Source organism: Salvelinus sp. IW2-2015, linkage group LG28, assembly GCF_002910315.2.
Source record: "Salvelinus sp. IW2-2015 linkage group LG28, ASM291031v2, whole genome shotgun sequence".
Classification (NCBI taxonomy): Eukaryota; Metazoa; Chordata; class Actinopteri; order Salmoniformes; family Salmonidae; genus Salvelinus; species Salvelinus sp. IW2-2015.
The window spans coordinates 12,714,535-12,858,713 of record NC_036868.1 but is presented as its reverse complement, the minus strand read 5'-3'; the positions used below and the strand labels follow the sequence as shown (position 1 = coordinate 12,858,713).

At 42.1% G+C, this 144,179-nt stretch overlaps 6 protein-coding genes across 9 annotated transcripts in view; 5 read left to right on the top strand and 1 right to left on the bottom strand.

The window, feature by feature from the left end:
* Nucleotides 1–8,755: 8,755 nt before the first annotated feature.
* LOC111954612 (transcription cofactor vestigial-like protein 2) lies at nucleotides 8,756–14,825 on the top strand. Of its 2 annotated transcripts, none has more exons than XM_023974479.2 (4): nucleotides 8,756–9,083; nucleotides 10,467–10,737; nucleotides 11,552–12,034; nucleotides 12,641–14,825. In XM_023974479.2, the coding sequence occupies exons 1-4, from the start codon at nucleotides 8,997–8,999 to the stop codon at nucleotides 12,679–12,681; spliced, it is 882 nt and encodes a 293-aa protein (XP_023830247.1). In that variant the 5' UTR covers nucleotides 8,756–8,996; the 3' UTR covers nucleotides 12,682–14,825. The 2 variants fall into 2 exon arrangements, with proteins under 2 accessions (XP_023830247.1, XP_023830246.1); XM_023974478.2 differs by having other exon boundaries at nucleotides 8,757–9,083; nucleotides 12,498–14,825.
* A 25,279-nt stretch (nucleotides 14,826–40,104) lies between these two features.
* On the top strand, nucleotides 40,105–78,582 carry LOC111954350 (discoidin, CUB and LCCL domain-containing protein 1-like). Its single transcript, XM_023974016.3, has 15 exons — nucleotides 40,105–40,274; nucleotides 43,353–43,571; nucleotides 48,764–48,907; nucleotides 49,585–49,636; nucleotides 51,415–51,487; nucleotides 55,016–55,149; nucleotides 57,277–57,317; nucleotides 59,215–59,412; nucleotides 65,676–65,797; nucleotides 66,015–66,162; nucleotides 68,287–68,382; nucleotides 68,487–68,571; nucleotides 76,039–76,088; nucleotides 76,786–76,905; nucleotides 77,912–78,582. The coding sequence occupies exons 1-15, from the start codon at nucleotides 40,202–40,204 to the stop codon at nucleotides 78,478–78,480; spliced, it is 2,124 nt and encodes a 707-aa protein (XP_023829784.1). The 5' UTR covers nucleotides 40,105–40,201; the 3' UTR covers nucleotides 78,481–78,582.
* Nucleotides 78,583–83,472: 4,890 nt separating this feature from the next.
* Nucleotides 83,473–104,170, bottom strand: LOC111954324 (Golgi-associated PDZ and coiled-coil motif-containing protein). 3 transcript variants are annotated; one of them, XM_023973968.2, is made up of 9 exons: nucleotides 103,814–104,170; nucleotides 89,244–89,408; nucleotides 89,052–89,075; nucleotides 87,615–87,790; nucleotides 87,367–87,532; nucleotides 87,167–87,262; nucleotides 86,865–87,029; nucleotides 85,918–86,092; nucleotides 83,473–83,649 (listed from the first exon to the last, which is right to left on the bottom strand). In XM_023973968.2, the coding sequence occupies exons 1-9, from the start codon at nucleotides 104,081–104,083 to the stop codon at nucleotides 83,528–83,530; spliced, it is 1,359 nt and encodes a 452-aa protein (XP_023829736.1). In that variant the 5' UTR covers nucleotides 104,084–104,170; the 3' UTR covers nucleotides 83,473–83,527. The 3 variants fall into 3 exon arrangements, with proteins under 3 accessions (XP_023829736.1, XP_023829737.1, XP_023829738.1); XM_023973969.2 differs by having other exon boundaries at nucleotides 83,473–83,646; XM_023973970.2 differs by lacking the exon at nucleotides 89,052–89,075.
* A 1,108-nt stretch (nucleotides 104,171–105,278) lies between these two features.
* Nucleotides 105,279–107,576, top strand: LOC111954207 (nephrocan). The gene is made up of 3 exons (XM_023973744.2): nucleotides 105,279–105,479; nucleotides 105,716–106,617; nucleotides 106,910–107,576. Exons 1-3 carry the CDS (start codon nucleotides 105,279–105,281, stop codon nucleotides 107,316–107,318), a joined length of 1,512 nt encoding a protein of 503 aa, XP_023829512.1. The 3' UTR covers nucleotides 107,319–107,576.
* Nucleotides 107,577–110,954: 3,378 nt separating this feature from the next.
* LOC111954208 (dehydrodolichyl diphosphate synthase complex subunit nus1) lies at nucleotides 110,955–121,931 on the top strand. The gene is made up of 5 exons (XM_023973746.3): nucleotides 110,955–111,668; nucleotides 113,143–113,277; nucleotides 118,214–118,366; nucleotides 119,319–119,418; nucleotides 120,788–121,931. Exons 1-5 carry the CDS (start codon nucleotides 111,302–111,304, stop codon nucleotides 120,876–120,878), a joined length of 846 nt encoding a protein of 281 aa, XP_023829514.1. The 5' UTR covers nucleotides 110,955–111,301; the 3' UTR covers nucleotides 120,879–121,931.
* Nucleotides 121,932–128,710: 6,779 nt separating this feature from the next.
* Nucleotides 128,711–144,179, top strand: part of slc35f1 (solute carrier family 35 member F1) — a 172,106-nt gene continuing 156,637 nt past the window's right edge. Inside the window, exon 1 of the mRNA XM_070435830.1 lies at nucleotides 128,711–129,130. Within this exon, the coding sequence (XP_070291931.1) occupies nucleotides 129,006–129,130 (125 nt within the window). The 5' untranslated portion in view covers nucleotides 128,711–129,005. The remainder of the gene's footprint in view (nucleotides 129,131–144,179) is intronic.

The window sequence follows — 144,179 nt, the reverse complement described above, 5'->3', positions numbered from 1 at the left end:
AGTGAACATGCAGGCCTACATAAAGCACCTTAACCTGTTAAAATGTAAAGGCAATWTGTAAAGTTTGATGATTGAAACCGTTACACTCTGTACTACATAAATGCCCCTCACCATTCACATACAAAATATAAGATAATTTAATGTTTTTACGAGCAGGTCAAGGGTGACCTGCTTGTACAATGGGGTAGCTGTCATGCACATGTTGTTGTGCACCCAAGTTGTGTATTCCATTCTCCCCATGTCTGTCATGCACCTTGTTTCCAAGTATGGTCACTATGAGGGAGCTGTCACTTCGGGCCTTTGTGGGAAATTAATGGCCAACAGAGAAGGGCAAAAAAGACGGGACAGCTGCCTCTGTCACCACCCAGACAGGGTGGCTGTGAAAAGGGCCCACTGTGCAACGCTCTGGTGCAATGTCCCTCAGAAATGCTTTTTGGTTAATCAGATTTTGCTGTCAGCAGCTGTCTTTCATATTTTCACATTTTCTTGGGCTGTGTGCATTATCACCCCTTTCTATCCCATGCAGGACTGGGGTTTGATTTGAACCCAGTTAGGATCAGGGCTAGAAAGCTCGGAAGCTATAATATGATACAGTATGTTCCATGTTTCACCTATTGTATATCCTGGAATCTTAACATAACAGTAAAATAATGTCTCTTCAGTCCTTTAGCTCTCTAGAGAGATATGTCACATGGTGTGTAAGGTAAGACGTTTGGTTTGTCCAAAGGGGAGGAGGGTTGGGGTCTGCCCAACTTGCATTCACGTTCAGTTGGCCATGTCTGCAAACTAAGTCATGCGAAAACAAGGAGAGTGGACAGACAGCAGTGGGTTTGCCTCATCAGTCCGCGGTGGCCCCTATAAATAAGCCACAAGTGTGACCGAACTGATGTAGCCAAGCCCAAATTCCAGCACATGGATTGCCAGTGGCCTTCAGTGGGCTTCTTCAATTCTATGGGCATTTAGACACCCATTTATACTGAACAAATATATATAAACGCAACATGTAAAGTGTTGGTACCATCTTTCATGAGCTGAAATAAAAGATACCAGAAATATTCCATATAAACAAAAAGCTTATTTCTCACAAATGTTGTGCATACATTTGTTTACATCCCTGTTAGTGTGCATTTATCCTTTGCCAAGATAATCCATCCACCTGACAGGTGTGGAATATCAAGAAGATGATTAAACAGCATGATCATAACAAAGGTGCACCTTGTGCTGGGGACAATAAAAGGTCACTCCAAAATTTGAAGTTTTGTCACACAACACAATACCAAAGAAGTCTCAAGTTTTGAGAGAGCGTGCAATTGGCATGCTGACGGCAGGAATTTCCACCAGAACTGTTGCCAAAGAATTGAATGTTAATTTCTCTMCCATAAGCTGCCTCCAATGTCGTTTTAGAGAATCTGGCAGTACGTCCAATCGGCCTCATAACCCCAGACCACGTGTAACCACGCCAGCCGAGGACCTCCACATCCGTCTTCTTTAACTGCTGGATTGTCTGAGACCAGCCACCCGGGCAGCTGATGAAACTGAGGAGTATTTCTGTCTGTAATAAAGCCCTTTTGTGAGGAAAAACGGATTCTGATTGTCTGGGCCTGGCTCCCCAGTGGGTAGGCCTATGCCGCCCCGGGCCTATGCCCATTTTTGTTTTTGTTCAGCATAGAAATCTGTTGTTGTACCATACAATACCATATCATGTGAACATGTACAGAATCAAAACAAAAGTTTAAAAAAAAATTACAATATATATTTTATAGATATTATGTTTTTTGATCAGTTTAATATATATATATATACATATTTACCAAGCAGGTAAAGTCATGCAGATTTATAATTGAATAAACCACATTTGTAGTGTTTTGCAGCAATATCTGAAAACGTGTACTTCCCAGACCCATCATCATTATAACCTTGTGGTCGAGGACTTTCTCTTCAACTGGTAATGAACAGTTTTATAAAGGTTTTTCAACTCAAGTTAGATTCCATTTACCAATAAGTGCTTTTTCAAAGTTACCACTGGATGCTAACCTAGGGACATAACAGTATTGAGCAGAGAGAGATTCTCTTCTCAAGGTATCCTGTCTTCTGCTCCTAATGGCCCAGGATAAAAGAGGTGTTGAAATGAGGGCCACAATGGGGGATTCAGAGTGCAAGGACAAGCCTGCCCATTCGGTCTGCACAACCTTTTCAACTCAATCAAATCAGTCCGGTTGCATTGTGTTTAATTGKATATATTTCTACCGCCTTGTTGCAGCCAATGAGGAAATATCTCTCCATCTCTCCTCGTCCTTGCAGATATTTTCCTCACAAAAAGATTACCATTCACTGGTAGCTGTACCTTGCAGAGGACAGATACAGTACAGAAGCGAAAGTTGTAGGTGTGACATTGTTACGACTTTGAGTTTGATGTGCACTCAATATTAATGGATTTTTTCTAACTCCCACTTATGACAGTATGAACGGCAGCCGTCATTCCTAATGATTTTGTAATGAAATCTGTCATAGGAGAGACAAGGCAAAGCATGTAAAGATTGACACACACAGAACTTTATCCACTGTGAGACACTGATATAAGCAGTCCCGATGTAATCAGTCAGTGATGTGGGGTCCAGTGGTATACCGTGCCACTTGGGCCAGGTGATATCTGATTGGCCATGGGCGTGTTTCAAAGTCCAGAGAGGCCAGGGGCCATAGCCAGACGATTACAAACTGCCTGTATTTACTACACACACAAACACCCTGTTGCATCCTGCACCCACACTCACTATACCCCGCTACCCCTCACACACCCACACACATTCACTACACACCCCTACCCCGCRCACACACACATACATACACATTCACACACTGTACCCCACACCTCGTCCATCCCCCACATCGCCAGCCCTGTCCCTCCAGCTGTCTCCTGAATCACAGTACTGATGGATGGCACATGACCATGACACTCACGTCGCCTTTGTTGGAAGTAAGCGTGTGTTGTTACAACCGGGCCGCCCTAATTTTAACTGCTAATGKGCTTGCCCCTCTCTGGATCCAGGTCCCCTCCAGAAATAGGAGGCGCAGTGACAGTCATGGGTTTGACAAGGGGCCAAGACGCCAGCCAAAACACATTTGAGCCGGATGGAATTTCTTGCCCCTGTAAAAATGTGGCACTAATATATTTCTCCCTAATTTCTTCCTGACTACTCCCCAAATGGTTGCTCGTCACCCGCACACCACATCCTTCAACCCCACCCTCACCCTGGTTTATAGTGTCCCTCACCCATAAAACTGGCAGGAAAAGATATGACTTCAATATGCAACAGGAGCCTGGTGACATAACGTGTGGTTGTTGTTATGCGGGTTTCTGTGGAGGGGGCAGTAGTGCACGTTTATCACACGCACTCTGCCGCCAAGCCAAACCCATGCCAACTTAGCATGGCACCACTTGAATGGAAAGGAAATATTTTTATGCTAGTCACCTTTCAATAATATTTCCTCATACACGAGGAAGACACACACTCACTGCAGACACACACACTCTACAGAGAGTTAATAGTAACACACCCTTTACCTTTACCTTATGAAACATTCATGAAGTTATGGAACAAATGTATTTCCTACAATTGACATAATATGATAGGGGTTTTGTGTAGACAGTATTGCACGTAATGAGAAGCTGAAGCACATCTAGCAAGATCTCTCTTTTTAAACCTAACCTCTCAGCCAGGGTACACCAAGGTTGCCTGGGCTACAACTGCGTAGAACAAATAACAATGAGTGATACAACCAGGTTTGAATAAGTTTGCTCGTGTTGAATCATCTCATTCAAGCTTTACAACATTTTCAAGTTAAAGTTAGGGTTAGACCTTGTAGGCAGAATACATCACCAACAACCAGAATTGATTTGCCTCAGTGTGTTCTCTAAGATGGAGAATCAGTCATCATATTATCTGAATCACCCGAATCTCAGATTAAATTTATTCTCAGACTTTCAATGCCTTTTCAATCATGTGTCTAAGATGGTGTATTGTCATTATGCCTCACAGAAGAGACACATTTGAAGACTAAACCAGTAAGAAACCAGTCCCTGAACTGTCAAGGTTTTCTGTTACAGAGCTGTGGACATGGTCTTTTCAGCTTCTGCACAGAGAACAAAAAATCACTGTCCAGTACAGTCTTTCAAATATTATTTGAAAGGGTTGGCTTTGCTTTTCTTGGTTTGGATTCTAAATGAAATCTTTCTAAGTTAAAATAACACTGATTTAAAAAAGGAAAGAAAATAAAAGGTACATTGGTCGTCTTAGAGGACATTTACATGATGACCAAGACCAACATGAAATAACAGGGAAACTATCATTAGTTGATAAATCTAATTAAAATAATCATTAGCAATCTAGTAAAAGTCTAGGGAAGGGCTGGTCATGTTTTACATGACTTCATTTTGACTTTCTACATACAGTTCTCTTGCTGTGTTTTCCCTAATGGGGAGTGCTACTGTACATTGTCCTGGTTCAGCACATATACAACTTACAGTCACCCTGGTAGTTTTTCAATAAATTATATTAGACTAATGTCAGGCGTGTCCAAAGGAATGAATGGGTGAATGAATGGAGTCAGTGTGAATGCATAAGCCTGGAAGCAGCCTAGCAGCAGGTCCACAGCTGACGCTTCCTACTCGCTCCATTCAAGAGTCACCCAGTGTCTTTGGATTTCCACATTTCCTCCCCAGGCCGGACCACAACTTCATCGCCGCCTACTACTAGCGACAGGTGTCTCTGCCACGAGAAGGGGTTGCTGGGCCTCTACTGTAAGTTTCAAGCTTCTCTTATGCCATGTTGTGCTATGTAGTCAGAGCTCTGGCGAATCAATTGGACACACTGCGTCCTAATTGTGTCATAATATTACTGGTCCCGATGTAGCAGGCCTCATATTCAGAAGATGAAGTGCTTTGATTAGAAACGAGTGCGTGTTTCTTTTTTCTTTGTGTTCATTACATGCATTTTAAATGATCATTGGCTCAAACAAAAAAGCTGTGTACCGCCTAGGATTTGACCTATGACCCTTGAACTTTCCCCCTGGTCCTGGGCTGTATGTGCCTGTTCTGTGCTCTTTAATGGTTTCCTCATATGCTGCTCGGCCTTGTGTGGCAGTGGGGCTGTGTGTCTGGGACAGGTGTCACAATATCCCTCCTGAAACAGAAACTCTCTGTTTTGCATTTCACACTGGAAGTCCCATATCTAAAGCGGTTTCTGCGGTCACATGGAGTGTAGGTATTAACACCTATGTCACACTACCAGAACACCACAAACCCAATGATGATCAATGATCATTCCTCATACACAACATGGAAGTCATTTCATATGACAAGGATTTGTCACCAATAACCTTCAGCATAATTTATTTGAGGAGTCAGTTGTAATATAATAAAATAGTTATACAAGCAGTTTGAAGAGTTTTAATCTAGTTGTAAGTATTTTAATGTTTTGTAGAGATCCTGAAATAACTAGAGAGTGATAATAATTATGTTAATTCATAATGAATTTTTAAATGCTGGAACTAAAACACCGGCCACACAAGACAATGATTAGCGCTGCAAAAAACTATAAAACATATCCTACTAATATATTCAGTCCTCATTTTGCAGTCCCCTCCTACCATACCCTCCTTCAGCTACTATGTAAAGTACATGTTTGCATTCCTCGTTCACTTCAGGCTTTCTCTGGCAATACCTWTGTGTGCCGCTCCTTTCATCCCCTCATCTATCCCCCCCACCCCCTCACCCCTCCACCCACACCCCCACCTTCTCTCCTAGTCGGTAGCCTTGGGAGGAGCCAGGCATATTACCTGTAAATGGAAGGTCAGGGCCAAGGGTCCCTCTCCATCAGGGGACCAAACAATGCTTTTAGACTTGAGTCTTGGTCTAGGCAGCCCCGTGTTGAACATAACAATAAATAAAAGCAGTCTGTGAGGTGCCCTCCCCCTCCCTTCCTTTCCAGACCCCTATCTACTACCTTCCATTAGATGTGTTAAATGTGCTGTTGTCTCGGCGAGTTAGCTCCTATTAGCGCGGTGTTAACCCTCACCACCCATTTCGTGTCTTTAAGCTGTTGTGTGGAACGAAAAACACGTTGCGTTACACTGACATCAGAAATGGAAATGTATTGCAAATGGTACTATTATCTGACTGACTGAAAGTTGAGCTCTGACCGAGTCTAATGTATAACGCGCAGGAAAGGAAATACATTTATCATAGTCCCTTATCACGCAGTATCCCTCAACAATAACCCTCCTGACCATTTCACTACCACCTGCAGTGGATTCTCATGTCAATTATTTGGCTAACTGAAAATGATATAGGCCACTGATGAACTGTTACAACTTTGAAATATAAGATGATAAGTGTATGAATAAGTTGAATAAGTGCTAGAATACACAGCCATTCTAAAAAGGTAGAGTACGTTGTTTGTAGACCTGAGGCAATGTGCTCAGTAGACTGTAGACAAAACAGGAGGATAAAGTCAGTATGTGTTGCATGTTCCCAGAGTGTTACTTCCAACCATGCAGTGGTGCTGGGAGTCAGTTTTCATCTGAAAATCCAGAGCTGTTAATTGTGAGTTAAAGAGGGCTGATGTGTGAGGGGCCTGGTTCTCCCAGACACAGCGCAGGGCTGGCAGAGCAGAGCGGGTGGTGGTTTCCCCCATGGTCATGTTTCTGCCACAGCCAACAAGGTTAATTGAGTGCAAAGACACTCTCTTATCCAACTCGCCATCAGAGGGCTTGAATCATCTTTACCTTGGATTTCCTTTATATGGTTTATCCAGCATCAGACATGTTTTGTAGGATATGTTAAAAGGTTTGTCTCCCTTCAATTGTTGAAACATTTAAAGAAATACAGTGAGCTCCAAAAGTATTGGGACAGTGACAATTTGTTGTTGTTGTCTTGGTTCTGTAATCCAGAACTTTGGATTTGAACTGTTTAGAAATTACACCACTTTTTGTACATAATCCCCCAATTTTTATTGTGTCATTTTGGAGTCATTTTTATTGTAAATAAGAATAGAATATGTGTCTAAACACTTCTACATTAATGTGGATGCTACCATAATTACAGATAGTCCTGAATGAATCTTGAATAATTATGAGTGAGAAAGTTTTACAGATGCACAAATATCATACCCCCAAAACATGCTAACCTCTCACCATTACATTAACAAGGGATGTTAGCATTTTGGGGGGGTATGATATTTGTGCGTCTGTAACTCATCATTATTTACAATTCATTCAGGACGACCCATAATCATGGTCGCATCCACATTTATTAGAAACATATTCTATTATTATTTACCATAAGTGACCATTTATTTCTATTGGGGACAAAATAATGTGAAACACAACCAAAACAAACAGCAAATGCATCCAACAATTTTGTAGAGACAAAAGCTTGATGTAATCATTGCATGCTAGGAATATAGGACCTAATACTAAACTTTGGACTAATTTAATACACATATTTGTCCCAATACTTTTGGTCCCCTAAAACTATGTACAAAAAGTGCTGAAATTTCTAAACGGTTCACTATGAATGAAAATACCCTCAAATTAAAGCTGACAGTCTGCACTTTAACCTCATAGTCATTGTTTCATTTCAAATCCAAAGTTCTGGAGTACAGAGCCAAAACAACAACAACAAAAATGTCACTGTCCCAATACTTTTGGACCTCACTATATTTATGGTGGAAAAACCATTTGTCCAAGCCCCAATGACCATGAAAGCAGAGAGAGTCTTTGGATATGAATAGTCATTACCTGTCTCACTTTGTTCACAATAGACTAGAGCAGCTTTTTTGTAATGTTAATACCTTCATTCCAGTTCCATTATTGTTTGTCGTGAAATTAGTATTATTATCATTCAAACTCTAGGTAATCCGTTCTGACCCCGACAAACTATTTAACCTCTGACCTTGGAATCTGACAGGCCACTGAAGGATTGTGACACTCTGTACTGTGTGGGGCTGGAGCCCTGCATTCCTCTCATTCATTTATTTGAACTGTTTACATAGACAATTAACACCAACAACGATCACTATGTTACATTCCTTATGTTGAAATTCCTGACTCGTATTGTACTCATTTGGGGGAAATTTGTATGAATAAATGTATTGTTCCAATTAATAGATCTACATACTTTTGACAGCCGTACAGGCTGCATGTACTGCCTGATATAATGTACACTGAGGGATTATTTTAAAAGCCTCCATTGCAAAGGATATAACACAGTCTTATTAATAGGCCTTTACAGCTTACCACAGAGCCATGAACGTTATGCGACAGATCCATGGGTTTCTATCCTGGCCCATCAAACTATAAAAGTATTAGAATATAATATAAAAAAAGTTTTATTCACAATATTTTGTATCATACTCTCTCATTTGTGGCAACCAGTGAATGACTAGCCTTATGTGAAGACAATATAAATGAGCTACAAATATAATACACATATGGTTGTGAAATTAACATATTGGCGTGTAATATAGATTAAATGCAAGTAACAAGCAGGTGCGTATCAAATGAATTCATTCCAGGTAACAGTCGATATCAGTAAACATTTAACTTGTTACTAAGCGGCCTACCCTATTTGGCAGAGCTCCATTGTATTTCATTTAGCATCTCGCATCTCATGACAGTAATGAAATGTTCATTGCAGACTTTCAGAAGACAAAATACACCAGCTTGTGAAGTGCTTTTGCTCCCTCATTGGTCAGATGCAGGCTCGTCCAGAGACACTTCAAAACCGCTGGCTGTGTAATGTCTTTACTTTCCCCCGCCACGCGCTCCCTGTCGCACTGACGTAGCGTTAAGAAGGCAGGACGCGCAGCGCAATTGGGATAGAAATGCAGCTCTCCAACGTCCCAAATTACTTTAATCTCTCCCCGTTTAGGAAATTACAGCCCTACAATCTGTTTATTCTGTCAAGTTATTATCCGTGAGAATTCGCTTTTTTCGCCATGAGCTGCTTGGATGTTATGTATCAAGTGTATGGTCCACCACCTCAGCCTTATTTTTCTGCAGCATATAGCCCATATCATCACCAGGTATGTTATTTCTTGTGTTGTTTCTCTTCTTGGCAGATTTAGTGCACGGAAACTTTTGTAAAACTTGTGTGGAATAAAACTTTCATCGCGCATTATGGCGCGTCATTAGGTCTCTCTAGGCAACTGTATTTTGGCAATGGTCACTTTAAAAATTATTCTGCGTGACAGCCGTCGGTCAATTGGGAACCAATAGTCCCTTCCGACAGCTTTCTATTTAATAATAATAATTTATTAGCCTATTGACAATGCTAGGCCAACTTTTGATTGTTATTGAGGATTCATTAATGAATAATGATAGCCATACCTCCTTATATTGTAATTGACTATATCGAATCTGCGTGATAATATTTTTAGTTGATGTAAGTGTTTATAAGTGTTTTAAACCAACTTATTTTTCAAGTTGTTTATAGATATGCTCTCTGTCGCTCAGGCTAGGCTACTGAATTTGTTGTGTCTATATTCTATTGCTATTTAGGATATTTTGCTATGTGTAAGTTAGGACTATTCGTAATATGTCGGTTACATTGAAATAGCCAAGGCCTTTATTAACCAATCAAAACAAAATGATGATGGGTCATTAATAGATTGTAGGCTTCGTTACCACTTTAATTAACCATTCGTCAAGTCGAAGTTGGATGCAATTTAGGATTCTTTACATTCACAACAATTATTTTGTTACCGTGTAACATTTTTCATAACTTGCAATGAGCAAGGGCAGTTGAAAATTGAATAAACAGTGCTCTGGAAACGATTTCGTTTAAGCATATCCGGTGATTACTGTAAGTTAAGTTAATGCTTGTGCATGCACAAGAACCAGTTCGGCCTATATGGACTATTCGTTTTCCAGACGTGCATTGGTGCTACGGCCCTTTAAATGTTTGCAACTTTCTTAAAACCTCTCACAGTCAATACACAAATGCAGATCTTCGTTTGCACGGAGAGCTGGTTTTCATATTTCAAATAGGTCGAACGTTTTCTTTAAATTGAGTGAGTATGCACAGAGAGAATGGAATAATGGCATTCATTCAAAACTCTCAAATGTCCATAATTAACAAATGAACTGAGTTGCGATATGTTCAGGAATTTAAATGCAATAACTTTGTTCTTGAATCCAACCACTGCCTCCTCTAAAAAAAAAGTTTGAGTAGGCCTGTGAATGAGGAGAGAACCATGCTTTTATTTTTAATATACCACACACAGAGGCCACAATATAATGCGCAACTGTTGGACAATAATGAAAAGCGCAAAAATGTCACACGTGGTCACCCAAATGTGCAGGTGAAATTCAAGTAGATCATTTGTAACTTGATGCCTTGATAGGAATTCATATCTAATACATGTCAAGGCTGTTACATTCTGACGTTTTTTTATCGGATGTTTCAGAAATTGGCATTTTATTCCAAAATGCAAGAAGCGCAAGAGAGCATCAGCGGGAGCAGCTCGTTCTCGAACCTCGCGGGTCCGACGATAAAGGAGGAGGACTGCGCGCGCGAGAAAGATCACCCTCCGGAGGCCGAGTACCTGAACTCGCGGTGCGTGCTCTTCACCTACTTCCAGGGGGAYATCAGCTCAGTGGTGGACGAGCACTTCAGCCGGGCCCTCAACCAGCCCACCAGCWACGTCCCCGGGTCGGTCAGCAACAAGTCCATACGAGGTAGACCTACATCCACCTCTCGGAGAGGTGCCGATCACAGAACCACTCCAAACAGCTGTTCGCGCGCGGGGTTTCATTTCACCCCAAAACGGTGTATTTAGGCTACATAGAAGATAAAGGAAACGTTTTCATAAATATTTGCATTAATTTGGCAAGTAGGCCTAGGTCTTGCATGCAAGTGAGTTCTTGGTTTTTGGTATATTATTGTGTTCACATTCTACTAAAATAAACTGCCTTTTAAAAGTTTGGATTTTAGAACAAATCAATGAATCCCATGTTTTGCTCCCATAGTTTCAGTTGGCAGTCATTCACTCTCATTTGTGTTTGATCAAAATTACAAAGGAATCAGAAAGTCAAACAAAATTGATGGGCATGATGAATTGCTGTAAATAAGGAAGTTGAAAATATAATCACATGGGTTCTGTGGAATTTAGGGCTCAGACTTGTTCACTATATTGTAGGGGAACCTGTAGTGAGGGTTTGGTATAATTTTTCTGTTGCATGTTACTTCCTTAATTAACAAAAATGTAATTCTATGACCAATATTACACAGCCAAACATTCTCCAATTTTGATCAACCATCAGAAATTATGGACAACAACAACGATATTCATCCATGCATCTTTTTCCCATCATGTCCTCCTTTATTTCATCCTTACAACTGAATTGATCATTGAATGATCCGTCTTTAAGCTCTGCTATTTTACCACATCCTCAGAACAGGCTTATCGATCCTCATCCACAGATACGTTCATAGTCTTTACCATTTAATTGATCTGTGATTGAGCATTTCAGTGTGTCTGTGGTTTCCCAGATGGATCATTCCCGATGAGCCAGAGGAGTTTCCCTCCGTCCTTCTGGAACAGTGCGTACCAGCCCTCCTCCATGAGCAGTGCCTTAGGAGCCTCCCACTCAGAGATACCCTTCCCTGGGGACCCTTACTCCTCCGCCACCCTACACAGCCACCTCCACCATGCTACCCCAGAGCCCTGGCACCACTCACACCACCACCACCACCACCACCCCTACTCACTTGGCGGGGCCATCGGCACCCAGGGCTCCACCTACCCTCGACCCAGCATGCACGAGGTGTATGGCACGCACTTTGACCCCCGCTACAGTTCTCTGCTGGTGCCCTCCGTACGGCCGCTCCGGCTCCCTCAATCCACTGTCCCCGGGCCGAGCGCCTCACCGTGTGACATTGGGAAGAGTGAGCCAACCAGCTCAGCCTGGACCGGGACCTTCACCGGGGCAGGGGCAGACATCAGCCAGAGCATCGGCCTCAATGTAGACGCAGGTAATAATAGCAATAACAACAAAAACACACTCTTCATAAAGGAGTAGTGGTTCCAAGGGCACTTCAGAATAGCCTTCATTATTTGATTGTCCCCAAACATGCGTGACTACTATTGTGGGCTCTACAATTCATTTAAGATAGAAGTTAAGAAACGTTGCGACGCCTTACACCAGGGTTATCCTAACATTCATAACACAATGTAGGGTTTCTTTCTGCCTGGGAAAACTGTTGTCTTTTCAAGGCCACTCTCCAACACTAAGAAAGACCATGTCTCTGTGTTTTAACAGGTTGAGTTCTCTGTCTCTGTTCTCTGTTTCCTGGGAGGCAAAATGTTTATTTTTTTACACTTTTCTGCTTCAAGGCTTCCTGCTTCTACCTTTAAGACATTTGATCTCCCTCTTCCTAATCGTCTTCTCTTGCCCTCCCTTCTCTTCTCTCTTTTTTCTCTTTCCTGTCCTCTCAGGTCTGCAGGCCCAGGATAAGAGCAAGGACTTGTACTGGTTTTAAAGCTCTGCTGCCCTCCAGGCTTGAGCTGGCCTCTGTGTTTCTCTGCACTGTGTGATATTGACAGACATTTTCTGTAACAGATTCTAATCTCACTTGCAGCTCGAAGCTACACCCTCTGTGGCGGAAAAATCCTCAGCTGAAATTACGCCATTGTGGATACCATCTGCTGGAAATGCAGTGGACAAGGGAGAGAATCTAAAACTGAGTCTCTCCTACTTAAGAGAAAGGAGTGCAGGACTTGCTGGACAGCATGCCAGAAATACTAAGTGTTGTGACTGACAACTTTTATCTGGCCAAGACTGAACACTTTCAACTCCTCCAAAGAGGACACTTGTTGAAAAATAAAACAAATATGGTGAATGTGTGAAACTGGAACATCAAAAATGAGATTTGACAAGAGCATAGTCAGAGACTGGACAAACATTATTTGCCATTGTTGTTTTTCTATCCGTGAAAGGAGAGGAGCAAGAGAGAGGAGCATTCTCTAACATGACTGAAGTGAGCACTGGCTATTTGAAGCCACTTGACTCTATCTATATTGCTCCCCAGCAGCTGTCAACGACAACTGTTTCAGAACTCAACGGACACACACAATCGTAGTGTCACTGCACAGTGTTTGACGGGGGCTCCGGACTTCATAAAAGGAGCATTTTGTCAAATCTGAACCCCGACCCACAGGGAACAACTGGTTTGACTGGTGATTTTGAGGGGGAAGGGTGGACAGGTGGTAGCAGAAGTGGACACACACAACTGTGCTATGTATGTATGTCTGTGTGTGATCTATGGGCAGCTCTATACATGTGTAGGATCTTAATTTGATCACCCTGTTGCAGGATCACTTTTTTCTAACTTGTAGCGTATGTGTGGTTTTAAAAGGCTTCTGAAATTTGTAATTTCCACTTTGAAATTTCAGAGTTGATTTTCTCTTATGAAAAATTGATCAATCCCTACACTAATGTCCATTAATTATAATCCACATAATAATTCACATTTCCACATTTCCACATTTTCTGGCTCAAATTAAGATCCTACATCTGTGATAATGTTGTATTTAAGATTTGGATCTTTATAAACTTATTCCTCAATGTTTTTCAGTCATCCCAGGTATTTTGCAAAGTCAAACGATTACCCATTGAATATTGTATTGTGAACATATTAATATATTGCCTTTTAAAGTATTTTTTCTTGATACAGTTCTGATGTAATGTCAATGTGTTGCCTGTAACTATAAAGCAACGGCACAATGTGATTAAAACTCAACTATAGGCTCTGACTGTTTAGGCGAACATGTACACGGCAGATATGGGTGATCTTTAGAAAATACAATTTCATTGACAGTCCGATTGAAAAGTATTATGTTTGATGATGTGTCAGTCTATTATTCTGGTTAATTTCTTCAATGATATTATATTGTACAACATCCATATCTTCCAGTCATCTGTAAGCACAACTTAAGAGTTACATTTTTATCCTCCACTAATGCATTGTCAGTGTACTGGGGTTCACATTCATCTTATTGTTTTTCTCCCCTCTTAACCTTTTACTGCAGTGGGCTAAATCAGGGTCAGACAGAGTGTTTCTTGGTAGTCTTAAACAAATCTACTTTGAAACAAAAGTACACACCTCACACACATGGCTATGGGCTTAAAAAAAGAAGACCTAGATTTGATCTAGATTTGAAATGTATTCCATTTTGAGTTTGTATCCTAATACTTCACTTTATATACATCACAGAAAACTGAAATATAACAAAACGGTTTGACATAGAAACACAAGATTTTCATCGTAAAAAAAACAACTTTATTAATGAGAATATTATAACAAATATCAATAACGTTCCACCCATGAGGCCAAAGAGGGCGCTTTTGGCCATTGACTGCAGGAAAGGGCTACATCATTCTCTTGTAGATATTGTCAATGCTAATGCTTCAACTTTTCAGTGTGAAGACATACTGTATGTCTAAAGGGAATTCAATACCGTACACCAGCAAAAGTGTATGAAGTATTTGTACAGAGTAGTATTCAGAAAGTTCTTTACAGGGAGATAGCAGCTATGCACATTCAACTGAGATGTTCTTGAGAAGAGACCACGGATATTTATTTCACTATTCTCAACACCACCACTATTTTCTTTACTTTTCTCCATGAGGTCATACAATAGGCTACATACAAACAGGCCACAAATAACACATAACTTACATATCAGACGGAGAAAAGAAATAGGGGTGAGAAAGAAAAATCCAAAACAAAAGTCAAACAAAATAAAAGTGTGATGATGCCTCCATATGTTTCCACTCTCAGATGGTCATTTTGATTGTGTTTCAGTTTAGCACTGGACAGCTGTAGATTAATATCAGCTTCTGACAAAAGTGATGAAAGACAAGCGAGGGGTGGAGGGTCTCTCTCCCTTCCCAGAGAGCCACTAACAAAGGACTCTTTTCAGAGAGATTATTTTTCAATAATCATGGAAGCGTTTTAGCATTTAATGGGATAAAATAGGCTACATGCAGTGTTTGGGTCAATGAATTAGCCTACTGCATGTAGGCTCAGTGAAACATTATTGATGAGTTTTTTAACTATCAGTATGTAGGCTATGTGTTCTTATAACATAATTGTTATTGGTAGCCTACCATCAAAGTGTGGGCTATTCAGCGTCATCTGGGCTATAGCCTACTATCATCAACTTGTCTAGGTGGCATGTATGCAAAAAATAACATTGCATAATAGATTGGTGTGTAGCATAGCCGCGGGAAGTAAGGGTGCTGAGGGTGCTGCACCCCCTGTAAAATCAAATGTAAAAAATAAAAATATATAAATAAAACAAAAGTAGTATATGTATTAGCGGACTGATACAGCCATCTGCAGCGCGGGAGAAATGTGCCCCCCCCACCACCACAAAACATCTTCCCACGGCTATGGTGTGTAGGCAAAAACAGACCAGTAGCAGTTTGACTGTGCCACCCAGAACTGTCAGAATATAAGTCACAAGTCTTGTTTCCAAGCCATCGGCACCACGTGGGTAACTCTGACCGGTTGCAAAGAGCGCGAGCCAGCTGGTCCTCTGGAACATGCGACGGGACACACGATAGCCTTTCGTGTCGCTATTAGGAATATTTGTGAGGTTAACATATAATCTAAAAGCAGGAACTCATAAAGTCTTGCTTGACCATTAGAGATAGAGCGGAGCTGTCATTCACATTATCCTAAAAACACACAGACTTCCATTTCCTTATACGGAGAGTGTGATCTGGGTCCAGTTGTCACTATGTGTGACCTTCAGCAGTGGCGGGACAATGATCTACACCAGATCAGTCAGGTCCAGTACAGCAGACAGCCTATCACAAGACGTTTTGATCACCGTGTGTATAAATTACTTTAGGCTTCTTCTTTATGTGTTTTTAGGGGGTAGATTAGTTTTAATATTGCAGAATTGATTGTGGCTTCCATCAACGTAATTGTCTGCATAATTTACAATTGCCCATATATATATATATATATATATATATATATATATATATATATATATGTATATAAAATATGTATATATATATTTTTTTTAAATATATTTTCCTTTATTATTTTCCCCTAACCCTACCACCCCTCCTCTAACTGGAGTAAACTAATGGACAACAACACTTAGGCTTCTACTTCCAGCTTATACATACTATACATATTTTACAGACACAATCTATTTTACAATAGTTATCTTTTGTTTGTTTTTAGTCTCATCCTTCAGCCACCCCCAACCCCTCCCATCTATCTCTGAAGACCATCCAGTTTGATTTCTATTTGCCATATATTTTTAACTGTGATACTTTAGGCTTCTTTGCACCAGTAGGCTATGCTATAGGCCTAAGCCCTATGTAAATTGATTTTTGTATATGGATAGACAGGCTATCATATTACAGCATGCGTTCTCCAAGAAGAAAAAGTTCTTAAATTGGCCTTCTCACTATGGTCTCATAAAAGTGCAAACCACACTGTGAACAGGTTATTTGTGTTTGCCAAGATAGAAGGTATCCATCAACACATACTATATAATTTTAGTGTGCTTAACATTACATTTCCCCCTGTATAGTTTGTCTCAACCATGCAAAAACATTCTCTACTTCTGTAAACCATTGGCACTATTTCAATTTGTTTGGTTAGAATATCATTACCCCTATCAGTATGCTCAGAATTAAAAAGTGCATCTGATATATTCCACCCTGGAACGAGGCTTGCATTATAATATAACCTTAGAGAATTGAAATATGATTGTTAACACATGCCAGGCTAAATGACAGAAGACATTGTGTTTTTTAATTTARTCCATTCATTAATAACAGTCTGATCTCTCTCACACCCTCAGCTTCACCATCCCAAGCACTGGCTTGCTCTGCTCTCATTGCCACAGTCTGTTCTCTCTGGGCAGCGTGCCACATCTCTGATTAGCATTCAGCCTTTTCTCCATCATAGTCATACAGAGTATAGGGCTTGTGGTGGGTCTATTGCTATGTAAACGCAAGACAGGATCACTTACATGAACCACCTGAGAGACTGGTAGTGTGCTACATGCAGCCGTGTTGCAGTAATGCCTTATTTTCCAACTCTGTTCATCTTGATTTGAGAGGAACCCTCATGACCCCTCATGACCCCCACTATATCATGTCATCTCTTTACCCTCTGTTTCTTTTTTTGTCTGTCTTTCTTTATGGCTCAGGAATCCATCCTTGAATTCAGAYGAATGAATGGAGGCTGTTTATGAAAGAAATAAAAATCAATGGTGGGCCCTTGTAATGCACTGACAGTAAACTATATAATTAGTAGCCATTAAAAAGGTCACAGGTCAATAGTTTGAAAAGAGAACATGAGCATCTCCTACAGCATACAGTATGTCAATAATTCATAAGGTATGCCCAATAATCTTTCCAACAATGAAGGCAGGATCTTTCAAAATGATTAGTACAGTATACGATCATCTGTGTCTGTGAGCTTGCCTTTGTATTTAAACACTTTGATAATACAAATTCCTAGGGATCATATTGTAGAACGTTATTTGCTCCTGAAATGAATTAACGTCAAGGGCCACATAAAACCTCCTGGCGGGGCTCTGTGATAGTATCGCTGTTGTAATGCCTGCTACTTGGCCCTCTCACCACCATTGAACATAGGAATTGGATGTTGGAGTTTGTGTGATAATGCCTCTCCCTGGTTGTAGAGGAATGCCAACCACGCTAATGCTGAAGTTGTAGAGCAGCTCTATATGACATTCAGACCATGCACGTGTGCCACATGGCTGCCGATTCTCACACCATGGCCATTGGCATTTTTCACATTAGTCAACATAAGCACTACAAATGCGTACTTGGAACCCTGTCCACACAGGAGCATCCTGCTGGTGATATGGAGCAAACCGTTTTTAAAATGTGTTCTTAAGTGGATCATTTATCCAAGGATGCTATTGATTTGAATGTATTTCAAAGCCAGCAAAACAGAATACCCATCTACATACTACATAGCTAGAGTGACTCAACATCCACCAAGAGTATCTGTATTTCTTTAAGTTTGACCTCAGACCGACATTCCAGGTCTCAGGATGGACATAGGATGTTCCTGACCTAACAGCTGATATAAGACCATCCAAAGCATTTTAGTCAACTGGTCTGATGGGGACTTGTATTCTCCTCTAGGGTCTACTTTAGAATGGTTTATGACAACACATGGTGATAGGCACTGATGCCATTTTGAACTCACAAAGATCAGAAGGCATGTCGTTAATCATGTAAAACATRCAAGGGTCATTCCACGAAATGAGTTCCTTTCGTGTAGTAAAAAAATAAAGAAACACTGCACACTGCTGCTCATGCTCCCAGGTGATTTTATTATTGCAACGTTTCCACCGTTAGATCTCCATCAGGCTCCATATCCCAGATGGGGGTGGAAGGTCCTATATATAGGGGCAGTACTCAGTGACATCACTCCCTAAAACAGGACGTAAAAATATATGATATAGGTTCTCAATATCAGCATTCAATATATCAAAATATATGAGCATACATGAGGAATGTGATCAATATTTTGGGTAGTGTAACTTGATGAAAAATGTATGTTTTATTTCACCCATTAAGTGCTAAATAAAGTAATAGGGTTGACCATAACAGGGTTGAAGATGTCATCTTAAATCAGCCATAGGGATTGACACATTAAGTTTTCCACCACAAAACACCAGAAAATTGCCAAAAAGAGTAGAACCAGCTCACCTGCTTTTACACTATGATTGATGATTAGATGTTCAAATTATTTAAAAAGGAATAGTTTCACCACATTAAAACAAGTGTTCAGTTCAGTTCATGCAACAGAGTTGACCTTAAAATGAGGGACAGTTTTTTTTWTTTTTTATACCTTAAACCAAATCACTAATAACATGAAATAAATATTAAAATACACACAGACTAGATAAATCAAAATCTGTGGGGCAGAATCTGTGGGGAAGAAATGTCTACTTTTACTTAAATGTCTAATTGTACTACTTTTACTTAAATGTCTAATTGTACTACTTTTACTTAAATGTCTAATTGTACTACTTTTACTTTGCACCAGTGCACGTCCATCTCAGCACTGATCCATCTCAGCACAATATCCTATTTCACTGCAGCACTCACTGTTTGCATGTTAACTGGGCTGGAACACTCTTAACAATGGAAATGAATCCTCAATGTCTTGTTCTAAGAATGCCTCACATATCTAATACGCTTTGCTACAGTCCTCTGGATGGGAGAAACAAAGTCAGTGGTTACAAATGACTGACAAAATGACACTGGAAGGTAAAAAATCTTGTGCCATGAAAGAGGCCTCAAAGACAAATAGTTGACATGGGAGTATTTTTAAGCAATTTTGTGTGGAGCTCTGATGGACACAAGAGCCGTCTAAAACAATGGATGGGGGACAGACAACGAAATCGTAGAAAAACACACTTTCACATCCAACCATCAAAGCAAAGTAAAAGCTTCAGAGTCGTGAACTTCAGCCACAAAAGGATTGACTTTCCACCTGCAGCCTGAGAAATCACTGGTTTTATTCCATAGCTGCATTTAGCTTTTTCCTCTCCATAGCCTGCCACTTTAGCCAACAACAACTGTCACCTTCCCCCCTGGAGTGTGTACAGTGAGAGAGACTGTAACTGAATGTGAGTTTCCACACAAACACAGAGTTTCTCTGGAACTGGAGCCCCTTGGTGAAATACATGCATCAACAAAGTCATTGACAACCCACATTAACAAATCACAAATTGTATGATCTTATTGTCAGAATCTGCAATTACTGACCAGAAATGTGGGACATTAAAAGAGAGATGAAAAAGGAGGTAGTATGGAAAAACAGCTGTGGTGGTCGCCGGCCAAGACTCCACTGCCAAAACTGTCCGTCGCTGAATAAAACAATTCTTTTTGGAAAACATACAGTAGGGTGATTTTTATTGAGGTTTGTTTATGCCTATTTGGGGTAATTCACAACACGGTCATCTGTGAACTTGAAAATGCMAACAATGTATACAAAATACATGCCAATATGAAGTTAATTTAGATCCATTACATGCTTTACATTTTTAGTAAACATATTCAGCAGACTTTCAGGTGTACCCATCTAGAGAGTCTGATTTACAGTATTAGAACAGAAAGAAGAGCCATTGTCTATCAGAATCCCCTAGAGCAGGGTATTCAACTCTTACCCTACGAGGTCCRGAGCATGCTGGTTTTCTGTTCTACCTAATAATTAATTGCACACCCCTGGTGTCCCAGGTCTAAATCAGTCCCTGATTAGAGGGGAACAAAGAAAAAAAGCAGTGGAACTGGCTTCTAGGTCTAGATTCGAGTTTGAGGGCTCGAGAGAGTAAATACATTTTCAGTTCACTGAATATTCCATAGTTAGCTGTTATGGGTCAGGCCTTGCATAAAAAATGAATTCCAAAAAACTCAAATGCAGTAAATGCATTATTTATTTTCATATACTTTCTTCTAGAGCTCAGATTGAATTCCCCTGCTTGGTGTGATTACTTCCCTTTTAAATGATATGTATACAGAGGACCACCTCCCAGTGGGATATAATTTGAGGCAGCATTTAAAGTGATGTGCCATACATTGAGCTCCAGGATTAAAGGACCACTTCATTCCTGCAAATTAAGACGGCAGATTGAGATGGAAAACTCTGATTTTCAGAGGGAAGCAGCTGGTTACATAAATCATACTCATATGAGCGGAGGTGAGCTTAAACAGTTTGCTGCTCCTATTTCATACACCCCCTCAGTGCACTCTGACCACCTCTACTTACACTCACTGCCTCCAAGGGCAGAGAATCACACACAACCAAACCTGCACAAGCAGGGCAGCAGTTCAGATGGCGTGAAAGGATCTACAGTGCCTTCAGAAAGTATTCACACCCCTTGACTTATACCATATTTAGTTATGTTACAGCCTGAATTCAAAATTGATTAAATGTATTGATTTTCTCTCACCCATTTACACACAATACCCCATAATGATAAAGTGAATCTATYTATTGAAAATTAAATAMAGAAATAATCTAATTTACAGTGGCCTAAAGTACTTAAGTACAAATATTTAAGTACTACTTAAGTATTTTTGACAACTTTGATTTTACTTCACTACATTCCTAAAGAAAATATGTACTTTTTACTCCCATACATTTTCAGGGACACCCAAAAGTACTTGTTACATTTCGAATGCTCAGGCAGGACAATATCAATATAACGCATTGTAATCCCTACTGCCTCTGATCTGGTGGACTCCCTAAACACAAATACTGCATTTGTAAATGATGCCCGAGTGTTGGAGTGTGCCCGTCTGTCTGTAAATACATTTTAAAAACTACAAAATCATGTTGTCTGGTTTGCTTAATATAAGGAAYTTGTAGTATTAGTATAGTATTACTTTCTACTTTTACTCAAGTATGACAATTGAGTACTTTTCCCACCACTGTACTTAAATGGATACTTCGGGATTTTGAGAATGAGGCCCTTTATCTACTTCCCCAGAGTCAGATGAACTTGTGGATACCGTTTTCATATGCACGTTATTCTTTTTCRTGCTCTGTCAAATTGGTTGTTGATCATTGCCAGACAGCCATTTTCAAGTCTTGCCATAGATTTTCAAGCCGATTTAAGTCAAAACTGTAACTTGGCCACTCAAAAACATTCAACGTCGTCTTGGTAAGCAACTCCAGTGTAGATTTGGCCTTGTGTTTTAGGTTATTGTCCTGCTGAAGGGTTTTTCCTATAGGATTTTGCCTGTGCTTAGCTTTATTCCGTTTCTTTTTATTTAAAAAAACCTCCCTAGTCCTTGCCGATGACAAGCATACCCATAACGTGATGCATCCACCACCATGCTTAAGATATGAAGAGAAGTACTCATGTGTTGTGTTGGATTTGCCCTAAACATAACGCTTTGTATTCAGGATATGAAGTTAATTTCTTTGCCATATTTATAGCACTTTTACTTTAGTGCCTTATCGCAAACAGGATGCATGTTTTGGAATATTATCTTTCTGTACAGGCTTCCTTCTTTTCACTTGGTAATTTAGGTTAGTTTTGTCGAGTAATTACAATGTTGTTGATCCATCCTCAGTTTTCTGTTATCACAGCCATTAAACTCTGTAACTGTTTTAAAGTCACCATTGGCCTTAAGGTTGAAATCCTTGAGTGGTTTCCTTCCTCTCCGGCCTCTCCGGCAAGTTAGGAAGGACGCCTGTATCTTTGTAGTGACTGGGTGTAATGATACACCATCAAAAGTGTAATCAATAACTTCACCATGCTCAAAGGGATATTCATTGTATTTTCTTTTACACCTTTTTCTCCCCAATTTCGTGGTATCCAATTAGTAGTTACAGTCTTGTCTCATCCTTGCAACTCCCGTACGGACTCGGGAGAGGCAAAGGTCGAGAGCCGTGCGTCCTCCGAAACACAACCCAACCAAGCCGCACTGCTTCTTGACACAATGCCCACTTTACCCGGAAGCAAGCCGCACCAATGTGTCGAAGGAAACACCGTACACCTGGCGACCATATCAGCGTGCACTGCACGCGGCCCGCCACAGGAGTCGCTAGAGCGCGATGGGACAAGAACATCCCTGCCGGCCAAACCCTCCCTTAACCTGGACGACGCTGGGCCAATTGTGCGCCGCCCCATGGGTCTCCCGGTTGCGGCCGGCTGCGACAGAGCCTGGAATCTCTAGTGGCACAGCTAGCACTGCGATGCAGTGCCTTAGACCACTGCACCACTCAGGAGGCACTTGCTTTTTTTTTTTTTTGTAAAAGATTCTAAGAACATAATTCCACTTTGACATTATGGGGTATTGTGTGTAGGCCAGTGACACACAATCAAAATGTTTATCCATTTTAAATTCAGGCTGTAACACAACAAAATGTGGAAAAAGTCAAGGGGTGTGAACACTTTCTGAAAGTACTGTAAGTGGATAAGCTGTGCCTGGTCAGCCTAAGATGGCTGGCACCTACAGTACACTCTTGGTCAGCCTAATTTCCGAGACTCTGTGGCTCCGTCCGTACAGTGTGCAGTGCTACAGGGGAACAGCAGCGTGGCCACCAGGTCCTCCGGACCAGCTGTTTCAGAAGCTCTCAGAGGCAGTGAAAGTTTGCCCTCTGGACGAGCTCCCTCTGCCAAAATGTCAGTGTCATATCGCATCTGCAGGATAAATTGTTCCCATCAATTGTAATCACTTTATTTTTAAGATGATGGACACTGCGTCTGCATCGGGCCGCCAGATTCTTTGAACTGTGCGGTTTGTGATTAGTATTATATCTCCCTTCTAAAAGAGGCAGACCCTGTCTGACAGACATGTTTTGACTGTGTATATAACTGTGGTCTTTGTTTGATTTAAAAAAAAAAAATTGGCAAAGATTCTTTATATTTTACTGTAGTCTTTGTTTGATTCAAAAAATAGTTAAAGATTCTTTATATTTTTTTGTAGTTGTTTGATTTTTGAAATCATTTTTTTAGTAAAGATTCTTTATATTTCAATATAGTCTGTTAGATTTTTTTACTATTTTCTTTGGTTAAAAATTCTTGATATGTCACTGTTCGTTTGATTTTTGAAATAGGTTTTTTGGTAAAGGTTCTTGATATTTTACCTTAGAGTTTTTAAATCGTTTTTTTGGAACAATTCTTATTTTTTTTGTTAATTTCATGCAATTCTGCACATTTTGCCATGGGGCGTAGAGAAAATGTTGCAGTTTTAAAGCAAGTTGACTGCAATTCTACACATTTTGCCATGAGGTGGAGAAAAGATTTTGCAATTGTATAGGAAATTTCATTAAATTCTGCTCATTTTGCCATGGCGCGGAGAGAAARATTTGCAATTTTACAGCAAATTTCCTGCAACTCTACACATATTGCCAGAGGATAGAAATGTTAGCAGTTTTTAATATGATATTTGAGTGAGAGTGACTAACAAAATTAATAGGGGCACCCGGTCGGTAATTCGACCTTGATTACTACAAGTTTAGATAGCTGGCCACTAGACTAATTTACCAATCCAAAGACATTTAGCTGACATGGTTAATTGAGTGACTGTCAGTGGCTGACATAAGAGAAAAACTGCTAATGCACAACCACATTTCAAAATTGGACCTTGTATTCTACTATTCTAACTCTCAACAGTAAGTTGAGACCCCGACTGAGTTCTTTMAAAAATCTTTGGTGATAAACTGCATGTGCAACAATTTACTTTGACCTGAATACATGAGGGGAGTGGAAAGTTGCCATAACACAGGAGCTCTCTGACATAGATACTGTATTTGAGCAACAACATGTTGTTTTCTGTTCGTTGCTGTAATTGATAATGCACAAGAATCAAACAATGTGTTCGCATGTGTGCATGTTGGTGTAGGTGTGAGGATCATAGGGGAAAACAGAGAGAAAAAAGGGCCTCTCTCTCACACCTTTAGACCTGCGCTGTCTGTCCATGGTGGGTGAGGAATGTTGAGAGCCGGGGAGCTAGAGTGCTGGATCCCACACAATGCCAGGATTAAGTATCAGCTATTCCAAATGTCAACAATTCTTCACTCTCCAAAGCCACAGCACTTTTTCATGTCCCATGACCTCCTGACTTGCTGTGATAATGGTAAACAAACATGGTCTTACCTGGCCAGGTAACATAAAACCCCCAAACCTCCTGCTCTGGCACCCCGTAGAGCCCAGGTCCAAGTCCCCCTACCATTAGGGTTGTTCCCCGGGAGTTGGGGGGGGGGGGGGGCTTTGGGAGCCATTGAAGGGGGCTGCTGGGGGAGGCTAATGGAGCTCAACAGTCAGAACGGCAAAGAGGGGAGGAAACGACAGAAGAGAGCAGAGACAGAGGAARGAAAGAGTAGGGGATGAGAAGAGATTGGTGAGGTGTGAAGGTGAGGTATGCTGAGAGCACTTCGCCTGCGAGGATCCTCCACAAGCTCAAGAAAATAGGAGAGCCTGACAGGTGATCTAAGAGGGTAGACCGAGAGGAGGAAGTGCATAGAGGATTTTGTCTTTCTTTGTGAGGGGGTTGTTTAATAAGAACATAGAGATTTTAATGATTGTCCTCGATATGGGAGCAGTGTTAATGTCAGAGGAGCCAAAGACTTCAAAGGCTTCATACGTAGAGCAAAGAGCATAAACAAGTGACATACTTGTTTACTGAAGGCTTTATTTAAGTATGTAGAGCAAGAAGGCTTTTATTAGATGTTTTATTACAAACAACAACAACAACAAAACAACAACTAAAATKATCATATGCCTGGCAATCAGGAGCACATTTAACTTGAGAGCTTTCCTCTGTCTACGTACTCAGGTCCATCCCACTTCAAGTATTATTTAGTCCTACATGTCAGTACAATCTTGAGACCTCACATTTTCTTTTGCAATCATGTATAATAGTGTTTGACAGTTATTTTGAATGAATTCAATATCAACATACACTTAGTGTACAAAACATTAAGAACACGTGCTCTTTCCATGACAGACTGACCAGGTGTATCCAGGTGAAAGCTATGATCCCTTATTGATGTCACTGTTAAATCCACTTCAAACAGGGAAGGAGACATGTTAAATAATCATTTTTAAGCCTTGAGACAATTGAGACATGGATTGTGTATGTGTGCATTCAGAGGTGAATGGGCAGACAAAAGTTAAGTGCCTTTGAACGGGTATGGTAGTAGGTGCCAGGCGCACCAGTTTGAGTGTGTCAAGAACTGCAACGATTCTGGTTTGTCACACTCGACAGTTTCCCATGTGTATCAAGAATGGTCCACACCCAATGGACATCAGCCAACTTGACACAACTTTGGGAAGCATTGGAGCCAACATGGGCCAGCATCCCTGTGGAACGCTTTCGACACCTTGTAAAGTCCATGTTCCAATGAATTGCAGGCTGTTCTGAGGGCAAAAGGAGGTGAAACTGAATATTAGGAAGGTGTTCCTAATGTTTTGTACACTCAGTGTATAAGTGATGTTACATCGTTCACACAGAGTTGATGGTTTATGGGAAGGGGGGTCAGGGACGCTGATTAAATGTTTTTTAATTAACCCAAACCACGCAACACAGTCACACCCCACTCTGTCTGTTACTGGGCAGTTCCCTGGTACTGTAACTGTATGGAATTGGATTTGCAGTCTTCATTCATACATAGGGATTTTAAGTCTCGTGGTTGGGCTCATTCAGGAGAATCACCTTTTGATCTTAGCAGCAAACATGGGACTCTGTTTTCTGTGTATTTCAAGTTCAGGGACTGTAACAACAGGCTGCTAAACGTTTAATTCAATGGTATGATTTATACATGAACATTTATAACTGACTGGCCAAATATCAAAAACATGATCCGATTGGGCCATATCTCATGTAAGACAAAGGGCATTTTGTGAGCTACGTCGGCTGTTATGTACAACCTTTCCGTGCTAGAGATATGCAGGTTGGAATTATAGCGACAGGGTTGAAAGTGAGAACACGTGGTGCAAAGTGAAGGAGTAAGACAACACAGGGGCAAGGATTGATGCTGAAATGCTACTGGTTGTGACACACGTAGGCCCAGTGTTGGCCAGGACACAGCCGGGCCGCGGCCGGTTCTGATGAACAGGTGGGCATAGCGCCTGTCAGTCTGCTGGAGATTGATGCTGTGGGTTAGAGCGAGGCCGGGTATTCTCTTACAGCGTAGACAGCTGTGCTGGTCTCTGCCTCGATGTGTTGTCTTTTACCACAACGGGACACTCTGGAGCCTTGGGTAATGGGCCAGTTGAACTCTGAGGGCCTTCTGAGTCAGGGACGAATTGTTGCACCCTCTCTCTCGTAGTTTATTTGATTGTCTGAAGGTTGATATACAGTGTGAAGGGGATAGTTGCCATTGAGAGACAGACACTTCTAGAATAAAGGAGTCATACAATCATAGTCCTCATTATTCGCATGAAGATTAATTTCAACATGTGTTGTACCAAATAAACTGGGCCTATGTTACTATTATAGCATTATGTTAGCATTATAGAATAATTTGGTCACACTTTGCAGTACACAGGCCTTGTGCCAGAGGTACAGCAATAGAATATCTTGTGTAATTACTGTGTTATATTACAGGAATGAAGCATGTAGTTACAGAATACCTATTGTATTTTTTTCTATATGTTATACAGAGCATTTTTGCTTTCAGTTGTTTGTGTTTACTTGTTAAACCAAATTAGCAGAAGTAAGTTCTATGTAATCACATACTTGCTTTGGCTTACATTATTTTCTTTCTTTGACGATTTTTTTTCCTTCTATGATCTGGAAACAACATGGTCTGTCTGCTCTGCCCTTCTACCTTCATGTGCTTCAATGAATAACAAGAATTCAATTGATTTTGTTTATTGGGAGTGTAACATTCTTAGAATTACTTGTCTCATTTGACAGCAAGGCAATTACAGTATAGAGGTACAGAACCATCAGAAACCCCATTTCGTGTTCAGTCCTAAATAAGTGAAAATAGGTTATCTTTTGAGTTTATTCTATTAAAGCTTTGTAATTAAAAAACCTGAGCAAGAGAATTTGTGTGGCTGACCGGTAATGATCAACATGCTTTCATGTTCAGTTTGTGGGTTTGCAAGCTTGGGTGAATTAAAATTCCATATCCCTCAAACGTTTACAGTAGCTTGTTGCCTCCTGTCTCTACTGCAGAGATGAAGGTGTGCTGGGGACAGCTGTATTTAAACTCTCCTTTGGTGTTGTTCCATCTCAACAACAATATCTCAAAAGAGGATGCACTTGATTGTTGCACACAGAGGAAGGCTATACACAGGTCTGGGATAAATAAATAATCCACTTATTTTTGTCAATGGAACCTATAGGAACATATATGAACCCCTGTAAGAGACGCCAGCATCACAGTAATTACACAAGTAACAGCATCTCTATGGCATGGGATGTCTTTTTTGCCAGTTGAGGCCTTCACCCGTTTTCAGTCTGAAATTAAGAATTCAAGAATTCTTAAACCTCAGCCGTATTCGGCTGCAGTGGTGCCTCTCTCTGGTTCAGTCCCAAATGGCACCCTATTCCCTATATAGTGCACTACTTTTGATCGGAGCCCTAGACCCCTGGTCAAAAGTAGTGCACTACATAGAGAATACGATGGCATCTGGATGGAGCCTCTGGCAGTCTCTACACAAATTAATACTGAAAATGAACAGAGGAAGAATTTCTGAAGAGTTCAGTGAACTACAATTCTACATGAAATCTTCCCCCACACATATTTCTTAGCTATTCTATCTTTGCATTGATCTTGTAACTTGTAATGATAAAAGTTCATCACAGTTTACTACTCATATCTCAAATCCAGATCTCACAAAACCAATGTGGCATTGTTGGAACACTGGTATACAGGCTACAATATTACATTATTATTCCTGAGCTGCTGCTGCTAACAATGGGAGCGCGTACCTTCAGACTACCTGTCCCCTGTCAGCTCACGCTTCCTCCATCTCAAGGCTTTTATTGGTTAACACAAAATCCTTCTGTCCTTCAATCTTTTCCATATTCAACTATAGAAATTGTGTAAAATATATTGCTGCAGTATAGGGCTGAGTTCAAAGATGGAAGCGGATGTGGATGAAAGCATACAGCATTGTCCAATGCATCCCTTTCATCCTTGGAAGACAGTCCCTTCTCCTTCTGTTGGCTTTTAAAAAGCCTCATCTGAAAGTCCAAACAGATAGGAGAGTTGTACGACAGAACAGCACCAATCAGTACCTTATTCCTAATCGGCCATGTGATAACATGTGGTTTGTATTTCACTTACATCTCTCTTGTATTGTGTATTGACCTTTCTTTATCGTTATGCCTTTACTATCCGGTTTGTTTCCAAACCTAACAAAACACAAGACAACAAACAAGCACTGTCTTAATGATAACGGTAGTCGAAGTCTATATGAAAGATTTAGCTTACAGCTTTGACTTGCATTCCACCACATGGTGGTTTATGTAACAAACACTTATCAAGTGGAAATATTTTCATTGCCAGTTAAGAGGATTTAGTGGGTAGTGTGAGATTGTTTACAGATCCCTGCTGTGATCTGGTACAATAGCTGCAGTTGTCAATTTTTCTGCCGATTTTGAACACTATGTGAGTGTAACGGCCTTCGTCTGGAGAAAGAGAGGAGGACCAAAGCGCAGCGTGGTAAGTGTTCATGATGAATCTTTAATAGAACAAACTGAACACTGAGATACAAGAACCATATCAGGCAAAAAGAAAAACCCAACATAGAAACACAAAACGTAGATAACCCACCCAACTCACGCCCTAACCATACTAAAACAAAGAAAATACAAAATAACTAATGTCAGAACGTGACAGTACCCCCCCCCCCCCCCAGGTGCGGACTCCGGCCGCAAAACCTGAACCTATAGGGAGGGTCTGGGTGGGCATCTGTCCGCGGGGCGGCTCTGGCGCTGGACGTGGCCCACCTCCACCATAGTCCTTATTCCACTTTAGTAGCATCCTTTGAGCGGCGACCCTCGCCGCCAACCTAGGACTGGCAACCCTACTAAAGGGCCCCACTGGACTGAGGAGCGCCTCTTGACTGAGGGCGGCGGACTGAGGGCGGCTCAGGACTGAGGGGCAGCTCCGGACTGAGGGCGGCTCAGGACTGAGGGGGGGCTCCGGACTGAGGGCGGCTTCAGACTGAGGGCGGCTCTGGCAGTCCCTGCAGGGGGGTGGCGGCGGCTCAGGACTGGCGGGCCGGCTCTGGCAGTCCTGACTGGCGGGCGGCTCTCGCAGCATCTGACTGGCGGGCTTCTGGCAGCACCTGACTGGTGGCAGCTCTGACTGGCGGGCGGCTCCTGACTGGCGGGCGGCTCCTGACTGGCGGGCGGCTCTGGCGGCTCCTGACTGGCGGGCGGCTCTGGCGGCTCCTGACTAGCGGGCGGCTCTGCGGCTTCTGACTGGCGGGCGCTCTGCGGCTCTTGACTGGCGGGCGGCTCTGGCAGCTCCTGACTGGTGGGGGCTCAGGACTGGCGGGCGGCTCTGGCAGCTCCTGGCTGGCGGGCGGCTCTGGCAGTCTGACTGGCGCGGCTCTGGCAGCACCTGACTGGCGGGCGGTCCTGACGTGGGGGCTTCCTGACTGGCGAGCGGCTTCCTGACTGGCGGGCGGCTCCTGACTGGCTGGGCGGCTCTTGACTGGCGGGCGGCTCTGGCGGCTCCTGACTGGCGGGCGGCTCTGGCGGCTCCTGACAGGCGGGCGGCTCTGGCGGCGGGGAGCAGGAACTGGAGGCCTGGTACGTGGTGCCGGCACCGGAGGGCTGGTGCGTGGGGCTGCCACAGGAGAGCTGGTGCGTGGGGCTGCCACAGGAGAGCTGGTGCGTGGAGAAGGCACCGGATAGGCCGGACCGTGGAGGCGCACTACAGGTCTCGAGCACCGAGCCTGCCCAACCCTACCTGGCTGAATGCTCACCRTAGCCATGCCAGTGCGGCCTATTCCACCTCGCCGCACACGTACAGGAGACACCATGCGTAGGGCTGGTGCCATGTACCCCGGTCCGAGGAGACGCACTGGAGATCAGATGCGTAGAGCCGGCTTCATGGCACCTGGCTCGATGCCCACTCTAGCCCGGCCGATACGAGGCACTGCTATGTACCGCMCCGGGCTATGCACACATACTGGAGACACCGTGCGCTCTTCCGCATAACACGGTRTCTGCCCGTACGCTCGCTCTCCACGGTAAGCACGGGGAGCTGGCTCAGGTCTCCTACCTGACTTAGCTACACTCCCCGTGTGCCGCCCCCCAATACATTTTTGGGGCTGCCTCTCGTGCCTGTTGCGCTGCCGTGTGCGTGTCGCCAACTCCATTCTCCTGTAACCCTCCTCGCACTGCTTCAGAGAATCCCAGGCGGGCTCCGGCACTCTCCTTGGGTCGACCGACCACGTTTCTATTTCGTTCCAAGTTGTATATTCCAGATCTCGCTGCTGCCCGATACCACTCTGCTTGGTCCTTTGGTGGTGGATGGTTCTGTAATGGCCTTCGTCTGGAGAAAGAGAGGAGGACCAAAGCGCAGCGTGGTAAGGGTTCATGATGAATCTTTAATAGAACAAACTGAACACTGAGATACCAAACAATAAATTGAACTACTGAAAACCGAAACAGTTCCGTGTGGAACACAACGACACGGAAGACAACCACCCACAAAACACAACAGAAAACAGGCTACYTAAATATGGTTCCCAATCAGAGACAATGACTAACACCTGCCTCTGATTGAGAACCATATCAGGCCAAACGAAAAACACAACATAGAAACACAAAACATAGATAACCCACCCAACTCACGCCCTGACCATACTAAAACAAAGAAAATACAAAAGAACTAAGGTCAGAACGTGACAGTGAGTGTGTAATGGCTTCAAGACTACGAAATGAATTAGGTATAAGTAAATAGTTTTGTATGATAAAGTGGGGACCCTACCAGGTAAAATACTCACTCTGCCACCCTCCTTTTTCATGCCCACTCATCTAGTCTCTGTCTAAAACAGAGATACTGTAGGAATTAAGTTAATGAGAGGACTCTGTCAGCAAGAATAATGGCAAGGCTAAAAATATATAACCCCTGATTCCCCTATCAGAGAAGTGAGCCCCACTCAGCCACCTCCAGCAATGACTGAAATGACAAATTACTCTGTATAGCCCAAAACCAGCGAGTCACGCCACAAATGTTCTTGTCAAGAAGCTGTTTCATGTCATGGCCAGCTTTCGTGTTTCAAMTACTGCCAGTCACATAGAAAGAGACATAACAACCAAGGTCTCAACAGCATTCCATCTTTGTTTTCAGAGAACTGATATATTGCAGCTTGGTCTGCAATCTTCTTGCTAATTAAGGGGGAAATGTGCTCAACATACCAACGTACAAACAACATTTAAAAAAGTAGAATTCAGAGATGCTGGACAGTTCACTTGTTGATATGATATGGCATTTGTTCATGCATTTTTGTGCCTTGCAAGTTTTGTGCCATTCTATTTTCCATGGCTTAGCATATATAACCAACATAGCTATTCCAAAATTGAATTTAAAATAAACTGTTTACTATCAACATGTTTGGATTTGTGATTCATAGCGGCAATCTGCAGTTGCTGCATCCATTTCTGGACTCTTATTTTAATGATATATACCCATTGATATACACTGTACTTTACAAATGCCCATAGTCGCGGGAAGCAGGGGTGCTGAGGGTTCTGCAGCACCCGCTGAAAAATCAGAATAAAAAAGTTAATAAAACAACAACACATTTTTATTTATTTTTATCAACAAAAAAAGTTGTGCACTGGACCTTTACTAGTTCTGTATTAGCAGACCGATATAGCCATCTGTAGTGCACTCAACAACAACAACAAAAATATTCTGTCATTTCTCCAGCCCCATGCTTCAGCTATTTACCAAAACATTGGCTGGGCAACCGCTTGTTGTAGTTTGAACTGCAGATTGTCCCTTTAAGGGAAGCTTATGCAGTTGTCCCAAGATGGGTGGGCTTAATGCTTTAGGTGGTTTACCGGTATGAAATCAATTACATTGCAATTCGATTTGAGGATATTTCTTCAAAGAGTTCAGAAACTAGTCAGATGGTGTCTTTTTTTGTTGTTGATTTCTTTAAAATAWTTTTTTWWAACTATTTCACTTACGAACCACTGCTTTATGATTTATGGCAGTGGACTGCAGCCAAGGGTAAGAAACAGCGCAGCCTAGTGTAAAAATATGGAGGACACACATTTTCAATGGTACCAGCAAGTCAAGGACATTCAGTAAACTATACTGTAGGTTCTCAACGTTTCATCATTCCTACATGAATTATATGGAAAGCAGACATTGTAACAGTTTCAAGTGTGTTTTGATATTAAAAAGTCTATACATGATTTTTTTATCGAATGTAGGCCTATTCATGTTTTTCATGTGGGAAAATTGTGAATGTCAAAAATATTACATAAAATAATGCATGATGAGTATGCACAGTAACAAGAACCTCTGAAATTTTAGGGTCAAAATGTATGTGAAGAAATTAGATTTGTAAACAACTTCACAGCTGAAAAACAACTGAACAGGTTAACCATTTTCTTAACTGGTGGATATAAAAACAAAATTAAACTCCTCTCCAAACAAATAAAATAGCAGACCATTGGATACAACTATAATTGTGTTGTGGAATTAACATTAAAAAGTGTTTTGGCTTTTGTATTATAAAAATGAAATGGAACCTTGAGCGAGACCATTGCAAAGAAAGCCTAAACCCTTCTTTTCATTAAAAGAGAGACACTTTAAATTGTGGTCTGAAAATGGGATATTGATTTAGCACAAGCCTTGAATAGTGAGGTGCCCTCACCTTTCTAATGAAACCTTGGAAAAAGTACTATTGTACTTTTGTCGTTATAGGACAGACATTGGTGCCCTTGAACTTTAAAAACTACAACAACATGGACGTGTGTATTCTCTCAAATTCTATTCAGTTTAAACAAGGCATATGAAGACCCCTAAATCTAGAGTTAGAATAGCGAAATCAAATGCAATTTCTTCATTCATAGTGCTTAATTTCACCCACCATTTCTGCTCTCAGTCATAACATTAAGAATGCATGATAGAATGCTCAAGATGTGTAAAAAAAATCTCACATGTGGAAAGATAACCAGCCTTGATTCAATCTAACGAAAGAGAAAACAGGCACAGTATGACAAGGACTATAAGATAAATCTTCACCAAAGCTGTTGGTGCATGAAACATAACCATAACCATCTAGACATTATTATCGTAATTATTTTTATTTTATTGATGGTAATTTGATTTAGTTATTGCAATCTGCTTTCAGCTGGCAATAGTTTTGGGATAATGGTGAATATGCTGCAAGCTTGGTGCATATTGAGAACCATTCAGCTGTAATTGCAGGGATATAATCTAGTAAATCATCTTTGAGTTCCTCTTAGTTTTCTCCTTGTACATGAAAATACACTGTATAGATCATCAGTAATGGAAAATCATTGCCTTCACTTATCGACAATGGCTCTACAACATACTGTCTGATTAGCATTAAGTGCAATATGAGCAGGTATATGAATATGTTCAGTGGGGGGGAATTAAACCTGCATACGCATTTCTTTTTTCATTGTGGCATGGCGTCAGGGAGATTCAAAGCGATCTTCTGTTCTCTATCCATGGAATTAGTCCACTGCGTCACCAGGATGGAGCTAGCATGGAATGTTTTTTTTTCTTTCTCAAAGCTGTTAATTTTTACGTTGTTTCTTAACATTCTCGGAACGTTCTGAGAACATGCCATTGAATGGAACATTGAGGAAACCTGTAGAAAACGTTACACTGAAGTACTGAAATTCCCATAGCATTGAAACATATGGTTCTCAGAACATTATGCGCTAGCTGGGTAGTGTGCACCATTCCCTGAATGTTGTGGGAAGGTTGTATGCAAAATAACCATAGGACAACCAAGCTCTCACCAAGCTCTAAGAAGCATATGGTTCTCAGAACGTTATGTGCTAGCTGGGTTAAGATAGCCTACACTTAGGTGGGTTGGTCAGGGAAATGAGTCGGAAAACTCCACCCAAAATCTACATTTTGGTATTTGTTTCATTAGTCCATTGTTGACATAGTCCCAAAAATGTTTTCCTTGTCAGCACTCAAGTTTTTAAGATATGTAACTTTCAAAATATAGACATCATCTTCATATGATGCATTTTGCATCATATGATGCTGCGTTTGGAACATATTATGGCTGATTTAAGATGAAAGCGTTAACCCTGTTATGGTCAATCCTTTTACTGTCACGCCATGATCTGTTTCACTTGTCCTTGTGATTGTCTCCACCCCCTCCAGGTGTCGCCAGTTTGTCTTGTATGTTTCCAAGTCAACCAGCGGTTTTCCGTTCTCCTGCTTTTTGCATTCTCCTTTTTCTAGTCCTCCTGTTTTGACCCTTACCTGTTTCTGGACTTTGTACATGCCTGCCTGATCATTCTGCCTGCCTTGACCACGAGCTTGTCTGCCACTGTACCCCCTGGACTCTGATCTGGTTTTGACCTTTTGCCTGTCCCCGACCATTCTCTTGCCTACCCCTTTGGATTAATAAACATTGTAAGACTCCAACCATCTGCCTTCAGTGTATGCATCTGGGTCTCGCCTTGTGCCTTGATATTTACTTTATCTGGCCCTTACTATAGTTTTCACCAAGTTACACTACTGACAAATAGTTGAAAATAATCCAGACAAGATCTTGCCTGTCCCCTGTGAACACATTTACTGAAAACTGTAGGTCAATGTCATTTGAAAATAAAATGTCATTTGAAAATAAAATGTAAACTTTCTGAGGACAAAGGAGAGTAACCAGCCTTATGGACTTTCATGAAATGTAGGCTACTGTAAATTACAGCCATAATCTATTGAGTCTGTTCCAGTGGCAACCAACGACTGTGCTATTTGTTCAGGCTCCTCCCTTTTCTTTTATTGAAAATTGTTTCTCACCTTGGGGGTCATACCTCATTTAGGTTCAATATAATGTGTAGGTAATAAGCACTGAGACAAGAGTAGTCGCCATTGAAATGGGTGTTATTCCCTGTATAGAAAAAAGAGGAAGAGATCCCTTCCCAATCAACATCGCCATCTGCAGGCTGCTATATTCTATCCATATTTGTTTCAACATAGCGGGCCATTTAGACGATTATTTTATCCAAAGTCAGTGATTCAATCAATTACAGACAGTGAATTTCCAGAGTGCTTTCAGAAGTGTGGTTGCTTTGCACAGCAAGTGTAATGGGTGACACGTGAAATAGTTGTGTAAAAAAAGGAAGTCGATGCTTTCTCTGCCTTCAGCACAGAAAGTCACATACTTCAGAGTGACCTCAAAATAACCTCAAACCATTTTCAGACTCAGTTCTGTAATAGGAACATCAACAGAATGAAATATTTGCTGTAGATCACTCTGCATCTCTCCCAAATATAACTAACCTCTCATGTCTCTCCTGTGCCTACAATTTTTGAAGTTTGCCTAACATGTAGTGCACAGAAACTCCACTAGGATGAGATATAGTTCCACTATTCAATTTATGGACCAAAGATAAACATTAAAGCACAATCTGTAAGATTCCTTGCTGTTTAATAATCAAAGTAAAAAAGGAGAAAAATTKAGAAAAAGTACATCAAGGGGATTAAATATATGACTAACAAACGATGGTCCACAGCATTAAGACAGTCTGTCCTTATGAGTCTGTCTATCTGGATACTTCCTCCCGTTTTAACTCATTACTGCATAATCATGTCACTATAACACTTTATGTGCCTTTGGTCCCCGCACTTAGTTCTAGCCAGCTAGTGATTTACTCTGCTTGATGTGATCTATACCAGGTAGTAAGCCTAATCCCCAGCTGCATTTTCCATTATCAAAACCATAAAAGTGTATGGATTCCCTGGTCAGTCTATGGCAGAAGTGTTTTGTCTCATAATTTATTGTGATATGATATGTGATAGGAGCCCATGTAATAGAGGCAGTGTCTAATGGAGCTCAGATGTAGACGTGTCGACGGGTTTGTTGCAGCTAGCAGCAGGCCCTGTAACAAGGATAGGGGAGCTCCCACAGTCACTCATCATCTCCCCTGAGAGAACAGCACTGTGACTGTTTGACAGTGTATAACTGCTCTGTCTTTGGCAAGAGAGCAGCAGGGGGACAATTTGGAGATGGCCCTTACAGTAAAGTAGATCTTTGTTTAATTATCATTATCAATAACCGTCAGCTACGCTGTTCATCCACCAATAACAAATGTTCTAGTCACATTTTTCTATAAACAAGGAATTTAAAAAAATGGATTTCCCTAAAACGGCCCCAACAACAGTCAATCAAAATGACATTTGAATGTCTGGATAAAGACTTACAGAGACAGGGCAAAAGAGAAGCATGCATAAGGGTATTTGAACTCCATGAGTGTGAGAGAAAACAATGTGTGACATTATTTGAAAAGTTAAACTTCATATTAACATGATCTAATCAACCCATTATATACAAAACATTAAGAACACCTTCCTAATACTGAGTTGCAATCCCCCCGCGAAAGCGTGTCGAAAGAATTTTACAGGGATGCTGGCCCATGTTGACCCCAATGCTTCCCACAGTTGTGTCAAGTTGGCTGGATGACCTTTGGGTGGTGGACCATTCTAGATACACACAGGAAACTGTTGAGTGTAAGAAACTAGTTGCAGTTCTTGACACACTCAAACTGGTGCGCCTGGCACCTACTAACATGCACCGTTCAAAGGCACTTCCATTTTATGATCTTACCACATTCACCCTCTGAACGGCACACATACACAAACCATGTCTCAATTGTCTTAAGGCTCAAAAATCCTTCTTTAACCTGTCTCCTCCCCTTCATCTATCATAGCTTTACCTTGTCAATCTATGGCATGAAAAGAGCAGGTGTTCTTAATGTTTTGTACACTAGGTGCATGTCTTTCACATATACTGCACAAAAATATAAACCTAACATGTCGTGTTGGTCCCATAATTCATTGACATAAAAGTTCCCAGAAATGTTTAATACGCACTGTTAGTGAGCATTTCTCCGTTGCCAAGATAACACACGTGACAGATGTGGTATATTAAGAAGCTGATTAAACAGCATCCTCATTACACAGGTGCACCTTGTGCTGGGGACAATAAAAGGCCACAAAAATGTGGAGTTTTGTCACACAACACAATGCCACAGATGTCTCTAGTTGAGGGAGCGTGCAATTGGCATGCTGACTGCAGGAATGTCCACCAGAGCTGTTGCCAGATAATTGAATGTTAATTTCTCTACCATAAGCCACCTCCAATGTTGTTTTAGAGAATTTGGCAGTACATCCAACCGGTCTCAAAAACGCAGACCATGTGCAGACCACGTGTAACCACTCCAGCCCAGGACCTCCACATCAGGCTTCTTCACCTGCGGGATCGTCTGAGACCAGCCACCCAGGCAGCTGATGAAACTGTGGGTTTACACAACTGTAGACCTTCTGCAAAAACTGTCAGAAACCATCTCAGGGAAGTTCATCTGTATGCTCGTAGTCCTCACCAGTGTCTTGACCTGACTGCAGCTCGGCGTTGTAACCAACTTCAGTGGGCAAATGCTCACCTTCAATAACCACTGGCACACTGGAGAAGTGTGCTCTGCATGGATGAATCCTGCTTTCAACTGTACTGGGCAGATGGCAGACAGCATGTATGACATCATGTGACCGAGCGGTTTGCTGATGTCAGTGTTTTGAACAGAGTGCCCCATGGTGGCGGTGGGGTTATGGTATGGGCAGGCATTAGCAGTGGTTGAAAAATTACTCAATTGCAATACTTGAGTAAAAGTAAAGGTACCTTATTAATAGAAAATAACTCAAGTAAAAGTGAAAGTCACCCAGTAAAATACTACTTGACTAAAAGACAAAAATTATTTGGTTTGAAATATACCTCAGTGGGCCTCCCGAGTGGCGCAGCGGTCTAAGGCACTGCATCGCAGTGCTTGAGGCGTCACTACAGACTACAGACTTGAGGCGTCACTCACAATCGGCCGTGACTGGGAGTCCCATAGGGCGGTGGCGTCCGGGTTAGGGGAGATTTTGGTTGCAAACGCTGTGTCTTTGTGAGATGCAGAGTAGGTGAACGGATGATCTCCGTATGTGTGGTTCCCACCACGAAGCACGGAGGAGGTATGATGGTGCTTTGCTGGTGACACTGTCTGTGATTTATTTAGAATTAAAGGCACAATTAACCATCATGGCTACCACAGCATTCTGCAGCGATGCGCCATCCCATATGGTTTGCGCTTAGTGGGACTATAATTTATTTTTCAACAGGACAACGACCCAACACACCTCCAAGCTGTGTAAGGGCTATTTGACCAAGAAGGAGAATGATGGAGTACTGCATCAAATGACCTGGCTTCCACAATCACCCGACCTCAACTCAATTGTGATGGTGTGGGATAAGTTGGACAGGCAGAGCGAAGGAAAATCATTGACTGACCTTCTTCATGTCTTAAAGTAATGATGGACTGTCGTTTCTCTTTGCTTATTTGAGCCGTTCTTGCCATAATATGGACTTGGTCTTTTACCAAATAGGGCTATCTTCTGTATACCACCCCTACCTTGTCACAACACAACTGATTGGCTCAAACGCATTAAGAAGGCAGGAAAGTCCACAAATGAACTTTTAACAAGGCACACCTGTTAATTGAAAAGCATTCCAGGTGACTACCTCATGAAGCTGGTTGAGAGAATGCCAAGCGTGTGCAAAGCTGTCATCAAGGCAAAGGGTGGCTACTTTGAAGAATCTCAAATATAAAATATAAAATATTTTTTGGGTTATAACATGATTCCATATAAGTTATTTAATAGTTTTGATGTCTTCACTATTATTCTACAATGTAGAAAATAGTCAAAATAAAGAAAAACCCTTCAATGAGTAGGTGTCATTAAATAAATAGCTAGAATAGCCAATGACCAATAGCATTGCAATTTATTACAGAATAGTAGGCCTGTATGAAGTAGGCCTACTAGTACCTCCTATTTGGCTGTTTTATCACTGGTGAAAGTCACCTATCTTCTTAGGGATTGTTAAATTACATTTGGCATGTAGCCTATGTAAGCCTACAGGCTTAATGGTTAACCATTGAACTAAGGACTACTATACTTACTTTCAATATTCCCCTTCTAAGATAAAACAGCTCAGACAGTTTCAAGGAGTAATGTTTGAACTGGTTCTATTTTAGTCTGAGTTCTCAGTACCTCCTATTTGGCTGATTTGAGTTAGTATAAAAGATCATAGGCCTATCTTTCAGCAGGGGTGTGCAGTTGAACAATTATTTTGATCAAGTGTTGCCTCTTGCCTGTCTTGGCTGCTAAACAAATATAGTCCTCTCCCCAACGACACCGTGGCTGTCAGACTGGTTGGTCGACCTGAGCACTGGGTGCCGCCTGTGGATGAAACACGGAAGAGTTCATTCAAGGAATCTACTGTGGAGATACAGGCAGGATAGAAGCGCAAGAAGCGAATCGGGATCCTTTGATTTACAGCAAACCTTCCTAAAGAAAATTATCCCATGAAGACGAGACAAATGTGTCTCCATATGCGATTTCGTTGCGTTACTTTGGATAAAATCTGAGATGTTGGGAAAGGAGAAACTTAATTTATTCTTTGTCGTTTGGACTATACTTTCCGCGTTTGGCGAAAAACTCGGTAAGTAAACTAACCGTCGTTAAAGCAACAGCGATTTACACGATTACCCATAACTTATTTTTTTAAATTACAACAGATTTTAGGTAACAGGTCTCGCTACTTTATATTCGATGGAAACGGAATATTCTTTAATTCAGCATGGCACCGATAGTTTGACATTTTACTAGACTTTGGTGTGCCATGTGTTGAAAGCACACCAGACGGTGCCTTAAACACATGACACATAAAGGGTTATTAACTCTCTGAGCTGTATTATCTTAGAAGGGGAATATTGAAAGTAAGTATAGTAGTCCTTAGTTCAATGGTTAACCATTAAGCCTGTAGGCTTACATAGGCTACATGCCAAATGTAATTTAACAATCCCTAAGAAGATAGGTGACTTTCACCAGTGATAAAACAGCCAAATAGGAGGTACTGGAGCTGAAACTATAATAGTTGTGTGATTGATCATCCTCCTGTATCACCACACTAATGGGCGGCATGGCTCGATTTTGTATTATTTAGCCTGATAGGCTCATAGTAGGATACGGTGCATTATAATGACAATGGAGCAGTGCCATCCTTTTGTGCCTGTGCTCCTGTGGTATTGTCTCTCAGTACCAAGGAGTCACCACTGGCTGCTGAACAATGCCCTACAGCGCCACGCATGCCTTAGCAGTTTAGGAGACTCAGCCAAAGCTCTCCCACTGGCTGCCTTTGGGATCCTTGTGTGGATCCATGCAGTGAACAGTTTTAGTCCAATGCACATTGTAGTCTGACAGAGCCCCTCTACCTGGTATTACTGTATGGTGAGCCTCCCTGCCTGTTACATTGCATCTGCTTCCACAGCCCCCCCTCTGAGTGTGTGAAGTGAATATTTCATGTTTGTCCCGAGGGCAGGAGTCAGCCAGGTGTTCAGGAGAGACGATGAGAGATGCACTGGCATTTAAAATTTAAATAGCATAATTATATTCTCTGTTAGTAAAAATCAATGCATGAGTTTGCTGGTGTATATCAGTTTGACTGAAGTGAAATAAGGATGCATAAAGGTTTTACTCCAGTGAAGTATGTGCACTGCATAGAGAGAAATGCAACCTTGCTATGAATGAGGAATCTCAAGGAACAAAAAAAAGGCAATAAGTGAAATCTGACTGAAACCTCCAACACATGAGCCCATATCTGAGAGGATCAGATAAATGTCTAGGTCATTGAAGATATATATAAACAAAACAATGTCTTAGTAGGTCTATCTGCTGGGGACGCTGTCATGTAAACATTTTGTTGTACAGTAGGTATTTAAAGTGCATGTGGGCTGAGCCTGGATTTTTATTGTTCCAAACAAACCACTACTCAAAAAGGCTCTTGAGGGGATCTTAAAGGGCCCACTCTGACCTTCTCCTACTTTACCGTTGTGTGACGATGCCACCGCTCCTGTGCTTGCCCCCAGGTGGGTAGCTGCATCTTGTTTACATTTTTCGGTCCCGCTGTGGTGTCTGCCCAGCCTCACATCTGGACTGAGTCCAGCCTTGGACCACAAAGGCCACTGTGTGTGCCTGCCCAGTGTGTGACGCTGACGTAACCATCGCTGCATGGCTGTGGACTGGCCAGTCAAGTCAAAGCTGCCATCATGTGTTTTTTAATAGCCTCATTCATTTGTCCACAGGCCAACTCATTTTCTTTAAATGTTTTTCCATGAAATGTGATTTACCGTCCTTGGAAAGAAGAGAGATCCTGTAGAGATCCTTATCCAGAAACCAGTGTTATTTCATGCATGTTTTAGGCCTGTGTGAAATGATCCAGCACTGCACAGATCCTGCCATTGATGTCTGGACTATGTGTTTCTGTTCTACATACATCTAAATTCAAGGGCCCAGTCCAAACACTAGCCCCTACCTCCAAGCCCCAACCTGCTAGGCACTTCATGTTGGCTAGATCTGAAATAAATTGAATAGGTACGATGCATTGGGGATAGGTGTAAGCATAAGACGTGATAGTAGCGCAACTTTGCCCTATGATAAGCTAGGTAGATTTTTCACCATATTGTTAATAAATATTGCTAATAATTTCACATCTACATGAAGTCTCTAGGGATTAGAGGGACAGGGCCTAGGTCTGTGTGAAGCAGTCCCGGTGACTGGTCTCTGTGGGCCACAGCTGCCATGAAGCCCTTGCAGGCCTGTTAGTGCTGTCACAAGTGTTAATGCCACACCCAGGGGGACAGTGGATTAACCTCTCTGTAAACAGTGTCCACCGTGTCACCAGGGTGCTGAGCTAGGCCCGAGGCGTGGGAGCCACTGACACACCACACACACACGAAAGGGAAGCCCCACACCTTCTGAAAGAGCCTGGAGTTGGCCTAGCCCAAGCAGCTGAGCATCTCAGACAGACACCCCACCTCTCGTGCCACCCAATGGGAATCTCTAGAGAGAGATCGAGCATTGCCTTTCTTGGAGGTTGTGCTTTTTTTGCTTTGCTGTGTCTGCATTCTTAAGCAGAAATACATCAGCCAGGTATTTCTGTGAAGTAACTCCTATTTGTTTTGACTTGTCTGTTTGAGAAGATGTCCACTCATTGAGACATTGGCAAATTTTTACTCACTTTGATGTAATTAAGACTGCCTTCCAATAGCTGTCATCAGAGCTTGTATTTGTCTGACACAATGCAATGTGTACAGTGTCTTTTGTTTTGCTTGTCTTGACTTGTCTCCCTCCCTCAATGTCTACTTAACACAAGTGATTCCTTTCATATGTACTGGCACATTCTCTATGTAGACCTGCTGCTTTCCTTGATTCATTTCAAACTGTTAGCTTAGTAAAATTAGTCATGTTGGCTAGCTAGCAAACTGAACAATATGTCTCATTTACTGGTGAGGTTGTTTGGCGTGTTTGTGGAGTGAAAGTTGAGCCTTGAATGGTGAATGTTCTTATTTGCCTTCCAGTTTGAGAGAGTTCGTGTTTTTCTCCACCTAACTCCACCATCACGTGTGTTCCTCATATCATGGTTTAACTAGTCTTAAAAAATGTAACAGAAATACAACACCAAAATGGAGACGGAACTTCTTCTGATCTAACTTGACTTCTCTCCTATGGTTTTGTCCAGATGACGGTTGTGGCCACTCCATGCTGGGCCCAGAGAGTGGTGTCCTCTCCTCTAAGAACTACCCGGGAACCTACCCCAACAACACCTGGTGCGAGTGGAAGATCCGCGTGCCAGAGGGCAACAGCCTGGTCCTCAGGTTCGGAGACCTGGACGTGGAGGCACAGGATTGCCAGTTGGACTACGTTAAGGTCCTCAAGGGTGTCTACGGAGGCGAGCATGGTGAGTCTGAGTCAGCCATCTTGGCCTTGGCTATTGTCTCTCTGGTTCTATGTGGTGATGAAAGTGTGACCTAGCTAGCGGTGGTGCTGCACAGACCACAGTCTTCATAACATTCCTTCTCCACAGATGAAAAGCACATGTCAGACTGAGCTTCCCTATTCACTGAGACAAGGACAGTGTTTCTTCTGGGGTATTTTTTTATATATAAAGAGCCGGAGGAGAGGGCGGATGTCTTTGTTGTACTTGAGAATAGCCTCACACAAAGAGGAAGTTGTGGGTGATCCTGATGGTCTGAGGACATCCAAGCCAACAGAACGACATTGTTGTTTTGTCTCTGTACTCCAGAACTTTGGTATTTTCATCCATATTGGGTAAACCATTTACAGCATTTTTTGTACATAGTATTTTAGGGGACCAAAAGTATTGGGACAAATTCACTAGCTGTAAAAAGTTTAGTATTCACGATTATTGGTAATCATGGTAGCATCCACATTTAATGTAGATGTGTTTAGAAATATATTATATTCTTATTTACAATACAAGTGATTCCAAAACGACACAATACATTATTTACAATATTTCTATTGGGCACAAAATAATCTGAAACACAACCAAAACTAACAGCAAATGCATCCAACAATTTTGTAGAGTCACAAGCTTGATGTATACTGAACAAAAATATAAATGTAAAAATGTCAAAGATTTTACTGAGTTACAGTTTATATAAGGAAATCAGTCAATTGTAATAAATTAATTAGGCCCTAATCTATGGATTTCACATGACTGGGAATACAGATATGCATCTGTTGGTCACAGATACCTTAAAAAGAATATGGGCGTGGATCAGAAAACCAGTCCGTATCTGGTGTGACTACCATATGCCTCATACAGCGCGATACATCTCCTTTGCATAAAGTTGATCAGGGTGCTGATTGTGACCTGTGTAATGTATCTTTTTGTTTTTGTATTTTTTTCATAATTTATTTATTTGTTACCCCCCTCTCCCCAATTTCGTGGTTTCCAATTGGTAGTTACAGTCTTGTCTCATCGCTGCAACTCCCGTACAGACTCGGGAGAGGCGAAGGTTGAGAGCCATGCGTACTCTGAAACACAACCCAACCAAGCCGCACTGCTTCTTGACACAATGCCCACTTAACCCGGAAGCCAGCCGCACCAATGTGTCGGTGGAAACACCATACACCTGGCGACCGTGTCAGCGTGCACTGTGCCCGGCCCACCACAGCAGTTGCTAGTGCGCGACAAGGACATCCCTGCCGGCCAAACCCTCCCCTAAACCGGATGACACTGGGACAATTGTGCACCGCCCCATGGGTCTCCCAGTCGCGGCTGGCTGCAACAGAACCTGGACTCGAACCCAGAATCTCTAGTGGCACAGCTAGCACTGCGGTGCCATGCCTTAGACCACTGCGCCACTCGGGAGGCCCGGCCTGTATAATGTTGTCCAACTCCTCTTCAATGACTGTGCGTAGTTGCTGCATATTGGCGGGAACTGGAACATGCTTTCGTACACGTCGATCCAGAGCCACCCAAACATGCTCAATGGGTGACATGTCTGGTGAGTATGCAGGCAATGTAAGAACTGGGACATTTTCAGCTTCCAGTATTTGTGTACAGATCCTTGTGACATCAAAAAGCACAAGAAAGGATTTCAACACCAACCATATCAGATTGTTCTGAAATCCTTTCTGTTGTTAGAAACAGATAAGATTAGCATTCCTGCAACATTATTTTGTTTCTAATATTATTTTATCTTTGAGAAATTAAACTAATTGATTGCATCTAAATTGATAATTTTAATTTCTAGGATTCATATAATATTTTAACGACCCCCCCCCCCAATCCCACCTAACGAGTATATAGTATTAGTTCTCTGTGTCTGACAAGTAGTATGGACCTGCGGCTTGGACTATTGTTTCTTCATCCTATGAAATGTATTCCCAGTGAATTTGGTGATGTTTTTTTCAGAGAAATTTGTCATTGAATGTGTTAGGTTTATGTCCCATCCTACATCCTGATATTACCAGGTTCTGACTAGAGGTTGACCGATTAATCGGAATGGCTGATTAATTAGGGCCGATTTCAAGTTTTCAGAACAATCAGCATTTTTGGGCACCAATCATGGCCGATTACATTGCATTCCACGAGGAGACTGCGTGTCAGGCTGACTACCTGTTATGCGAGTGCAGCAAGGAGCCACGGTAAGGTGCTAGCTAGCATTAAATKTATCTTTTAAAAAACAATCAATCTTAACAAAGTCACTAGTTAACTACACATGGTTGATGATATTACTAGTTTATCTAGCTTGTCCTGCATTGCATATAATCAATGCGGTGCCTCTTAATTTATCATTGAATCACAGCCTACTTCGCCAAACGGGTGATTTAACAAGCGCATCCGCAAAAAACCATAAACCATAAACATCAACACCTTTCTTAAAATCAATACACAAGTATATATTTTTAAACCTGCATATTTAGTTAATATTGCCTGCTAACATGAATTTCTTTTAACTAGGGAAATTGTGTCACTTTTCTTGCGTTCTGTGCAACAGAGTCAGGGTATATGCAGCAGTTTGGGTCGCCTGGTTCGTTGCGAACTGTGAAGACTATTTCTTCCTAACAAAGACAGCCAACTTCGCCAAACGGGGGATGATTTAACAAAAGCGCATTTGCGAAAAAGCATAACCGTTGCACGAATGTACCTAACCATAAACATCAATGCCTTTCTTAAAATCAATATATAGAAGTATATATTTTTAATCCTGCATATTTAGTTAAAAGAAATTCCTGTTAGCAGGCAATATTAAACAAGGGAAATTGTGTCACTTCTCTTGCGTTCATTGCACGCAGAGTCAGGGTATACGCAACAGTTTGGGCCACCTGGCTCGTTGCAAACTAATTTTCCAGAATTTTACGTAATTATGACATAACATTGAAGGTTGTGCAATGTAGCAGGAATATTTAGACTTATGGATGCCACCCGTTAGATAAAATATGGAACGGTTCCGTATTTCACTGAAAGAATGAACGTTTTATTTTCAAAATGATAGTTTCTGGATTTGACCATATTAATGACCTAAGGCTCGTTTTTCTGTGAGTTATTATGTTATAATTAAGTCTATGATTTGATATTTGATAGAGCAGTCTGACTGAGCTGTGGTAGGCAGCAGCAGGCTCGTAAGCATTCATTCAAACAGCACTTTCGGGCATTTGCCAGCAGCTCTTCGCTGTGCTTTAAGCATTGCACTGTTTATGACTTCAAGCCTATCAACTCCCGAGATTAGGCTGGTGTAACCGATGTGAAATGGCTAGCTAGTTAGCGGGGTGCGTGCTAATAGCGTTTCAAACGTCACTCGCTCTGAGACTTGGAGTAGTTGTTCCCCCGCTGCTTTTGTGGAGCGATGGGTAACGATGCCTTGAGGGTGGCTGTTGTCGATGTGTTCCTGGTTCGAGCCCAGGTAGGGGTGAGGAGAGGGACGGAAGCTATACTGTTACACTGGCAATACTAAAGTGCCTATAAGAACATCCAATAGTCAAAGGTATATGAAATACAAATGGTATAGAGAGTAATAGTCCTATAATAACTACAACCTAAAACTTTTTACCTGGGAATATTGAAGACTCATGTTAAAAGGAACCACCAGCTTTCATATGTTCTCATGTTCTGGGCAAGGAACTTAAACGTTAGCTTTTTTACATGGCACATATTGCACTTTTACTTTCTTCTCCAACACTTTGTTTTTGCATTATTTAAACCAAATTGAACATGTTTCATTATTTATTTAAGGCTAAATTGATTTGATTGATGTATTATATTAAGTTAAAATAAAAGTGTTCATTCAGTATTGTTGTATTTGTCATTATTACAAATAAATAAATAAATAMATTTTAAAAATCGGCCGATTTAATCGGCATCAGCTTTTTTTGGTTTCCAATAATCGGTATCGGTATCGGCGTTGGAAAAATCATAATCGGACGACCTCTAGTTCTGACCCCCTTTAGTCATAGTATTTCTGACAAGTAATGAGACGTCTTGGGTTTTCTCCATGTTAGCAGCGCGTAGGACCACACAGAAAGCATTTGTCATGCAGCACTATAGCAGGATGTCTCTCCTCCAGCCTGCCACTGCTACTCTGAGTAAGAATTACTAGGCTGGAGGGAGGCTGGTGTGAAGAGCAGGATATGGGCTGAGGGTAGTGTTGAGCTGCTATATCCATCATGCTGTAGTGAATGATCATCATGCCCACTTTGCAACCCACCCACAGCTGAGGTTACCAGTACAGAGGCCAGGGTGTCAGAGGCCCTTTGAAACCTCAGTGGTGAAACACCTTGGCTTCTCTCCTCAACAGATTCCTGGTGAAAGTATTCCATCATTGACCAGGTTTCACATGTTTTGCTCATAAATATCCATAGGAATTAGTGATATTTACAGTATCCCATTCCCGGTCATACCTTGAAAGTTGTATTTTCACACTTCTTTGAAACTCCTTATATGACCCTTCAAATGTTCCGTAGGGCAATAGGGCTGGGGAATGTAATTATTTGTTCATCATGAAATCCCTCAGTGTTGTTGACGTGTAGTTCAGTGATGGAGTGGATATAGTGATTTCCACCCAGAGGATGTGGTTGCCATGGAGCTGACTGGTGGAGGCCTCATGATTCATCATGGTCGTCAGGTGAAGCAAAGCCACACAGGCCATTGAGACCAAACATAACCAGCACGGGCTGCCTGGCTGAGACCCGGTCTTTGGAAAGGGCCCTGGGCACTGTGCTGGGTTTGGGTGTCTCTCTCTCTCTCCCCCTCCCTTTGTCTGCCCTGCAAATTATTTACAGTGAGATTCCTGTCGCTGACAAAAGGGAAGCATTTTTTCCTCMTGTGTGTGATAGAGAGGAAGAGCAGTTCAGATGACATGTGGTTTGGGTTGTTGGGGCTGAAAATAGAGAGCCTTGTCAGGGAGACCTGGAGGGACAAACAGCCCCTGTGGGGTGGTGGGTAGGGGGGACCGTGTAGATGGCAGGTCAGAACCTGTCTGCCTCTCCCACCTCTCTGACCTCAGATATGGTCGCACCATCTTGTGTTGGTCATTTGGAATATGAAATGAGTTCATATTGCTGTCAAAATGCAGATGAATGGTGGTTATGATAAACCTATGTCCATCTCTCCTGTTGCAGTGTATGGGACCTTCTGTGGCAGCCTGAAGTCCTACCCCAGAGAGGTACACACGGACTCCAATGAGGTCATCGTCCAGTTCCGCAGCGGGCGCCACATCTCGGGCCGAGGGTTCCTGTTCTCCTACTCCTCAGGGGACCACAGAGGTTTGAGCCTCTCTCTCTCTAGATCTACACCTAAACTAATGATTCAAAGCTGTTTCATGCCAAAACAATGATCTTGATAAGAATACACCGTTGTCTGAATTCTACATGTGTGTTTTTCTGTGCGGTCCTTTGGTTGACCTTCTCTTTCCACTGAGGACAGTCAGTGCTACTGGTTAATCAATCAGCTGTGCCACGTGCCACCACTTGCCTGTCCTGTCCTGTCCTCTCCTTAGGGTAAACCCAGAAGGGTTGGGGCTGTTTCTACATGCAGCATTATCAAACACAGCATTGACTGCTGTAAGTCAGACCATATTGAATGACACACAGTCACGCTGTGTATGTGATGATCCAGGATATTCCAGGAGTTTACAAACTGGTTTTGGTGGTTATGCCTGTTTGCACCATTAAGATGTTGTTGACCAAAACATCATGTAGTTGATCACTAAGAGCAATGACTGTGTGCGGTGCGTGTGTGTGTCTGTGCGTGTGTGTGTGTGTCTGTGCGAGTGTGACATTAATGTTCATCCCAGAGGGAGTGAAGGAAGCAGGGTCTACATCCTGTTGTTGTGGTCCTTTCTGCTCCACAGGGCTGGTTTCCTCTGTCTGCTCTACTACTGGTCACATGGTATTTTCTCCCCTCATTGTCTCTCGGCTCCTCCCCTGTTTTCTCCCCTCAGATTTGCTCACATGTTTGGATAAAGGCAGCCATTTCTCAGACTTAAAATACAGGTAAGGTTGTTTCGTATGTGGCTGTGTGTCTGAGACAAGTCAAATGTCTTGCTTTGAGTCCTTGATTAACTGTAATGGCAATAGATTCCTAGATTGATTATGGGCCTTAATGAAAAATATTACCCCTTGTTATCCCTCAGCTAGTCAATTATCGCATTTCCTCAATATTCTGATATATACAGTTGAAGTCGGAAGTTTACATACACTTAGGTTGGAGTTATTAAAACTTGTTTTTCAACCACTTCACACATTTCTTGTTAACAAACTACAGTTTTGGCAAGTCCTATATCGACATATTCTGAAAGGCCGCTCAGCAAGGAAGAAGCCACTGCTCCAAAACCGCCATTAAAAAGACAGATTATGGTTTGCAACTGCACATGTGGACAAAGATCGTACCTTTTGGAGAAATGTCCTCTGGTCTGATGAAACATAAAAATAACTGTTTGACCATAATGACCATCATTATGTTTGGAGGAAAAAGGGGGATGCTTGCAAGCCGAAGAACACCATCCCAACCGTGAAGCACGGGGGTGGCAGCATCAGGTTGTGGGGTTGCTTTGCTGCAGGAGGGACTGGGTGGACTTCACAAAATAGATGGCATCATGTGAAGGAAAATGATGTGGATATATTGAAGTAACATCTCAAGACATCCGTCATGAAGTTAAAACTTGGTCGCAAATGGGTCTTCCAAATGGACAAAGACCCCAAGCTGTCACAACTTCTGCCGAAGTCGTTGCCTCTCCTTGTTCGGGCGGTGTTCGGCGATCGACGTCACCGGTCTTCTAGCCATCATCGATCCATTTTTCATTTTCCATTGGTTTTGTCTTGTCTTCCCACACACCTGTTTTCAATCCCATCCATTACCTCTTGTGTATTTAACCCTCTGTTTCCCCTCATGTCTTTGTCAGAGATTGTYTTATGTCAAGTGTTGTTTCTTGTGTATAGGTGCGCGACGGGTCCTCGTACCCATGTTTATTTTATGTATGTACATTTTCGTGTTTGGAGCATGTTAAGTGGATATTTATTAAAAGTCTCCATTTACACTCCGTTTAACTCTCCTGCGCCTGACTTCCCTGCCACCTATACACACGACTCTGACACAAGCATACTTCCAAAGCTGGTATTGGAGTGGTCATCACAAAGCCCTGACCCCAATCCTATAGAAAATTTGTGGACAGAACTGAAAAAGCGTGTGCGAGCGAGGAGGCCTACACACCTGACTCAGTTACACCAGCTCTGTCAGGAGGAATGGGACAAAATTTACCCAACTTATTGTGGGAAGCTTGTGGAAGGCTACCCGAAACGTTTGACCAAAGTTAAACAGTTTAAAGGCAATGCTACCAAATACTAATTGAGTGTATGTGAACTTCTGACCCACTGGGAATGTGATGAAAGAAATAAAAGCTGAAATAAATCATTCTCTCTACTATTATTCTGACATTTCACATTCTTAAATAAAGTGGTGATCCTAACTCACCTAAGACGGGGCATTTTTACTTGGATTAAATGTCAGGAATTGTTAAAACTGAGTTTAAATGTAATTGGCTAAGGTGTATGTAAACTGTATATATACAATTTAGATTCAAGTGTCTTATACTTCTCCATTAAGTCCATTTTGTCCCATTAGAGTGTAGTAATGTTGATGGTGTAAGCAGAGACCGTCTCTGGTGTGAAGAGATTACTTACCACTCCACTGAACCGTGTCCATCTGGTGAAATTGACAGGATGGGGCCAATGTGTTGTCAACAAGTGTGTTTTATTGTTGTCTACCCCCACAGGAAGTACTGTCCGGCAGGATGCAAAGCAGTGGCAGGCGACATATCCGGGGACATTTCCCAGGGTTACAGGCATGTAAGTAAAAGTCTAGTCCTTCTCAAAGGTAGCCTATTCTCTGGCTTTTTTCCAGGTTTATAAAGAGGACAGAAATGCTGTTTGATCACTGCCTCCCCCCTGGGGAAAGTTTTTAACCACAGATGTTGGTTTGCAGAGTAGGTATTTACGAGGCATCGTTGTGTTGTTGGAAGCCTTGGCAGCAGTTCTGTCCTAACAGGTTCTAGTCCCCTGAAGCAGCCAGCCAAGCACTTGTTTGTTTACCCTTGATTACATTGTCCTGTCTTCTGTCAGAGGAACACGACTGTTCTGAGGCACCACTTGGAGCACCTCAGCCCAAAGGTGCTTCGAGTTGTAGTAGGTCTGAATGGGCCCTTGTTAGGCGCAGAAACAGACACACCAGAAGCTGGACAGGAGAAGTTGTCCCCAGGCTAACCAGTCGTTGCTGGTGCTTTTGTCTGGCTGCTGCTGTGGAACACACATAAAGTGGTTGTGGAGGTATATTGGATGGGTCATCTGTTTATGTAACTGTGGTGCATTTTTACTCAGCAGCAGAGCTGGACTTTGCTGTTAGGTTGCATCACAGGGCAGCCAAACCACAGGGGCAAGGCAACTGTAAAACCTGGTGTTTGTGTGTAACTCGATCTGCTTTGTCTTAGGGCTTGTGTACTGTAGAATGCTTTGGGCTCATTACACATAGTTAGAGCTAGAGATGTCTACCTCTCTTTGTAAGGCTGTTTCATTGTAATACCTGGAAATAGTAGCTAACGTGTAATACCATAAGATGTCTAACACTCTGAGGTGAACAGCCAAACACACATATAGACTAAGCTCTGTGAGAAGATTCTGGTCACTGTATTCACCAAAATACTCCAGAACTGTAGTTATACTAGTCCTCCTCTCTATGGGGCTCAGGATGCATTTCATGTGGGTCACCTGGATGGGTCGATCCCATTGGTCCTCTGGCTCTGCTACCCTGGCCAGCCCTGCATGGGTTTCAGTATCTAAAAAGAGAGGGGCTTTCCAGACCAGGGACTTTCCAAGCCTCCTGAGGTTTTGCTCTCTCTGGGGTTTGATTGGGGCTATTGAGCGGCCGCCCACCGTCCAGGCGGTCAGTGTGACAGACAGCTCCAGGCTTAGGAAGCCAAGCAGGGAGCCCCAGCCCCACAACAATAGGCCTGGAGGAGCACAACAACAGAGAACTTCCCAACCGTCTGCTGGGAAGAAGGATGAGCGTCGAGGGCTTGGCGTGCGTCGAGGGCTTGGTGTGCATCCCAAATGGCACCCTATTCCCTTTATAATGCACTACTTTTGAACAGGGCCCATAGGGATCTGGTTAAAAGTAGTGCACTATATAGGGAATAGGGTGCCATTTGGGAGAGACTGGGCCAGAGCGATTGATTAGTCCGCGTAGGCTATTGTATAGGGAGGGTTTGGTGGAGGGCCTAGATTATGAGGAGATGATGCCTGTGGAACAGAAGGTGTTTATCTGTCCACTGCACCCATTCAATAGACACACTCATTAGCATTTAGACCAACACGTATGGCATTAATGGTTCCTCAGAGTGTATTTATTATAACCATACAAGACCTCTACACATTGTGGCTATGTATTTTATACACTGTTTATCTGTAATTAATGTGGTTATCATACCATATGTCATAATTCAGTGTTAATAAGCACTAAGTGAATTAATAATTTAGCAACATATTTTGTTGGTTGAAAGGTCTACTTAGTTAGTGCTTATGACCCTTGGGAAATAACAGCAGGGAAGTAAGTGACAGCAGGGAAGTAAGTGACAGCAGGGAAGTAAGTGACATTTTGATAGTTCCTCTCCTACTCTGTAGTATTCCACACCCCTAAAATTAAATAGTCCGCAGAGGTTTAAACAAGGAGGTTAACAGAGGCAGGATACATGGACAATCTCAGTTAGAACCAGACGGTCTTTGGCTGATGTAGTCAAGCCATTATCTAGTCTAATACGCTCCTACTAGTAGCAGTAGCACCAGCCTTGAACCCAGCCCTGCTCCAGCAACAGTCCATGATTAGTCTCTAGCCATAACTCTGACTGGGGCCATGATATCATATACAAACTACCAGAGCCTATCCATCTGCTCCACCGGCTGACAGACAGGCAGGGCAGAGTTCAATGTGTTTACGGTGTGGTAGTCGGCCAACCCGGCAGTGTATAAATGATCAGAGTAATAATAATGAGACAGTTAAATCTGACCCAAGAGCAGCTGTTAGTCCAGATAAGCGACAGCCAGGCCTCTGTAAAGCAGCTCCTCAGGGCCCCAGCCACTGGCCCCCGATCTGTACCATGGCGCTGTCGAGGCAGCATCTCCCCCTCCTCCCCGCCCCCCCCCCCCACTCAGAGGAGAATAGTGCTCACCTATAACACCTAGTCACCAGACCAGCCAGGCTTTTTACAGGGACAGGGAGGAAATAGCTGCAGGCTGAAATGAGCCGTAACTGATTTTAACACTGAGCTTTCACCTTGTCTCCATGTTGAAGTTAGATTATATATTTATATTTCTTTCTGTCTTTTTTATCATGTTTGAACAACAATACGTTTTCAGAAATACATTTTTCACCTATATTAGTGTTTGAGTGCTTGTTTCAATAGATCCTTGATGGACTTTATGGAAAATTTTATCGGCAGAGCTACGGTTCATTTTTACAGCACTCCAGTGATTGCCATGTTAATTGTAAGGCATTTCACGTTGTCTTGTGGAGGAAATGCCTGTTATCCATCAAAGAGCTCCTTTTAACCTGTCCCAGCCCTTCATTTCAGCAGCAGGGTGGGGCGATCTCTGAGAGGTAGGCATCTAGCTATTCCAAAGGTACTGAATGTTAAGTGACAAAGTACTGCTTTCCTAAGTAACGCACCACAGAGAAGTATGTTTGACATTCCTGCTACAGCTGCAATTACTGTAAATATCGACCCTGAATGCAATCACAATGTGCATTTTTTTCCCACGTGTAAATTAAGTGTGATGTGATTGAGAATGCATGGGGCTTATATTAGATTAGCGTCTACTGTGGCTCCATGTCACGAGATTGCCTTTTTAATTTGGGATGAGATGCCTGCGCTCCCACTGCTGACACAGATGAATGACGGGGAGCTGCATTGCTCTCCTATGTGCCACGTTGAAGGGAACCTCAGACATGAGAGGAATGGTGCACTGATGGAAGCAGTAGTCCAAGCTCATTCACTTTTGTTGAAAGTCCAAGTTTTATGTATGTATTTCATGGCCCACACTCTCTTGATGAAATGTTTTTTTTAATGTCTGAGTGGTAGCACCACACACAGTTTGGCTAGCTCAGACTTCCATTACAAGAGTGTCTGGAGTTTTACACTTCTCCCACCTTCTYTGTGTTTAGCCCTGGTTGTTATCTGAGCTGTGTCTGTCTGTGTTATAGCATATCTGTCTCTTGTTTCAGACCTCTATGATGTGTTTGTCTGTCTCTATATCACACCTGTGGTCTCTGTGGTTTCAGACCTCAGTTCTGTATGTGTAATATATTATATCTCTCTGTTGTTTCAGACGTCTGTGCTGTGTAAGGCTGCCGTCCATGCAGGGGTTATCCTGGATGAGTTAGGAGGCTGGGTATCCGTGGAGACCCACAAAGGCCTGAGTCACTACCACGCCACCAGAGCCAATGGGATCCAATCCAAAGAGTGAGTACTGGGGAATTACAGGCCATGGTTCAGAGGATGGGCAGTACAACAGCAGTAGACTTGAATGTTAGGCCTCACATGTTGCCCTTCACAGCACTATAGGTTTCTGTAAGCAGAGGTACCAATTGGTGTCCACAAACATTAGCCACTGGTTTAGGATTTATTTTTTTAACAGTCTGATGGAAGTTGTTGATAATAACTCTCCTAAGAGGAGCATAAACCTGCATGATGGGACAACTCTTATGTTTTGTGTCATCTCTGCTTCGAGTCTTAAATAAATGTCTGCTGCCCCAGACCTTGGCCAGGTTTACCTAGGTAGAAACCGGATTAATCAGGCAGGGCTAGCGGGCTAGCATTCCTGCACTGTTTCAATGATAGATTAGTCGGCTTCTCACAAATGTCAGAGACAGTCAGTCTTGCCTATGCCTATGGCATTCATAGAGATTTATGATGGAGTTCTGAGGTGGGGGAAGAGAGAATAATAGTGTCCATCAGTCATAATTGACTAAAGCGTGTAGTCGTATAGTCAGCTTTTATACATGTAACACAGTGACGCATCACTAATATTATGACAGCAGAGTGAAGGCAAAGGGGCTTGAAATAATTTGATTTGATTCTTAAAGAAATGGCCATCACTCAAGCTGTCCTTAATGTTCAGTGGGGGAGGAGGATTTTGTCATTTGAAGTAATGCATGCAAACCTAACGTGATAAGTCGTTCATATCAAATAGGCTTCAGAGCCCCTAAGCCTAGCTATGTGAATGCATTGGTGCAGTGATGGCAAATCAAATTGTGACATTTTGAAATGTATAGGTTCGGTTTTCACATATTACCCTGTATTGATTTGCCCTCTACACATATTGAGCACTCCGCATCAATCAATCACTTTCTAAATGTGTAAATGTGAACCCTTATTATTGTAGCAAATAAATCTTAATTGTAGCAGCACATAAACATTTTGTCCTACTGAACCTGTGTATTAACATATTGTACACTGACATTTTCTTTATAGCCATGTAACAACATTGTATGAGCTTTGCAAACATATTCTATACAAAGGAAACATGCATGGGGTCACATTTTCTTCATGGCATTCACTGGCTGAACTGCTGCTGAATTTAATATGTTCAGTGTTGTTCTCTGGCTCCTGATAGAACTTTCTCTTGAAAGTCTAATTCTCCAAATACTTGGCCTTTGCTGAAGGGGATGAATACTTGGGTTGTGTTAGAACATGAAGTTAACTAACACTCCAACAGTATGTATAAAATGCAGCAAGGATTGGATTCTGTTAAGCCGTTGTGATAATACATGTTTGATTTAACTTGACTTCCTAATTGGATTCTGCTGGATTAAGACATGAACAATATTTACTCTGACAAGACCCATGCCCATACTTTTCTCTCAATCAACCACAGCACCATGCTTCCCACTCCCAGGATGGCTGACCGTGATGATCTAACAGTCTCTGTCCAATTTGGAAGAAAGGATCAATATCTGTTTTGATAATGACTCTGTTATTGGAAACGGATCAGCTCAAACCAAGATGGATGCCTGTTTTTATTCATGTTGTAGCAGGAACCGTTTCTTTTTGACTGTTAGATAATAGATCATTTTGACACTCCCAGGTGCAGGTGAAAGTCAGTACCCACGTTAAAGTGTTTGATATTTTGTACTTTGACACACACCTCTTATCGTCCATAAATATAACCACCACGTCTGCTTTTCTGAACTGTTCAAAGAAAAAAAAAATCTGATCCAGGAAGCTGGTGAAAATGATAGTGATGAGTGATGGTGGAGAAATATAAAATTCTCCCAACTAGCCCCCTGTAATTAACACCAATCCTGGTGTCTTAATGTGTTCAGGTTTATACCCCAGCTATAGAGCGCTAGGAGAGAAGAGACTACACAGGGAAGAGCAGGGGAAACAAAGCACAGGGTTCTCGGTGAAGGCTGATTTGGGAAGAGAAATGGAGGGGGGGACAATCTGGTGATGCTTCTTTGTGGCCACAATGGGTGTTCCTCCACAATGGCAGGCTCTCCACAATGGCATGCCCTCAATCTATCACTGTAATTGTAATCGTTGAAGCTAACGGCCCGCCATTGATGGATATTATTTTTCTTCTTCCAGCGGCTCTTTGTCCGAAGCTCTCTTCACGTTCCTCATTAATGGTAACATTTGTTTTGTTCTCTTTCTCTACTGATTTTATGCTCTTAAATTGTTGTTTCTTAAACTACAGTTTCTTAGGCCATTGTTTTTATCACATAATAAAATGTGCTGCATTTTCACCAGGAAGGAATGTATCAAAGCCTACCACTTACTAAATTAAACATTTTATGCCAGCATTTCTGATGACTTACTGATAGTTGTTGAAAAAGGAAGTAATTCACAGTCAAACGGGGTAAAAGATCTGGTTTGGAAAATGAAAGCTGGTCTAGTCACACCTTATCTTGGTGTGAAGCGTGGGAACCCTGTATCTCTTGTCTGTGTGATATTTTCATACAGCTGTTTGCAGTCTGGCACAGTTTCRTCCAGTCAGTCGGCTATAACTGTGGAGGTTCTGGCTATCTATATCACAGGCAGGCAGGCCTGGGAAAGCTCACAAATCAACTGTTGGTGTCACAGTACAGATGTGTTCAGACACTTGACGGTACAACAGCTGTGTCAGAAAACAGACTGCACATATTAGGCTTATTTACTCTCAGTTACTCTGGACAACAATACACATTTTCAAAGAAGTTGTGATGTAAAATGTGTCTCGTTCCCAATTTACAGTTGTCATGTTTCTTGTAGACACTCTCACATAGGCCTTATGTGGTAAATTGTTTTGCTCAAAAGGACTGCTCTTTCTAAAAGATCAATAATTGCACAAAGGGATCTTTGCTCTCCGATCAACTCAGACAGCATCAATGCTCAAATGACAAATTGACAAATGATGCCATGACATGTCTGACATATATGTTCCCTAGTCTGGACTCTTCATGACCTCATCAACACTGTCGATGTCCTGCACTTTAATTAAGACTAGCTCCTTATTGACTTTCCTCAAAGCTCCACTCTCTCATTATGTTGGAATGGTGAGGAGGACAAGAGTCATAGCTTCTTTACATAGGGTTTTAGTTGGTTGCAGAGTTAACGGGTTTAGTCAGACTAGTTGCTCCTGGGACTGTTCTGACAGGATGTCTCCTGTGGGGACGATGTCGTCGATGCACTTATTAATGAAGCCGGTGACTGATGTGGTAAACTCTTCAATGCCATCAGATGAGTCCCGGAACATGTTCCAGTCTGTGCTAGCACATCCGTCCTGCAGCTTAGCATTCGCTGATACTTCCTGTTTGGGTTTTTGTTTGAAGGCAGGAATCGGGAGAATAAAGTTATGGTCAGATTTGCCAAATGGAGGGTGAGCGAGAGTTTTGTATGCGTCTCTGTGTGTGGAGTAAAGGTGGTCTAGAGGTTTTTTTTGCCTCTAGTTGCACAGGTGACAGAAATGAGGTAAAACGGATTCTAGTTTTCCTGCATTAAATCACTGGCCAGTAGGAGCGATTTTCTTGTTTGCCTATGGCCCTATACAGCTTGTTGAGTGTGGTCTTAGTGCCAGCATCGGTTTGTGGTGGTAAATAAACAACTATGAAAAATCTGGATGAAAACTCTCATGGTGAATAGTATGGTTTACAGCTTATCATGAGGTATTCTAACTCAGGTGAGCAGAACCTTGAGACTTCCTTAATATTAGAGATTGAACACCAGCTGTTGTTGACAAAGAGACACACTCCACCCCCCTTGAGCTTACCCAACGCTGCTGTTCTGTTCTGCCGGTGCATAGAAAAAAAGAGCTAGAATATTATCCATGTTCTTGTTCAGCCAAGTTTCCGAGAAACATAGTAAATTACAGTTCTTCAGATCCCGTTGATAGGAGTCTCGAACAGAGCTCTTCCCATTTGTTCTTTAGTGATTATACATTTGCCAATAGAACAGAGGGCAGAGGAAGTAGTGGGAATATTTTTGGTAAAATCTTATTCAGTTAGAGCAGCAGAATTGTTGTTATTTACTTCTGTTGTTGTTTTCTAGACTGTAAGAACCAGTCAGTGTTGCAGCATGTGTCTGTTAGTGCCAGTTCGTGGGGAGAAGCGATGGGTTGTCAGTCTGACTGGGCGCCCAACAGCTCCCAGGCTGACCCAGGATCAAGGGGCTGCACCTGGGCTGCAGATCAGAACGACAGCCTGCAGTGGCTCCAGCTGGACCTGGGGGAGAAGAAAAGGATCACAGGTGAGATAAGAGCCCTACTCAGGGGAACCTGCTCTCAAACATAAAGCTTCCAAATCTCCTCTCTACCTGACTCTACAAATAGAAGCTAAGTAGCACTCTGACTTTTTCCTCAGGGCTTATTCATTTATTTGGATCCCCATATTGTCTCCACACAATATTGGGCATGTCCGGCTTGCTATACTTACAGTGCCTTCAGAAAGTATTCACACCCCTTGACATTTTCCACATTGATTAAATTGAGATTTTTTGGGCCACTGGCCTACACACAACCCTGTAATGTCAAAGTGGAATTTATGTTTTTCGAAATGTTTACAAATTAATTACAAATTAAAAGCTGAAATGTATTCAACCCCTTTGTAATGGCAAGCATAAATAATTTCAGGAGTAAAAATGTCCTTAACATGTCACATATTAAATTACATGTATTCACTCTGTGTGCCACACATTCAATTATCTGTAAGTTCCCTCAGTCGAACAATGAATTCCAAACATAGATTGAACCACAAAGACCAGGCAGTTTTTCCAATGCCTCGCAAAGAACGGCACCTATTGTTAGATGGGTAAAAATAAAAAAGCAGACATTGAATATCCATTTGAGCATGTTGAAGTTATTCATTACACTTTGGATGGTGTATCAATACACCCAGTCACTACAAAGATACGGGCATCCTTCTTTAGTCAGTTGCCAGAGAGGAAGGAAACCGCTCAGGGATTTCACCATGAGGTCAATGGTGACTTTAAAGAACTTAGATTTAAAAGGCTGTGATAGGAGAAAACTGAGGATGGATCAACGACATTGTAGTTACTCCACAATACTAACCAAATTGACAGAGTGAAAAGAAGGAAGCCTGTACAGAATAAAAATATTATAAAACATGAATCCTGTTTGCAACAAGACACTAAAGTAAAAGTGCATCAAATATGGCAAAGCAGTTCACTTTTTGTTCTGAATACAAAGTGTCATGTTTGGGGCAAATCCAATACAACACATTACTGAGTACCACTCTCTATATTTTCAAGCATAGTGGTGGCTTTATCATGTTATGGGTATGCTTGTAATCGTTAAAGACTGGGGAGTTTTTCTGGATATAAAAGAAATGGAATGGAACTAAGCACAGGACAAATCCTAGATGAAAACCTGGTTCAGCCTGCTTTCCACCAGACATTGGGAGATTAATTCACCTTTCAGCAGGACAATAACCTAAAACACAAGGCCAAATCTATCAAATTTTCAATCAAATGTATTTATAAAGCCCTTTTTACATCAGCAGATGTCACAAAGTGCTATACAGAAACGCAGCCTAAAACCTCAAACAGCAAGAGATTATAAGAGTACATGGCCATTTAAGGCCAGATTGTTCTTCAAGAGGTTCAAACGTTCATAGATTACCAACAGGGTCAAATAATAATCACCGTGGTTGTAGAGGGTGCAACAGGTCAGTACCTCAGGAGTAAATGTCAGTTGGCTTTTCAAAGCCGAGCATTCAGAGGTCAAGACAGCAGGTGTGGTAGAGAGAGAGAGTTGAAAACAGCAGGTCCGGGACAAGGTAGCACGTCCGGTGAACAGATCAGGGTTCCCTAGCCGCAGGCAGAACAGTTGAAACTGGAGCAGCAGCACGACTAGGTGGACTGGGGACAGCCAGGAGTCTTCAGGCCAGGTAGTCCTTAGGCCTCCGGGAGGGGTGGTAGAGTGAGAGAATAAGAGGGAGCGTATTCACACAAGACACCATATAGGACAGGAGAATTACACCACATATAACAGACTGACCCTAGCCCCCCGGCACATAGATTATTCCAGCATAGATACTGGAGACTGAGACAGGGGTGGGTCGGGGGACACTGTGGCCCCATCCGACGATACCCCCGGCCAGGGCCAACCAGGCAGGATATAACCCCACCCACTTTGCAAAAGCACAGCCCCCACAACGCTAGAGGGACATCAACAGACCACCAACTTACTACCCTGAGACAAGGCTGAGTATAGCCCACGAAGATCTCCTCCACCGCACGAGCCCGAGGGGGGGGCGCAAAACCAGACAGGAAAAGCACATCTGTGACTCAACCCACTCAAGTGACGCACCCCTCTTAGGAACGGCATGGAAGAGCACTAGTAAGCCAGTGACTCAGCCCCCGTAGTAGGGTCAGAGGCAGAGAATCCCAGTGGAGAGAGGGGAGCCAGGCAGAGACAGCAAGGGCATTTCGTTGCTCCAGTGTCTTGCCGCTCACCTTCACACCTCTGGGCCAGACTACACTCAATCATAGGACCTACTGAAGAGATGAGTCTTCAGTAAAAACGTAAATGTCGAGGCCGTGTCTGCGTCTCTCACATGGATAGGCAGATCATTCCATTAAAATTGAAATCTATAGGAGAAAGCCCTGCCTCCAGCTGTTTGCTTAGAAATTCTAGGGACAATAATAAGGCTTGCATCTTGTGACCGTATCGTACGTGTAGGTATGTACGGAAGGACTAAATCAGAGAGATAGGTAGGACCATGTCACGATCGTCGTTACGTGAAAGAGAGGAGGACCAAGGCGCAGCGTGAAATGAACACATATTTAATCAACGAAGACGAAGAACACTTACAAACTAAACAAAACAACAAACCGATGAACGTGAAGCTATATAATGACAAGTGCAGACACAGGCAACTTACACATAGACATAGACAATCACCCACAAACTACCTAATGACTATGGTTGCCTAAATATGGCTCCCAATCAGAGACAACGATAGACAGCTGTCTCCAATTGAGAACCAATCTAGGCACCCATAGACATACATACACCTAGACTAAACATTGCCCCATAAACATACAAAAACACCTAGACAATACAAAACACATACATCCCCCATGTCACACCCTGACCTAACTAAAATAATAAAGAAAACAAAGATAATTAAGGCCAGGGCGTGACAGACCAAGAACATGTAATGCTTTGTAGGTTAGCTGTAAAACCTTGAAATCAGCCCTAGCCTTAACAGGAAGCCAATGTAGAGAGGCTAGCACTGGAGTAATATGATCAAATTTTGGGGTTCTAGTCAGGATTCTAGCCTTGGTCTGACGCTATTAAAAGGAAATGTACCACTTTCCCGAGTGCAGTCTCAGTGCTATGATGGGGTCTAAAACCAGACTGAAGCATTTCGTATACATTATTTGTCTTCAGGAAGGCAGTGAGTTGCTGCGCAACAGATTTTTCCTCAAAAAATTTAGAGAAATGGAAGACTAGAGATAGGCCAATTTTCATTTTTTACATTTTCCGGGTCATGGTTTGGCTTTTTCAAAATAGGCTTTTGTCGTGACGTTGCTACCATTAATGCGATGACGGCTATTCATCGAATAATTACATACCACGTTCAATTATTACACGATTCAATTAATCATATAACTATTTATTAAGTAGTAATCTGGGGCACCACGAGAAAAGTTTATTTAACAAGTTACCATTTCCCAAATTAACTCATATCAGATAATCTCGATATACTATCCGTCATAAATCAATCATTTGCTCCTATTTCAGTCTCATTCTGAACGTCGTAATATCCTGTAAATCTGCACGAACTCTAGTCTCCATGATGAATCAGTTTACACAAATTTGCTTAATTATTTATTTACTAACTAATGAAATAATCCCACAGAAATACATAAACAAACACACAGGATAGATTATACACTGATTATTAACATGATGCAATGAAAAGTCCCTAGTGGACTAACTCAATATGACGGCTGGTTACACAATGAAAGGGGGTGGAGAACGAAAGAGTGGGAGAAGGAGAGACAAAGGAATTCAACTATTGTACATACAGTTGAATAATACGCTCATCGTAAATATGGATATTTAGCACCCTAACAACCGCTCATTCAGATTTAGAAAAGCAATGTACATATTTACGCTTGTATGTCTTTGTCGTCTCTCTCTCTCTTAAAATCGCCCGGTCCATTTTCTGGGGAGTCAGTCAACAGAAAGTCTCTGGTTGTGTAAGTCTCTGGTTGTCCACCAGAGGTAACCATGTGCTTTGTAGTTGTAGCTTCTTGGTCTAGGAGTGTCTGTTAGAACGGATCTTCCTTAGGTGTACCACGCGGTGTTCAGCGGGCCTTGTCCGTTACTCAGATGGTTTAGAATAAATTCCACCTATAGTGGTGAGAGGAAATTGTTCTTTGTCTCTCGTCTTTGGTAAAGTTTCCTAGGCTAACAGTGCATACACAGCTGCAGACTGTACGGACAGAGAAGGAGTAGAAGACAATTTGTTCCAACCATTCTTAGCAGTGTGTAAACTATTAAAAAAAAAAATATCTACACTGTAGTTCCTTACCAAGATGACAGGGAATGTTCCTGAGTGGCCAAGTTACAGTTTTTACTTACATCTGCTATGGCAAGACCTGCAAATGGTTGTCTAGCAGTGGGCAACAAGCAATTTGACAGAGCTTGAAGAATTTTGATGTGAATTAATACTTTCTGAAGGCACTGTACCTTTTAGTTTACCAGGCTAAGTTATTTGAAGGTGTTTTTCACATCTGGAATTTCGAGATTTGGTTGTAGCCTACTGGTACAGATTTCCACCGTTGCCAATCTCTCTCTCATGATGAATGGCAATCCCTTCTTACTGGGCCTGCTCAATGCTCAGCATACTGTTAACATTACAGTTAACTGTAATAAAGTAGGAGCCTTGGTGTTCTTGGCCAAGTCTTATAGGATCAATGGCAATTTCCTCCCCCCGTGGCATCAATTAAAAACAACCGTTTAGATTTAACCCTCTCCTGCCTGGCTGTTTCCCCCCATTCGTAGCCCTCTGTAGAGGATGGTAATAGCATTAAGGCTCAACACGTACGTATACACACACACACACACACACACACACACACACATCTGTCGGAAAAAGATGAGAAGGGATAGAATGAGATCTGATCCAGAGGGTTGTTTAAATGGGGGATGTTCTCTTATAAATGGGCCTTTCTTTTGATTTAACTCTGGAGGGCTCACCACTGCAAAACTGTAGCACATGTGCACACACGCAGGCACACACACGCAGGCACACACACACGCAGGCAATCACACACGCAGGCACAACAACACGCAGGCACACAACACACACGCGGCACACACACACGCAGGCACACACACAAAGGCGCCCAGGCACACACACACGCAGGCACACACACACGCAGGCACACACGGACACGCAGGCACACACACACGCAGACACACACACGCAGACACACACAACATCGACCAAGGACACATGTTTCGCGGGCACCACGCAAGACACACCACGCCAGAACACACACAGCAGACACAACACGCAGACACACACACACACACACACACACACACACAGCATTAGACCAGTAATCTAATGTATTAGACCAGTTCTCAGTAATGCATGAAGGGAGAGAATGCTCCTCTGTGCTGCTCCTCCACAAACAAGAAAGTGACTTTCAAAGGCCTGTTTAAGTGTAGCACAATGCAATAGTTTATTTTGAGTGTGGTGTGTGTAGTCAGCAAGTCCCAAGTTAATTTCATGCTACTTTACAACACATTGGGTTCCAGTCAATGAAGAATGTCTAGCTTTGTCTGCCGGTTCAGAAATCCAGAGCTAAGGGGAACGTCGTTTTGATTGGAATGCGGTTCCTTGAAAATGGAAGCACTGTTGTCGTAGAATTGTTGTTGTGCAACAATCGTAAGACTCTATAGCCTGAAGAATACGACCCTTTCTTTCCTTAAGGATCTTGCCTTTCTGATACTCATATTATGGCAGATTGGATTTCTGTTGTTGCCGGTGTCAACAATTGTGCATTGGAAACCCCTGTTGCTCTTTATGCAACAAAAGTACATTTTTGCCGTGAAACCAACAAATACCTTCAGAGTCTGCGATTCTGTATTTGAAATATGACAGTCATTTCCTATAATGATAGGTTGCACTGCGTCTCCATATGAACCACAATGCCCTGTGTAATGACATGTTGCGGGTCACCCGTCTGCCGCCATATTGTTCTGGCCCTGTGTCAGGCGCTCATCTGCCACAAAAATGCTCATCATGGCTGTCTGGGAGCTGCAAATGACTRGGAGGGTTTCCCCTTGGTGTTGCAGTGACTGTTCTGCTCTCTGAGGTGATGTCTCCTTTCCCTGTTCCAGCACATTCCAGGGCTGACCAACGGGTGACATCACTGCCCTGGAGACAGACAGAGAAAAGGGGATGAAAAATGTTGAACAATAGAAAGTGAGATTTAGAGTTTTTACCTTCTCTATTTTTGTTTTCCAGGGATTATCACGACTGGCTCTACTATGTTGGACTATCACTACTATGTGAGGAGCTTCAAGATAGTTCACAAGGAGAGGAGTCGGTGGAGGACGTACACACAGAACAACAGCACACAATACATGGTGAGTACTCCAGATTCAATTATCTAATATCTGACTCCAATATTGAATTTCCTGATCATGGAACAATATACATTTCGGTATGTGTTATTGGGCAACAATTTCTTTATATGTAATCAATGTGTTATGTTGCCGATGAATCACAAGAATGCATGCCTTCCATTAAACCTTGCAACCACCTCCCCCTCACTCCCTCCGTCTCTCCCTTCCTCCCTGTCAGATATTTGAGGGGAACCAGGACAGTCTGCATCAGACCAGGAACACCTTCCACAATCCAATCATAGCCCGCTACCTGCGGATCATCCCTCAAACCTGGCACCAGAGGATCGTCATGAGGGTAGAGCTGCTGGGCTGCACCCATCTCAGAGGTACACATCCTAACCCCCATCTCAGAGGTACACATCCTAACCCCCATGTCAGAGGTACTCATCCTAACCCCCATGTCAGAGGTACTCATCCTAACCCCATGTCAGAGGTACTCATCCTAACCCCCATGTCAGAGGTACTCATCCTAACCCCAGTTCAGAGGTACTCATCTAACCCCATGTCCAGTCCACAGTACTGAGTGTGGGTCTGGCTACAACACCAGATAGTATTATCAGTGAGTTAGTAGATAGTGATTGATGACTACATGTACAGTTGAAGTCAGAAGTTTACATCCACTTAGGTTGGAGTCATTAAAACTAATTTTTCAACCACTCCACAAATTTCTGTTTAACAAACTATAGTTTTGGCAAGTCAGTTAGGACATCTACTTTGTGCATGACACAAGTCATTTTTCCAACAATTGTTTACAGACAGATTATTTCACTTATTATTCACTGTATCACAATTCCAGTCGGTCAGAAGTTTACATACACTAAGTTGACTGTGCCTTTAAACAGCTTGGAAAATTCCAGAAAATTATGTTATGGCTTTAGAAGCTTCTGATAGGCTAATTGACATCATTTGAGTCAATTGGAGGTGTACCTGTGATGTATTTCAAGGCCTACTTCAAACTCAGTGCCTCTTTGCTTGACATCATGGGAAAATCAAAAGAAATCACCCAAGACCTTAGAAAAAACATTGTAGACCTCCACAAGTCTGATTCATCCTTGGGAGCAATTTCCAAACGCCTTAAGGTACCACGTTCATCTGTACAAACAATAGAACGCAAGTGTAAACACCATGGGACCACACAGCCGTCATACCGCTCAGGAAGGAGACACGTTCTGTATCCTAGAGATGAATGTACTTTGGTGTGAAAAGTACAAACAATTCCAGAACAACAGCAAAGGACCTTGTGAAGATGCTGGAGGAAACAGGTACAAAAGTATCTATATCCACAGTAAAACAAGTCCTATATCGACATAACCTGAAAGGCTGCTCAGCAAGGAAGAAGCCACTGCTCCAAAACCGCCATATAAAAAGCCAGCCTACGGTTTGCAACTGCACATGGGGACAAAGATCGTACTTTTTAGAGAAATGTCTCTGGTATGATGAAACAAAAATAGAACTGTTTGGCCATAATTACCATCGTTATGTTTGGAGGAAAAAGGGGGAGGCTTGTAAGCCGAAGAACACCATCCCAACCGTGAAGCACGGGGGTGGCAGCATCAAGTTGTGGGGGTGCTTTGCTGCAGGGGGGACTGGTGGCTTCACAAAATAGGTGGCATCATGAAGAGGGTAAGTATGTGGATATATTGAAGCAACATCTCAAGACATCATTCAGGAAGTTAATGCTTGGTTGCAAATGGGTCTTCCAAATGGACAATGACCCCAAGCATACTTCCAAAGTTGTGGCAAAATGGCTTAAGGACAACAAAGTCAAGGAATTGGAGTGGCCATCACAAAGCCCTGAGCTCAATCCTATAGGAAATGTGTGGTCAGAAGTGAAAAAGCGTGTGCGAGCAAGGAGGCCTACAAACCTGACTCAGTTACACCAGCTCTGTCAGGAGGAATGGGCCAAAATTCACCCAACTTATTGTGGGAAGCTTGTGGAAGGCTACCCGAAACGTTTGACCCAAGTTAAACAATTTAAAGGCAATGCTACCAAATCTAATTGAGTGTATGTAAACTTCTGACCCACTAGGAATGTGATGAAAGAAATAAAAGCTGAAATAAATAATTCTCTCTACTATTATTCTGACATTTCACATTCTTAAAATAAAGTGATGATCCTAACTGACCTAGATGGGGGATTTTTACTAGGATTAAATGTTAGGAATTGTGAAAACTGAGTTTAAATGTATTTGGCTAAGGTGTATGTAAACTTCCGACTTCAACTGTAGATAATCTTTTGAGAGGACAATTATGAAAACAGAGTTTCATATTAGATAACTACTGATCTGTTGTTTTTATAGTACATCACAATAAAGTGGGGAAGTAAGTTAGTTCTGTTATTTTGGTTTTGGGCTGTATCAAGTTTTTGTCAAACCTGCTCACAGCTACCCCCCCCCCCCCCCTCCCCCCCTCGCTCTCTCTCTTCCTCTCCGCTCCCTCTCTCTCCTTAGTGAACATGTCATCCCAGGTCACATTACCCACCAAACCCAAGCCTCCGGTGGAGGACGAAGAGATCACTGAGCCAGTGCCCTCCCAGGCAGACTGCGGTACCCATCTCATTAAAACACTGCATTAACCATCCACCAGATGCCTTCTGTTTGTTTATGTAATAGCTGGCTAACATGTTCGCTCCTCTCATCTCTATTCTCAGGGAAGCTGGCCATCATCATCGTACCCATAGTCTTATCTGTGGTGCTCCTGCTGGTTGGGATTTGTGTATTCAAGATGCTGCAGAAGTAAGCGACTTGTTCATGTCATTTGAATAGATAATGTAATGTTTTTAGAGACCGTAATGTAAGGTTGTGTAAGGWGAGCTTGCACCTTCATAACTTGTGCATTTCCTGTCCCCATGACAACATGACTGACAAACTCAGATTAGCCTGACCTTATACGTCCCCATAGCACYGGGTTATCTCTACCGTGTGCCTACTCCCTAAAGTATGTCTGTTACGTWTGTGTGGGAGATGTTGTCTGTCTGCCTCTGTCAGCATGCATGAGAGGGAGATGTTTTCAGGAGAAGGGAGAGTGGAAGAGAAGAAATACATTAGAGTGAGGGAAGATAGAAGAAGTTGTGCCCCTGTTAAGCACAAGTTTTATATCAGTAAGGGTTTCCTGCACAGCTGCAAAATCGGACTGTAGCCATGTCACAGCCAGGTCAGCTGTTGTGGCAATTGCGTACAAAATAGTATCATCAGCATATAGATAATTTATTTTTATTTTTTTACAGATTGACCAATAACATTGATATAAATACTGAAAATAACAGGTCCTAGTATCAACCCATGCTGAACCTCTTTATATATTTCAAGAAATTAGGAAWTTCTGTCACTAAGATAATCATGAAACAATGAGCAGGCATCAGAGGCCATGCCAATTGAGGACAACTTGTTCAATAAAATAGCATGATCAACAGTATCAAATGCTTTTGAGGGGTCCACAAACAAGGCAGCACAATTCATTTTAGCATCTTAAGCATTGAGGATATCATTAACTAATGTGGTTGCTGTGATAGTGCTCTGCCCTGGCCTAAACCCAGATTGACTTATATTCAAAATACCATGCTCAGATAAAAAAGAGCGAAGTTGCTTATTTACCAAAGATTGAAGAATCTTAGCTAGATATGGAAGCCTGGAGATGGGATGATAATTATCAAGATCACTATCCACGCTCTTATTGAGTGGCAGCACATAAGCTGTTTTCCATTCCTTTTGGAACATTTCCTGATAACAATGTTAGATCTAAGATATGGGTTACTGAGCCAGCAATGAGGGCGGCAGCACATTTGAGCAGACCCAGTTCCAATTGGTCAGCCCCTGTKGATWTCTTGGTGTCTTGGCATCAAATACTTATTTTTCTGTGAATTGACAATCATTTTCTGACTAAATCTGCAAAATCCCAGAATCAGCGTTTAGCCCACTCTTAGAGATGGTAGGGTTAGACGCTCTTTAAAAAAGATAGCCAGCTCAAATAAAATGCAGATTAAATGCATCAATGATGACATTTTTGTCTGTTATGTGGCCAGAATTAATTTGCTGGGGCAAAGAGGAGGAAGTGCAACCCTTGAAAGATTTGACAGTTTTCCAGAATTTTGCCRGATTCCCCTTACAGTCAGAAAGAGTGGTTACATAATAATCAGGTTATGCCTTTCTGATTAGTTTTACGCATTGATTACTCAKTTGCCTAAAATATTGTCAATCCGGGCTTAAGCCTGTGTTTCTGGCCTTGAACCAGGTAACATTTCTCTTATGAATGACTTCGGATAATTCAGGAGTGAAACAGGCATTCGATCTACCTTTAACTCTCAGTTTTAAAGGAGGCATTATTATCTACAATAGAATTGAAGACATTTGAAAAAAAAGCTTTAAGCTAAATCAGGTTCAGGGATAGCTGAGATATAGTCATGGTCACTAAAATAAAGATCATGTAAAAAAGCTTGTTCACTTAAGTTTTTTAAGTTCTCTTAGTGACGACACAAGGCTTAGATTTATGCATTCTCACAGCTCTGACAGAGACAACTGGACCATGGTCACTAAAATCCATTGGGAAAACCGCACTAGCAGCATTTTTATCTGGAGTATTCTCAAAATAAGATCAGTCAGACTAGATTCCGATGGATCTTTAGGATTGGGCTGTGTAGGCTCAGTTATCAGCTGAGACCGGTTTAGCTCAGAGCAAATATCTTTCAGCATATCTGACACTGGTGTCCTCCAATCAATATTAAAATTGCCCCAAATTATGAATTAATGTTTACCATACTTAGATAGCCATTAGATAGCCAATGATATCATAACCGCCATCGATAAGAGACATTACTGTGCAGCCGTATTCATCGACCTGGCTAAGGCTTTCGACTCTGTCAATCACAACATTCTTATTGGCAGACTCAACAGCCTTGTTTCTCAAATGTTTGCCTCGCTTGGTTCACCAACTACCTCCGATAGAGTTCAGTATGTCAAATCGAAGGCCTGTTGTCCGGAGCTCTGGCAGTCTCTATGGGGTGCCACAGGGTTCAATTCTCGGGCCGACCTCTCTTCTCTGTATACATCAATGATGTCGCTCTCGCTGCTGGTGATTCTTTTGATCCACCTCTACGCAGACGACACCCATGTCTGTATACCTCCTGGCCTTCGTTGGACACTGTGTTAACAACCTCCAGATGAGCTTCAATGCCATACAACTCTCCTCCGTGCCTCCAACTGCTCTTCAATGCAAGTAAAACTAAATGCAGCTCTTCAACCGATTGCTGCCCGCACCTGCCCGCCCGTCCAGCATCACTACTGGACGGTTCTGACTTAGAATATGTGGACAACTAACAAATACCTAGGTGTCTGGTTAGACTGTAAACTCTCCTTCCAGACTCACATTAAACATCTTCAATTCAAAATCAAATCAGAATGGCTTCCTATTTCGCAACAAAGCATCCTTCACTCATGCTACCAAACATACCCTCGTAGAACTGACCATCCTACCGATCCTCGACTTCGACGATGTCATTTACAAAATAGCCCCCAACGCTCTACTCAACAAATTGGATGCAGTCTATCACAGTGCCATCCGTTTTGTCACCAAAGCCCCATATACTACCCACCACTGCGACCGTATGATCTCGTTGGCTGGCCCTCGCTTCGTACTGTCGCCAAACCCACTGGCTCCAGGTCATCTACAAGTCTCTGCTAGGTAAAGCCCCGCCTTATCTCAGCTCACTGGTCACCATAGCAGCACCACCCGTAGCATGCGCTCCAGCAGGTATATCTCACTGGTCACCCCCAAAGCCAATTCCTCCTTTGGCCACCTCTCCTTCCAGTTCTCTGCTGCCAATGACTGGAACGAACTGCAAAAATCACAGGAGCTGGAGACTCGTATCTCCCTCACTAGCTTTAAGCACCAGCTGTCAGAGCAGCTCACAGATCACTGCACCTGTACATAGCTCATCTGTAAATAGCCCATCCAATCTACCGCATCCCCATACTGTATTTATTTATCTTGCTCCTTTGCACCCCAGTATCTCAACTTGCACATTCATCTTCTGCACATCCTACCATTCCAGTGGTTAATTGCTATAATGTAATTACTTTGCCACCATGGCCTATTTATTGCCTTACCTCTCTTATCCTACCTCATTTGCACATGCTGTATATAGATTTTTCTACTGTATTATTGATTGTATGTTTGTTTATTCCATGTGTAACTCTGTGTTGTTGTATGTGTCGAACTGCTTTGCTTTATCTTGGCCAGGTCGCAGTTGCAAATGAGAACTTGTTCTCAACTAGCCTACCTGGTTAAATAAATAWAWAMAWWTTKGGGGGATAAATTGTTAAGAGAACATGAGGGAGCCGAGGGAGGGCGRTACACTCCTACTAGTGTCAGCTGGTTWTTATGACCAAGGCCCACATTATGARCGAGACAATCGTGGCGCAGCAGTCTAAGGCACTGCATCGGAGTGTTGCGGCGTCACTACAGCCTGGGKTCTGGGGTTCGATCCCAGGCTGTGTCACAACCGSCCGTGACTGGGAGTCCCATATGGCGGCGCACAATTGGCCCAGCGTCATCCGGGTTAGGGGAGGGTTTGGCCAAGGGGGCTTTACTTGGCTCATTGCGCTCTAACGACTCCTTGTGGCGGGCCGGGCGCCTGCAGGCTGATTTCGGTCGTCAGTTGAACGGTGTTTCCTCTGAAATATTGGTGCGGCTGGCTTCCATGTTAAGCGAGCGGGTGTCAAGAAGCGCAGCTTGGCGGGTCATGTTTCGGAGGACGCATGATTCCACCTTCGCCTATGCCGAGCCCGTTGAGGAGTTACAGCGATGAGACAAGATCGTAATCACGAAATTGGGGAGAAAAAGGGGGTAAAAATTACAACAACAAAAAATATAGACCAGTCAAAGGTTTGGGCACACCTACTAAAATCTAAATATATTTTATATAAATATAAGTAGCCTTATAGATAACAGCTTTGCACACTCTTGGCATTCTCTCAACCAACTTCATGAGGAATGCTTTTGAAGGAGTCTTGAAGAAGTGTGCAAAACAATCTTGAYGGAGTTCCCACATATGCTGAGCACTTGTTGGCTGCTTTTCCTTCACTCTGTGGTCCAACTCATCCCAAACCATCTCAATTGGGTTGAGGTTGGGTGATTGTTGAGGCCAGGTAATATGATGCAGCACCATCACTCTCCTTCACGGTCAAATAGCCCTTACACAGCCTGGAGATGTGTTTTGGGTCATTGTCCTGTTGAAAAACAAATGATAGTCCCTAGGGATGCACAATATATCGGTGAACATATCGAAATCAGACGATATTAGCTAAAAATGCCAACATCGGTATTGGCCCGATGTCTAGTTTAACGCCGATGTGCAAAACCGATGTCAAAGCTGACGCGCATGCCTATATAACGTAGGTACATGACATAACGACGCCATATAAAATTTAGCGCTACACGTGCAACACAGCATTCCTAACCTAGCCCACAATGTCTGCTGTGTGAATCGAGCAGTCATCAAGTCGAGCAGTCATTTGAAACAGTAAGAAAATTTCAGCGAGACACCTCAAAGGCGAAATCCATTAACGCGAAGATAATAGAATTCATTGCCCTTGACAATCAACCGTTCTCTGTCGTGGGTGATGTTGGCCTTCGCTGACTGGTCGAGCACCGGTACACACTACCAAGTGCGCTATTTTTCAGATGTTGCCCTACCGGAGTTACACGGTAATAGCATCATTGCTATTAGCTTCATGACTGACATTTGGACCAGCGATATCAGCCCTATGAGCATGCTGAGTTTGACAGCACAGTGGGTCGTCGACGATTTCGTACTGAGGAAAGTTGTATTACCTGCTCATGATTGTGCTGTTTGTCATACCGCTGCTGCCATTTCAATGGCATTTGAGAACATGTTTGAAACTTGGAAACATGAACACACTAGCTTGCTCCATTCGAACAACTGRCTCAAGAAATAAGCTCATCAACTGCACCTGCAGCAGAYTTGATACCCTCTGTCATGGCAATGAAACGCCTGCTCAACAAAACTGCCGACAGGCTGTGAACAAGCAATTCGGTGGCATTCTCTCTTTACTGTGTCGCCACCATGCTYGATGCTATGTACAAGGACCGCTACTTCAATGCAGACAAGAAACAGGGTTTACGTGAAATGTTCAATACACAGYTGGACAAGATGGAAACGGACACAGTGACAGTGCACACCGAGGAAGAGAGGCCAYGGACAGACAGAGCTGAAACTTCACTGCTTGACATGTATGATGAAATCCTAGTTGAGAATGAAACGACTGAACAAATGATCAACAAAACAGCAGGGCAAGTAAGTGAAAGAAATAGGTTTTGAATACTGGTAATGGGGACCTATGTAAATGCCAACAAAACAACTTTTTGGTCAGTGTGTGTGTGTAACGTTTATTTAACTTGGCAAGTCAGTTAAGAACAAATTCTTATTTACAATGGCGGTCTACCCCGAATGACGCTGGGCCAATTGTGCACTGCCCTATGGGATTCCCAATCCCTGCCGGATGTGATATAGCCTGGATTCAAACCAGGGACTGTAGTCATGCCTCTTGCACTGAGATGCAGTGCCTTAGACCACTGTGTCCATGTGTGTGTGTTAACTATTTAACTGTACTAGAATGCTTAAAAGGCCGCAAAAAAAAATCATATCGGTATCGTTTTTTTGGCAAGGAAAATATCAGATATCGGTATTGGCCAAAAATGTCATATCGGTGCATCACTATTAGTCCCACTAAGCGCAAACCAGATGGGATGGCACATCGCTGCAGAATGCTGTGGTAGCCATGCTAGTTAAGTGTGCCTTGAATTCTAAATAAATCACAGACAGTGTCACCATTAAAGCACCCCCACACCATCACACCTCCTCCATGCTTCATGGTGGGAACCACACATGCAGAGATCATCCGTTCACCTACTCAATGTCTCACAAAGACACAGCTGTTGGAACCAAAAATCTCAAATTTGGACTCATACCAAAGGATATATTTCCACCGGTCTAATGTCCATTGTTTGTATCTTGGCCCAATTAAGTCTCTTCTTCTTATTGGTGTCCTTTAGTCGTCGTTTCTTTGCAGAAATTCGACCATGAAGGCCTGATTCATGAGGTCTCTGAACACTTGATGTTGAGATGTGTCTGTTACTTGAACTCTGTGAAGCATTTATTTGGGCTGCAATTTCTGAGGCTGGTGACTCTAATGAACTTATCCTCTGCAGCAGAGGTAACTCTGGGTCTTCCTTTCCTGTGGCGGTCCTCATGAGAGCCAGTTTCSTCATAGCGCTTGATGGTTTTTGCGACTGCAGTTCTTGAAATGTTCTGGATTGAATGACTTTCTTCATGTCTTAAAGTAATGATGGACTGTTGTTTCTCTTTGCTTATTTGAGTTCTTGTCATAATATGGACTTGGTCTTTTACCAAATAGGGCTACCTTCTGTATACCCCCCTACCATGTCATAACACAACTGATTGTCTCAAACGCATTAAGAAGGAAAGAAATTCCACAAATGAACTTTTAACAAGGCACACCTGTTAATTGAATAACATTCCAGGTGACTACGTCATGAAGCTGTTTGAGAGAATGCCAAGAGTGTCCAAAGCTGTCATCAAGGCAAAGGKTGGCTACTTTGGAGAATCTCAAATATATTTTTGTTTTTGTTTAACACTTTATTGGTTTCTACATGATTCCATATGTGTTATTTCATAGTTTTGATGTCTTCACTATTATTCTACAATGTAGAAAATAGTAAAMATAAAGGAAAACCCTTGAATGAGTAGGTGTATCCAAAATTTTGACTGGTACTGTATATGTGGCAACACCCCCACCTCTGCCAATTCTGTCCGATCTGTAAAAATTAGAACCAGTCAGAGACACATCAGAGTCCAGCACAGAATTATTGGAGGTGGTAGGGAGAGGGGCTTAAGGGGTCATGGGTCAGAACATGTGGCCACTGCATGAGTCCCTAGAGAGAAGAGAGAGAGGGTGAAACGAAGATAAACGAGAAAAGGGTACACAGCAGAGCCAGGCAGTTGTGTGTGTGTGTGTGTGTGTGTGTATAGGGGATAAAGCCGACCCTACATCCCCCTGTCTCAGCGCCACCTCCCCTCCCAGGAGGTTATCATGGGAAAGGGCGAGGGGGCATCCCTGTCCTCCCTGTCACTGGAGTTCACCCCAGYATTTGTCTTTCTGTCACAGGAAGAAGACAAAGGAGAACTCATACGGATCCTCTGATACCCAGAAAACAGGTCAGCGAACAATCTCTCAACTCATCTCTTTGTCATAGCAATGAAGCCGAATGTTAGTCTTTACTTTGTCAAAGATGTCATACGTACTGTACATCAAATGTAATCATTTGTATGGTGAAGATGAGCCTTAGAAATAAGCTATAGGCAGGAAAATATAAGCAATAGAAAAATCCATGTTGTTATGCTAATACCCAGTCAGCTAACAGGTTGTATATTGTTCCTTATCATGACTGCTTTAATGAAACTGACAGATGCCAGCTTTATTGATCTGTGACAACATGTCTGTCAGTCTGTGCGGTGGGGGGTTGTGGGTAGTGAAAGCCGGTCAGGGCTTGTCTCTGAGAGCAGACAGACGCGCTCCAGCAAGCACACCGGGCCACATCCATAAGCATAGGTCCAACTGCCAGCATCTCACCCCCCTTGCCCTACCCTCATCCACTTCTATCCTCCACATGACTAAAGCAGACAGAGAATTTGAAACAGAACCATATCTATAGTAAAGCATGACTCTCGTTCCTGGCATCTCTAAAAGAATAGCTCACATATGGAAGCCTCAGCAGTTTAAGCCAGCCGGTCAGCTGTAATTTGGTGCTTATCTCTGTGTTGTCCCTGCTAGATTCCTGTCATTATGTCTGTCTGTCTGTCTGTGGAGTTAACCATTGTCTTTTTACTGTCTCTGCCTGCTTTCGGTGCTCAGGTTGCTGGAAGCAGATCAAGCAGCCGTTTGCCAGGCACCAGTCCACAGAGTTCACCATCAGCTACAGCTCAGAGAAGGACCCCATGCAGAAACTAGACCTGGTCACCAGCACCATGGCAGGTGAGGACACATGCACACAGAGGTGTATGTCCATACACCCACACACCTGTCATCCCAGCTCAAGAGCCTATGGAGGCACCACCACCTATTGAACTTCCATTTTCCTCCATGAGTATCTGAGTTACTTGTATTGATTCATAATAACTCCACAGCCCAGTAAGTGTGTTGTGAAGCTCTCCATTCTTTACAGACATAACCCCACTCACAGTAACCGTGAAACACTCTGTGGTGATTAGTTTACAGTTCTCTTCTCAGTCCATGGCCAAAGCAATCTAGAACTCATTGTAAGCTCCTGTCTCAGTGTMTGAACGAACCATACAAAGAAGACTTCAGTGACAATCCTCTCTTCTCTGGCTCGTATCAGTAATTCAWTGTAATTCTGGTGGAGCTAGAGAGGATTGATCATCAAAGCTGGAGCCAGCAGGAGGCTAGCTAGTGTAATCCTTGACTTTGGGAAGTCCTCTAGTAGTCTGCTGAACAGTTCCTGACGGGCTAAGAGGCAGCCAGATGAATAATGGCCTTCTGTTGCTGTTAATAATMCACAGCTTTCCTTTAGGGCACCAATTATTGATGATTCACATACTCTGCCAGGGTTGAATATTGAGATAGATCACTATAAACCTGCTACCAGTAAATGCAGATCAATGAAAGGGATCATGTCTGTGTTGAAAGACAATTGTGTCCTTTTGATATATAAAGGAGTCATATTATTCATTATAACTGAGTGAAAACAATGAAGTTGGTGTTTTGAAAGCTCTGACGAAGGCCTTGAGGCCGATACGTAKGGCTTGATAAAGAGCAGTGATACTATCAAGAGCGGTGTGCGGGTTTCTTCTTTTTTCTCATTTTGTTCAGCTGTTACCATGCACCTGCAAAAAAGATAGCTCAGATGTGCAAGTRCCTTTTGAATTTTGAATATGCTCATTCCAAAACAGTCACGTTTGATCACCATGGCACTGGTAATAAAGTTCTGCTCTTAAGTGACCTGTGTCCTTGTGTCCTCCAGAGTACCAGCAGCCTCTGATGATTGGGACGGGCACAGTGACCAGGAAGGGCTCTACGTTCAGGCCCATGGACACCGAGACCAAGGAGGACCCTAGCGACCCGTCCACCCACTACAACTACCTGCACACAGCCAACCAGTACGCCCTGCCCCTCACCAACCAGGAGCCAGAGTACGCCACACCCATCATCGAGCGCCACACCTTCCACAAGGATGGCTTCCTGCCAGACCCGGCCAACTACTGCGTTCCAGGGATTGTCCTCAGCAAGACTCCCTCCTTTAAAACCATGGACAGGAAAGCAGGGGTGGGCTCCTCCGGGGGCTACCAAACCCCCCAGGTCAAAACAGACCGGGGACACAGTAACTCTGAGGGGGTCTACGACAGCCCCAAGGTGAACAAGCCTGTGGCCCAGAGCAAGAGCTGTGGCTGCTCAGACTACCAGAGACCCCAGGCCAAGCTGGCAGAGCTGGAGAGCTACTCCAGCCCCAGGGACTGTGTGAGGGTGGCACCCGCCATTGGCCACAGGCCGGACCATCGACCAGACCCTGAGGGCAGCTCTGGAGGAACCTGATGATGGAACATCTATGGGACTACAGGACAAACTGTCAAACTGTGATTTCCATCAGTTCACGGCCGTTTTAGACGGACCTCACTGTAGTAAACACAACCAATCTCATCTAAATGGTAAATTATTTCTCRWCTGACTTCCGGCATGCGGGAGACGACAGTGTTTGTGTTTGCTGTGTGAAACGGACCTACAGGATGAACTGGATGCATCTCGGAGGCTGTGCAAGCAGACATCAAAATACAGATGGTTACTTTTATTTTCCTCGTTATGAGGTGATTTATTAAAAAGCAAATAGTGATGAGACAGGACATGTCCCTAAAAATGGGAAAATACCTCCCCTCATTCTCAACTGTGACTGATGTTTGTGACTGTAACATAAGATTGAAATAATGTGACTCGGTTCCTTAACTGTACAGTATATTTTGAGGTCGTGATAAAGCTTTCAGAATCTCTCGGTCTGAGGTGAAGCTGTTTTCAGCAGGAAGACATAGAGGAAGCAGAGTACTTGTTAAGTAAAGCAGCACCCAGTTTAAAGTGGCAGATTTGTGTGTCCCCAGCGGGTCCTACTATAGGGCGATTTATGCAGTCAGTGGAGTTGGCTCTTAACAGAGAACTGTAAGGACACACTGTGACTGAAAGGACTGGTGTCACCGCATGGGGTCCCCCACAATGGGGGTTCTGTTACCATGTTGCAGGTGGCTCTATGCTCTAAAGCCGAGCGGCTGCATCGCTGCTCTGTATCAAAGTCTGGAGGCAGATCTGGCCAGTGTGGGCAGAGAGCCCATGAATAGGCAATGGGAGAGAGTGTACAGTTAGTCTGGCATATTTAGAAACACCCAGCTGGGGATTTAGGGGAGTACAACTGGACTACAACACATCACAGAGCTGTTTTTATATGATCTGTTTAACTGAACTAGATTAAGAACTACTGTAAAGGCCTGTTCTTTTTTAAATGGATGTTGAACACAAAGCCATGTTAAATGGTACCATTACTACAGTGTGTACATACATGTGCATAGTTTGAACATGTTTATTGCCAAGAGTAAAGAAAAAAAGAAATAGAATTGCTGTCCTGTGCTGTCGACTATATTAAAAGCACCAGTGAGTGTGGTGTTGCTGCTGTGAACGAAAGAGAGACCTTAGGATGTAACTAAGAACTCTTTAATTTCTGTGAAATATTTTGTGGAGATCTTTCGAGCGGGGTTGTATGTACGTACAGTACTCCGTCTGAGCGTTGCAAAAAGTTTGTCACTCTCATTCAAAGTGTGTCTACTGACTGTTGGCTGTAAACTGAGCCCTGAATAAAAACCAGCAGTTGACTTCCACATGTCAAGGTCTCTTTACTATGTGAAAATGTGTCTCAGCAGCCTAGCCTCAGCCCTGGGACAACCGGCTTTCCAGTCCCAGCGCCCAGAGAAGCGGGAAGTCACAAGAACACCCCACCTCCACCAGCACTCCGCCTGTTTCTGTCTGTGGAGGAATGTGGTAGTTTGGTGTCAGTCTGGGAGTAGCAGCTGCTGCCCAGTCTTCCCAGCTCTGGGCCCAGCTGAGGAGAAGAGGGGAGAGGGCTGATTTGGGGGTATGACAGCCTCACTGAGGGCCCTGATAACACATTACTGGTCTCTCCATAAGCGGGGGTTAGAGTGGTGGTCTGGTGGAGATAACCTTAGTCTGAGAAGAGAGAGAGCAGGTGTGTGTGAGATCATGTCTGCCAGTGGGCTGGGCCTAGTCCAGCGCGTTCACACAGGGGTGTGGAGCACCGTTTACACCTCCAACCCAAAGCTACCTGAAAGCTCAGACTCAGAGCAGCTCTCTCAGTGACCACACTGCTCCTGGCTATTCAGTTTATCCCCACAAATTCCTGTCATGTCTCTTCTTGCGGACTGACGACTTTGTGATTTTAGCTTTGTTCATGTGAGCTTGAAGAGTATCAGTTTTGAACTGTGTCCCATTGGTAAATTCTAAATGGCAGGAAAAACGTTAACCTAAAACTGGAGCGCGTTTACAAGTATTTGGATAAATAATTATTCTGTATGAAGTCCTTAGCAGTTTGATATGAATCGTAACTGTATGTTCTTTCGTTTGCTAAATGTTCAGTATGTGTCTATTCACTGTGAATAATTGACGACTGCTTTTTCTATGTGCTGTATTGATAAAACTCAGAATGCACTACTAGTGGTTCTAGCGTTTACATCTCCCCCTGGTGTTCATTGTAGTTCACTGAAGAAAAGCAATAGTAACAGTACACATCAGAAAAATAACTTCCAGTTTAATCATTGTCTGCTTCTCATTGTCAGAAATGTGGATCTTCACATTTCAACCTAGTGAAGATGATCTCCCTTTCATATATTGAAGGAAGGCAGGCTATACACATACACTATACAGACCAGATTGGGTAAATACATTGAAGTTTATTCAAAGGTTTCATGTTATACATTAACTACAGATATGACATTTATACCAAATCATCCAAGATTTCAGAAACACATTTTATGACAAAAATAAGTTATTTTATTCCTCAAAAGCAAAGAAAACAATGTCAGGTAAAACCTGTGTCTAAAAAGGGAGCCTTTGTTTCTTCAGTCAAAAGCACTGGCAACAAGCGATGTGAACATTCTCTATGACATGCTGCGCCAGTGTTCAGGTGACACACGATGTCTGTGTCTAGTGCCACTGTGTGTCATTTCACTAATGTTAAGCAGGGAACTGTCCTTGGCTTGGACACGTCCTTCATGAAGAGCATTTGAGTTTGATCAAAGCGCAATTTATACTGACCAAAAATATAAATGCAACATGCAACAATTTAACTGATTTAACTGAGTTGTAGTTCATATAATGAAATCAGTCAATTGAAATAAATAAATGAGGCCCTAATCTATGGATTTCACATGACTGGGCAGGGGAACAGCCATGGATGGGCTTGGGAGGGTCCACCCATTTGGGAGCCACGCCCAACCAATCAGAATTATTTTTTTCCCCACAAAAGGACTTTATTACAGAAATAAATACTCCTCAGTTTCATCAGCTGTCCAGGTGGCTGGTCTCGGACAATCCCGTAGGTGAAGAAACGTGGAGGTCCTGGGCTGGAGTGGTTACACATTACCACGGTCTGTGGTTGTGAGGCTGGTTGAACGTACTGCGAAATTCTCAAATACGACATTGAAGGCTGCTTAGGGTAGAGAAAATAACATTCAAGTCCCTGGCAACAGCTCTGGTGGACATTCATGCAGCTTCTTGTTATGCCATACCTGTCAGGTGGATGGATTATCCTGGCAAAGGAGAAATGTTCACTAACAGGGACACAAACAAATTTTAGAGAAATAAGCTTTTTGTGCATATGGAACATTTCTAGGATATTTTATTTCAGCTCATGAAACATGGGACCAACACTTTACATGTTACATTTACATTTTTGTTTAGTGTAGATAAAAAATTAAATAAACAGTAACTGCAGATTAGCTATGAATGAGGTCAAGATTGGAACAAGGCTGCAGGTTGTCATGACCACCTCAACCCCTCAGTCCCTCAATGGGGGTACATTTGTAATGAGTACAGTAGAGAGATGCTAGCTACTACAGTAGCTAAATTCCAATATGATCTACAGAAATGCACTGATTTCATGTTTTAAAACAGCTAATACACACATACGCATAACTTTCTATWGTCTCAAAGATGATAGTTTGTGGATTTTATTTTTTAAATTGATCTTCAGTGCATAAAAACCTGTTTGCATGTACACAAACCTTTTGGTTGTGTGAAATTCATAGATTAAAGCTGGAAACTCCCATCCCTTAACAGGTTGATAACCCTCTGACAGCTCTTAATATCAGAACACAGTACAGCCGACACGCTGCGGTCAGTCATCTTTGGGTCCTAACGAGTCTGAAAACACAGCCACTGATACAAGATCACACCACACCAGTAATAGAGAAGGGTGGGAAAACAATACAGCGAAGGACTTCAGGGACAAGCAAGATATGTACTTTGTGTGAAAAGGGACAAGAACAAAGGCGGTAAAGGAGAAATCCTAGTTGAGTTTAAAGATATTGCACTTCTAATTTCTGGCAATGGAGCTTGTGGTTATATATATATATATATATATGAAAGAAATACTTCCAGAGATACCAGAAACTTTGTCATACACAACTTGTTTTCAGAGAACATTAGCCAGTGTGTGCCTCAGAGTAAACGGCAAGGACTTTGAACAGTATGAAGACAACGAGGTAGCACACAAGATGCATTGCTCAGAGTGCCCCATCTTTAAATTAAAATGTTGTGTAATGAGGACTATGGTAACATTCTGTGATACCATTGATCAAACACAGAGGGCACACCCTAATAGTTGAAATCCTTTGAATTCTGACAAGTCTTTCCCTGACTGTACATTCTGTTTTGACATCCAATAGGTGAATGTGGCTGTTCTATATTCTGAACACTTGAGGGCTAAGCCTACTGGTAGCTGGATCTTACAGCGGTGCAGGTTTGACATGGGAATAAACATTGAGATCATAATCAGTGGTAGAAGATGAACATTACAGTTGAGGGAAACCCCTCTACACAAGCTACATGTGTAATAGATAAATAAAAGCCAACATTTATGGAGAGAAGATTTCCTCAGCCTAGTAAAACAGTATTCATTACCAGCAGGGCAGTCTCACAGTAAGGAAGTGTAGTCTTAATGTGGGGGCAAATAGGATCAGTAACTATACACACAGAAAAATACCACTCAGTCCATCCATTCAATCATCTAGACCCACATCTTCTCCTCAATCTGTGGTCTTCTCTCATTGGCTCCTCACCGTTGCAAAGATAGTAACATGAATTTAACAGAGCTTTGAGTGCGTTTCCATGACGACTTAATGATGAGCCGACTATCCCCATTTCTCCCCTCATACATCCTCCATTGGACTCTGATGCAGTCCAGTCTCTCAAATCTCATACAGTATAGTACAAAAATACATGTGCAGTCCAGTCTTTCAGCTCTTCTCCCTACTCCAATCCCACACCCCCCACCCCCCCTCCCCCATTCCTCCAGATCCTCCCTGCCCCTCTAGGAGGTGCTCTTTCCGGACTCAGCGGTCTTAGACGGGGTCTCCTCCGATGGCGTCTCACTGAAGATCCCCGTGTCTCCGTTCTCTGGGCCGTCACCCACGGACATCTTTTCCAGGGCTGCTGCAAGCACATAGAGACAAACATGAATACACACTCTCTCCTTAATGTAACATCTATCACTCTTGTACCAGCTGATATGCCATATTTTCTGTTCATTCACATATGCTCATATGGTATTGTGGCAGTCTAAAGTCCATTTACTAGGCTTGGGCGGTATACCGTATATCAGGGTATTTGGAAATAGCCACAGGAGGCTTCTTAACAGCTTCTACTACCCCCAAGCTATAAGACTCCTGAACAGCTAATCAAATGGCTACTAGGACTATTTGCATCATCTCCCCCCCACCATCGATTTTACACTGCTGCTACTCTGTTTATTATCCATGCATAGTCAATGTACATATTACCTCAATTATCTCAACTAACCTGTGCCCCCGCATATTGACTCTGTACCGGTACCCCCTGTATATAGCCTCACTACTGTTATTTTACTGTTGCTCTAATTATTTTTCTAATTTTCCTTCTATATTTGTAATTACATTTTTTTTTTTTTACTTCAGTTTATTTTTGTAAATACTTAACCAACAATGCAGTTAGGAAAAATAAGTGTTAAGGCCTTGTAAGTAAGCATTTCACTACAAGGTATATTCGGTTGCATTCGGCCTATGTGACAAAAAAATATAGATTTTATGTTTTTTTAATACCGTTGAAATTTCTTTGAATTTTTTTTATACATTGAATATTTTTTCTGCTTTTTAAGTAAATACCTGTAGTCAACTTGTGCAATATGTTAGGTGATAAAAAAGGTTGCGTTCATTTCACCTGTCACATTATTTTTCATTCTGAAGCTTACCAGTGTTCCCTAGTCATGTTGTGTTTGTTTACAAGCACTCAACGAAGAGACACCGGAGCCTTGTGAGTCTCTCACTGTTGTGCAGCACACGCCAGGTGATCTAGTTACAGTATGGAATTCACAACTAAATGTTTGCCAGCTAGTTATCTTATAACTATTAAGTTATAACTGTCTAAAATGCTCCTCAGTTGTGCTAAGTGGTTAGCGTCTTCCAAAATCAAGTATCGCTTGGTAACAGCAGAGAATCCCTTCCTGGATCAAGAGCATTAATGTCTAATATTTGTTTTGCATGTGCAGCCAACTGTGAGTAACATTTTTGAGTTACTTGTATAACTTTATGAGCTGCGATGTCTGTCCTGCAAATACTTTAGGTCAGAGACTGTATAAAATGTTTGCAATGCGCTTGTTAGCATTTAGTTTGAATTCTTTATGGGATGTTACATGTATATTGAACAAAAATATACATGTTTCATGAGCTGAATTTTTTTTTTCTCCAGAAATGTTCCTTAAACACAAAAAGCTTATTTCTCTCCAATTTTGTGCTAAAATKTGTTTACATCCCTGTCAGTAAGCATTTCTCCTTTGCCAACATAATCCATCCACATGACAGGTGTGGCATATCAAGAAGCTGATTAAACAGCATGATCATTACACAGGTGCAACTTGTGCTGGGGACAATAAAAGGCCACTCTAAAATGTGCAGTTTGGTCACACAACACAATGCAACACAGATGTCTCAAGTTTTGAGAGAGCGTGCAATTGGCATGCTGACTGCAGGAATGTCCACCAGAGCTGTTGCCAGATAATTTAATGTTCATTTCTCTACCATAAGCCGCCGCCAACGTTGTTTTAGAGAACTTGGCAGTACATCCAACCGGCCTCTCAACTGCAGACCACGTGCAACCATTCCAGTCCAGGACCTCCACATGCGGGATCGTCTGAGACCAGCCACCCAGACAGCTGACGAAACTGAGGAGTATTTCTGTCTGTAATAAAGCCTTTTTGTGGGGAAAAACTAATTGGCTGGGCCTGGCTCCCCAGTGGGGGGGCCTATGCCCTCCCAGGTCCACCCATGGCTGTGCCCTTGCCCAGTCATGTGAAATCCATAGATTAGGTCCTAATTTAATTATTTAAATTGACTGATTTCCTTATATGAACTGTAACGCCGTAAAAATCGTTGAAATTGTTGCATGTTGCATTTATATTTTTGTTCCGTACTCAGAGGCTCAGTGTGGTTTCAAAATGGCACCCCATGTGCTCAGTGCCGGTACTACCGAATATCCGGGTATGGCACAAGGTCAGTATGAGTATGACAATTAACACAGACTCCCATTTGTATAATGCAAGTGAATGTGAAGTAAAAACACTTTAAGATGCACGTACATGAAAATAAAGCCCTACTACTGTGACAACTACGTGTGCGTTTTTTATGATCAATGAAAGCCCAGGACAGAGGTACAGCAGAGATAACTTGCCTTGTAGTGATGCTGAGTCTGCTGTGCCGTTGTTCCTGCTGGCGGCTGACCCCTCCTCCAGCTCATCCAGGTAGAGGCGGTAGCGATGGCCGCTGTCATCCTCATACTCCACGTTCTCGTCGTCAGAGTCCACCTCCGGGGCCACGTACACCACCTCAAACTCTATCTCTCCCCTCTGGGGTACACAGAGGCAGACACACGCAGACACACACACACACACAGACACACACACAGACACGCGCAACAACAGACGCGCGCAACAAACAGACACGCGCACAAACAGACACGCAGACACGGACACGCAGACACGGACACGCAGACACGCGCACAAACAGACACGCGCACAAACAGACGCGCGCACAAACAGACACGCGTGGACACGCACACACGGACAGCAGCACGCACAGACACGCACAGACACAGACAGACACACACAGACAGACACACACAGACAGACACACACAGACAGACACACACAGACAGACACACACAGACAGACACACACACACACGGCAGTGTGAGAGAAAACTTAACAATAGGTTACCCAAAAGCTTAGTTGGTTTGTTTGTTTGCTGAGGCATGATTAACTGTTTTTCCCCTATCCACAGCAGCAGTCCCACAGGCTAAATGAACCAACCCCAGCATGAACCTTCATTCAATTACTCTAGAGAGTGTGGGCTGACTAAAGTTAAGGATAGACATGACTGACTCAGTAAAAGTTGGAACCCCCAGGCTAAACATTAACTGGGTGTCACAGAGAGGGTGACAAAAGGCTTTTGAAATGTGGATCACAAAAGGAATGTATTCGCTTTTTACTATGGTTTTACTTAGCCTGGTCCCAAGCTGTATATGCTGTAGTCAACTCTTCCACTGTAGCTTGTCACGTCATAATACATAGTCATAAATTCAAGATGCAACCCTTCTCTCTTCCTGGGGCTGAGTCTGACCTGTTGTGAGAGGATGGTGACAGCCTCCTTGTGTTTGGCGTCCCTCAGGTTGATGCTGTTGACAGCCAGGATGGCATCGCCCACATGGAGCCCCCCACAGCGCTCTGCAGGCTGGGTAGGATGGATCTCTGAGATCAGGATGGGTACCCCGTGTTCCTTACCACCCTGTCCATCCAGAAATAACACACAGACACGCACAGAAATATTAGGGCATGGACCATTACAGATGAGCATCACACTATGGGTTGAGACATAGCATTTAACACTTTCTGATTTGGGCAAAAATTGGTGGTGGAGTTTACCGTGATTGAAATTCCAAGTCCCTCGTGATCTTCTTTGGCCAGCACTACTTTACGAATAGGACCAACTCCTTGAGTCTTCTTCAGTATGTCTGTTTCCTGAGGGAGAGATCAAACAAGCAAACAATTAGCGATACACAAAGAGGAAACAAATATTTTCACTACAATGAGAATCAAACCCCTCTACTCTGATGTCCACTCACATGCCCCACTGGAGACGCTAGGGGTTTCTTGGGGTCGTTACGCCCCCTACAGGCCCGGATGACTGTTTTGTGGCGGTGGAGGTGGATCTCAGCCTCCAGCTGGTTCCACAGCTTGTCGTGAGCGGGCCCCTTCATGTCCCGACCCAGCAGCTGGATCTGCTGTACTCTGGAGATGATGGATCCAAAGACAACTAGTTACCACAGTCAGCATTATTGGTTATTTCAGTCTAAGCTAGGGTTAGGGTTACCTTCCAGCCAGCTCCTTGTCCAGGTACTTGGCTGCCAATCTGGCCCCATAGACCTCAGCCTGCAGTACAGCGACGTGCCTACGGAGGGCCTCATTCTCCTTCTTATGCAGCTTGACCTCTGTCTCCAGCTTCACCTCCTTCACCTTCTCCTTCTTGTTGGCCTGCAGCTCCCTCTCCTGTCACACACAGGCAGGCGGGAGGGCGCGGGCGCACACACACACACGCATACGCACACACGCACGCGCACACACGCACGCGAAGATAAATAGTTGAGTTAAACTCTACAGAGAGAGCGAGTGCTGTGCTACATCCACAAATACCATGTCAAAGACGAACATGGATACAGTATAGATGAAAGTTAAATTAAATATCTACTTGAGGACAAGACACACACAGGACACACAAGATATGTAACTGTGGATTTGGCTATAATAAGTTCAAAGCACTAATCCTTATGGTGACCATGATGAACAAGTTGTCCATAGCGGTTAAGTTAGAGATTGAACAAAGGGTCAAAGATGTGAACTTAATCTGTAGAACACAGGTACAGCCAGTTGGTTCATTCAGAACTTTGCATCAAATTGCCAACCAGAACAATTGGTAATTTCCTTTTGGAGAAAATTTGCTTACATTTTCTGATTTGTTATGATGAAAACATGACCACAATCACATATCAATTAAGCACAAAAACTGTTTTAATTGCGAAGTAGGCATTCGTCTGAAGCCAAAAAAGGAAATTCATGAGCACACAATGCCTACTTCACCCATGCTCTACCAAGGTTTTAGAGCACACAGCTTTGACCTACTACTGTAGCTATGTTGGTATTGTACTTCAAACTGTGTGTAAGCAGGTTGCTTAGGATTCAAAACTTCTCAAACAGCCTAATTCATACTCTTAGCGGAGGTGCTCCCACAATAATGTGATTCGTACCGCAAACTTACAAAATAAACTATTGAATGCTTTTCACCTCACACCAAGACATTATCCCATTCTACTACTTTTTCAAACKTTTTAAATTATATGAAAGTAAGCTTTGCTTTTATAAGACCATCTGGCTTGATTGAATGAGCTTTTTTGTCTTGTAGTAATTTATGTGGTACCTATTTCCCTTTGCACTTTGTTGACTATTGAGACAAAACTCTTTCCAAGTATCAAAACATGCATTTTCCTATCAAATCGGGCAACACGAATATACATGAATAGGCAATAACAAACAACAATGCTACAGTAATTCCATATCTGATATCACTGTCAGTCATTGCTAGCACAAGCCCCATAGAGGGCCTGTTGGACTTATTAATGAGCAACTGTTGTCAGCAAGAGCAGGAAAAKACCAAACTTGAGGTTAGGATGAGTACACAGACACATGCAAGACACAGACGCACAGCTATCACTAACCACAAAACCAGACACACAGACGACATGCACACACTTACCATCTCCTCCACTGAGGGAACAGGCTTAAGGTGAGAAGAACAGAAGGGGTCAAAGGTTAGAAAGGCAGAGTTAAAATCACAGCCAAGCAGTGGGGAAGAATACCACCATTTACCACTTTACAGACCCACTGGAACCTCGGCAGGTATACCCCAAAAATATATTAGCAGTCGTGTGTGTGTGTGGTGCCCTACCATCCTGTCTTTGATGGAGTCAGAGTCCACAGTCTGTCCAGCCTTGGCATGAAGCTGCAGCTGCATGGCATGAAGGTGGAGGAGCTGGTCGTGGACCTCCCTCTCCACCACCACGTTCTCCGCCTGCACGTCAGTCAGCTCCGAACGCAGGTCCACCAGCTGAGCCTGGAGGAGGGAGAGAGTTACATAAGTGTACGCTTCTTCTGATTTCCAAGATTCTTAGGAACCCTCATCATTTATATATAGTGCAATCAGTGTGCCATGCCCATGCCATTATCCCATGCCATTATTATTATCAGTGTGCCATTAGCCCATGCCATGGATTGGTCTGTTTTACATTCTCTCTCTGTTCTCTTCCAGATTTTTCAACAAGTTTTTTCTTAGAAAGCAGGCTACTATTTATTCAAGCCTGAATGAATTTTGCCAAAATGAATAGGCCTACAAATCGTGCACTCAGGGTTGTCTATTGTATGCAAACAAAACCCTGAAAAAAAAAAATCACATTTGTGCTAGTCTCTGGAGCCTACTGAGCTTGGCAACATGGGAAGCATACTTAGGTTCAGAGACAAATCACTTATTTATTTATGCCATTGAACTGGGGCCACCTGCCCGTCACAGCCGTGGGAATGAATTAATCTATGATATGAATGAGGTTCATATTTTAGGATTCACTCCACCTATGATGATGAAAGAAGAGTGTGCTTATCATGTGAATCTGACTGAATACTAAACAGCCTCTGTCTCCTAAATGATTTATCATCATCCTCAGACAGAGACTCATCTATCACTGTTATAGTCAGGCCTTCATTATAGAGACCCAGTCTAAATCAAATAGAATACTCTATAGTACGAATATTCTATAGCTTCTCAAATGTAAGATAGGTAGGGGGAAACAGTGACACACACACACACCAAAAAGGGCAGGACATCCTGATTGTGACACAGTGTGGAACGTGGGCATCTCTTTGCTGGAGGCTGAGTCACTGAGAGTGATCTCTATATTAAATTTAAGTTTCAATTTAAGGGGCTTTTTTGGCATGGAATTTTTATTTATTTATTTAACTAGGCAAGTCAGTTAAGAACTACTTCTTATTTGCAATGACGGCCTATACCGGCCAAACCCGGACGATGCTGGGTCAATTCTGCGCCGCCCTATGGGACTCCCAATCACGGCAGGTTGTGATACAGTCTGTATTCGAACCAGGGTGCCTGTCATGACGCCTCTAGCACTGAGATGCAGTGCCTTAGACCGCTGCGCCACTTGGGAGCCCCAACCATCGCCAAAGCAAGTGAAATAAACAAAACAAAAAATCAACAGTAAACATTACTCACAAAAGTTCCAAAAGAATAAAGACATTTCAAGTGTCATATTATGTCTATATACAGTATTGTAATGATGTGCAAATACTTAAAGTACAAAAGGGAAAATAAATAAAGATAGTATTTACAATGGTGTTTGTTCTTCACTGGTTGCTCTTTTCTTGTGGTAACAGGTCACAAATCTTGCTGCTGTGATTGCACATGGTGTTATTTCATCCAATAGATGTGGGAGTTTTTCAAAATTGCATTTGTTTTCGAATTCTTTGTGGATCTGTGTAATCTGAGGGAAATATGTGTCTCTAATGTGGTCATACATTTGGCAGGAGGTTAGGAAGTGTAGCTCAGTTTCCACCTCATTTTGTGGGCATAGCCTGTCTTCTCTTGAGACCCAGGTCTGCTTTGGCTGCCTTCCTCAATAGCAAGGCAATGCTCACGGAGTCTGTGCATAGTCAGAGATTCACAGTGGTCAGGTATTGTGCCACTGTGTACTTTCGGTTTTGTGCCAAATAGCATTCTAGTTTGCTCAGTTTTTTTGTGTCTATATCCGTGCTCTCTAATCAGAACGGCTAAAACACGGGTCCGGCTGACCTGTCCTCTTCCTGATAAAATATGCCAGAGTAACAGTCCGGAGCCGAGACGGAGGAATTCTTAATAGCTGAGCCATCACTTTATGTTTGGTCATTATTCTACAATCTATTTTGTTTKCATAAAAAAACCTTGCTCCCTCGACAAGAGCAAAAAGCTAAACTGTGTCTCAAGTGTTGGCAACATAATGACAGAAAGCAATTCCCTGAAGCTTGGCTTCCCCGGCAGACTTACATCWTCCACAGTTAAGCTTTTTAAGTGATTCACACACACATGCAAAACTGATTCATCTCACATAAGTAGATAAAGCCCCCATTGAAGTCTCAGTAGGACTATGGAGAAAATAAAGAATAGTTTTAATAGATTTTTAACGAAGGGGGTAAAGTAGATTACACCAGCGGACCCCATCCTCATGGGGTCTGAAACAGGCACCAGCCAAGACACCAAATGTCCTTACGTGTAGAAACACTAAGTCACTGAACATCTGGGTACCAGAGAGGCCCTGGACCTGAAGACATTCTTCCTCTTCRGTCTTATGGTCTTCAGCAAATATAGATCCAAATGTAAATCTAGCCGATTTACACTTGTATTCATCTGGAATTCTGAGTTGGCCAAAATTCTGAATCTAGAAATGGATGCCCGCAATGAGTTCCAATGGCTGGGCAGGAAAAATGGGCTTGACTCACCAATCTGAGCCTTCAAGGTCTAGAAAACCTTCTACTCTACTTTCATGAGTGTTTACTAGCTATTCTGACAGCACAGCAGCATTGCTAAGAATAACATGCCAACAGACCAAATAAAATGGGTTATGGTGCAACTACACTAGGTCATTTTTAGCCAACACTAGTTTATATGCTGTTATAAACTGGGTAGTTCGAGCCCTGAATGCTGACTGGCTGACAATTGTGGTATATCAGACCGTATACCACAGGTATGACAAAACATTTGTTTTTAGTGCTCTAATTACATTGGTAACCAGTTTATAATAGCAATAAGGCACCTCAGGGGTTTGTGGTATATTGCCAATATACCACAGCTAAGGGCTGCGTCCAGACACTCCACTTTGCGCCATGCTTGAGAACAGCCCTTAGCCATGGTATATTGGCCATATACCACACCCCTCTGGCCTTATTCTTTAAGTAAGGTCCCAATGAGTAGAAGGCATGGGTGTCAAACTCAATCCCTTGAGGGCCTAGAGTCTTGCTGGCTTTGGTTTTTCCTTTCAATTAAAGATCAAGACAACCAGGTGAGGGGAGTTCCTTACTACTTAGGCTGCGGTCCAAACACGTAAAACACACACCCTATCCCCTCAGCCCTCAAATTAAGTGGACACTTCTGATGACGTTTCATGACGTCTGACGAGTATACACTTGCAGGGCAAGGGGCGAGGGAGGAAGGAATGGTTTTTAAAATGGACTGCCCTTGTTCGGAAATTCGTCACTTGTTCATCCCGCGATGATTGTGTGTTCAGCCACTGGTAGCTTGTGGGTGCTTAATATGCGCTACAGTCAATTATGATTGCATGTCCACCTATATTAACTATATAATTATTAATATGCCTACTGTATGATAGCAAGCAAATTAATTTGCTAACTACCGTTAGCCTACCTAGCTACTTCTGAAGGATAAAAAATATTTCTACAATTTCCAAAAGCTAATCAAACAAAAACATCTTACTTTTGCGAGACGTGTTTGTGCATTAGTAGCACAGTTTCTAACTTCTTTACATTAGTTTTTACTTACACTTGTATTTTGACTCCATATTCATATTGAGATTTAAAGTTTTGCCGGACTTTTCTTAGCTGATGTACAATYGTCACGAATTGAATTATGGGGTGTTTTAGGCCCCGGAGTGAACATAATTGTACACTCGCAAACTCGACTAAAAACGATGGCTGAGGGGCTTACGTTGCAAACTTCCCTTGCTTGGCTAATCATTTGCACCACCCTCCAAGATGGTGATGGGGATTCCCCCAAGGGCAAAAGGCGAGGGTAAGTGGACGAGGGTGTGTCTTTTAAGTGTTTGGACTGCAGCCCCGGTGACCTTAATTTATCTATCAAGTACAAAGGAGTCAAGAAAACTCAGTGACACAGCACTCCGTGGAATGAGTTTGACACGTGATATAAAACACTATTCACACAGGAATAGTATTAGTAGAGAACGTGGTAATGTGTTTCGACAGGATTAGTTTTTTTTATGCAACAAATTGACAGTTACAACAAAAACGTAGAGTTTTTTTTATTTAACCTTTATTTAACTACGCAAGTCAGTTAAGAATCGGTTAAGAACAAATTCTTATTTACAATGACGGCCTACCAAAAGGCCTCCTGCGGGGACAGGGGCCTGGGATAAAAATAAATAAATACTATATAAATATAGGACAAAACAGACATCACAACAAGAGAACAACACAACACTACATAAAGASAGACCTAAGATGACAACATAGCAAGGCAGCAACATATAACACAGCATGGTAGCAACATAACATACAGTTGAAGTCGGAAGATTGCATGCACTTAGGTTGGAGTCATTAAMACTCGTTTTTCAACCACTCCGCAAATTTCTTGTTACCAAACTATAGTTTTAGCAAGTCGGTTAGGACATCTACTTTGTGCATGACACAAGTCATTTTTCCAACAATTGTTTACAGACAGATTATTTAACTTATAATTCACTGTATCACAATTCCAGTGGGTCAGAAGTTTACATACAATAAGTTGACTGTGCCTTTAAACAGCTTGAAAAATTTCAGAAAATGATGTCATGGCTTTAGAAGCTTCTGATAAATGATGTCAAGTAGCCTGAGTCAATTGGAAGTGTACCTGTGGATGTATTTCAAGGCCTACCTTCAAACTCAGTGCCTCTGTTTGACATCATGGGAAAATCAAAAGAAATCAGCCAAGACCTCAGAAAAACAATTGTAGTCTGGTTCATCCTTGGGAGCAATTTCCAAACGCCTGAAGGTACCACGCTCATCTGTACGAGCAATAGCACGCAAGTATAAACACCATGGGACCACGCACCCGTCATACCACTCAGGAAGGAGACGCGTCTCCTAGAGATAAACGTACTTTGGTGCGAAAAGTGCAAATCAATCCCAGAACAACAGCAAAGGACCTTGTGAAGATGCTGGAGGAAACAGGTCCAAAAGTATTTATATCCACAGTAAAACAAGTCCTATATCGACATAACCTGAAAGGCCGCTCAGCAAGGAAGAAGTCACTGCTCCAAAACTGCCATAAAAAAAGATGGACTACGGTTTGCAACTGCACATGGGGACAAAGATCGTACTTTTTGGAGAAATGTCCTCTGGTCTGATGAAACAAAAATATAACTTTTTGGCCATAATGACCATCGTTATGTTTGGAGGAAAAAGGGGGAAGCTTGCAAGCCGAAGAACACCATCCCAACCGTGAAGCACAGGGGTGGCAGCATCATGTTGTGGGGGTGCTTTGCTGCAGGAGGGACTGGTGCACTTCACAAAATAGATGACATCATGAGGATGGAAAATTATGTGGATATATTGAAGCAACATCTCAAGACATCAGTCAGGAAGTTAAAGCTTGGTCGCATATGGGTCTTCCAAATGGACAATGACCCCAAGCATACTTCCGAAGTTGTGGCAAAATGGCTTAAGGACAATAAAGTCAAGGTATTGGAGTGGTCATCACAAAGCCCTGACCTCAATCCTATAGAACATTTGTGGGCAGAACCGAAAAAGTGTGTGTGAGCACGGAGGCCTACAAACCTGACTCAGTTACACCAGCTCTGTCAGGAGGAATGGGCCAAAATACACCCAACTTATTGTGGGAAGCTTGTGGAAGGCTCCCCAAAACATTTGACTCAAGTTAAACAATTTAAAAGGCAATGCTACCAAATACTAATTGAGTGTATGTAAACTTCTGACCCACTGGGAATGTGATGAAAGAAATAAAAGCTGAAATAAATCATTCTCTCTACTATTATTCTGACATTTCACATTCTTAAAATAAAGTGGTGATCTTAACTGACCTAAGACAGGGAATTTTTACTAGGATTAAATGTGAGGAATTGTGAAAACGGAGTTTAAATGTATTTGGCTAAGGTGTATGTAAACTTCAACTTCAACTGTAACAACATGGTAGCAACCCAACATGGTAGAAGCACAAAACATGGTACAAACATTATTGGGCTCAGACAACAGCACAAAGGGCAAGAAGGTAGAAACAACAATACATCCAACAAAGCAGCCACAACTGTCAGTAAGAGTGTCTATGATTTAGTCTTTGAATGAAGAGATTGAGATAAAACTGTCCAGTTTGAGTGTTTGTTGCAGCTCGTTCCAGTTGCTAGCTGCAGCGAACTGAAAAGAGGAGCGGCCCAGGGATGTGTGTGCTTTGGGGACCTTTAACAGAATGTGACTGGCAGAACGGGTGTTGTATGTGGAGGATGAGGGCTGCAGTAGATATCTCAGACAGGGGGGAGTGAGGCCTAAAATAGTTTTTTAAATAAGCATCAACCAGTGGGTCTTGCGACGGGTATACAGCGATGACCAGTTTACAGACTAGGGGCGGCAGGTAGCCTAGTGGTTAGAGCATTGGTCCAGAAACCGAAAGGATGCTGGATCGAATCCCCGAGCTGACAAGATAAAAATCTGTCGTTCTGCCCCTGAACAAGGCAATTAACCCACTGTTCCCCTGTAGGCCGTCATTGTAAATAAGAATTTGTTCTTAACGGACTTGCCTAGTTAAATAAAATATTAACAGAGGAGTATAGAGTGCAGTGATGTGTCCTATAAGGAGCATTGGTGGCAAATCTGATGGCCGAATGGTAAAGAACACCTAGCCGCTCGAGAGCACACTTACCTGCCGATCTATAAATTATGTCTCCTTAATCTAGCATGGGTAGGATGGTCATCTGAATCAGGGTTAGTTTAGCAGCTGAGGTGAGAGAGGACCAATTACGATAGAGGAAACCAAGTCTAGATTTATCTTTAACCTGCAGCTTTGATATGTGCTGAGAGGAGGACAGTGCACTGTCTAGCCATACCCCCAAGTACTTGTATGACGTGACTAGCTCAAGCTCTAAACCCTCAGAGGTAGAAATAACACGTGTGGGAGGAGGGGCATTCTTCTTACCAAACCACATTTGTTGTAGAGCATTTAACACAAAATCCAGGGAGGGGCCAGCTGAGTATAAGACTGTATCATTAGCAAATAAATGGATGAGAGAGCTTCCTACTCCCTGAGCTATGTTGTTGATGTAAATTGAGAAGAGCATGGGGCCTAGGGTCGAGCCTTGGGGTACTCCCTTGGTGACAAGCAGTGGCTGAGACAGCAGATTTTCTGACTTTATACACTGCACTCTTTGAGGTAGTTAGCAAACTAGCCCAAATACCCCCCAGAGACACCAATACTCCTTAGCTGGCCCACAAGAATGGAATGGTCTACGGTATCAAAAGCTTTGGCCAAGTCAATAAAAATAGCAGCACAATATTGCTTAGAATCAAGGGCAATGGTGACATTCTTGATGACCTTTAAGGTTGCAATGACACATCCATGACCTGAGTGGAAACCAGATTGCATACCCGAGAGAATACTATAGACATCAAGAAAGCCAGTCAGTTGATTATTGCCAAGTTTTTGCAACACTTCTGATAAACATGGCAAAATAGAACCTATAACAGTTAGGATCTTGGTTCCCAAATTTCTAAACCATACCAAACCACCTTTGGTATAGCGTCGCCATAATATTTGATTTTAGAAAGTGTGTTCATAATCATTAGGATATTTTAGCAATCCGCAATATAAGACGTCCTAAATACCCCCCAGCCTTCAGATGTGAGCTAAACAATGCACTTGATATGCGTTTTAGGCTATGAATGAGGAAGTGAACTTGTCATTTCCAAACGTTTAGTTCAGTTGTATGCTGGTTGCATTAAATAGACRTAATATTTTTTATTGATGCATTTGGCAATGTTCAACTCATTCGCACATAACGTATAAACAAAAGCATTCCCTGTGAAAGTTGATACATCTAGGCCCTTCATATATAGGCTATGCACAGCACTGTTCAATTTATCGAGTMAGTTTCCTTGCTCAAAGTGCAAGCAACACCTGTCAAACTCAGACATTTCTCTCAAAACACAGGAATGTCGATTCGCATGGGACTAGTATTATCAGATGATTTTGGAGTTTGCCAAAAAAAACAGTCGGTTATTCTGGCTGGAATTGTTACTCTCCTGACATGGCAGATTCGAACAGGACTAAAATTACAAAGACGTGGTGTTTTGTGCTCATGCACATATTTGCACTACCCTTCTTCCCCAGTAAAACTAATCCAGTCCGAATAGGATTTTAGGCAACCTAAAACTCTTCTTGAGCCCTATTCGCATGGGACTAGTATTACTAAAGAACGTTGGTTATGTATGGTCTTCTGTGTGAGAACCTAGATTAATATTGGGCGATTCCACGACAGCTGAAAATATTTTGGGCATCTCAGATCTGTTCTGGCAATTCTCACATAGGAACTTCATTCGGAGGAAGGATGTTTAACATGCTTTTTACATTTATTTTTTTATCATGATGAAATTGTCGATTTTAGGCCCTTTTTAGACTTATATTCCTTTTAGTGCTCCCTCAAATATGGAGTAGCCTATGTCCAGTTCATGAAAGACATTTTCACATTCATTTATTCAACATTTAAAAAATCTCAAAACTACCCTTTTTGATTTTGCCTATTTTTAGACATATTGTTTCAAGGCTCTACAGTGCGACCATTTGACTTGCATATGCGCCTAAATATTTTGCTGTGCGACCTGGAATTTTAATTCAGGAGCACCGGTGCGCCTAGAAGAATTAAGGATTCTAGCTTTAATACCTCATAGTTTTCATTGCGTTCCTAAATGTCTTTGTGTGCACCTACATTTTTCAAATGAGGGACAGACGTGCTCCTTGTAAACTAAGGTCAGCATAGAGCCCTGTGTTTGCAACAATATACTCTTCAAACACATCACATTTCCAGAGTGGGCTCTCTGCTACTTTTAAAAGATATGACCCATTTTTTGTTCTTCTTCATAGAAATAGACATTACAGGTCATTAACCAATCACAGTTCTCCTTTAGGATTGCACATTCAGAAAGTCACCAGAAGTGGGAGAACCCTTTGAATCCATTTTCCCATTCACAGTGTTGGTGGTGCTCATAAAATTGATCACACCGTCAGAATTAGCAGAGAGCCCACTCTGGAAATGTGATGTACTTGTAGAGTATATTGTTCCAAATAATATGTCTTAAAATCAACAAGGGTAGTTGTGGTGCTGTAAACAGCAAACCCTCTTACAATGCCCTTCCAGCACTCCCCAGTTAGGAGGCTAATAGAGCCCAGCTGAGGTTCATTAGTCAATCATGTGTGTGATTGTTCAGCCAATCAGACCAAACAGTTGAGTAGGCTGCTGCTGCTCACATTCAAGGGGAGAAAGGACTGGAGACAATAGCAGACAGGCTGGGAGCTAAAATACTTTAAGAGAGACCTTAGTTACTGAAGTTATATGTTAAATAACTTAATCTTGAGCCTTTATGTTTGTAAAATGTAATACATCTGAAATTTTAACAGTTTACTCTTCCTCTACCCTGAGACCCCTTCTAGTTCTGGTCTGTGGCCCCTCCCAAGAATCTGCTGCAGTAGTTGAGATTCATATTTTTGATATTGAATAAATGAAAATTGTATTAAAGAATCAAGAAACTTTTAAATTTAGAGAATAATAATACCAAGTAGAGGTCGGCCGATTATGGTTTTTCAACGCCGATACCGATACCGATTATTGGAGGACCAAAAAAGGCCGATACCGATTAATCAGCCGATTTTTAAACATTTATTTGTAATAATGACAATTACAACAATACTGAATTAACACTTATTTTAACTTAATATAATACATCAATAAAATCAATTTAGACTCAAATAAATAATGAAGCATGTTCAATTTGGTTTAAATAATGCAAAAACAAAGTGTTGGAGAAGAAAGTAAAAGTGCAATATGTGCCATGTAAGAAAGCTAATGTTTAAGTTCCTTCCTCAGAACATGAGAACATATGAAAGCTGGTGGTTCCTATTAACATGAGTCTTCAATATTCGCAGGTAAGAAGTTTTAGGTTGTAGTTATTATAGGAATTATAGGACTATTACTCTCCATACCATTTGTATTTCATATACCTTTGACTATTGGATGTTCTTATAGGCACTTTAGTATTGCCAGTGTAACAGTATAGCTTCCGTCCCTCTCCTCGCCCCTACCTGGGCTCGAACCAGGAACACATCGACAACAGCCACCCTCGAAGCATCGTTACCCATCGCTCCCCATCGCTTGAAACGCTATTAGGGCGCACCCCGCTAACTAGCTAGCCATTTCACATCGGTTACACCAGCCTAATCTCGGGAGTTGATAGGCTTGAAGTCATAAACAGCTCAATGCTTGAAGCATTGCGAAGAGCTGCTGGCAAACGCACGAAAGTGCTGTTTGAATGAATGCTTACGAGCCTGCTGCTGCCTACCATCGCTCAGTCWGACTGCTCTATYGAATATCAAATCATAGACTTAATTATAACACACAGAAATACTAGCCTTTGGTCATTGATATGGTCGAATCCGGAAACTATCATTTCGAAAACAAAACGTTCATTCTTTCAGTGAAATACGGAACCGTTCCATATTTTATCTAACGGGTGGCATCCCTAAGTCTAAATATTCCTGTTACATTGTATACACTTCAATGTTATGTCATAATTATGTACAATTCTGGCAAATTAATTACGGTCTTTGTTAGGAATAAATGGACTTCACACAGTTCGCAACGAGCCAGGCGGCCCAAACTGCTGCATATATCCTGACTAGCTTGCACGGAACGCAAGAGAAGTGACACAATTTCCCTAATTATAAAAAAAAATCATGTTAGCAGGCAATATTAACGAAATATGCAGGTTTAAAAATATATACTTTGATTATACTTTGTATTGATTTTAAAGAAAAGCCATTGATGTTTATGGTTAGGTTTGGTGTAGGCTGTGATTCGATGAGAAATTAACAGGCCACCGCATCGATTATATGCAACGCAGGACACGCTAGATAAACTAGTAATATCAACCATGTGTAATTAACTAGTGATTATGTTAAGATTGATTGTTTTTTATAAGATAGGTTTAATGCTAGCTAGCAACTTACCTTGGCTTCTTGCTGCCCTCGCGTAACAGGTAGTCAGCCTGCCATACAGGCTCCTCGTGGAGTGCAATGTAAGGCAGGTGGTGTAGAGCGTTGGACTAGTAACCGGAAGGTTGGAAAAACGAATCCCAAGCTGACAAGGTAAAAAATCTGTCGTTCTGCCTCTGAACAAGGCAGTTAACCCACCGTTCCTAGGCCTTCATTGAAAATAAGAATGTGTTCTTAACTGACTTGCCTAGTTAAATAAAGGTGTAAAAAAAAACATACATTTTAAAAATCGGCCAAATCGGTGTCCAAAAGTACCGATTTCCGATTGTTATGAAACTTGAAATCGGCCCTAATCAAATCAAATCAAATTGTATTAGTCATATACACATGGTTAGCAGATGTTAATGCGAGTGTAGCGAAATGCTTGTGCTTCTAGTTCCGACAATGCAGTAATAACCAACAAGTAATCTAACCTAACAATTCCACAACTACTACCTTATACAACACACACAAGTGTAAAGGGATAAAGAATATGTACATAAAGAATATGAATGAGTGTGGTACAGAACGGCATGGCAAGATGCAGTAGATGGTATAGAGTACGGTATATACATATGAGATGAGTACTGTAGGGTATGTAAACATAAAGTGGCATAGTTTAAAGTGGCTAGTGGTACATGTATTACATAAAGATGGCAAGATGCAGTAGATGGTATAGAGTACGGTATATACATATGAGATGAGTACTGTAGGGTATGTAAACATAAAGTGGCATTGTTTAAAGTGGCTAGTGGTACATTTTTACATAATTTCCATCAATTCCCATTTTTAAAGTGGCTGGAGTTGAGTCAGTATGTTGGCAGCGCCGCTAAATGTTAGTGGTGGCTGTTTAACAGTCTGATGGCCTTGAGATAGAAGGTGTTTTTCAGTCTCTCGGTCCCTGCTTTGATGCACCTGTACTGACCTCGCCTTCTGGATGATAGCGGGGTGAACAGGCAGTGGCTTGGGTGGTTGTTGTCCTTGATGATCTTTATGGCCTTCCTGTGACATCGGGTGGTGTAGGTGTCCTGGAGGGCAGGTAGTTTGCCCCCGGTGATGCGTTCTGCAGACCTCACTACCCTCTGGAGAGCCTTACGGTTGTGGGCGGAGCAGTTGCCGTACCAGGCGGTGATACAGCCCGACAGGATGCTCTCGATTGTGCATCTGTAGAAGTTTGTGAGTGCTTTTGGTGACAAGCCGAATTTCTTCAGCCTCCTGAGGTTGAAGAGGCGCTGCTGCGCCTTCTTCACAACGCTGTCTGTGTGGGTGGACCAATCAGTTTGTCCGTGATGTGTACACCGAGGAACTTAAAACTTTCCACCTTCTCCACTACTGACCCGTCGATGTGGATAGGGGGGTGCTCCCTCTGCTGTTTCCTGAAGTCCACAATCATCTCCTTTGTTTGTTGACGTTGAGTGTAGGTTATTTTCCTGACACCCACACTCCGAGGGCCCTCACCTCCTCCCTGTAGGCCGTCTCGTCGTTGTTGGTAATCAAGCCTACCACTGTAGTGTCATCCGCAAACTTGATGATTGAGTTGGAGGCGTGCATGGCCACGCAGTTCGTGGGTGAACAGGGAGTACAGGAGAGGGCTCAGAACGCACCCTTGTGGGCCCCAGTGTTGAGGATCAGCGGGGTGGAGATGTTGTACCTACCCTCACCACCTGGGGCGGCCCGTCAGGAAGTCCAGGACCCAGTTGCACAGGGCGGGTCGAGACCCAGGGTCTCGAGCTTGATGACGAGTTTGGAGGGTACTATGGTGTTAAATGCTGAGCTGTAATCGATGAACAGCATTCTCACATGGGTATTCCTCTTGTCCAGATGGTTAGGGCAGTGTGCAGTGTGGTTGCGATTGCGTCGTCTGTGGACCTATTGGGTCGGTAAGCAAATTGAGTGGGTCTAGGGTGACCGGTAGGGTGGAGGTGATATGGTCCTTGACTAGTCTCTCAAAGCACTTCATGATGACGGAAGTGAGTGCGTACGGGCGTAGTCGTTTAGCTCAGTTACCTTAGCTTTCTTGGGAACAGGAACAATGGTGGCCCTCTTGAAGCATGTGGGAACAGCAGACTGGGACAAGGATTGATTGAATATGTCCGTAAACACACCAGCCAGCTGGTCTGCGCATGCTCTGAGGACRCGGCTGGGAATAATTAAATCGGCCATTCCAATTAATCGGTCGACCTCTAATACCAAGATGTCTGTATCATGTAGGCCTACTGTTCACCGATCAAAGGGTCTCACAGGAGGCATGTATAGGCCTAAAATGGGCACTTACTTTCATGATATTCTCAATGGTTTGTGAAAAAAGCATTTCAAACATCCTTCCTCCCATTGAAGTTTGAGAATTGCCAGAACAATCTGCAATACCAAAAATATTTTCTGCTCCTGCTGATGTGGAATCTGACAATTATTAGTGAACTTCCCATGCTCCAGTATTTGACATTTCTATGCCCTTACCTTGGTGCCTTTGATGTGTTTTATCATGGGCTTCTGACCTGACCTTCCTGCTGTAATGTGACCATTGTGTCAACCTGTCATTAGCTCAAAGCTACCTTAGGTAGGTGGAAAACATGTAGGCCTAGTTAAAAATGTAAAAATACAGATCTAACCTACTTTCTCTAAATAGATCTTAACATAAATCTAATTGGTCACACACCAACAGCCGTAACCAGTGGACAGAAAACAGGCATTTCACAAACCCAATCATAGCTGATTTTCCACAGATTTGGTTTACTTTAGCCATGTCATATACCCTTAGGCCATGACTTTGTAGTAGGTGTTGTTGGGTGCCAACTGGTTGTGTAAAGCCAGAATTCCTGCTCTCAGCACTATACTGCGCTGAAGGTAGAGGCTGAAATGCAGTATCAATTTACATACAGGCAGTAATAGGAGCTCTACGGTAGTCTCAAGAATTGCTGGGAAGGTGTTGACAGAGTCAACTACACCACTGACCAAACAATGGCTATTGAGCATGGTAAGGTCATGGTGGAGTAAGGGTCAGGATGACCCTTGTTTCTGTTTCTCTCATCAATAGATTTGATGGCTTCTCACAATGTGAAGTGGCTGTCAAATATTGTGTGTGTACTGTCACCTAATTCTTATTCTGTCAATTGCTGGAGCAGAAATGCAGATTGTCAACACAAGTTACACAACATATATTGATACTGAGTGGTCAATTTCAAACTTTTAGGAAGGGACAATGTACGGAAATTGTTGTTTGGGATTATGTCGGGCCATCTACCCTCGACCGGTCACTCAACTGGATGTCCAGAGACGCACTGTCATGCATGAAGAGAGCTATGGAGGACATTCCAATTCTGACAGCTATTTAGCTAACTAGGAGCTAGCTTGTTGGCCTACACAGCATAAGTACACCATTAACATATCAAATGATCATGCGCATTCTTTTTAGCATTTATACAAGACAAGTTTGCGCTCACCTCTACTTTGTGATTAAGTTGAAAAATCGTCTGGGCTTTGTGGCAAAGCTGAGCAAAACAGGAGCTGAGACTTGTCATCTTTTGACGACCCTCGTATGTGATGTCAGCTTGATCTGGGTCGATTTCTCCAAGTAGTAAATCKACGTCAACAAACGCCTTGTCAAACTCCTTCTCCAGAACCTCAAGCCACCGAAACATGGACATCCCCGTGCCTGGACTGACCAGGGCCGTGCCCTGGGCTGACGGAGAGGCACCGGCCGAGCCAGACATGTCCAACAGTGCAGGCTAAAAGCTAAAGCTAGCTGACTAACCGATTCCCTTCACAAATAAAATCAGCGCTTTGTTTCCGACACACTGTATAAGTTAACTGAGTCGTAATACCAGAGTTACACTGTACTCTAAATGCCCTAATCATACGAAAGTGTTTCTTTTCAGAGAAGACTAGCTAAAATAAATGTATTTGGTTCTTTCCCAAAACCCTAATGCTACCAGGAAATCCGAAATCGGATACGGATTATAGCTATGAATCGACTACAACAGTCTGCCACACAACAGAGAAAAAGCAATCGATAGCATATCTAGTCAATCTGTGTCGAGTTCTTGGGGGCAGTTTCCTGCCACTCCTTATACTGGCAGACAGTAGCACATATTATTGTACCTTTTGTCGTTAACAATTGCAGTTAAATGCTTTGCTTTTCACACTTGTTTTTGTTGGCCACTCCCTGTGTCTAAAATATCTTGTTGGAGAGTGTAAACATTTCTTATGTCATTGTAGGCATGGTGTGAGTGGCTATGCAGACAGTATTACATATTTTACATAGCTACTTTTTGCATTAAATAAATTACTTTTAATTGTATTTGCTAACCTCTTATCTCACACCATTGTTGGAATAATCAGACAAATATTTTATTTATTTAATGTTCATGAGAGAGAAATATACATTCCCTGGGTGGCACTACAGAAGGCAATCGTTCAGTTAAAAGACAAGTGGTCGTTGTTCATTAATCTGTATTAAATGTTACTAATAATATATGCCATTTAGCCAACGCTTTTATCCAAAGCGACTTAGTCACACGTGCATGCAGTAATCAGGGTTAAGGTAGTTCATCTAACATCTCTTAAAACATAACATGCAAATATATGGCAACTCCTTCAAGACAGTGGCAGACAGAGTATTCAAATAGACAGAGGAGGAAATAGTTTTTGTTTAACTGAATGGGTTGTAAATGGTTTATCAGCAAGTTTCTCACGTCCGCAAACAGAAGGGCTATCTATTACTGTTTGTGTCAGTTCCTTGTCGGTGTCAAATGTTGTTTTTTAACCAAGATAAACATCTCTGCCATTGTTCCAAATGAAACAGAGCACCTACTCTCTCCCACATAATCCTTGCTGAGGTATTTAAACCCCAGAGCAAGAGGGAGTGCTGTTCTTTTTTACTGAGATGCCCAACTAGGCTGGGTGTTCATGATGCGGTTTCTCATGATCTTGCTGGCAAGTATTACATTGCATACTCTCGTGTGCATCTGTAGCAATGTTTGTCCAAAGAAGTGTGTGTGTGATAGTGCAAAGTCAGTGCAGTGTTTCAGGTTGCAGTCTTTTCCCACTGGAATCACTAAAGATGTGAGGAAACTAAACCTGGGATACAACCACATCAAGCAACTAAAGGTAAGAGTGGAATTGCTAATTTGATAATAACCATCGAGAATCAGTGACATTGGTAACAATAGATTCACTATCAAACCATTTTCAGACCTTTCATTTTAGCAATCTTGTAATTAATCCTTAGAAATCAGTTTGATTTAAACACACTGAGGGATGATTTACTTCTGATTAATAGCATATTGTTTGTATAATGGTGCACATTAGTTCATATCTTCTCCTGATATGTTTGTCTTTTCCAGGGTAGAGACATATCTGGCCTGACAGAGCTGGAGGAAGTGATCATTTCATCCTGTGGAGTGGAGGTGGTGGAGGCCAATGCTCTCAGGGCTCAGGGGCTACTAAGAAGCCTGGATCTACAGAAGAATAAACTGCATCAGATCCCCCGTGGTCTCCCACCCAGCCTGGAGACCCTCAACGTGGGCCACAACAGGATCACAGGCCTCCAGGAGTCTGTCTTTGAGGGGCTGAAGAAACTACGTCTGCTTGATCTTCAGAATAACCAGATCACCAACCTGCGTTCCAACACCCTCTCCACCCTGGAGAAGTTGGAGTGCCTTTACCTGGATGGAAATCAAATTGAGACAGTGCAAGGTGCTCTGAGACTCCCCCAACTGAATCTGTTGAGCTTGGGGAACAACAAGATCCCCTGTTTTCCCTCATCCTTTTTCACACCACTACAGTCCTTGACGACACTGCGTTTACCAGGGAACCTCCTATCAAGAGTCCCACTCGATCTCCCTCACGCCCTGTCCTACCTGAACTTGGACAGGAACCAAATACGAGCACTGAGAAACCGCGAGATGGGCCAACTCCGCAACCTCACGTCTCTGTCTGCGTCCTACAATAGGTTGGTTTCTGTGGACGGTGGCCTTCGCTTGCCCAACCTCACAGTGCTGGAACTGCCAGGAAACCACCTGAGGGTGCTGCCCAGTAGACTGAGCCCCAAACTGGAAAGACTGGACTGCAGACAGAACTCCATCCAGGAAGTCACCTTCCAGCACCTGTCTGGAATGAAACAGCTGAAGCATCTCTTCCTAGAGAATAACACAATCTGGAACTTTGAAGCTAATGCTCTGAGGAACAGCGTTCACATAACCAACCTGGCTCTGGAACAGAACCTCCTCTCCTCTATTCCAGACGGGTATGTATTTCATCCCTTGATATGGTGCTTTATTAGCATGTTGTAGACTAACATTTGGGATCATATTTATGAATTCATGAAATACATTATAGATGTGTTGTACATTCAATTGAGTATTATAGATAGAATAGTGGCCTAACCACATTGTAGGTCTTTGGTTAAACATATTTGAGTATAAAACCACAAGATGATAGATAAACACATCTTAACTGTAGATCCATGTGACTCCTTTGGCCTTTTGGTAAGAGCAGACACAACTGTGCACTGTTCTGTTAACATGTCTCTCTGGCAGGCTTCCAGAGAGTCTGATCCGCCTGGACTTGAAAGGGAACCGCATCGAGGCCGTCCAGGAGCAGGAGCTGAGATCCCTGAAGCGCCTGCAGGTGTTGAACTTGAGGAGAAACAAGCTGACCTCCCTCCCCCAGATCACCCTGGACCTGCTTCCCCGGCTGAGGACCGTCTACCTAGACGGGAACCCCTGGAACTGCAGCTGTGAGCTCCTGGGGGTCAAGAGGACCCTGCTGGCCAGGAGGGTGGAGATCCCTAAAGAGCTGTGTAACGAGCATGTGAGTGCGCCGGGGGACAGCTGGAGAGCGTACCTGATGGCCCAGGACAGATGTGAGGAGTACTTCATGGAAACCGCACCTGAGGACCAAGTGGAGCAGACAGACACTGAGGAGTATTATGACTATGATTCGTAGATGGAGAAAATAAATGTAGCGGGGGAATTTCATGTTTAGCTGAACATACTGGGTATTTTGAATGTTTTAACATTTTACTGTAGTTTGGCAATTAATACTAAGGAAGTTACCTTTAGCTGTGTAGTCTATAGAAAAACATTGAACTACTGTATTAACAAACAGCCATTGCAATATACATTGGTAAATAGGTTTATGTAGAATATACCTTAAATACCTAATGTATAATAACATAATAATAAATAAACAAGTATATCATTACAGTTTTCATTTACTTGGCACAAACAGATGCAAATAATCTGCTATAGGATAAGCCACATAATTACTTTTGTGTGTGTTTGTTTTGTTCTGAATTTAAGTGGCATCTTAGTTGATACTGTAAAAAAGTGTTATGCACACTTTGCAAAAACAATAGACAAATAAATAAATACTAGCTACAGATAACTAATGACTTGCACTTCTAGGGTGCTTGACCTGCACGGTTTCCACTAGTTAYCACAGCCACAAAGTCAAAATGGTCTATATCGTAAAAATGTATAAAATCTAAAATGTGCTTTTAGATCTTCATTTGAAGTTAAGGTTACGGGTAAGGTCTATACATATTTACCTCTATCACTACAGTATAGTATCCCTGCACACTGTACATTTGGTATTGGGAACTGACCCTGTTTAAAGCTTCTTACCATCTCGTATTCTTCTTATTTCTTATTTGTATTACACGTATATTTTTGTTCTACCTTATTTTTTAGTACTACATTGATATTGATCACTATATTGCTGAGTTTATTGTTCTGTATTGCTGAATTTTATTCATCACATACACATGGTTAGCAGATGTTAATGCGAGTGTAGCAAAATGCTTGTGCTTCTAGTTCCGACCGTGCAGTAATATCTAACAAGTAATCTAACAATTTCACAACAACTACCTTATACACACACAAGTGTAAAGGAATGAATAAGAATATGTACATATAAATATATGGATGAGCGATGGCTGAACAGCATAGGCAAGATGCAGTAGATGGTATAGAGTACAGTATATACATATGAGATGAGTAATGTAGGGTATGTGAACATTATATAAAGTGGCATTGTTTAAAGTGACTAGTGATACATTTATTACATCCAATTTTTTTTGATTGAAGTGGCTAGAGATTTGAGTCAGTATGTTGGCAGCAGCCACTCAATGTTGGTGATGGCTGTTTAACAGTCTGATGGCCTTGGGATAGAAGCTGTTTTTCAGTCTCTCGGTCCCAGCTTTGATGCACCTGTACTGACCTCGCGTTCTGGATGATTGCGTGGTGAACAGGCAGTGGCTCGGGTGGTTGTTGTCCTTGTTGATCTTTTTGGCCTTCCTGTGACATCGGGTGGTGTAGGTGTCCTGGAGGGCAGGTAGTTAGCCGCCGGTGATGCGTTGTGCAGACCTCACTACCCTCTGGAGAGCCTTACAGTTGTGGACGGAGCAGTTGCCGTACCAGGTGGTGATACAGCCCGACAGGATGCTCTCGATTGTGCATCTGTAAAAGTTGTGTGAGTGTTTTTGGTGACAAGCCAAATTTCTTCAGCCTCCTGAGGTTGAAGATTCTTCACCACGATGTCTGTGTGGGTGGACCATTTCAGTTTGTCCGTGATGTGTACGCCGAGGAACTTAAAACTTTCCACCTCCTCCACTACTGTCCCGTCGATTTGGATAGGGAGGTGCTCTCTCTGCTGTTCCTGAAGTAGTTGAAATGGCAAGGTTTGTGACTTTGTGGCTGTGGTAACTAATGACGACCTGCCTGCACTTTACCTCTAGGTTCTGTTGTCACTAGTTACTACAGCCATAAAGTAATAAACCCCACATATTTCTACAATTTATCTTAAAAATGGGATTTTAAACCTAACCCTAACCTTAAGCCTAACTTTAACCACACTGCTAGTCTTATTCCTAACTCTAACCTTAAATTAAACACAAACAGCAAATGTTTTGTTTTCATGTTTGTTAATAATGAATGTTTACAATATAGCCAAATGTGAAATTGTGGATGTGGTAACTAGTGGACACCTCTAGGTTCTGACAAAAAGAACAACCAGAGTATCTCGGCATGCGTTTGAGGGGACGGGCGGACGGGAAGTGGGAAGATGGCGGAAGTGGATGCTGAGTTCGAATCCAGTAGCGCGTCAAGCAAATTTGGTGAAGACGAATGTTCTGAATGGACAACAGTAGTATCAAAAACTGGAACAAAAACGACATTTTCTAAAATTGCAGTGGATAATACGTGTGTGAATGATAATGAATCTCTTCTTATTGGGATACGTTTGTTGAGTAAGGATGCATATGTGGCAAACCCATTTGAGGTGTCGAAGATTGTGAAGCATGGGCTTGGAAAAGTGGAGTCTGTCAGAGTGACCAGGAGTGGTCTTATTAATTGTATTTCTGAAGAACAGGGGAAGATTGCAGTGGGCCTCAAGAGAATCCGGACAACAGAAGTGTTGTGTTTTGAATTTGAGTAGAGCACCCGTCAAAGGAGTCATCTCAGGGGCGACAAAGATCATTCCTGGTGTGGTTGGTGCCCTGCGTCTGACCCACTGGGTGAACGGGGGAAAATGAAGAAAGTCTGTCGGTCCTGTTGTTTTTTGATAAAGAGCAAATACCTATGCATGTGAAGCTTGGTTATGTAAGATAGGCTGTAAGAGCTTTCGTCTCCAAACCACTGCAGTGTTAGAATTGTAAAGGATTTGGCCATGTTTCAAGTGTGTGCAGACAAAACAGTATACGTACTGAAATAAATGTGTGTAGAAGGATGACAGTGTTGCAATTGTGGTGGGGATCATGATCCTGAGTTACTGGAGTGCCCTTTAAGGGTGAAGGAGATTGAGGTGGCAAAAGCTAGAGCGGTCAATCAAATCTCCTATGCAGAGGCGATTAAAATCATTGAGTGACTAGTGATGCTAGTGAATATATGGTAGTGGATACACCACAGCCTGTAGTAAATGTTTGCTGCCAGACAAAAGATACCGTGTGTTAAAAATKTGGATTTTGTTGTGTTCATTAACACATTTATAAACTGTAGAGCACAAGTCTCAAAGAAGTCTATGAAACTGGACATTATTGTGGCTGCAGCAGAAAAGTTTTGGGGATTTAAGGATTTTACATCTGAAGACTTGCAAGGGCTACTGGCGCCAGAAGACCCACACTACCAGATTCGCCTTGAGCCTGTGTAGGTGTAACAGATTTAGCTTCCGTCCCTCTCCTCGCCCCGAAACAGGGACCCTCTGCACACATCAACAACTGCCTCCCACAATACATCATTACCTATCGCTCCATAAAAGCCGCTGCCCTWGCAGAGCAAGGGAAACAACTACTTCAAGGTCTCAGAGCGAGTGACGTCATTGATTGAAACGCTATAAGCCGCACCCGGCTACCTAACTAGCCATTTCACACCGATTACATAGGGATCAGATCTGTTGAATTTTTTTAACAGACAGGTTGTTTGATTTATTGTATTTTTTTTGTAATTTGTTCAGTTTTTTTGGAGGGAATCCTGTTTCCATCCCGCATAATAGGTGGCGGGATGCACATTAATTTGTGTGATCGTTAATATACTGTAACGTACCTGGGTTTATAAGCGCGGATATAGACTCTGCCGCTTGAGGATGCTTTTGCAGCACAGTCGATAGCGCGCTGGACTTCGGGCTAGAAGGTCGAGGGATAGAGACCTGCTCCCTTGCCTGTTTCATTACATAGAATAAAAAAACAACCCTACGTAGATCTCGCGTGATTTCATATTTGCTGAATCGTCCAATCAGTGAGCTACGTGTATCCTTCGGGTTCAGGGGGTAAAGGTTGGATGAAGATGGCAGCCGTGTAAACTGAGGCGTTGGCAGTACGCTAAATGGCTCACGGGAGTAGATTAGGGTGTATCCATATCTAGACTTGAAATGCAGAGCTCGGTAGATACCTGATAATTATTCAATTTCAAGATTTTGTCGAGGAAGGCGGCATAATGGCAATAGTGTACGAGTTCGTGTGGCAGGTTCTGCATGTCCTTCTTCACATTCATAGAACGCTTATCACTTGGTTCCGACTCCGTCTTCGGAATTGGAATGGGCAACTGTGGTCACGAGCCTTAACGGCGCTTATTGTGCCGATAGCTCTCTCGTTTCCTAACCAAAAAAATATTGTCCCAGCACCCGGTAAACGCGTTGGTCGTCGGTATCGCTGGGGGGCGGATGGGAAATCTCTGGAGAAGCTGCCTGACCATATCGGCTTATTGATAGCGGAAGAGGAGCCACGGTACACAGATATAGCCAACCTTGTGGTGTGGTGCATGGCAGTCGGCATATCTTATGTCAGTGTGTACGATAATTACGGTAAGATTATTTCATTTCTTCGTTATTTTATTTATAATAATTGACACCAGGAAGTGTTGCTAAATACCGCACCACCAGACAGTCACGTGCGCTGCAGTGCAGACCCTTGCCAGCCAGCCATATTTTGATTTGTTTGTAATCRGCGATTGTTGAACTTTCCTATTCATGGTACGTTGTTAGTTGCCTTGGATAACTGTTACCTAGCTATCTATCAATTCTGATAGTCAAATGGCTTTACCCAGCCTTCTTCCATAATTTGTGCCATATCTGCTTAGGCCTCAGGTGCCTAATGCTATTATAAACAGGTTAGCCACGTAATTACAGCAGTACAATTGAATGTTTTGTAATTACCAGTAAAAAAAAATGTTTTGTCATACTGTTGTATATGGTCTGATCTACAACGGTTGTCGGCCAATCAGCATTCAGGGCTCCAACCACCCAGTTTATAAATTGTCTTTGGGCCCTGCCCTCGTTCCCAAATGGCATGTCTTGTCATTAGAGAAACCGCTGGAGTGTAATAGTTTATTTTCTATCAACTCTAACAATGTTGTATAGCTAGATTATAGAATATGATTTCAACTGGTGGAGTCCCGACTCTCAATAGGCTTTCAAGATTTGCCCTGTGGCTTTTTCACCTATTCTCTGAGCCTAGAGGGAATTGGCTTAACTGAAGGTTATACACACACAGTATTTCTGTTCTTGCTTCCCGAGTGGCGCAGCGGTCTAAGGCACTGCATCTCAGTGCAAGAGGTGTCACTACAGTCCCTGGTTCGAATCCAGGCTGAATCACATCCGGCTGTGATTGGGAGTCCCATAGGGCGGCGCTCAATTGGCCCAGCGTCGTCCGGGTTTGGCCGGGGTAGGTCGTCATGGTAAATAAGAATTTGTTCTTAACTGACTTGCCTAGTTAAATAAAAATAAAATTTACCACAGCCACTCTTACTGGGTCATGCTAGTTGTTTGAAAATATTGTTTACGCCTTCTTGAGTGGTGTGGTTCCTCAATGTCTGCTGACTTGTGTCATCAGTCTCTCGCAGCCAAATCTGGCATATGATGCATTATTCCCTCCTAATTACAAGACTTCTTATAATATTTTGTTAATTTTAGGTATCAGTTTTGAAAGGTTGCAAATCTCCTTGTTTTTTCGTCTTTCAGTTAAGTTCAGATGTGCCCAATGTTCCTAACCCCCAGTGAGAGGTTGAAACCCCCCCCCTCCCCCCAACAGATAACATATCCATTTTGGTTGGTCATGGCTAGAAGGGATCCAGCTTTTGTGAAATTAATGTCAAAAGTAGATTTTATTTTATTTATTTTAGCTAGCCCTTTCCCTAACCTTAACCTAATTATCCTAACATGCTATGTTAATTCTCCTAAACTGCTGCATAAGTTCTCCTAACCTGCTACAAAAAGTAAAATCTGACATTAATTTGACTAAAGATGGATCCCTTCTAGCCATGACCCTTTTGGTTCCCAGGTGTCTTCAGGAGGAACAACTCAAGGCTGATGGATGAGATCCTGAAGCAGCAGCAGGAGCTCCTAGATCTAGAAGGCTCCAAGCAGCTCTCTGTGGAGTTCCTTAACAATGGCACTGACAAACAGGACCAACAAGGTGAGACACTTGAACACTGAACAGCAGGGGCTGTATGCATCTCAGATTAGGAGTGCTGGTCTAAAGCGGCACTCCACAAAAAAAATCAATAATTACACACAAACAATCCTAGTCTATGGAAGCTGGCATAATGCTAATCGCAAACTAAATGCCAAACGTTAACTCTAATACAGGTTGCTACCAGTGGTGGTAGCTCTTCCTTTATCAGGAGATGTGCTTCAAATGTAAGTAGGATTCATATAGGCCTTATATAAGCTATATCCATCAATTTAATAATCTATTTTTCTGGTGCGCTTAAATTTTATGTGGTGCTCCTAACTTTTCAAAATTAGGAGCACCAGTGCTACCAATAAAACAAATTAATTTAGAGCCCCAAGTGCCAGGGCAAAAACTAAAATGTGCACCCCTTTCGGTCCCCGGGACCAGGATTAAGAAACACTGCACTAAACTGATCTTAAATCAGCACTCCTACACCTACTCGACGCTTGATACATACGGCCTCTCAACATCTGGAACAATGGGACATGCCCTGTGGTTTCTCTGCTATTCTCCGTCCTTACTCCTGTAGTATGCCATAATCGGGTTAAACCAGAAGAACTAGACGGACTACAACCAAGAAGAGAAGAGGCATTCAGAATTCTGCCATGTGTAGTATGAATAATCAATTCAATTCTATTGGATACTAAATAATATATGAAACCCTTTAGGGCAATTTAGATTGCAAGGCAATCTGGAGTAATATTCACAATTCATCATCACTTATTGAATGAAGTTTGAAACGGATTATGAATATTATTCCAATACACCAGGCTTGAAAGCATGATTGCATCATCATCTGTGGCATTTGTTTATTGAAGAGCATGTGCACTGCAGCCAGCCTGTATTGACTGATTAAGATCTATTCTATTGTGTAGTCTTACTGGCCGTCTGCGKTTGGCAACTACACCATTATCCCCTGAGCAAGTCAATCTGTTATGACACACGGTCTCACACACACACACAGACCATATAGAGTAGTAAAGGAACACAACCCAGAATAATTCTCTTCAAGGAATTCTTGTTTTTCCCTTTCATAGAACCTATAATTCACTTGTATAACTTACGAATTATAGGATCTCTATGTTCTCTTGTTATTCATTTGTTTTGTAACCCATAAATGTGATATTAATATGGAACGCCGTTTGGGTCTTTGCGTGTCAAGAAAGATACACATCAAATAACACTAACGCATCAAATAAGCTTGTTGACCAATCAGGATCTGAATATGACTGCACGTCGCGTAATAATGTAGCACATTCATAATTTTTTTACATCGTTATGACACATTGATTACACTGTCACTCGTATTTCATATGTCACAACGATTCACCTGTTACGTATCATATGATGCTGGTAAAGTTGTCTCGTGCACCTTCTGCTGCCATACGTGCGCAGACACACTTCCCCAAGCGCTGGACAGYGCTGGTCATAAAAAAAGCTAGCTAGCTGATGGATGCAAACAATGTTCTTTCCCAAAAATATAACAAAATGACAATCCGTTTCAGTAGCTATTGTTAGCTAGCTAACTATCTAGGCTAGGTGTCATCTAAAATACCCATAATATATAAGACAGTTCTTACATGCTGACCAGACCGCTCGCGCATGTTGATTTTTGTCCATCCACTCCAGATGCGATCAAGACACGCAGGTTGAAATATCAAAACGAACTCTGAAAAGGCTATATTAATTTGGGGACATGTTGAAAAGCATTAAACATTTATGGCAATTGCTGTTGCTAGCTAATTTGTACTGGGATAAAAACATTGAGTTGTTATTTTACCTGAAATGCACAAGGTCCTCTACTCCAACAATTAAACTCCAACAATTAATCCACAGATCAAAGGGTAAACCGAGTTCGTTTCTAGTAATCTCTCCTCCTTCAGGTTTCTTCTTCTTTGAACTTTATACGCTGTGGTGGCATATTTCTGCTTTACCAAATGAGGAGAGTTACAAACTACACACCAGTCAGAGTTATAGTTAAACTACATCTTTAATAATAAGCTTTGCAATAGCATTTGACTTTCAAGAATTTACTATTTCTAATGAACCGTTGAGAAGAGACTACAGAAAATTACAAGGATCTTTTATAGCCAAGATACACCACTCTCAACTTACATGACGAATCACAGATCTTAGGAACTGTTCACAAAGAAATACTTTTTCTTGAGAAAGGACTATCCCACAGCCAGATAACAGTCGCTATTAATTATCGTTGAGTTTGGTCCCTCAGACGAGGTTCTAATCTCGTTGCTGTTACTTCATAGTACAAAAACACCAACTCATCCAATGGCATATATCAATTATTGACTCTAGATACTCCCATCTCAAGTAAACCCCCTCTTGACCCCACTCCTGGACAAGCTCACTGAGGGGAGTGAGCCTCTAGGTCATACACTATCCCAGGATAAGTGTAAGATCAGAGAGGACATACAATGTTTCCAGACACTGCCATACACCTCCCCCCAATGGGAAAAGGAGGGAGTGACTGGCACACAGACATTGTGGAGACAAGTAATTGGTTCCCCATTATTCACGCCATCCTTTCACATTGTTTAAAAATAGGTAAAGACACATTCACATATGAAGACAATGTTCCATTCTGTCCTCTTCCCTTTCTGATATTCTGCATAGCACCAGGGACATGTGAAAGACAAGCCTGACCTCTCCCCTCTCTGGGCCCCAAGTGACTGAGCCCTAGCTGAGGGGAAAGTGCAACTGCCAACACCAGAGTCCGAAGGGATACATTCTAATGACGAGTATCTCACATAAGCATATTATGCAAATAAAACATCTTAATTATCTATGTTACCCAACTAATTCTGATTCATCTGCCACAACGTCGGTTACCAACCAACTTTAAGGTGCATTACCCCTACCGACTGGATTGTGGACCTCAGTTCATCCTTCATTCACCCACATGGGTATATGCTCCTAAAAACCAATGAGGAGATGGGAAAGGCAGGACTTACAGCTCATCAAACGTCACAAATGGAACCAAGTTCTATTTTAGCACCTGGCTACGCAGACAGCATTGTGGGTTTAATGATTGAATAACATGTATGTGTACATTTATTTTGCGCCGCGTGCAGTGAGGTCAGCATGTTATTTGATTAACGGTGGTCGGACCCGCCAATGTGAAGCTAGACACAATAAGGATTAGCCACAATAGTGGAATTTTGTGGTTTGCCTTCAAAATAAGTCTGTAATTGACAGTGATGCAAATGAATACAAATAGTGGAATTGTGCCATAATTTAATAAATCATGCTTAACAAGGTTGAAATGTTATATAAATTTAACAAAGGCAATTTGTTAATTTGACAAAAATATGTTTAAATCACACTGGATGTATTAGACTTTAAAATCAAATTTTATTGGTCACATAGACACGGTTAGGAGATGTTTATTGCGAGTGCTAGTGCTTCTAGTTCCAACCGTGCAGCAATATCTAATAAGTAATATCTAACAATTCCACAACAAATACCTAATACACACATCTAAGTAAAGGGATGGAATAAGAATATATAAATATATGGATGAGCAATGTCAGTGCGTATAGGCTAAGATGCAATAGATAGTATAGAATACAGTATATACATATTAGATGAGTAATGCAAGATATGTAAACATTATTAAAGTGGCATTATTAAAGTGACTAGTGTTCCATTAAAGTGGGCAATGATTTCAAGTCTGTATATAGGCAACTCTGTGCTAGTGATGATTGTTTAACAGTCTGATTGCCTTGAGATAGAAGCTGTTTTTCAGTCTCTCGGTCCCAGCTTTGATGCACCTGTACTGACCTCACCTTCTGGATACTAGCGGGGTGAACAGGCAGTGGCTCGAGTGGTTGTTGTCCTTGATAATCTTTTTTGCCTTCCTGTGACATCGGGTGCTGTAGGTGTCCTGGAGGGCAGGTAGTTCGCATTGGGGGCATACTTATTTCACTATACAGCCTTACCTATGGATTGTGGATCAATGACATGGGTTATCAGTCTAATCAGTGACAACCACAGAACACAACTGTGAAGAGTTTACACAAATATTATCGCCGTAGCTCTTATCAGGGACTTTGAGGGAAGTCAGCTTATTGTGCATACTGACAACCATATTGCACTGTACAGTCTTACCTATGGTCTGTGGATCAATTACATGGGGTATCAGTCTACTCAGTGACACCCAGAGAACATTTGCGTTGTAGCTCTTATTGCGTGAATCTGAATTGAGCTACATTTATTGTATCAGTCATCCTACTATGTGTATTGAACACGCTTCCAGAGGAAAAACAATACAACGTGGCTTTTTTGGAGTCTAACTCTGAGGAGGACGTTGTGGGGGAACCACTTGTGTGTACTGAGTAGACTGCTAAAGCTAGCTAGCTACTGCAGAAGTTGCTAATAAAATCTGTATCAAAGATATTCGCAAGCATTTTTGATCCTGATCTTATTTCAAATGCTGACACAAACGTTTTCCTATTCGGTTGAACACATAATGCCTTATTACCCACGCGGTATTGTGGACAGATCGTTCGTGGCCGGTGTGTGCTTGTTTGCAGACTTATTTTTTGTACAGCTTTGACAGTGCTACTGATCGTAGTGGTGGAGCGTGGCTTGCTCGTGCGAATTCAGCACATCATAGAATTGTTTTATTTGACATGTCAAATAGTGTTATTTGACTTGTATAGTTTGACACCCAAATACCCAAACGGCATTCCATATATTAAAGCGTAACAGCAGGATTGTAAAGCAGGCATTCCCACCCACTAACCTTCAGTCAAACAGACACCTGACACGTTTACCATTGATTGTTATGATTAGTGTGTGTGTGTGTGTGTGTGCGTGCCTGAGTACCGGTATGTGTGTTTGTGGGGCGCATCATGACTGTATTCCTCTGTTTCCACAGTGCTGTCGTGTCAGTCTGTGTTGAAGGTGCTGTCTCCAGACGACGGCAAGCTGAGGATCGTGCAGGCAGCACAGCAGCTGTGTAGAGCTGTGGAGCAGAGGGAAAAGACATCCAAAGACATCAATGTCACTATGTTGGACTCCCTACTCAGAGGTGAGGAGGCCCCAAGATCAGCAGGAGGACATGCAATTGGTTCTTACCGGTCTTTAGTGTATTGTTATTCGTTGACTGGGACAACACCTTTATTTAATTGCTTAATCGTCAGGATAAAACCCATAGACATTCTATTGATCATAACAGTATTAATCATAGACTGTAAATCATCTGATATTAATCTGTGCTGCACTATTACAAGCTGGAGTACAGTCAGTGAAGCTTAGCTCACCAGCTCTCCTTTGGCATGATGTTCAGAGTAGCAATTTCACTCTATTTGAAGCTCAGGAAGGATGGAGGACAGAAATTGGGTAAAGGTCAAGCAGCTCCAACAGTGTTTGATCAAAAGATGTAGAAGATGAAGCACTCTGAGCCAGAGCTCCTCTCTCAATGTGGGTTTTTTGACCTGAGCCCTTTGCCCGCCCCGGCTCTGCCCATCGTTAGCCCCTGGCTAAGACTGATCACCCTCACTAGCTGTAAATCACATCACCATTACTTTAGTGGAACACATCCTTTTGCACTCACAAATCAAAACTCTTGTAGAAGGTGATGGATGAGACCGAAGGCAGAAATGTGAACAAACTGATGAGAAAGATGGTCTCCAGATAGAATATAAACTACAGAGGATAGCAGAGTTCACTTCAGTGCAGTTGAGTCGAATCCAATCACATCCAGTGTAGTGTACAGTGAAGTTATTGTGTGTTTACTTCTCTGGGCCAGTGAGTGCAGCTGTTCCTCAGCAGTCAGTGTCTATGGGGCTTGGCAAGCTGCTGCTGTAGTGCTCTAACACCCCCCTCTCAAAAAAGAAAAGGCATTTCAGATGGTTATTTCTTAATCTTTTCCACAGTCCTTATGCAAACCAACCTCTGAAATGCTCGAAACGGTGCACTCTGAAATTTCCAGTGATTGGTTGTTCCATTGATCTCTCTCCATGCTGTCTCTGTATGTGCAGAGTCGAAGAGTACACCAGATCCAGACCTGGTTCTGAAGTTCGGCCCAGTAGAAAGCACCCTGGGATTCCTGCCCTGGCACATCAGACTGACAGAGTTCATGTGAGTATTGTACAGTGTCTGTCTGTGTGCACACGTTCGATAAGGCTGCCTCACTCGTGTAGAAGACTGCTGGGATAGCCGCTGCTCTGAAGAGCTGGACACGAATAACAATGAGGTTCCTTTCTTATTCTTCATAACCACTCTGTGTGTGTGTGTGACAGAGAGGGAGAGTTTGTGTGCATGCCTTTGCTTTGCCTCCTGAGTAGAATTGATATGGGCCTGTTGTGCTTATCTGTGCAGATTAACTGGTAAACCTGCCTGCTGCCTAATTTGTCTCCTGTCTTGACAGATTGACAAGGCTTTTTAAAACGCTGCTGTACGCTGCTGTGAATCCAGTAGAAATAGCAGTGCTGTTTTAATGGAAACGGAGGGGAAATTATGCAGTTCAGCCTTCATAAGATGCGACTTGACAGATTATGATGCATCACTAAAAATTGCAGAAATCCTATTTCTAGACATTAGCTATGTTTCCATTAACTGGTCCAGTGATTAAAAATAAATAAATAAAATCATAGAAAATCGACAATTGCATGCTAGGCTACGTTTCCATTTAACTATCTTGTGTTGATAAAGATAGCTGGATGTGATGGCATCACTTCGGAAGAAAACGAGTGTTGACTAGCTAAACCTTTATTTAGCTAGGCAAGTCAGTTAAGAACAAATTCTTATTTACAATGACAGCCTAGGAACAGTGAGTTAACGGTCTTGTTCAGGGGCAGAACGATCGATTTTTACCTTGTCAGCTCGGGGATTTGATCTAGCAACCTTTCGGTTACTGGCCCAACGCTCTAACCACTAGGCTTCCTACCGCCCAAAAAGTTGGTTAACAAACTGAAAGGGTGCGTGCTGCCACCTACAGTTATGGAATGTTTGCTCACAAGTTTAAATCATTAGCTGATCCCTTCTGATGACCTGGATGGAATTATGTGAACCTTCCTTAACCTATAGGAAGTCCCACCCAGTTGAGGACTTTCACTATTTTGAAGTAGTCAACGGCGCTGCCCATGCTTAATAAACAGGCTTTTGGGCACTAGAGTCCTATCATTGTCAGGGATTTGCAAGGACATTTTGGGCCTTGACCTCCATCAAACACTAGATGGCCATATAGTGCTGTAACTGCTTTAGACATTAACTCAAGCAGCAGCTTTCGGGAATCACAGGAGATTTTTTACATAATTGTATTTGGAGTACGCCTTTTAACTAATGTAACATGGTAACATTTCTGTTCATCACTTATTGCTTGGTATCTATTTTACCAACATTATTTTATATTCATAGATTTTACTCTACTGCCCATAGCTACTGCCATCTGAGGTAGGCTAGAAGTGTCTCTGTAGTTTCTTTCTAACATCCTCCCTCTCTCCTGCAGCTCCTTACCCTCCCATGTAGACGTCTCCTATGAGGACTTATTCAGCGCCTTGCAGCGCTACGCCTCCTGTGAGCAGCGGCTGGGGAAGTGAGTGATTGGCCCCGCCCCTCCAGAGGAAGGGGAACGACAAGGGTGTGGGGTACGGGTCCGCCCTAGCCCCTCTTCCTCCCGGGTCTCTATGTTTGCAGTACAGGCACTAGAGAACAAGCAACCAGCCAGACAGCGTACTGCCGCATCACATTGAATCTCACCTCCGCTCACTCGGACTCACTGCTCCTCCGCAACGTGAAAGGGTCACCAGGCTGCCTCTGTGAGGCATGCTGGGTAGTACGGACCCTGACAAGGTAATGGCACGCACTGAACATCAGCGGGCTTGGAAGAGATCGGCCAATGCCCCTGCGTCAGCTGTATTAACGAGGAACCAACATTACCTGGAGGACATTGTTAACCGTATGGTGTAAATCTAGTGTTGCTTTGCTTCTCTCTCGCTCTCTCTCTGTTTGCTGTAGATCCTGCTGTGCCCCTGAGGTATGAATGAGGATAATGGATAAAGCTTTCTGCTGCTCTGGAAGGGAGTGATGTGTTGGGAGGAATGTGCCAGGCAGAATGTTTAATGCTAAACAACAACATTGCTCTTCAGGTCTCTCCATCTCTGTAAAGGACTGCATGGAGGACCTTGGGGTTTTTCTGGAAATATACATTATATAAGTGTGCTTCAAATGTAGCGCTTGATCAATATGGTACGGGAGGATGTGGAACGAGAGCTCTGTGATACGGGACTATACTCTGCATGTTAAGGATGTCTACATGGTTGTGCTGTGTCTTCATTCAGAGTTACTATTGGTGGACTGTGTGTGTGTCTGCTTTTGTACATGTGTGAAACTCAGCCAGCAAGTTACACTAAACCTACACAAAATCCAATCTTTGCAATCAATCAGGGTGAAAAATAAAGCAGTTGTCTGTATACAATTTCCCCCATGACCAACACTATTTTATTTGGTGTTGAATTACTAGGTTTTCACTCCGTTGTCCATAACATTAGGATTTTTGCATGTTGAGCCCCTTAATCCTCAATGCTGCTGTCTGTTGTTGTTAATCCATGTGAATATTGACTAACATTTGTATTAAAGTGTTTTGCTATTTCTTTCATCTCATGAACTTGTTTAAAACCCAGATTCAGTATTTTATTTTCCTTTCTCTCTGGTTAGATGGCATACAGGAGTATTTACACTGTAGGGATATCCTAGATAGAGGACTAGTGCCCAAATGCCAATTTTAGCATGGGCAGTGCCATTGAGGACTTTAACCATTTTTGAAGTAGTCAACTGGGTGGGACTTCCTATTGGTTAAGGAAGGATCACGTGATACCATCTTGGACTTCTCAGCCAATTAATTATACTAGTAAGCAAACATTCCATAACTGCAGGTGGCAGTAAATCGCCAACCTGGGCTTTATGCCTTTTCAAACAACACTCCAGGTGGCCGTATGCATTTACACCATAATGCTAACTGATTACCTGTGGGACTGAAACTCCCAACTCCTCACTAGCCAGTGGTTGGGTTGTCATAGGAAGGTTAATMAATAAATGTTACTGAAAACCACATATATGCAGTACACCTATATGCTTTGTTTGGGTTGGATTCCCTCAGCATCTTCTAAAGGTAGACTGAACAGCTGATAATGTCTTCATAATCTTCCTGAGAGCTAAATTGAACCGATGTAAAAGGTTGATTTGTAGAGTTGTGTTGTCTGATCTTGTTCTCTGCATGTCCCCTCACATGTACTGTGTTCTATGGTAAGGTGAACAAGTGTTTTACTCCCTGTAATGTATGCACCGAAAGGCCTGCTGGATTTAACCTCAAATGATCAACTATTGAATAATGGACTGAGAGTGAAGCTGTAGTAACCTTGGATGTGTTAGATATTAATTGAATGTTTTATTTGCACTGACACCGGTGGTTTGCCGTTCTCTGATCATTGCGTCCCAACCCATATAACCAAGTATGTGTTTCACCATCTGAAAGCTGTGTGCCTAGGGAGAGGCACTCGGATGCAGGATTCTAGTCATTCTGAAGTGATATGCAGCAGTCATTCAAATGCATGGTGGACTGCACCATCATTCAAAGGGAAAGCATCTTCAAACGCTTCTTTTTAAACGCTTAATTTTAAATACTAATGTGTGTTGTGTTTTCGATACAGGCAGGCTTACACACCTGCAGCTGAGAGCAGCTCAAACCACTGTACTGCTACTCTACTCTCTGATGCAGCACTTTACATAAGTCTTAACATCCCCCTCAAATGGAAGAGGGTTGGGTGTAGTGTTTTCAGATGAGGCAGATGTGGCAGCTGCGTGTAAACATTGAGGCAGATTTGCTTTAAATCCACCCTTAATGTCAGTCTTTTAGACCAAGTGAAGGCATATGGGCTGCAGAAATGGAGAACTACATGAAATTACGTTGGGCGATGTCAACCTTTGTCCTTGCGCGATTATGTACCCATACAACATTGTGATATACGACGCTATCGTCCCCCTATTGGCCAACCCTAAACATTTTAATAAATGTTGAAAACGGCAGTCATTGAGAACGAAGTGAAATTGCGTTATGTTCATAACGCATCCTTGCAAGGGAGAGGATTTTCCTCTAGTAAGTTTAGGATTTTTTTTTTTTTGTAGGTGTCTCAATTATCCAAAATGCCATATTTACTTCTCTAACAACCCTAGTGATGCCTTTAGGAGATCAGATTTGACACAGTGTAACATGAGAAAAGGTGACAGACTGTGAGCTTCTTTCTCTCTCAATACAATAAATTGGTTATTTTGTAGAGGTTTATTGTCTTAAAAGATTCCTTCCTATCCATGAGAATTTAGCTGTAAAAAAATTGTCTTAAAGTGATGCCCCCGAACATTTCTATAATTTCAGTAGTTTTGAGTGGTACTAGCTCACGAGCCAAAATGGGTGCCCATTTTTTGTTCACTACTTCATCCAATTGTGTACTACGTCATCCATTTAGTACGATATGTTAAGTCATGCAAACATTATTTGTTTTTGTGCTAAAGATCTCAGACTGCATCTTTAAGTAGGATATCAGTCAGATATGAAGGACGCATTGGGAGTAAAATTATTGACATTGACCCAAAAGTATTCCCCTATGTGCTGTGCTGTCATGGCCTCTTAAGCTGAGGGGATGAAAAGAGAAGTCAAACTGAAGATATTCTCATACCCATTCTAGAACCAACCAGTAGTTGTGTGTGCTAGATTCAGGCTCATTTCTGTTTTTATGCAATAGCATTGTGGGRCCACTGAACCACAGGAGGCTGGTGGCACGTTAATTGGGGAGGACGGGCTCGTGGTAATGGCTGGAGCGGAATAGGTGGAATGGTATCAAATATATCAAACAGGTGCTTTCCATGTGCTTGATGCCATTCTATTTGCTCCATTCCAGCCATTATTTTGAGCCGCCCTCCCCTCAGCAGCCTCTGCTCTACTACAGAAAGTCTTATATGAGATATTAACATAGTTTTTACAGCTGATGTAGAACGACTAAAGCATATTTTAATTACTCCTTCCTTTCAGTTGACTGTTCTCCCTGCTGATTGATCAACAAGGGGATGCCAGAAAGCACTGTCAGTTTCCAGTATGCTGGCTAAAAGCAGCTAATTATAAATAGGGCTGTGAGTGCATTAATTAACAATTATGAACATGTGACCTTGTAGGAGGCTTGTACTTAATTTGTGAATGTTTATTTTAATCTTCATGTTCAGTCTGGTGGGGAAATAAACACATGCACAGACATGGGCTTCTAGTTGTAAACAGTGCCAACGCCACTGTGAACTGGGGTAGGGCCTGGTAGGGGTTTTCGCATTGTGAATAATGTTTCCTGTGTAGCGCTGAAGTAACCATGGCAACCACGTTGTTCATCTGTGTATGATTGTAAATAATATGTCAAACATTTCTTATTGATTTAGAAAAAGGATATAGAATCCAATTACATGTGTACCTATTTTAAATGAATTGAAATGGAAAACTGGTTATAAACTGCTAATTTATGATGTAGGATCCTGCTGTCTTTTTTGTTCACTTCTGTWGTTTCATCCTTTCAAGATAAATGACTCAATACTTAAAGGCAGCATTAATAGACCTTGGTCTACTACTACAATAAACAGCACTCCTTCTCTTTATCAGTAATAACCTGTGGCAGTCCCCCATTTTGACTTGATTCAGTATTAACAGTAAAACTGCAGTGAATATCCATTTGGTTTAAGTTGAGAAATATCACAGTATGTTGGTACTATGAATAGTATCAGATCAATCATGGAAAGAGCAAAGCCCAACCCCAGTGTTGGTAAATCTACATGAATTATTCACAGCATATTGATTCAGAATAATATCTTGGTGGATTAGTCCAAGGCTAAATCATCATTTCAGGTCCCTTTATATATACACAAGCCCAGTCAGGACACATTAGGGAAGACATAAATACATCCAAGGACTATTAGGTTTTATTAAGACCTGCTAGTGGCCTCTGTTTTATTCATTTGAATGATTTGGCCTACTATATTTAGTGCCTACACAGTTGGGTCGTTATTTCTTTGCCTTCACAGGACGTCTGTCATGCTCCACTAACACAGCAGATAAGATGAATACCCCCTGATGGATCACTACACAGGGTTTGAAATTGGAAATAGGGTTTGGCTACTGATAGCCTTTCAGACAGCATCACAATTATATGGCAGTGACTGATTCCTCTGTGTGCTTATTCCTGTAATAATGCATCTCAGCTTACGAAAGCGAAATCGACAACGACAACAAAAACAGATCCTGCTAACTGCCACACTGGCTGATTTGTTACTGTTTTATTAATGCCTAGTTATCATGAATAATCTATGAGTACCTTGAGGGCTGCCTCGAGGAATGCTAAAGAAAGACTGGCGCTTGAAAAGATTGTACTGAATATGAACAGACAAAGCCGCATAGTACCACATCAACACGTTGAAAGGAATGATCAGTCCTTGAACATGCACAATGCTGCACATGTGGAGAGTTCGTGCAACAAAATAACCAYAGACGTGGACTGGGAAGGGACCAGCTACTGTATGTCTGAGGATTCCTTCCTGTATTGAAAGTGACCCTTGAGTGGAGTAGACACACAGAGACCAGAGAGTCTGGAGGTGTTGTGTGTATGGCAGAAATGCTACAACTCCCCCAGATCGTTGTATGTTTCCATGACAACTCTGATAGGTGATAGCTGGAGTATTGGTGCATGACAATGTTTCGCAGCGCCTTTTCAACCTCCAGCGGATGGATGATTAGTGCTGTCTGGGAACATGTAATTGTTGGAAGCAGCCATTCCAAACATGTACCAACAGACGTAAATAAACCACATCTGAATGACTACATAATAATAATGTAATATGTAGCCTAATTAAAGTGTGTGTTAGCAGATAATATCTAGAGTGTTCTAACTGGCATCGGTCCGTTTAACAAACAGTTGGATGGATTTATTAGCTCCACAGGTATATTGTTCGGAGCAACACAGGTCAATACATTGACGAGGTACATCCTTGACCGCACCCGTCTCTCGGTGTACTAACAACCTGCTAAGGTTCTGAGGGGCTGAGACGGACAGTGAAAGTGTGTGTCATCAGTTCAGCCCATGAACAAGACTATGGCTATGTTTACACACGCAGCCTAATTCCACTAATTGGTATTTTGACCAATCAGGTCAGCTCTTTTGCCAACAATTGGGAAAAATATCAGAATTGGGCTGCCTGTGTAGGACCCATCCCAATGGATGACCAAAATAGAGGAAGGAGAACACCCAGCATAGTTAAATATAGTCAGATATTTATAAAGTAAAGTAAGTCCATTTGTACACATATGGCCCCCATATCAGGAATACAAGGTCAAAGCTGTTCCATTGTCTCTAAGTCCGAATAGGATGAGAATCAGCGGTCTAGGACAGACTAAATCTTACAAACGGACAGTCACAAGTATTAGAGGTCTAGGATGGACTAAATCCATAGCTGCTATCAGCTACCCTGAGCGTTTTCCTCTGTTCCAGTGAAAAGTGATCTGTCCTCAGCTAATTCTGTGACTCCAACACACAAAGAATAGGCTACTGCAAAATGCTATTGCGACAGAGATTCAATGGCCATTCACATCTTCCACAGCAGAATGTCTGTATTGTTACGCAGAAATATTTATACATACAATTTATTTATAGAAACAATTTACTTCATCAATTTCCCTGTCAATTACCCTTTAATTCTGTGTTTCATTCTGCCTAATTAACAAGAGGGGTGAGAATGAGTCATCGTAATTTGTGMAGCAGCCAGCAGGTTGACAGGAAAGTGCAGTTACTTTCCAGATGCACAGGTAGTAGAGAGACTTCCTCAAACTGTTAAAGGCTGTGGAGGCACTTGATGTGGGCCACAACGACCCCACGAAACCCCTGCCATCTCCAGTGGGCATGTGAGTGGGCTGTTGGAGCCAACACTAGGGATAATATATTCATTGATATTCATTGTAGTTAAAGTATTTTTTTCACTGTTTGATTATCACTGATTATTTATTTGCCTGTTTGATCTCTCCCTCATGAAACACATGTACTGAAGAAGACTCAAGGAGTTGGTCCTATTGGTAAAGTAGTGTTGGCCAAAGAAGATCACGGAAAATTCCACCACCAATGTACCCCAAACCAAAGCCTTTATATTACCATAATGTGTTGTTCACCTGTCATCGTTCATGGCCTCATGATGATGTGTGTGTGACAGGGTGATGGATCCACACGGTGTTCCAGGTTGAAAAACCCCCACAGTTCTCCAGGACATAGGGACTGCTGTGCTGAGCCATGAAAATGGCTTAAATAGAGGCTGTAGTAAGCCCTCTGACACGGTGTAACATGGCCATTTGAATGACAATAATGACACCCGATGATTCAACAGTATCTAGATTCTCATACACTGTGCTGCTGTAGAATTACATCAGAGAGAAGAGGCCTTTCCCTCCTATTGCTGCTCAGATTACATTTCATCATTCATAATTTMATTATTCATGGAACATGCTGTTTTTCTCCCTGTAAACATTGTGATTGTCGCTCTGAGTGACTCATGTGGTTTCCACCAGAAGATTGACAGCTCCAAAACAAGCCCGTCTTGACTGTCTGTGAAAATGTCCCTGTGTGGGCAGAGAAGCAGGGAGATAAAAAAAAAAGACTAGGTTATGTTGAGGTGTCTTTCTGACTACAGGAAGCAAAGCTCAGCTCACTGTTTTTAGTTGTGCTTAAGTTCAAAACTGTCTCATCACCACTAACCCGTCTGTTGTTTGTGACAGCTTTCCTTGACATCTGATCTTGTGACAGCTAGCTTCGGTACAGAGTTAGGGAGGGCGGCAACACGAGACTATGCAACAGCTAACTTGACTTCAAGGTAGAGAGATTTTAAGGTTTGGTGAATAAAGTAGACATATTCAAAGGCACTGGAAACATTGCTGTGATTCAACTGATATGGATGACATGACATTTATTTGAATTAATATAGAAATATTTCCTTTCTTTTATCCATTAAAATAGAATCAGTAGGTTATATCCATATGGAATATTCAGTCAGTCCAGACMCTTTTGAAAMTGAAAAAGTCAAAATAGGTTTACATTTCCATAATGCTTATTTTCGCCAATGAACACCTGCATTGCTTATCTGTTATAACCCCACACCAGACTATTTGTAGGGACTATGTATATAGAGCACAACTATCCGCTTTATCTGCAGGCTATTTACATTGCTGTATTCCAACAGTAGGCCTAAATCAGTGGGTTTATTCCTCAGGTTCAACAGCACTAACTGTGGTGAAAGCACTCTCCCTGCTGGCTAATAAAGGTAGTTCACGTCCCTTCCAAAACCAGTCGCCTCTCATAATCACCGCACAGTCTGAAGCAGGCATTCAGAAAATGCACACTGACGAACCGGGGTACCTCTGCAAACATTTCATTAGGAAACAGGTGCATCTTTCATGAACTCCCCGCGTGTGTGGCCAACACACATTCTTCACTGTTTGTAAATACAGCAGCGTCATCATCTTCACCTGTGTGAACCATGGAATGAATGCTGAGGTTGTCCATCGCGCGCACCGATAAGCGGATCTAGTCGCTCGTGGAGTACCCGAGCCCCACGTCCTCTCCCTACACGGAGCAGAATGCACCCTGGTTTCTGATCGTTAAATGTTTAGTTCAGAGATGATATCCTCGCAGCAGAATCATGTTGTCACCACCATTGAGACAATGCCTCCTGAAACCATTACGGCATCGCCGACCCTGGTTCAAAGGATAAGAAAAGTGTTTAGCAGGTAAGAATGAGAAATGTTAGGTTACTCCCGACTTGACTGGACCAAATGTGATAAAATGCATACAATTCAAGCATAGGCTATGTATAATTATTCGTTTTTAATTTTACATCAAACACTTGACATAGCGTATTATTGTTGCTTCATTCGTTTCTTTTGTAAAGCACCACTTGCCAAGTTTAAATTCAGTGCACGTTTATCAAAACGTCATTTTCTGAAACAGCGGAGCAATTGGTCAGAGCAAGAAAAACATATTTCAGCAGTGTGTGAATGCAGTTTTACAGTAGCCTACATTGTCGTATTTCAATAAATATTGAAATGCTGTTTTTGGTTATGTGTTTTTGATATTTGTATGGAAACAATAGTGTTGTAGCATGAAGATTCAGCAATCATCAACCACCTGCATAAATCACAATTACCTAAAGTAGTWGCCTAGTGGTTCCCAAATTGTGGTGTCCAGTTGGGTCGCGCGGGTAGTCCATTCATAGGCGCTGTCTTCTGCCCTTGGGAGTACTGTTATCTTTTGGCCGGGGGACGCATCTTTTTGCCGGGGGGCTTGGACTGAACTTTAAGCATCACTTGGGGTTACGGTTTTGGAAACATACCTATATTTCATATCAGCAAGATATAATTTTCAAAAAATCTAAAGGTTAAATTACTGCACACCGTTATAGGGTTAGTGTCCCAACACATCTCCATGTTAAAGCGCTTGTTACTAATTAGCTACAGTATCTAACGTGCTTGAACGTCTGTTTGTAAGTGTAACTGTGTAGGACGTATAGCGTAAGTGTAGTTAATCAACTGGAGACGCACCAGAAACCTGCTTCAGTAAGTGTACCTTTTTTATTTGAAAGATTATTTCTTGCTGATATGAAAGGTAAATTCCATATGTTTCGAAAACCATATCGCAAGTGATGATTGACATTTCTAAACGTTAAAACGGAGCATTGGGATTGTCGTTCACATGGTACCACCTGTATAGCTGATAACCCTATAATGCAGAATGCCTTGGTCCGTTGTATTTTTTTTGCATTGCAACTAAAACTTAAAAAAATAATTTGTATACATTTTCGAGATGAAAAAAACAACACTTTCAGTGTAAACATAGACTAAAACAAAGTATAGAAAAGATAATGGACCCATATTTTGAAATAATAACCTAATAATACATTTACAGTCAACAAAATAAAAGCTACACAATCAGGTCCCCATTGATTTTGTTATAATGTTTGAGCATAAGAACACAGCACTAAGACATGCTTCGGGAACTTCGGAGACTACTAAGTATTTTTTTTAAATCTCCCGCTTTGGGCTGGATGTGTCATTGTGTAGTTCATACATGCATAATATATGAGCAGAATTACTGTTCTACCTCAGTTCAACACAAAATCCCTAGTTTGAAAGCAATTTATTATATGGAAGCTGTGCCATTTTCCCCACATGGGCCAGCCCCCTAGCAATTCGAGTTCTAGCCAATGAGCTTCAGGCCCTGGCCATTTGAGTGACAGCTAGCAAGATGCACACACAGCAGAGAGAGAAAGGGCAATGACGTGGTGTACATATCTGCACATATGTGAATACAGTATGCAATTTTCTGAGACTGCTTTTGGCTTGTGAGCGCTACTTTAAGAATTACTGGTTATTAAGAAGTATACAAAAGTACTGGAAAATCTCTTTAGATTTTGTGTAGAATTGCAGGAAATTAGTTTAAACTGCACCATTTTATGTCAGCTCCATTCCAGAATGGATAGAATTGCAGAAAACTTGCCTTTAAAACTGCATCACTTTATTTCAGGTCCATAGCCAAATGTTCTCTCCGCTGCCAAGATTGTTTTTGACTTATTCTTTGGTCTGTTTGTTTTTCCCCGTTCAACCCTTTTGGTGGGTTGCGACTCAAAAGACACCTCAATTGGCAGGTCACGAAGCAAAAAAGTTTGGGAACCCCTGATATAAACTGATACAACCTATGGAAGAGTAATGTTTTGATTTTCATCCTGCTTGTGTTATGCTTTTAAAATGTGTTACTTTTCTCTCAAATTATGTCAAAAGCCCAAAACCAGCATTCCAGACTCTCTTAAGGGTTCAAATTAGCAATTGTAGTGTATGCTATTCACTGGTCAGAAAATAAGTAATTACTGGTCTCTGCAAATTCTGTGACAGTGGTCATCAGCATAATGTCAAGTGGAGAGTCTGGGTGAAAAATACCTGTCAAGCCCCTTTGTTCAGTGGTGTGTCCCAGTCAATCATAAGTTTGCCTTTTTTTCTCTTTTTTATTATTTGAATTATATTTATTTATATATACACTACCGTTGAAAAGTTTCGGGTCACTTAGAAATTTCCTTGTTTTTGAAACAAAATAAATAAATAATTGTCCATTAAAATAACATCAAATTGATCAGAAATACAGTGTAGACATTGTTAATGTTGTAAATGACTATTGTACCTGGAAATGCAGATTTTTTATGGAATACCTACATAGGCGTACAGAGGCCCATTATCAGCAACCGTCACTCCTGTGTTCCAATGGCACGTTGTTTTAGCTAATCCAGTTTATAATTTTAAAAGGCTAATTGATCATTAGAAAACCCTTTTGCAATTATGTTAGCACAGCTGAAAATGGTTGTGCTGAGTAAAGAAGCAATAAAACTGGCCTTCTTTAGACTAGTTGAGTATCTGGAGCATCAGCATTTGTGGGTTCGATTACAGGCTCAAAAGGCTAGAAACAAAGAACTTTCTTCTGAAACTTGTCAGTCTAATTCTTGTTTTGAGAAATGAAGGCTATTCCATGTGAGAAATTGCCAAGAAACTGAAGATCTCGTACAATGCAGTGTACTTCTCCCTTCACAGAACAGCGCAAACTGGCTCTAACCAGAATAAAAAGAGGAGTTGGAGAACCCGGTGCACAACTGAGCAAGAGGACAAGAACATCACAGTGTCTAGTTTGAGAAACAGACGCCTCACAAGTCCTCAACTGGCAGCTTCATTAAATAGTAGCCGCAAAACACCAGTCTCAACGTCAACAGTGAAGAGGCGACTCCGGGATGCTGGCCTTCTAGGCAGAGTTGCAAAGAAAAAGCCATATCTCAGACTGGCTAATAAAAATAAAAGATGGGCTAAAGAACACAGACACTGGAACTCTGCCTAGAAGGCCAGCATTTACAATGACGGCCTAGACCGGCCAAACCCGGACCATGCTGGGCCAATTGTGCGCAGCCCTATGGGACTCCCAATCACGGCCGGTTGTGATACAGCCTGGATTCAAACCAGGGTGTCTGTAGTGACGCCTCTAGCACTGAGATGCAGTGCTTTAGACCGCTGCGCCACTCGGGAGCACCCACATGGGTCTTACAGCAAAGCCTATCCAAACCAGTTGGAGACTCATTAATTGAAAACAAGGGTTTACTTGAGTCATCCAAACCCCAGGACCAGAGTTGTTAAATTAATACTCTGTTGCTTTTTTTTATTCCTCTCTCTGCTAAGATTTGGTTTGGATCAACAGTGTGTGTGTGTGTTTACCAGTGCCATATCACCTTAAGAAGTGTGTTTGTGTGTACACTCTATACTCGAGCAAGTGGTGCTTTGTGTTGGTTCCTCTCTTGTGGAATGTCTGTGGCATGTGCTTGTGTATCTGCTTATTGTGTGTGCCTCTGAGCCTCAGACAGGGGTAATGGAGGTCCAGCTGCGACAGTGAGAGGGCACAGTGGAGGATGACAGCTGGTGGTCTTGCCTTGGTCTGCCTACTCTCTACTTTCTCCCTCTCTTTGCCATCTGCTGCTCCTCTTCATCCCTAGAACTCCCATATAGCCAGAGAACAATGTCCCGCGAGGTGTAATCTGTGCAGGCCCAGATCTGGCTGCCCACTCGGCTGCTTTGGGGCTATTGTTGTCCTGGAGGGAGAAAATTCCACTCTCACTGTGAAAGTGACTCGCTGTTGTTTTTGTTATCATGATGTTGCTAAGGGCTGCCCCAAAGAATCAGGCTTCAAGGTTTCTGTGACCAGCTGGAAGTTACTGTACTGAACTGTCCAAGAATACAATAATACTCTTTCTATGCCAAGAGATATGAAAAAGGCCATCTCTGAAATGGCTGGATGGATGCAGATAAATGTGCTTCTGATGGATTGGAGCATTCTTGTATCAGGGTTGTGAAGTGTTGTGTTTGCGGAAGCTTGGATTAGCTGATGCCATGACGGAATATCAGAAAAGGGAGTCTGCTACACCACTAGATAGTAATCTATCACCTACCACCGATGAGTAATCTATCAACTACTCCTGTTTTTTTCCCATCATCTCTCTAACCTTTTAGCTATAGGCTAATGGCAGCTTCAGGATCTATTTGTTTTGATAAGGCTAAAAGTTTACATGCAAATCAATATTTGAAACAAAAACATTCATCAGGTAGTGTAATGTAGTGAGCAGGTAAACAATAGGTTTGTAAACTGCAGTATATAAATTATGTAAAGATGTACTCTATCCTAAAGGGGAATGGTGAACAATTACAAGCAATACAAGTTTCGGAACTGCTTTTCCCTTTAGGGACTGTGCAGTTTTATTGTTTTGCAGCATGTCACAGACTAGCTTGAGGGAATTCATCAACACAACAACAGAGAACAACAGAGTAGCACATTTGCACCAAACTTGATTTCTGTCTCTTGACTTTATTCAGTCGAAGCAGATCTTTGGCTCTGTGGTAATTTCCCACAACAATGCGTTTACTGCAATGATCCATCTTTTTTCGCAGCTTTTGAGCTTTTCTTGGCTGCCTGAAACTTTCTATTTTTTATTAAATATTWCAAGAACTGTAATAACATTCATTGCTTGAATGGTGGGTTGTAAGACGAATAAAAAGAGACATGTCCTCTGAATCCATTATCTTATGGGTCATTTTTGTCCAGCCTGGCCTCAGGGCACAAACAAGACACATTTTATGCTTCACTGTAGAAAATGGAGGCTCCGTCTCCTTCAATGGAGCTCTTTTATTTCAATTACCAACCTTGTTGCGTTCTCTCACCTCATAAGATGTATTTCTTTGACTATCTTGCAATGGTGCAACTGGGCAATGTACACTGAGTATACCAAGCATTAGGGACACCTCCATAATATTGAGTTGCAAGCCCCCTTTTGCCCTCAGAACAGCCTCAGTTCATCAGGGCATGGACTCTACAAGGTGTCGGAAGCCCATTGTCACGGTGTTCCTCCTCCTCTTCATACGAAGAGGAGGAGTAGTGATTCGACCAAGGCGCAGCGTGTGCAAAATACATCTTCTTTATTAGAGAAGAGAGAGAAAACACAAAAACGAACACTAAACACAAACTAACAAAAACAACAAACGACCGTGAAGCTAGATAACGTAAGTGCACATACAAGCAACAAACGTTCAACAAGACAACTACCCACAAAAGCCTACTGCCTATGGCTACCTTAAATATGGCTCCCAATCAGAGACAAATGAATGACAGCTGTCTCTGATTGAGACCCAATCYAGGCAGCCATAGACATAACTAGAAAACCTCACTCTTCTCTACCCCATACACCTACAACACCCATAGACAAAACAAAACACACACAACATACAATGCCCACCCCAACTCACGCCCTGACCAACTAAACATATAAAAATAACATAAAATAGGTCAGGAACGTGACACCCATGTTGAGTCAAATGCTTCCCACAGTTGTGCCAAGTTGTCTGGATATCCTTAGGGTCGTGGACCATTCTTGATACACACAGGAAACTGTTGAGAGTCAAAAACCCAGCAGTGTTGCAGTTCTTGACACAAACCGGTGCAACTGGCACCTACTACCATACCCCGTTCAAAGGCACTTAAATCTTTAGTCTTGCCCACAGAGTTACACATGGAGTAAAACAAACATACAGTCAATAATACAGTAGAAAAATAAGTCTATATACAATGTGAGCAAATGAGGTGAGATAAGGGAGGTAAAGGCAAAAAAAGGCCATGGTGGCGAAGTAAATACAATATAGCAAGTAAAACACTGGAATGGTAGATTTGCAGTGGAAGAAATACACAATACATACACAATACATACACAATCCAAGGCTTAAAAATCCTTTAATCCGTCTCCTCTCCTTTATCTACACTGATTGAAGTGGATTTAACAAGTGACATCAATAACGGATCATAGCTTTCACCTTGATTCACCTAGTCAGTCTGTCATGGAAAGAGCAGGTGTCCTTAATGTTTTGAATACTCAGTGTATATCTGTAATGACAGTACTTTAGGCTGAGATCGATTACACACAGGATTGAGAGTGATCTAATCAGTTATAATATAGTAGTAAGGATAGATTCTGCCAGACATAGGCTCTCTTTTACTCATTAGTTGTTGTCATTCAACCTTGTGAAAGTCAAGCAGATGGAGTACTTCAATAGGGAGGTTCATCGTTTCAACTCCTGAAAAGAGCTCCTGAGCAAATTTTAGGCAATGGCACTCTTCTTATCTGCAGCTGGAAATACAAACTTGTTCCACCTCTTCACACAACAATAATTAAACATGGATCAAGAAATGTGTGTGCTGAAGCAAAACATTTTTTTCCCCGGTTCCTGCATTGCAAAAGAAAAGGCTGTTTGATAGAAATAGCTAGAAATTAATGGTGGCTTTGAAAATTTAGTGGCCAGCCGGTGGTTATTTTCATGGCTTTTAAACCAATGCTTTTTGGTTGTAATGTGTGATTGAGGCTCCAATAGGAGGGTTCCACTGCCAGGCAACCTGGGGTATAATACATGGAATTTGGGCGGCTGTCTGAGGAAACGGCAGGCGGCGAGCATTGTTCTGGTGCATCCAAGCCATTCACATGGCTAGGCAACACTTCCTGGGTCTCACAGCGCAACTTTGTTCCTCTTTCCTATGGCAGCATGACTAGGCACTGAACAGCTGAAGTTAAAATGGTTAGAATGTCTGGAACTATTAAAGGGAACCCCAGAATCTATCTGGCCCTTTAAGATGGAATGTGAAGACTGGTGCTTGGTTGAATCAAAAACTTTCAAATATAAATTGATAACATTTTGTGAAATATTTGAAATACTTAACTCAGCATGATATAGATAGTCATACAGAGCTTGGTCTAACAAGCAATCCTAGTCACTGTCTCTGCAAGCAGATCATCAATACTAAAGCTCTTTGCTGAGCCATGGTTGAATGTCACTTGCAGTTTTGTAGTTTAATTTCGGAGTGTAATTTCAATGTAAGTCAGGTCAAAGAGCCTTACATGAGAGTCACTCTGATGTCAAATGGAACCATATAGAGTCAGACAAAAAGTTCACTCTGAGCAAAAGTTGAAACTGAAAATGGGGTATCCAGTCCCAGCAGGTCTAACCTTTGTCAAGTCTCAGATGTACAATGTCCTGTTTGTGTTTAGTTTAATACTGACAAATGCTACATTAGGGTGATTCCTCATGAAACTAGAACAAAAAAAGACCATGATTTTGGAGATTTTCACGAAATGTAATTAAAGGGTCCTTGTTAAAGGGGCAGTGCAGTTTAAAAATGTGACTTCCTGTTTTTTTTAATGATATTTCCACACTGAGGTTGAAATAACACTGAAATTGTAAAAATGATAATAATCCTATTTTTGTGTAATTTCAGCCTGTTCAGGTGGGATGGTGTTTTTGGCCCAGATCATGGCATCACAATCTGATCTGATTATTCTGACCAATGACCAGTCATCTTTTATTTGCATATATGTATCCTCCTTCTTTGAAGGGGTAAGCGGGGTAGGCTCTAGAGCAGGCGTATTCAACTCTTACCCTACAAGCTTTATTTCGGTTCTACCTGATAATTAATATTATACACCTGGTGTCGCAGGTCTAAACCAGTCCCTGATTAAAGGGGAACAATGAAAAACCACAGTGGAACTGGCTTCGAGGTCCAGAGTTGAGTTTAAGGGCTCTAGATGATCCTATCCGCCAAGCAGGGCTGTGTATGTAAATATATTTACATTTGTATCAACAAGCCCACACTATCAGAATGAGCATTTCAATGGCAAARGGAGGCTCAGAGAAATAAACACACTGATGTATTAGACATACAGTGATTTAAAAAGTGCATGGGTGCTTTAACATATATTTAAAATGTGTATCTTAAAGCATGATTGAGAAATAATTAATTGTAAATTGGAATATTTTAGATATTTTTGCCTTACCCAGGCCCCCTTTAAAGAGATTCTTTGGTACTTTTGTATACTTTTTAGCCAGTAATTCTGAAAGTAGCGCACACAAGCCAAAAGTAGTCCCAGAAAATTGTGTATTAAGTCACATGTGCCAATATGTGCACCACGTCATTGCTCTCGCTCTCGCTCTGCTCTGTGGGCGTCTTGCTAGCTGTCACTCAAATGGCAAGGGGCTGAAGCTAGAACTTGAATTGCTAGGGGGCTGGCCCACATGAGGGAAAATGGCACAGCACACCTTGCAGTAAAAAGCTGCTTTCAAACTAGGGATTTCATGGTTAATTGAGGTAAGACCATAGATTATGCATGTATGAACTACACTTTATCTAGGTATCCATCCAATTGGYGACAGATTTTCAATGCAAATATTCAAAAATATGCATAAAGAAAACTGAAATGCGCYATTTCCCACCAGTGGTGTGTTTCCACCAAACTGACTTGTTGCGGTTAAAAATCAGTGCGTAATGACATAATAAAAATCAAAAGTTCAATGTGTTTCCATCACATTTTCCACTCCAGGCTAGGTAGGCTAGTCTACATGATGAGATCATTATGGATAATATTTTTACTTGTCAAATGTCAGTCAAGCATTGATCATCATGTCAACAGGATAAGACACTCTATTTATTGGAAAGGAGCATCAAGCTCATTACCGTGCACGTTTACTTCCCTGTGAAGTTCATCATAATTTATCGTAGTGGGAGGACCACACACCATATCATTGTGTGACTCCAAGTTTACTTTGATATGATGGATATTATATCAATATTTCCACTGCCATTTCTCGCATAATTTATTTTACAGACACAAAAAGATCTCACCATGTTGAACGAACAAATTATCTGTCTGCATTTATAAAATTGTACCAAAACTTCCAGTTTCTATCACAGCTGTTGTGATTTTTTTTACTGTATGACTTTACTCACATGGAAACTGTGGATGGAAATGGGGATATTGACACATCCAGCCCAAAGCCAGAGGTTTAAAAATACTTACTAGTCACCAAAGTTCGGAAGCATTTCTTTAAGACTCCATAATGTTTTATCTGTAGGTGCTACAAAGCAAATCTTGGTGTCATATGAAGACTTACCGCTTGCTCTGTAGGCCTATGAATAGTATTTTGATGTCAATAATAATTTTCGTACATTAATTTACTAATATTGAAAATATAAACCTGAATATTGAAAATATTACATTTTTGATTTGGCTAATATTTCAGTTGAACATTATATACTCTACGGGCATATCAAAGTTCCAGAGTGGGATCTCTGCTACTTTTTAGCGTTACGATACAATTTGTAAACATTACCAACAGAGTGAAGGTGAAATGTATTCAAAATGGTCGCCCTCTACAGGTGATTTGCAGGATTTGCAATGATATACAGTAAGTGAAAGGAAGACTGTGATTGGTTACGTTGTCTACTATGACAATGTCTATGTATAAAATGGGCCTGACTTTAAAACTAGTAGAGATCCCACTCTGGAACTTTAATATATGCCCGTAGAGTAGATTATGTTCAACAATATATGAAAACATTAGCCAAATAATTTTTGACATATTTAAAATATTAATGTTCATATTTTTCAATATTCATAAATGAATGTAAGAAAATGGATATTGAAATCAAAATTCTACGTTTTCTTTGTAGCATTTACCGATGTAACAGTAGAGTCATCAAGGAGGTCTGGGTAAGGCCAAATTGTCACAAATGTTCAAACTTCAATTAATTATTTCTTAATTATGCTTTAAGATACAAATGTCAAATACAGTATATGTCAACAATCCTTCCTCAAAAGGACCATTCTATGGATTCAATTACGTGGAAATCAAATAAATCATGGTGTTTTTTTTGTTCTTGTTTCATGAGGAATCACCCATTGCATCACGCTCTATTGTGACCACTTCACTGCTCCTTTTGCAGTTAAATGTCATTATTCACAGGCTGCCACACTCCTCAAAAGAAAATAATGAGTTAAGGAAAAGGCTGTCACAACTATGAGATTCATGGTCATGCGATTGTCAGTTTGTTAAAAAATGAAGGATGCTGTCTGCCATTTCCATCTGCATTTGTCTCTGAAAATAACCTTGTTGTCAGCCATCCCCCTTTACAAGAGTTAATTGACTGTACAATGCATTCGGAAAGTATTCAGACCCCTTGACTTTTTCAAAATTTTGTTACATTACAGCCTTTTTCTAAAATGGATTCAATAGTTTTTTCCCCCTCATCAATCCACACACAATACCCCATAATGACAAAGCAAATGTATTAAAAATGAAAAACCGAAATATTACATTTACATACACTACCGTTCAAAAGTTTGGGGTCACTTAGAAATGTCCTTGTTTTTGAAAGAAAAACACATTTTGTCATCCATTAAAATAACATCAAATTGATCAGAAATACAGTGTAGACATTGTTAATGTTGTAAATGACTATTGTAGCTATAAACGGTAGATTTTTTAATGGAATACCTACATAGGCATACAGAGGCCCATTATCAGCAACCATCACTCCTGTGTTCCAATGGCACGTTGTGTTAGTTAATCCAAGTTCATCATTTTAAAAGGCTAATTGATCATTAGAAAACCCTGTTGCCGTTATGTTAGCACAGCTGAAAACGGTTATGCTGATTAAAGAAGCAATAAAACTGGCCTTCTTTTGACTAGTTGAGTATCTGGAGCATCAGCATTTGTGGGTTCGATTACAGGCTCAAAATGGCCAGAAACAAAGAACTTTCTTCTGAATCTCATCAGTCTATTCTTGTTCTGAGAAATGAAGGCTATTCAATGCAAGAAATTGTCAATAAACTGAAGATCGCGTACAACGCGGTGTACTACTCCCTTCACAGAACAGCGTAAACTGGCTCTAACCAGAATAGAGAGAGGAGTGGGATGCCCTGGGGCACAACGTAGCAAGAAAAACCAGTCTCAAAGTCAACAGTGAAGAGGTGACTCCGGGGTGCTGGCCTTCTAGGCAGAGTTCGTCTGTTGAGTGTCTGTGTTCTTTTGCCCTTCTTAATCTTTTCTTTTTATTGGCCAGTCTGAGATATGGCTTTTTCTTTGCAACTCTGCCTAGAATGCCAGCATTCAGATTAGGGCCTAATGTGAAGAGTGTTGCCTCTTCACTGTTCACCTAAGAAGCATCTAAGTGACCCCCTGAGAAGCTTGATGGTAGGCAGCTAAGGCAGTTATTTAACAAAACAAGTAAAAAATGAATCCACGATTGTTTTGATGTGGTAATATTCTGCTAATCAGACATTGCAGTGCATTTCAACACTGCTGTATCGGATACCTTGCAAATAGCTTGGGGCTATGGCTCAGTGAACTGGTACTTTTTTCCCCAGTGGGGTAATTCTGCTTTTGTTTTGTTTCACACCAATGGAATCAGGAGATATTTTCTGTTTGGAATTTCAGCCCCTGCACATTTAAAAAGAAAAGCAACAGTAAACATTTAGTCCCCACGAATGATGCAGTGCCCCCCCCCCCCCCCCCCCCCCAGTTCAAACTCGACTGTACTGAAACGTAACAAAAGTAACAAAACGTGCCCGTTGCAGCGCCTCCGTCTAGCCGATATGAATGTTCTTGCAAATGTTGAGTTTTTACAGTGTTTGCAACATGTATACCAAATGTTGTTACAATACAAATATCTGTAACTGACTTATATGCATGTATATGCCAGACCACGTGAATGTTTATTGGTCATGGAGGCCATGTTGTTTTGGGTACTAGTCTGGAAAATATTGCGTTGAGACCTTTGTCCATAGATGCTACATATCAAGTTTTGGTCATTTGGTTGCAGAGAAGTAGTGTTTTTTTTGTTGATGTTTTCCTTTTGAGGAGAGGGACCTACAATGCCTTCAGAAAGTATTCATACCCCTTGACTTATTCCACATTTTGTTCTTACAGCCTGAATTCAAAATAAATTAAATTGATCTACACACAATAACCCATAATGGCAAAGTAAAAACATGTTTTTAGAAATTGTTGCAAACTTATTGAAAATGAAAAAACGAATATCTAATTTGCATATGTTTTTACAAGCCTGAGTCAATACATGTTAGAATTACCTTTAGCAGCGATTACAGCCGTGAGTCTTTCACGGTAAGTCTCTAAGAGCTTTGCACACCTGGATTGTACAATATTTTCACATTATATTTTTTGTGATTCTTTTAATCTCTGTCAAGTTGGTTGTTGACAGCCATTTTCAAGTCTAGTTTTCAGGCAGATTTAAATCAAAACTGTAACTAGGCCACGTCTTGGTAAGAAACTCCAGTGTATATTTGGCCTTGTGTTTTAGGTTATTGTCCTGCTGAAAGGTGCATTTTTCTCCAAATATCTGTTGGAAAGCCAGGAGAACCAGGTTTTCCTGCAGGATTTTGCCTTTGCTTAGCTCTATTCCGTTTATTTTTATCCTAAAAAAACTCCCTAGTTCTTGCCGGTGACAAGCATACCCATAGCATGATGCATCCACCACCATGCTTGGAAATATGAAGAGTGGTACTCAGTGATGTATTGTGTTGGATTTGCCCCAAATATAACACTTTGTATTCAGGACATAAAGTTTTTGCAGTTTTACTTTAGTGACTTATTGCAAAAAGGATGCATGTTTTGGAATATTTGTATTCTGTACAGGTTTCTTTTCACTCTGTCATTTACACTGAACAAAAATATAAATGCAACATGCAACAATTTCAAAGATTTTACTAAGTTACAGTTCATATAAGGAAATCAGTCAATTGAAATAAATTCATTAGGCCCTAATCTATGGATTTCACATGACTGGGAATACAGATATGCATCTGTTGGTCACAGGTACCTTAAAAAAAGTGWATCAGAAAACTAGTCAGTATCTGGTGTGACCCATCTGGGTGGCTGATCTAAGACAATCCCACAGGTGAAGAAGCCGAATGTGGAGGTCCTGGTTACACGGGGTCTGTGGTTGTGAGACCAGTTGAACGTACTGCCAAATTCTCAAAAATGACGTTGGAGATTTGTGGTAGAGAAATGAACATTCAATTCTCTGGCAACAGCTCTGGTGGACGTTCCTGCAGTCAGCATGCCAATTGCACGATCCCTCAAAACTTGAGACATCTGTGGCATTGTGTTGTGTAACAAAACTGCACATTTTAAAGTGGCCTTTTATTGTCCCCAGCACAAGGTGCACCTGTGTAATAATCCTGTTTAATCAGCTTCTTTTTATGCTGCACCTGTCAGGTGGAAGGATTATCTTGGCAAAGGAGAGATGCTCACTAGCAGGGATGTAAACAAATTTGTTCACAAAATTTGAGAGAAATAAGCTTTTTGTGGGCATGGAACATTTCTGGGATMTTTTATTTTAGCTCTTGAAACATGGGACCAAACTTTACACGCAGCGTTTTATATTTTTGTTCAGTGTAGGTTCGTATTGTGCAGTAACTACAATGTTGTTGATCCATCCTCAGTTTTCTCCAATCATATCCATTAACTGTAACTGTTTTAAAGTCTGCATTGGCCTCATGATCAAATCCCTGAGCAGTTTCATTCTTCTCCGGAAACTGAGTTAGGAAGACGCCTGTAACTTTGTAGTGACTGGGTGTATTGATACACCACCCGAATTGTCATAACTTCCCCATGCTTAAAGGGATATTCAGTGTCTGCTTTTTATTTTATTTTGACCCATCTACCAATAGGTGCCCTTCTTTGCAAGGCATTAGAAAACTTCCCTGGTCTTTGTGGTTGAATCTGTGTTTAAAATGCACTGCTCGACTGAGGGACCTTACAGATACAGTGCATTACAAAAGTATTGAGAAAGTTACAGACGCATAAATATCATAGCCCCCCCCCCYCCCCCAAAAATGCTAACATCCCCTGTTATTGTAATGGTGAGAGGTTAGTCTTTGGGGTATGATATTTGTGCGTCCAACTTTCTCACTCATCATTATTCACGATTCATTCAGTATTATCCGTAATCATGGTAGCATCCACATCAATGTAGAAGTGTTTAGAAACATATTCTATTCTTAGTTTGAGGGTTCTAGAGGATCTTACCAAAACACAGCGTTTTCTCATCATGTTTGAACATGAGGGAGATAAGCGAGACTAAGAGAAATTAAATGGGCTTTTTTTGTTGGCTGMTGTCACCTGAATTTGAGAGACAGTGTATTCAGCCACTCTCAAACTGCAACAAGGGAAGATTAGAAAGATTGGGGGGGGGTGGGGTGGGACAACTTATCACAGCTCTGGGGTTAATTAAAATGGCAGGATCACTGTGCCTGTCTTGCTGGGGTTTGACTTTCAGGACCTTACTACTGTAGCGCACGCTCGGCATGGCAGTGATTTACCATTTCCTGCTTCCACACCAGCCTGTGATAATGTGGCGTAGCTTAGATGGCAGGGACATTTCAGGGCCATGAGTCATTCCACAAGACACGTGCTACATATATTCTCAGGCTGGACATGGAAATCAACACAGTGAGAGTATATTGAGGGGGTGGTAAAGGCATTATCTTACCATCATGGAGGTCTTCTGTCAGTTCCTGTGTTGTACTAACGTGTGTTGGTACAGTACAGGATGTTGCTAGAGAACACTGTTTCCAGTGAAGGAAATATGAGGGCACCACTGTGTGAGTGCTTCAGCTTATAACATTAAGGAAYTTATGCAGCAAATTCAATCTCAATCAGGAACATTCTGAACTTTGAGGAAAATGCTTTAGGAAGTGCTGCTGCCGGAGGATTGAGTAGGACCATTCTCTCAGGAGTGTCACAGTGACTCCTGAGGAATAGTGGGGAAAGTGTTGAGGAGGGACAATAACTAGGACCTCTCCATCTTTACAATCAGTGGCACTAACAACAGAGAACAGACATTCATTTCTAGAAGATAGTAGAT

Coding starts and splice junctions, on each gene's coding strand:
- LOC111954350 (XM_023974016.3), top strand. CDS start 40,202: ATGTTGGGAAAGGAGAAACTTAATTTATTCTTTGTCGTTTGGACTATA. Junction 43,572..48,763: donor TGTCTACGGAGGCGAGCATG/GTGAGTCTGAGT, acceptor CTCCTGTTGCAG/TGTATGGGACCTTCTGTGGC. Junction 66,163..68,286: donor GGGCTGCACCCATCTCAGAG/GTACACATCCTA, acceptor CTCTCTCCTTAG/TGAACATGTCATCCCAGGTC.
- LOC111954207 (XM_023973744.2), top strand. CDS start 105,279: ATGATGCGGTTTCTCATGATCTTGCTGGCAAGTATTACATTGCATACT. Junction 105,480..105,715: donor ACCACATCAAGCAACTAAAG/GTAAGAGTGGAA, acceptor TGTCTTTTCCAG/GGTAGAGACATATCTGGCCT. Junction 106,618..106,909: donor CTCTCCTCTATTCCAGACGG/GTATGTATTTCA, acceptor TCTCTCTGGCAG/GCTTCCAGAGAGTCTGATCC.
- LOC111954208 (XM_023973746.3), top strand. CDS start 111,302: ATGGCAATAGTGTACGAGTTCGTGTGGCAGGTTCTGCATGTCCTTCTT. Junction 111,669..113,142: donor CAGTGTGTACGATAATTACG/GTAAGATTATTT, acceptor TTTGGTTCCCAG/GTGTCTTCAGGAGGAACAAC. Junction 118,367..119,318: donor GTTGGACTCCCTACTCAGAG/GTGAGGAGGCCC, acceptor CTGTATGTGCAG/AGTCGAAGAGTACACCAGAT.